The sequence below is a fragment of the Diplotaxodon limnothrissa genome, linkage group LG18 (genome assembly GCF_057381915.1).
Source record: "Diplotaxodon limnothrissa isolate DT_005_m linkage group LG18, D_limnothrissa_male_GT1.1, whole genome shotgun sequence".
NCBI lineage: Eukaryota > Metazoa > Chordata > Actinopteri > Cichliformes > Cichlidae > Diplotaxodon > Diplotaxodon limnothrissa.
Window position 1 is genome coordinate 22,565,237 of NC_140613.1, and position 144,179 is coordinate 22,709,415.

At 41.1% G+C, this 144,179-nt stretch overlaps 1 protein-coding gene across 2 annotated transcripts; it reads left to right on the forward strand.

Moving 5' to 3' along the window:
- Positions 1-30,228: 30,228 nt before the first annotated feature.
- LOC146613600 (ephrin type-A receptor 3-like) lies at positions 30,229-106,561 on the forward strand. 2 transcript variants are annotated; one of them, XM_085378163.1, is made up of 19 exons: positions 30,229-30,390; positions 44,200-44,264; positions 50,655-50,855; positions 52,002-52,109; positions 52,225-52,576; positions 70,349-70,504; positions 72,831-73,166; positions 73,960-74,072; positions 75,276-75,438; positions 78,381-78,489; positions 91,473-91,540; positions 91,938-92,063; positions 92,204-92,389; positions 100,064-100,125; positions 102,715-102,924; positions 104,333-104,482; positions 104,674-104,867; positions 105,736-105,876; positions 106,056-106,561. In XM_085378163.1, exons 1-19 carry the CDS (start codon positions 30,276-30,278, stop codon positions 106,153-106,155), a joined length of 2,955 nt encoding a protein of 984 aa, XP_085234289.1. In that variant the 5' UTR covers positions 30,229-30,275; the 3' UTR covers positions 106,156-106,561. The 2 variants fall into 2 exon arrangements, with proteins under 2 accessions (XP_085234289.1, XP_085234290.1); XM_085378164.1 differs by having other exon boundaries at positions 105,739-105,876.
- Positions 106,562-144,179: the final 37,618 nt, after the last annotated feature.

Here is a 144,179-nt window from a genome sequence, read left to right on the forward strand (position 1 = left end):
GCTGAGTCATTTGCATTGACAGCTTAATCATTTTTGCTTCTTTAGTGGTCACCGTGTTCCATGTCCCTTACTAAGACGTGGTGGGCTTCAGGCAGACCAGGTGGAAGTTTTAGGGGCTTTACTTTGCATGTTTCCTCCATTCCGGTGTTCTAACACAATGATGTGTGATTAAAAAAAAAAAAAAAAGCTATTAAAAACCACGTTTACTATGTGTGGGTAGAAAGAGAAAGTACAGCTCTGTCTCAGTGTGCTAGAGCTGGGGGAGGTCTGAGGGGCTGAGAGCGTTTGAGGTCGATGAGACATTTTACTCGCGCTAAAGAGTAATGGGTTTTTCCCAGCCCTGAACCCACCTTAGTGGTCCGCCATGGTTGCTATTTGCATGACAGAGCTGTTAAATATTTAAGCAAAAACCCTAAACTACAAATTAAACCGTAGTTAAACAAAAGTGTGGCGTAAACATTGCAAAAAAAACACTGGCGCTAAGGCTTTTCTTTCAGTTGTCACATTCATGTGCCGTCGAGTCAAAAGTACTGCGCACGGTTCAGTTTACAGTAGGTTTCAGAAGAATCTCTGTGAAGTTTTATTTACTTTGTACTGTATTGCATTATTTTTCACACTTTTTCATAAAACTGCAAATGCTTGTGTGGGTGCATGCATGTGCAGTATGAAGGTGACAATGAATAACTTCCTATGCCTCAGCGACCAAATTATACTCACGTTGCACGGAGCCAAAAGAACTACGTGAGGTCACACTTTCCTCTGTGCGGGTCTACCACAAAATGCATATGTAGGGCCGAATACTAGAGGATATGTGGCAATATATACTATTGCAGGCAAAAAGACGTAAGATTATATGAAGAAAATAGTCCTACCTTTTACCTCGGCCAACTTATTTTATCAGTTTAAATAACAAATGCAGGTCAAAAGTTAATTTTTGCATCGACACGATTCCTGAGTCGCCTTTTGACCCCAACTCTATGAACAACTTCCTGAAATGCTTTTTAACCTACATTAGGTGCTAAAGTCTTAGGCCAGATCAATGCTGCTGTAAATGTGAAATCAATTTAGGATTCATTCCCCCAAAGATTTCACCTTTTATCAATGGATTTGATTCAATCCTTTTTAATGCCTCATTACATGCTTTGTGGAGGTAGATGACAAATGCAGGAATGACTCAAAACCGCAGGCTGTAGGACCAAAACAGTGAGTTAAAAGATGCTGAAATCTGTCATTTATTTATATCCACATTCATCTCTCATCTGTCACCTAGCACACAGTATTTTTTTTCTATTGTTAAGGCAAAAGTATGACAAAGTATTCAAGTATTCCTATAAATACACCTTGTACATATTTGTCTGTGTCAGCTATTTCATGTTGCACGGACTACTGAAACATGCCTAATGTTCTTAGAAGAGAGGAAATAGCCCCTATATTAGCCTTCTGCTAAATTAGACCCCGTAAGCGTAAACTCATCCCACCTGCTCAAGTGTACTCAGGATGTGGTGGTTAGCGTGGTATCACAGGCCCCCAGTTTCAGAGAAAACCAAACTCGACCCTGAAACATAAATGCAAAAATATTGCAGGAATATGACCTATATTAAAAAAAAATTGCCCCAGCAAAATTAAACTTTTAAAACCTTTATGCTCATGCTGAAAGCAACAACACCTACTCTGAATTTTCTATCTCATTTTGTTCTTACTCATGGAAAAAACTAGTCTTCCATTAACAAACAGTCATTAGGGGGAAAAGTTACATGTTAACATATAATATACAACTAATGTAATGCCTATTTACATCTTATAATATGTACTTGTATTTTGGGTTTCTGTGCACCACAAGGTGTTTTTGTGGCATTTTATGTGCGTCACAAATAAAGAAAAAAACCCATACAGATTGCGAAATTGATAATTCTCAAATGCAATTACTATCTATAACATTAGCTTATCTAGAATTTTTGAATGTACGTGAGTAGCAAATGTCACCAGTTATCATGGTGATCAGTCAGAGATGTGTCTGTTCTTCTGCACACCCATAACAAGTAGACTGTTTGCATGAACCTGACTTGTGCATTAAAATAGAAAGGAAAAACACTGCAGCTTTTACACCCTGATACTAACACGGTACGTGAGCCTCTCTGCTATTTTAGGCGAAAGTCAGCTTTATATCAGAACAAGCTGTTAAGCCAGACCATGTGATGTCCAGTTTTCTTTAAAATTACCATGCAATCTCCATAATGGAAATATATAACGTCATTGCATATTAATTTTAGAACTACAGTGAAAGGATAGCAACAACTTCACCTACTTCCAAGGTGCATGGAGAGGATGAGAAACTAACAATGCAGGCACTCCAGCAACACTTAAAGGTTGCTGAGGGAACAACTTTATTAACTGACCAATGCGTCATCAGGGTATTCCTCACCATCCTGACCCATCATGACCCTGATGAAGGCCACAAGCTGAAACGCATTGGTCAGTTAATAAAAATGTTCCTCTTTACCTATAACTACAGTAAAAGAAATATCAGTTACAATTTTAGGTTTTACACTGCACTTTGGCAGTTATGAAGGTGAGGCAACTGAGTTAGCTTAAGTGATTAGGACAGCGATTAGCAGCATAGTTTTGAGTGGTACTACTCTAAGCATGTTGTCGTTTGATTGGTTGAGCAGCATGTTGGAGGATACAGAGACGTGCTAGCTGGTTTAACATCTGGTTAGTTGGTTGTTAATTGTTAGCACACTGCACTGTTGGGTGATGTTATTATCTGGCAAAATTATAGCAACAAGTGAAAAGAAAAGTGAAGAGACTCCTTAGTAGAGCTGCTTTGAGGGTATTGGCAAAGGCAAAGTGATAAAGATCAAAACCACACATACCACCTTCCCTTAACCCCTAGACTGGCATTGAAACTATCACTCAACTTTTAGTACAGGTTATTGGTGCAAGGTTTGTTTGACAGCTGGCACAAGTCTGTTTACCATGCCCTAATGATGTAAATGATGCACATCTCCAGATTGCTATCAGTGTTTAGCTGCATTTCTATATTGGCTTCCTTCCTGCACATTGGTTATTTCCATTTTTGTACAAAAACAGTGAGACTTAGTAAGAACAAGAGTTCCCAGGAACATTCCTCACCCACATTTTTCATATTTTACAACAAACGCAACATTTGCTTAAAAGTAACTTTAATTGATTGTGGGAAAGCTTCAAATATATACTTTTTTTAAAACAAACATATTTATGACAATGAAACATGACAAACTGACATTTATATTTATATATATTTATATATTATATTATATTATACTATGTAGCTATAGTATTCCTTTTTTTAACTTTAATGATGAAATATAGCAAGAGCGGTAAAGCTAAGTAGAGTGGCACTGATTTTAGTAAGCTTTAATTTGGGGGGGATTTCTCAGACACATTTTCACTGCTCCTTGTTCCTCCATCCTGCGTGTCCTCTCCCAAAGTGACATTCTTTTGAGGGATCTTTTCTGATGTTGGGGGTGCAGTGGATGTTGCTGGTGTGGATGTTGCTGGAGTGGATCCTGTTGGGGTCGTGTCACTTGTGAATCCCTTTTGCGAATTCTCCCTGTCCACCTTCTCAATTGCTTTTCTTGTCCAGTCAGCGTCTGGTTTGGCACAGATTGTCTTTCCAAGCACGGTCCGTAACCTGCAATTTTTGGTTGGCTATTAATGGCATTGTAATACATTTCTAACATTATTTGTATATACTGGTAGGTGCAAACAGATTTAGAGGCCTCACAGCAAGCCTGCATGTTCTCTCATGTTGTGGGTCCTGGGTCTAGATAGGTGGTTGGCACCTATCTAGACCCAGGACACTCTTACAAAAGAGAGTCTTGATTCTCAAATGCTTCACTTCTTGCTTTTAAAAGTTAATAAAAAAAATATTTTCACCTCTGTTGCAGCTAGTGGCATGCAATTAGCTTGTATTGAACATCTCCATTCTCAGTACACAGTAAATTTGCTTATCAAATATTTTCCCCTGCAGCATCTCTTTACAGAGTGGTTTCTGAAACTCGAAGGCCTTCCTGTGAACATGTTTTCAAAGAATTTCCTCCAGTACAAAGAGGTTTCAGTGAGAACTGCTGACAGGTTTTTGGATCGTTAGGAATGACATGACTACTAAAGTCCCAACTGGCCAATTTAATTGGTATAGTGGTGAAAATCAAAGACAGACACTGTATTTGAATAGTCAAACATGTAGAACCAAACTTCTCAGAATGACTGGATATCACCACAGGAAAATGTGTTTTTATATTATAGGTCATTTATTTGTCATTTTAATGTTATTTTAAAATAGTTGGATGGAGTGTATAAACTTTATTAAATTATATCTATTCCTTTTTTAAGCGGTGAAGACAGTGAGGTTAAAGTCTGTCCCAGCTGACTAAATGGAAAGCACAGTGTCAGATGTCAGCTGATCATCCCAGAGTTAACACAGAAAGAGACTGGCATCCATTCCCTCTCACATCTGCACTTACTGTAAGTTTATAGTCATTTTTAATTGAACAAGTATGGTTTTCAAAGCAATGTGGAATATAAAAAAACTCAACACAGTGCCAGCCAGGAGTTTACAACCAAGAACCTGTTGTGCCCACCTCTGTGTCACTGCCTGTTATCTATGTATTTTCAAATACAGTTTGAAGATAATAATGAAGCATCTCTTTGGAAAGGGGAAGCAAACACCTAGAAAGACCCCAGCTGGCCAACAGCTTTGAACCCAGAACCTTCATGCTACATGTGTTTATATTCATAAAATACAAGTTAAAATGCAGTGTGAGGTTTTTTTATTGAACACTTACTGTACTGCTTTGATGCGACAAGTATCTTCAGTCTGAATGGAGTAATTCACAATTCGGTCAAGTGAGACTCTGGTTTTGGACCACACGACACAACAACTGCGTATGCTTATAGGGGCTGAAAATGTCACACACAGAAAAAGTCGCATTAATTTTATCCGTTAAAAACAGTCAAGCTATAAAGTAAATGAAAAATTATTTCTTCCTTGCAGTACTCACTTGTACGGACTGAGCTCATCCAGGTAGTGAAACAGAGAAAAGCGGCTAAAACCAGGCTGGGCTGCATCTTTAGTATTCCGCTTTAGGTTTGTTCTTCAGAAGCTGAGCCTCAAAGCTGTCGGCACAAACCTTCACAGCCTGTTAAATAATCTCTGTGCCTCCCTGAGCTTTTATCAGAGTATCGAATCAAATGAGTCTTGCTCACATGGCAGACGCAGTGCATGCGTTCATGGTATTTCCTAGTGTGGTCTTTCTGAGCAATCAGGTTTTGATGTTGATTCTAATAAAAAAAAAAGGCCCCTTTGCGCTCGTTCTCATTTTACCAACACAATGGGGTAAAAAACCACTGAGTTCATCATTTATATTTAAACTGTTAACAATGCAACAAGTACAACAGCATCAGAAATACAAACTCATAAATAATCGTAACTATGTGCATGCACAGAAACAGATTAATCCACTTCCTTTATATTCAATCTGAAAGCCACAGGTGACCTGCATTTTAGGTGGCATGTGGCGTGGTAATTTAAACCGTGGAAAGTTTTCACGGTGAGAAAGTGAGTTAAGATCAGTGAGTGATTGAATTTGAAAAGCATTAGTCTGAGAAGTTTTAGCAGACTGATACTAATGATTACATCACTAGGCAAACTGATGATGTAATCGAGTCAGTTTTTAAAATGAGAGAGATTGGATTAAATTAAAATCACTTTATTATAGTAAATAAAGAGTGAGTAGGTTCAGAAAGCAGAGTTTCCTCATTTGACAAACATTAGAGGTTAGTGTGCAGTTAAAGGTACGAGCAACGACAGCGACCAGAGTATGAATAATTCTAATTAAATCCTGTTTTAACTGATTATGACAAAAACACAATATTTGCTGGAAAGTGCTTTATTGGCAGTTAAAAGTGGGAAAACTTTAAAATACATTTTTGTACATGACAACAATATGAAAACAAAGAATGGTGATATATGGTAATATATAGAGAGATTAATGTTACTTTTATCAGGTACTGTTGATGAAATAAAGCAGGAAGAGTACAATAAAAAAGAGCAACATTTGCCGACTATGATAAGTTTGAAATGTTTTGTGATTTCTCAAACACATCGTTTCTTGTTCCCTCTCATGGCCTTTTCCTCTGTCCTTTCCTTCTTCTGCACTTCGTCAGAGAGATATTTTTTGATTTTGTGGATGTTGTTGTTGTTGTGGATGTTGTTGTTGTTGTGGATGTTGTTGTTGTGGATGTTGTTGGTGCGGATGCTGGTGGTGTGGATGTTGTTGATAGTGAGGATTTTGTTGTTGTAGATGTTTTAGTTGTGGATGTTGTTGTTGTGGATGTTGTTGTTGTGGATGTTGTTGTTGTGGATGTTGTTTTTGTAGATGTTGTTGGTGTGGATGTTGTTGGTGCGGATGCTGTTGGTGCGGATGCTGTTGGTGTGGATGTTGTTGTTGTAGATGTTGTTGGTGTGGATGTTGTTGGTGCGGATGCTGTTGTGGATGTTGTTGGTGTGGATGTTGTTGTTGTGGATGTTGTTGGTGTGGATGTTGTTGTTGTAGATGTTGTTGTTGTGGATGTTGTTGTTGTGGATGTTGTTTTAGTGGATGTTGTTTTTGTGGATGTTCTTGGTGCAGATGTTGTTGGTGTGGATGTTGTTGTTGTAGATGTTGTTGTTGTGGATGTTGCTGATGTGGATGTTGTTGGTGCAGATGTTGAGAGTGAGGATGATTCTGGTGTGGATGCTGGTTTGTATGTTCTTGGTGTGGACGTTGTTGGTGTGGATGTTGTTGTTGTGGATGTTGTTGGTGTGGATGTTGTTGTTGTGGATGTTGCTGATGTGGATGTTGTTGGTGCAGATGTTGAGAGTGAGGATGATTCTGGTGTGGATGCTGGTTTGTATGTTGTTGGTGTGGATGTTGTTGGTGTGGATGTTGTTGTTGTGGATGTTGTTTTTGCGGATGTTGTTGGTGCGGATGTTGTTGGTGCGGATGTTGTTGGTGCGGATGTTGATAGTGAGGATGCTTCTGGTGTGGATGCTGGTTTGGATGTTGTTGTTGTGGATGTTGTTGGTGTGGATGTTGATAGGGAGGATGCTTCTGGTGTGGATGCTGGTGTGGATGTTGTTGGTGCGGATGTTGTTGTTGTGGATGTTGATGTAGATGTTGTTGGTGCGGATGTTGTTGGTGTGGATGTTGATAGTGAGGATGCTTCTGGTGTGGATGCTGGTTTGGATGTTGTTGTTGTGGATGTTGTTGGTGTGGATGTTGTTGTTGTGGATGTTGTTGGTGCTTTCTTCTTGTCCACCCACTCCATTGCTTTTATTGTCCAGTCAGCATTGGGATTAGCGCATATTGTCTTTCCAAGCACAGTCCGTAACCTGTAATTGTTAGTCAGTCATTAATTGCACTGAAATACAGTTTTGACATTATTTCTAAATATATTCTGGCATATTTGGTACATGTTAAGTTTAAAGAAAGAGGCTGGTTGGCTCTGTTGCCTCACTGTGTGGCGGCCCTGAGTTCAACTCTGGGCACGGTCTGTGTGGAGTTTGCATGTTCTCTCTGTGCTCTGATTTCTCCTGACTCTCAATAATATTACAAGTAATAGTCGCTTTTCTAGGCCAATGACATTCCCACAAAGAGTTTTTTGTCTAAAACGTTTCACTTCCCCTATAAAATAAAAGTTAATATTTATAGCAAAATTGTTCCCTCTCAGTTACACCTAGTGTTACGTTGTCGGAGTCCGTTCTTGGTCATCTAAGTCATGGTAGTCATAAGAACTTGAAAAGAGGGCGACTGTACTGCAGTTAAATGAAGAAGTTTCGCTTCTCATCTAAAAGGATTCTTTTTCTAACAGTTCAATATTCACTCAGTTTTTAACAAACTTTTCCTGGACCATCTCTTTGCTTAGAGGGTTAAATTATTTATTTGTTATATCATTTATGAAGACAATTTAAAAACATTCAGGTTATCTGAATTTTATTATTTTATACCCATCCATACATTTCAGGTTTAGGAAAAGTACTCTCGCCCAAAGTCAGCCTAAGGCGAGAGGCAAAGTGGACCCTGGACAGGACGCCGGTCCATCACAGGACCACATACAGTCATTCACATGTACATTTACACCTGATGTCAATTTAGAATGACTAGTTACTCAGGCCTGTCTTTGGACTGGTGAAACAAACATCTAGAAAAGACCCCAGCTGGCCAACAGCTTTGAACCCAGAATCTTCATGTCGCACGTGTTTTATTTTTACTAAAAACTTTTTTACTAAAATACAAGTTAAAGTACAGTGTGAGGTTTTATGAACACATACCGTACTGCTTTGATGCGACAAGTATCTTCAGACTGAATGGCATAATTCACAATTCGGTCAAGTGGGACTCTGGTTTTGGACCACGAGACACAACAGCTTTCTCCAGGTCCTGAAAAAGTCACACAGACAAAGTCACATTAATTTTTACCCTGAAGAAAGACCACACAGTGAATGAAAATCCTTTTTTTTCTTTCCTTGCAATACTCACTGGCAAAGGCCAAGCTCATCCAGGTGGTGAAGCAGAGAAGAGTGGTTACAACCAGGCTGGACTTCATCTTCAGTATTGCGCTTTGGGTTTGCTCTTCAGAAGTTGAGTCTTGATTCTGTCAGTGCAAACCTTTACAGCCTGCTAAGTAATCTTACTCCTTTCTGATCAGATAACGGAGTGTCGAATCAAAGCAGTGTTGCTCACGCAGCAGGCGTGGGGTATATGACGTTTCCAGCTTGTGAAGTTCTCTCAGTCATTCTGAGCATTAAATTTTTGATCTCGCCTCTTATAAAACATAAGCCCCTCTGCTACTCCCCCACCCCACCCAGACCTTTCATCATGGGGGGATAGTCACTATGGCCACATAGTGGGGAAAGGAAATATTGACTTCATCTGTTACAAGCTAAAAATGACAAACAGTCCTTTCACCACAGACCTGCCCACAATGCAACACAAACAGCAGCGTATAGAAATACAAACACACATAAGCATAGTTACTTGTACACACAGAGATACTCATCACTTCCCTTTGTGCTCACTCTGAAAGCCACAATTGCCTCCACTGTCACTACGAGTTTGAAAAGTTTGCTAGCTTAAAGAAACATTGAATTTGAGCGTGAATTAACACTGAATGTTAATTAGGAAAGTGGGGATTTCACACAGTCAATTAGTGAATTGAATTCAGTGAGTGTTTGAATTTGATTAATTCTTATCTAAAACATCTATGAGAGAATTAAGTCACCTCTTTCATCCTGCTGTCAACCACAGAATCATACATGAAAGGGTGGTTCTCAGCTAAGCCTTCGTCATTAGCCCTTTACACATATGCTATACCCATATAAGAGGTTACATTTATTTTTGGCCCTTTCTCGCAATTGTATGGGTGTGTAGTGACTAACATCGCAGGACCGTTAAGCTTAATTTCCTTCTTTTAAATTAACAATTAAATCGTGAAATCAGCAGTTTTAGCATGTGGAATCCTGGGAAACTGACTTTAAACATCAACCAAATCCTCACAGTCAGGAGCAGAACAGGACTCGTAATTCAACACTGGAAATGCAGAGGATTTAAGAGGACAATGATATTGTCCCCTTTGTAAACTACTATGAACTATAATCATGTCAACATATTGTTAGAACATCTGAAGATGTGTCACAGCTTGGAGTTACATTAGAATAAATTCCCACAAATAAACAAAACAAAGTTTCTGGGTATATTTCTGGGTTAAATACGTGTTTCTTTTATTTTCAGAATAAGTACAAACATGACTGGCGTCCCTCACAGCTGCTCGTGAGAGAGACTGCAGGCAGTTTTATTTCATACCAAAGTAGAACAAACCAGAAGAAAGGGTAAAAGCTGTATTGGAGAGCAGGAAGGAAGGAAGTAGCATACAGGAAAGAGTAGGCATCAATAGTGTGTGCAGGAGGCAGCACATGCCAGTCCTAGAGCATAACACCAGCATTTCACAACCAGTCATGGAGACCAATAATGAAGTTGTCTCATTTTAAAATTTAAAATGACAAAGAAATAGATGATGGGTGAAATTAAAAAAGGAAATAAGTGAGTGACTACTGTGCTGTATATAGTAGAAGAGGTCAGGGCAATGCATGCGAAGACAACAGAAAACAATGTTTACAAGACACAAAAGAGAGGCACGAATAAGAAGACAGCGTAGAATTATACCATGATGGGTTTAATTAAACAGAAGAACAGCTGATTTTGGCAAATTTGAAGTCTTTTCATGTTTTTGCCCTTTTTTCCTCTCTTTGTTTTTTCCCTGTGTTCTTTCCCCAATCTGCCAGTCTTTAAGTGTGTGTGTTTTTTAACGCTGCTGGTGTAATGTCACTTACTGTTGCTGCTGCTTAGCTAGTTAGTGGGACACAACATGTTCTTAGTCCATGGAACTACACAGCAGTGTATTTGACAAAACATAATCAGGCTCTGCCCTGTCTCCTTGTCCTTCTGAGGGATGTTTCCTGATGCTGGGGATGCAGTGGACGTTGTTGGTGTCATGTCACTTGCGAATCCCTTTTGCGAATTCTCCCTGTCCACCCACTCCATTGCTCCTATTGTCCTGTAAGCGCCTGGTTTGGCACAGATTGTCTTTCCAAGCACGGTCCGTAACCTGCAATTGTTGGTTGGCTATTAATGGCATTGTAATACATTTCTAACATTATTTGTATATACTGGTAGGTGCAAACAGATTTAGAGGCCTCACAGCAAGTCTCCATGTTCTCTCATTTTCTGTGTCCTGTGTCTAGATTGGTGCAGACCACCTATCTAGACAGAGGAACCAATCGCAAAAAAGATTCTTGATCTAAAAAGTTTCACTTCTTGCTTATGAAGGTTTTTTTTCTCTTTTTCTCTTTTAAGTACTTCTTGTCGACCTTCTGAGTAGCTTTTTTTGTCCACACAGCGTCAGGTTGGTGAAAATTATCTTTCCAAGCACGGTCCATAACCTGCAATTGTTAGTCATTAATGACACCTGTAGTGCATTTTTGACATTATTTCTAATCAAACACAGAGATGTTCAGTTAAGTTTGAAGACACAGACCATATGGAAAAGAAATAGTAAAAACTTATAAAAGACTTGCATAAGATGTGGCCTACTTCATATAGTGAATCATATAAGGCTTATATGATTTACTCATGAAAGTGGCCACTTTCTCATTACTTTCATATATTGTTTTAGTAAGTATCCAAAACATACAAGTTTCATTTATATAATTTTTCAAGGGATCTTATATCTGTTTTCACTCTTGTATGCTTTTCATACAAGTTTCACACAAGACAGATACAAACTTTATAAGATTTATATATATATTTTCCATATGGGAGAGGCTCATTGGTTACCTCTGTTGGGATGGGAATCAAGAACCAGTTCTTGTAGTTCTGCCTGCCTGTCGATCCCGCTTATCAGTTCTTGCACTTTCACTACAATTTGTGATTTGTGTATATACCTAAATACTAAGAGAAAGATCACATGTGTCCTCATTAGGAATTTAGGGATTTGATTTGGTATGTTGGGCTATAGCCTGTAGGTTTATATCGCTGTTTGGTAATTATGAGACAGTGTTCAGATCATTTTACAGAGCAACATGAAAGCAACATAACCAGTAGTATAATGAATGTCTTTCTCCTGGGGGTAATAAAGTAACGTACTGCATTACTTTTAAGAAAAGTGTTCTGTGTAATATGTGCAATAATTACTTTTTTACTTTTTTGTTGAATGACCTCAAAACTGATCACAAAAAAGACTCCCCAGGAACCTATGCCAGGATCCTGTTTGTGGACTTCAGCTCTGCCTTCAACACCATCCTTCCAGACCATCTCCGAGACAAGCTTTCCCAGATGAATGTGCCTGATCCCATCTGCCGGTGGATCACTGACTTCCTGACGGACAGGAAGCAGCATGTGAGGCTGGGAAAGAATGTCTCGGACTCCTGGACCATCAGCACCGGCTCCCCTCAGGGCTGTGTTCTTTCTCCTCTGCTCTTCTCCCTGTACACTAACTGCTGCACCTCCACCCACCAGTCTGTCAAGCTAATCAAGTTTGCAGATGACACCACCCTTATTGGACTCATCTCGGACGGGGATGAGTCTGCCTACAGGAGGGAGGTTGAACGTCTGGTGTCCTGGTACAGCCACAACAACCTGGTGCTGAATGCCCAGAAGACAGTGGAGATTATTGTGGACTTCAGGAAACACACAGCCCCACTCCCCCCCCATCATCCTGACTGACACCCTCATCACCTCTGTGGACTCATTCCGCTTCCTGGGTACCACCATCACCCAGGACCTGAAATGGGAGCCCACCATCACCTCTGTCATACAGAAAGCCCAGCAGAGGATGTACTTCCTGAGGCAGCTGAAGAAATTCAACCTGCCAACACGGACGATGATGCAATTCTACACTGCAATCATCGAGTCCATCCTCACCTCCTCCATCACCATGTGGTACGCTGGAGCCACTATCAGGGACAAACAGAGACTGCAGCGTGTTGTGTGCTCTGCTGAGGAGGTGATTGGCTGCAGACTCCCATCTCTGCAGGACCTGTACACCTCCAGGACACTGGGGCGTGCAGCTTGGATCACAGCTGACCCTTCTCACCCTGGACACAGTCTGTTTGACCTGCTCCCCTCAGGCAGGAGGCTCCGGTCCATTCGCACCAGAACCTCTCGCCATAAGAACAGTTTCTTCCCCTCTGCTGTTGGACTCATGAACAATAACCATATGACTGTTCCCACCACTAACACATGACCCTACACTGTGTTCACTGCATCATTCCATGTTTGCACTGATCACCACCTGCACTCATGTATATATCTATCTACGTAGCACTTTTAATTTTTATTTTTATGTTTATTTGAGCTTTATCTGACAGTATGTTTTGCACTAAGTACCGCAGCAATTTCCAAATGTTGTAAACCTGTTCAACATTTGGCAGTAAAACCCTTTCTGATTCTGATTTCTGATTTTGATTCTGATTCTGATTCTTATTATTTTGGATGATAATTTCTTTGATATGCTGCTTAGAGAGGGTTGTGACTCTCAAAGTGCAACCAATAACAATCGATAAGGGAATCGATAAGGAATCGAATTTGCATGTTTTCTCTGTGCTCTGCACCTATCCAAGCCCAAGGCGAAGAATCTTACTTCCTGCTTATAAATAATAATAATAATAATAATAATAATAATAATAATAATAATAATAATAACAGATCCTTCTCAATTGCATCTGATGGTAAATTTACAATTCCAGTATACAGTGAATTTGTAAACCTTTTCTGCAACATCATCCACTATAAACCAGAAACCCCTACAAATGATCTGCTGGAATTTCTGTGAACGATTTTCAAAGAATTTGCTTTATTACAAAATGGTGCAATGGAATACAGAGGTTTAAACCTGTATTTTTGCTTGCACTGAAAATTTGGTAAAAAATTTTTATAGTCGCTTATGACCCACATCTGTTTAGACAGTACCTCGCATTTTGTATGTGAATCAGTTATTTGTGATTATAGGTACACTGAAAGTCATTTGGATTTTTGCAGGTTAGAATAACTGCTTTTTGAAATTTCACATGATCTCATCGTAGTAGGCACTAGTTTGCGCTTGTGTTTTGTATTGCTGTATTTGCTCTTTTTTTGAGGTCTGCGTTGAGCAGGTGGCCTTACCTTTGAGTGGAGCATCTATCTTATGCTCCTCAGTTCTACATCTGTTGCTTTTACATTCCCAGTTCCATTTCTGAGATGTGCAAGTAACTCATTCTGTACAATAAAACCTTGTGAGTTTTTTTAATTAGTTTCTATTGGGTCTATTGGGTCATGCTATGAGTTTTCCTTTTACTTAATGGTTTTTTTTAACATTATGTAAAAAATCTGTAAATTCATAGCTTTCTGTAGAATTTGTTACTAGTGTTGGATATCTACAGGAAAATATTTTCACCAATAGATGATGGGGAGGCATTTTTATCAAGTAACATTAAAATGTGTGCAGTAGAGGGATACATTAATACCATGTGAAGCGATATGAACACTTACAAGCATTCAAGTTCACATCTAACCTTGCTGTCAATTTAGAATAATTAGTTAATCTATCAAGCATGTCTTCGGACTGGAGTAGGAAACTCCGCCCACAACAGCTGGCCAACACCTTTGAATGAAGAGCAAGTACATATTTTTCAATATAGTGTGAAGCTGTCTATAAACTTACTGTACTGCTTTGATGCGACAAGTATCTTCACTCTGAATGGCGTAACTCACAATTCGGTCAAGTGAGACTCTGGCTTTGGACCACGTGACACAACAACTTATAGGGGCTGAAAATGTCACACACAGAAAAAGTTGCATTAATTTTATCCATTAAAAACAGTCAGACCATAAAGTAAATGAAAAACTATTTCTTCCTTGCAGTACTCACTTGCACAGACTGAGCTCATCCAGGTTGTGAAACAGAGAAGAGCGGCTACAATCAAACTTGACTGCATCTTCAGTACTCTACTTTAGGCTTGTTCTTCAGAAGTCAAGCTTCAATTCTGTGAATGCAAATGGTCTGCACAGCCTAAAATTTAACAGAAAAGATAGGAACTGTTCTGTTCACCGCATGCCAACCCATAATACGACATATAGAGCTCAGAGGTAAAACCACATGTGCATGATCATAACTACTTGTACATATACTGCACATAGACACAGAGATACTTATCACTAAAGCTAGAAGTTGATGCAAGCCACAAACTTTAGCAGATTTCATTAGAACTGTAGGGTAATTTCCAATCCTGGTTTCCAAAAGAAATGCTTCCAGTTGCATTATGATTTGAAGACTGTTTATTTATTACAAACTGAAGATGTAACAATGAACTCCTTCCTAAATAAGCATGAAAGTTCCAAAAAATAGCAGTTATCCAGAACTACCTGTGCACACGGTCAGAAAACCGTGAGACTCCTAACCTCTCTGTCCATGCTCCTCCCCTTCCCTCTCACATAGGGTTTCATGCTACTATTGCACTTACATACTTAAAGTGAGAGGTACCCCCTTTTAGGTTCCAATCCCAAAACAGTGACTTAAAATTACTTTACATAAACACATATATTTTCATATTTATTAATCCTGAAAAGATGACTTATGTAATGAATCTATGAATTATAAAACAAACATGAACTCGATCGTAAATAAAAATATAAAGCAGACGTCTGGCGCTTACAAGAACTGTACACTTTTCTCACAGTCAGTTAGTGAATTAATATCAGTGACTGACTGAATTTGAATAGGTTATCAACAACACAACTACACTTTGGCTAATGGCCCTGCATTGGCAACCCCCCAACAGAAGGTTGAAATTTTTTTTGGCTATTGGAATATTGGAAGCCACGTCAAAACTTACAGTTACATCAGAATTATTTCCAGCATGAACACAAAAACAAAACATTTGAATCACTTTATGGGTGCCTTGCATGTTCCTGCCACTTTCACACTAAGTCAAAACACAAAGAGGGTTGCAGCTATTGATGAAAGATATTGTAGGCCGTTTTATTTTAAACTAGAATAACTAAGAAGAAAGGATAAATGCTTAATCGGGGAGATGGAAGCAAGTGGTATGGAAAAGAGTAGGCACCTGAAATGTGTGCAGCAGGATATTTAGAGATTTAAAGCAGCATTTCAGCCACAGAGACTTACAGTATAATCAACTCGGTTTAAAACTCAAACTAACAAAAAACAGGAAGAGGGATGAAATTTAAAAGGAAAAAAAGTGAATATAGTAAAAAAAAAAGGTTTGGACAGTGGATGTAGTCCACTAAAACAAGTGCTATGTTTTTTAAAAGAGATTCTCCTATTGAAACTGGTATGAAAAGAAAAAAAGACAACAAAAAAGTAAAACTTTCACTGTATACCTGGACCCTGATGCATCTCAGGAAGGACAACATTATTACTTAGCTCCACAATTATAGCAAAAATAAACACCTGATTGGCTCTCCAGCTGCTGTCAGCTGGCTTCATGCCCTTGATGACTTCACTCAACAACAGCAAATCCCAAGGCACGCAAATGTCTGACATCCCAAACATCTCGCCATTAAAATCAGTGAAGACTTGGCTGGTGCAAGCATGCATGGAGCACAAACATCTTACAAATACACATACTGAAGCGCACAGGCACACATGCAAACAAACGCAACCTGGCTGCTGATGCGCACTAATACACGTACACATTTCCCTACAGCCAATATCCCAGACTCATCATTATCGTCCCCGTAGCAACCTGTTTGTCAGAGGAGAAATGCCTCGCTGGATTATTCACTCCTCTCTTATTCATTAGCTGTTGTCCTGGGCAGCAGCCAAGGCTGTTGGTTGGCCGACAGCGTAGCTGATAGGAATTAGTCTCCTGATAAAGCAAGAGAGTGGAACGTAGCGTTGCAGGAAATTGCAATCAATACCAACTCTCATATCCTCATCCAATATCGACTGCAAATGGGAATGAGAAGCACACTGTCATGCTCCTATACGTGGACATGAGGGCCTACTTAAGAACGTATTCACACGTGAAGCAAAGTGAAGCTGCATTAATTGCAGTGGTTGTTTCAGAAACCATACAAATAAAAGACGAAGGAAGCCAAAAACCCGTGCCTCAAACCGCTGCTTTCTCATCGTACTGTGTAGACCTAATTCACACCTCGTCATGAGTCATGTACGGTCGTGCCCTCTTTGTACTTTTCTATGCCAGCTTCTTAAAGTGTGTGTGGGATCAGACCGGGGTGAAAAATAGAGTTTTCCCACATGACACAGATCAGTGGTTAGAGCACAGTTCAGAGCACCTACAGGCAAAGACACAGTTTGAGTGGCATAATGGAAATGACACCAGTAATTAAAGAAGTGTCTCATCAGATGCGTGTTTTTGGCTGTGTCCCCTCTCTTTGTTTGATGAAGAATCGACTCCAGATAGATCAAGGTTTAATTTTAATCTCCCCCACCTAACACTGAGGGCTTATATTAATCAGTTTGGGAAAGATTTTAATTTTTGCAGCATTATTGTGATCAAACAGACATCTTTCCATTTATCTCAAGCACAAATAAGAAGATACTGCCGGGGAACTCCTATAAAGGCCACAAATGTGGTAACAAAGAACTATAGGTCTGGGTTTGGAGCCTAAAAGATGATGTTGCCTCAGCTTCACAAGCTGAATGGCTGTCTGGGGACGGACGGTTGTAAAGAGCAGTGTACTTCAAGTCAGTGTTGGGAAGAGCAAAGATGTTTTTGATATGTAACAGTGGAGCCATACGCACCGATCAATACGCCGACCTTTCTCAGACTGATTGCACGATGCTCTGCTTTGGCCCCAACACCAGCGCCCACCAGAGGTCTATCAACTATCAACCATTGTTATTGTCTGGTCCAGATATACGTAAGATCAGTTCTCCTGTTGACTTTTACCTTGGGACTCGCAGTACTCTATATGTTCTTATGCTCTTTTCATTTTTCTCCCCCTCTGTCTTCTTCTTAAACACACACACATACACACGCGCAAAAACAGAAACTATTTGACAAAACTTATTAAAAAGGAAAGAAATGTCTGAATTAAAACTAGCGACAGATTGATCCTCAGCAAATGAGGGTCTCTGACCTCTTCCCCGGGGCCTTTATACATGGATATTGTATATTTCTGTTCAGTGCCGAGGGACGAACAGAAATCCCACTTGGAATTGAGAAATGTCATTTACTTTCCAATTAATGCTCCAATTAACAAAGCAATTCGCAATTCATTTCCTGAAACCAGTGAGGTTGAAATGAGACTGACCCCATGCCCAGTATCAATCTCCTTGCTATTGACCCGTTCACATAAAGCTTCAATTGTGGATCAACCGTCCATTTAGAGAAAGCATCAATAATCGACTTAAACTGGGGGCTATATTATCATAGACATTAGCATAGACATTGCCCCTGTGGCTCTGGGGTGATTTGAATGTCTGTGAGAGTGACCGACCCGCCCCGTGCCTCTGGCTCACGGTTCAGGGGACGCAGGAGCGCAAAGTCTAATCAATAAGCGCTTTAATTATAGGAGCCCTCGGCTCGCAGTTCTTCACGGTTGGGAGACGCGCAATGCCACAACTGATCCAGCATGATCATTTCAGATGGAGTGGGGTTTCTTCGCCTGAGTAACCTGTCTCTTTTGGCCTGTGCTATTATAGACAGCAAATTGTCCACTCCTCTTCATAGATTTGGTAAAATGGGCCCATTAGTCCAGAGGGGGAGGTGCGCTTTTTTTCCCAGTGTTTTGTGGTGTTAATCAGGACTCGGTGAATACTGTGTTCCAAGTCTAAGAATATTTATTTCTTTGTTGATGTAATTGTAAAGTAATATATGAACATCCAGAAAGGATAACATCAGCATTTGCATTTATTCTTCATTTCATTTTGTGTATCTTCCAGGAGATCCCAGTGTGAAGCTGTGGAAAATAAAAATAATGTGGCATTTAAATCATCTTGGCTGTTTCCCAAGATGAGAAAAACCCAACATTAGACCAGATAACACACATTTTTATTCAATTTGAGGTACACCATTAAAATAGTGTGGGACTTTTGGAAGTTACAAAAGATTTAAAATATATTTGCACCCTAAATTCTTCACATCCTACCTTGTTGTCATCTCCACAGGATAAATAATTGTCTTTGCAGTACTCCATCTAATTTTCAACTTTTCCCAACTATGAGTAAATAAAACGTGCTATGAGCCATCATCGGCACAACTTTTCTTCTCAGCTGCAACTGAACTTAAATGAGTCAGCACAGATCTTCTTCTTACTCCAGTAAAGCGTCACTTCTTCTCCATAGATGACACACACTGATGTACTGCTCTAATGCGTGATCTGCTTTTCGACTTGTGAGCTTTCATACTGGTGCACTAGATGGCGTGCTTTCTCTTCAGTGAGTAAATGAAAGCTGGCACTTGACAGGCTCTGAGAGAGTCATCCAAATTTAGCCCAGTAGACCAGAGTGGCAAAAAATACAGCCGCTGCAACCCCTAGGCTATAGCTGACATTATTCTCCTCTTCAGTATAGCGTGAGGCCAAAAAATGTCAGCGGGCCCAGAATAATTTAGACTTCCCATTCTAAACATCACAAATAAAGTCGAGCGGTTTGTTGTGCTTAAAAAAGTGATGCAGCGCGCAGACAGCTGATAAATCGACTGATTGATTTTTTTGTATCTGGTCGTCAGACATTTGTCTCCCTTTGGCAGTGGCATCTCAGATGAGGTTGTGTCTGAGAAACATTATTAGAGGCAGATCAAAGAGCACAAGTCGCTTTTAGACCACCAAAGCTCATTCATAACTCACTGCATCAAGGTCTCCCCCGTCTCTACATCCTCTCTTTATTTGTCTGCTTTGATCATACAGTCCATTCAGTCCATATCACCCTCTTGCTTCTTCTGAAGTCTGTTAGGGAACATGCGTTAGATATCTGTCTGTCGAGCACATGCCCCTTGATTGCCATAATCCCCTTCACCGCCATATTTTGTCTTTCTGCCCACGTAGACCCCCCACCCTTAAGAACTTTCTTCCCTCAGCCCCCCTCTTCCCCTGTGACACCCCGCCATTTGTTCCGCTGTTGGGTTAAGCAGGGTCGTATCAAAGCTTTAATCCCTAAATGTGTGTGTGTGTGTGTGTGTGTGTCTAGTCTGCGCGTGCACAAGGGAAGCCTGGTCCCTCCTGCTTGAGCTAGATTATTTCAAGTTCCTGACCTCTGGGCGGTGAGAGGGGCTGATGTTTGGAAACACAGGCACTTGTCTTTGTCTCTTGAACCCAGCGGGAGAGCTCAGCTAGGGGCCTTTCTTGTCAGGCGAGTCCACGGATGCGCTCGGCCTGTTCTGGAGCTGCCGGTCTGTCCTCTGATCCTCGCCTCTGCCATCTTAATATTAATATGCCATGAATAAGCAGACAGCTGGTTGAGCAGGCTAACACTCCCTCTACACACGCTCCAGCACACACACACACACACACACACACACACACACACACACACACACACACACACACACACAAAACAACCGGACGAGTTTGGCTTCCGAGCAAAAACATTGATCCTGAGTCCCCTCACTGTGAGTCAATCTGGCCCCAATAGCCATTCAAGTGTATCAGCTTGATCTGATGTTTCCCGATAAAAGAAATTCCTCCCAGGGCATGAGTACGTGTGGGAGTGTGTGTGTGTAAGGGATATTGATTGCTGAGCGACATGGCGGTATAGATCCCAAGCAGCTGCTAAGAGTTTAAATGAGGCCTGCAGCATATCATTAAATCACTATGATAATGTCTAAGGAGACACCAGCAAAGCATTTCTCTTTTTTAGCCTCTAAACAAGAGCCAATTTGTGTGAGTATTGCACTTCTGGTTGCATCATCACCTTTGACTCGCACTTCAAATACGTCCATACAAGGGGTTAGACGTTGTTAGGCCAGAGCTGTGGAACCTCTGCTGATTAGGATACAATAGCTTTAACCTTATAGGTGCAGAGGTTCAGCATACTCTGCCCTCCATGTCAGTTTCACTCCTGGATTTACCCAAAGATTAATGCACACAAACAAAAAAAAAAAACTACTTTCAGAATCTTTCCTCAGAGTCTTCACCGCTCTGTGGTGGTTCAGGGGATCTTTTTCCTTCACAGGATCGATATAGACTCTTTGCTTTCTTTTGATGTTTTCCCTCTTAGCTGTTCTTTTGCTGCTTATCCAGATATGTAAATGAAGCTCACTCTCTGCACGCTACAAGGACTGTTATTTAGCCAGTGAAAACTATTGAATGAAAAAACTCTGGGAAAACTGCACCGGTGAACGAGGATACCTTGAAGAATATTTTACAAAGATGTTGTGCTGTAATCATTACAGCTTTGCCATCGTTATCACAGTTTTTAACCTTGTCATTTTGTTGCAGCTGGGTTTGCTGTTAAGCCTGCTTTATATTACATAAATCTAGTATATGTAGCAAGTTTTGTTGACAGTTTACCCAATAGTAGACACATTTCTGGCAAATGTTTTGAAAGGACCAAATTATCCGACCAACATTCCCATCGCTGTGTCCAATAAATGCAGGTTATAAATATGTTTACTGTGTGATGCACTGCTCAGTATGTATTCCACCTCTTATACCATACGGAGGGAGTGTTTTAATGCCTTAATTAGAAATAGAAACAGTGAAAAGAGAGAGAGTGAGGATGACGTGTGACAAATGTACTCAGTCAGATTTAATTTTCCGTGAGGTCTAGCTGATATCTCCATAATGCTGCAGAACGTTAACACTGAAAAGCAATGACCTTCCACTTAATACAACTTTATATGTGACTGTAGTAATTCCAGTGAAAAGATTCAAGGCCTACTACAGCACTTCCATCAATGAGAGGAAAGTCTTTGTGCTTCGCTTTTCATTAACTTTGACCATTCAGGGCACATTTTTACACAAGCTTGCATTGAGGAGTTTCCACACACGCATGCACACTTCCGGATGGCAGAGGAGCTGTGGTTATAAGCCGTGTTACCACAGGTAATGCGATCACGGCGCAGGCAGAATGATGTGTTTATGTCATCAAGGGTGAAACAAGATGGAGGGAGGATGATGAAGAGTAGCAAAAAGGAGGGAGGAGGCGAGGACAGGCACGACACTGAAAAGCAGCGTGACGATTGAAGGATTGAACGTGTAACGGGCAGGAAGAGGTGAGAACTTGTGAAAGGAACGGAGGAACGTATTCAGGAGGAAGGGTGGAAAAATGAGAAAATGGGTGATAAATGGTGAAAAAGACAGAAGACGGCGAAGGCGAGGGTGTCTCCCTGTCAATCAGATTAACAGAGAATTGCTTTGACCTGAAACCTGGCGGATCACGTTCGCTCACACATATACACATTCGCAAATGCACTCAGAATGGTTTCCACACAGCTGTATGGAGATAAATGTGTCTCACTCGCATCCAGTCTGGTGTTAAGTGCATGTATTAGGGCGTATCAGCATTCATGTATGTGGATGTGTGTGGGTGTGTGTGTGTGCGCGTGTGTGTGTGTGTATGTGCGCACGTGTTTCTCAGTGTAAGTAAGTGAATCAGTAATGAGTGAGTGATGGATGGACGATAATGCACATTTGCCCTCTCTCACGAGGGCTCGGAGTGCTTAGATGTCTAGCCTGGCTCACACATACACTCGCACAAAATGGTGTTAGATAAGACTTCTTTCCCACTTATTCAGCGTATAGAATACATGAATCACTTCCCCACACTCCTTCCCTTTTATGCTTACCTTTCACTACATTTATTTCCTTGCATGTCCCTTATCTTAAACCTCTCTCTCTCTCTCCCCCCTATGTGTCTGTCTCACCCTTCTCTGCTTCTTAGTAATGGAGCTAATTTGTTTAGCACACAAAGAGTGTCTGTCCATTAGTGTAGGCCTAGGGAGATGGTGACAAATCACACCAGCATGTGCCTCTGCTCTGTGTTCATTATTGTGAATGGGGAAAATGTGAAACACCTCATACTTCATTAGAAAACATGTATTTACCTTTAGTTACTTTGAAATAAATATCATTCTTTTTCGAAAGGGTATCAGCCAGTTGGAGCTCTTTGTTTTGCCGTGCACGAGTCAAACAGAGAGACTTTCTGTACGTCTGCACTTCACGTTATCGAATTAAGTCAGCGCAGCAGGAAGGTTTCTGTGCTACCTGTAATACAATAATATTATGTACCCTGCTACTGTTGCTGCTTACTGCCATTAAATGGACAAAATGATTAATGTGGCTTTAACACCTGAGAGACACCAGGCTGCCGAGCATATTTACTCTTCACTTGTAGACATTTCTCCCTGCTTCATTTATTTGATTCAAGCACCATTCAGTTTGTCATGCAGTCTGAAATATTTAAATTGTATGAATGGATAAATGTAATAATATATAAAAAGGAGCACTTTGAAAACACATCAGATCTCACTGGAAAAAGAAATCATGTTTGATATCTATACTGATATGGACTGGGTAATGTGTTAGGAACCAAAGGATGTCATATCATTTAATGGAAATGAAAATGATCAACCTACAGAGGGCTGAATTCAAAGACACTCTGAAAATGAGAGTGAAAAACTGAAGTAGCTGCCTCGTCTATTTTGCAGAAATTCAAAATGGTAGCAACTCAAAATGGTACTCAGTATTTTGTGTGATCCCCAAGTTGTTGTTTGTATGCCTGACAACATTGAGGAATGCTCCTGACGACACAATGGATGGGGTCCTTGGGCCTCTCCTCCCAGACCTGGACCAAGGTATCACTGAGCTCCTGGACACTGATGGCAGCACTTTGTGGAGTGACACATAATGTCCAGGGGTGTTCTTTTGGATTTAGGTCAGACGAGCGTGTGGTGGGGTTAAGTTAGTGGTATCAGTTCGTTCATCCTCCAGCAAATACCTGCATGCTCTCACCACAGGAGGCCGGGCATTGTCGTGCACAAAGAGGATCCTAGGACACACTGCACCAGCGTAGGGTCTGACAATGTTCAAGGATTTTGTTCTAAGCCTAATGGCATTCAGGGTGCCTTTGCCTGTGTGTCCTACCATAGATATGCCTCCTCCAGACTATCACTGACCTACCACTAAACCGGTTATGGTGAACAATGTTACAGGCATAACACTCTCTATGGCTTCTCCAGACTCTTTTCACATTATGTCCTCTGGGTGAACCTGCTCTCATCAATGAAAAGCGCAGGGCACTAGTGGCAGACTTGCCAATTCTGGTATCCTATGGCAAATACTAATCGGGCTTCATGGTACTGGGCAGTGAGCACAGGGACCACTAGAGGATGTTGGGCCCTCGGGCCACCCTCATGTTTCAGATTTTTGGAGTTAGACTACCTATGCAACCTCTGTAGGGTCTGTAGGCCCACATCCTCATTCTAGGTTTGGCGGCAGTTTTTAGTAGATAAAGATGAATGGATTGACCAAGAATTGAGCTGCAGTTTGGGGAAGGCCTCGATGGGGACTGGCGGCAGCTCCCAGGCCTGGCAGATGTACTAATGAGAAGTAAAGAAAGAATTGAAAAAAGGGTACGGAGAAACGGGCATGAAACCGAGAATGAGCAGTTTGTAGAACTGGGGGAGGTCATATATAGATAAGACCCAGAAGGGGCGTGTTTGGAGGTGTGATCCCACTCCTGAAATTCAAATAATTTATCTCCAAGTAGCAACCCCAGCCAAATGCAACACCAGTGAAAAAAGCTGTCAGAAACGATGATGAGTGTAAAATGTCAGTGGTCTCCGCCTCTAAAACCATCCTTGTTTTGGAGGCTGTCTCACTGCACGTGCTGGTAATTTCAGCAGAAACTGATCAACATCACTTCTCCTACTCAACGGATCAAATGAATATTGCAGAAGTTTAACTGACTTGACCTTATATTCTGATTAAAAAGCCCAGTGTATAATTATCAACGCCAATCATGTGAAGCTACTTTCAAGAACAAAAATACGGAATGAGGAATAAGCATAATAAGACCAGTTACAACCTACAACAACACCTATAAACAAATGATTTCATAATTCATAATGAAAAGTGATGATGCAAAAGGTCTTTGTCACAGCAGAAATTTTTCATGCCCTGTGTTCCTCCTCAAACATGGAGTGGAACAGACTCGGGTGGGTGAAATTAAATCATTTCAGTTCACTTGACAACAGCTTGGTATCTTATCACAAGTAAAAGCCTCCCTGTTTACGTCAAAGCTGACATAGTGAAAGTGAGGGGGCAAGAAGGGTATGCTGGAAAACATAGTCAGTAATCAGTTGTTTTTAATCGTGTTACATTAACTTACCCATATCAGTTTGTTAGGTCCAAATAAATCACTATGTTTACTTGTATTTTACTTTATTTAGTTTTTGTGATAATGAAATAATAATGTTTGTTAACACACAAACTAACACATTTCTCCAACATTCCTGTCACACATTGCTGTGCCAAGGACAGTTCCTGACTGAAGAACTTCTTAATATGATTACAAGCATAGAAATGCTAACAAACAAAACAACGACTCTTCATTTACATGTTTTGTTTTTTTGCGAAAAGACCATGGAAACTTGGGCAAGAAGGTTCAGGTAATTCTACTTCATGTGATGTTTAAAAACATAATCAAAAGAGCTTGTTGCAAAAACATGATATTAAGTACACACAGTGTCTCCATGCACACAAACAACTGTGTCATAACTGTCCGAGTGGTAGCCACAAGAAAAAAAAGTGTAGCAAAACATGAGAGTGAAATACATCTGCTGTTTATGACTCCAGAATCTTTATGGTCAAGGGAATAAAATCTTACCGTCAGAGGCAGCTCTGCCCATGTCTTCACTGGTTTAAACAATAGTGTGTAAAATTGTAACTCATCGAGGGATCGGCCCCTATAAAAGTCACAGCATAGAAATCAATTGCCAGCTTTTATGAGTGATATATAACGTGAAGTCTAAATTTCTTCATATTCAGCGTGATATCAACCACTGCACTGATATCTGGCACTAAGCGAGCAAGAGGAGCTCCGAATTGGGCATCTCTACCTCTTCTCTTGCCAAGACACTGTCACTGTTTGGGGACGCTCCAATGCATCATGCTGACTCCATTCTACCTTTTATCCATTCATTTCCCTTTCCATTAGCACTATTAAAATGATGTGGCATTGGCTGAAGCCGGTAACATAAGCACTCTGGCTCATTCCCTTTTGTTTTTTGTCGTATTCAAGATAATGTAGATGACATGAAGACAGGTTTTCTTTTATTCAGTGAGAAAATGTTTTGGAGGAAACATTGTTTTGATTCCAAATGTTATTTCAATTTTTGCTCACGTCTGCTGGCAAATCTGCATGTTTTCTCATCGCTGGCTAATAGGTCAGCACCAGTGGGAATGTGATACAGGGAGGCAAGGTCAGTTTTCATTGATTGTTTAATCAGTCCTTTGTTTGAGAAGGACGCGATTAAGATGGGAAGACATGGACTGCTTTTCCCCAGCAGGCTTACAGTACATATACTTTCTAAGCTATATGTCAAACAGTATTCACTTTGCCTGTGACTGAGCACGACTCTATGTGTGCTCGTCGGTGTGTGTGTGTGTCTGTATCCCAAACAGTTGAATGCGAGCAACCCGAGTAAATCAGGTACAAATAAAGCCCAGATGACAAGACATTTGGAAGAGTGTGAACAGTATCCTCCTCGCTCTGCCCTTCTATTTGTTTGTCTGTCTGCTTGTTTGCCTCTCTGTCTGCAAAGCTGGCGTCAGTCTCAAGGGGATCCTCCTTCTCTTTCCTGCTCCCTTTTTCTGGGCAGAGCTGATGGACACCAGCAGATTTTTCTCCCTGAATAGCTGTTTTTATCTCTTTCTCTCTCCCTCTGTCCCACTGTCTTCCCCTTCCTCAATCTCTCTTGCTGAATGGCTGTCTGGCCTGAGTTAAAAGAGTTTTTTTTCTAGATGTTGCTGAAACCTGATATTGAGATATTTTGGCACACTATCTATGAATATATATATTTAGGCTTAGTGGCCAGAATAGAAATCCCTCCTGGCTGTGTTAGTGTTAATGCCTCAACTAGGGGATACCACAGCAGAAGCAAGCTTGAGATATGGAAGTGTATATATCCTAGTTTAGGGAGATTGGATGTGTTTTTGCAGATAGGGGCCTCATGTGCTACAGGGTGGGGGATGCTGAAGGGGCTCTCAGCTTCGCGTATGCAACCGAGACAGGGCGACAGACAGGGGCAGGGAGGGCTTTGTGCACCAGCCCTTTCCCACACTCCCTTTCACCTTTTGTTGTATGGCAACACCAGGGCTCTCTGACATGACGAATCGCTTTGCCTTCTTCACTGAGATGGTGGCGGTATCAGAAAGTAAGAATGGAGTGAGATGAATTGATGTGTGCGTGCAGATATATAGGTGTGTGTGTGTGGGTGGGTGGGTTGGAGGGGTGTCCTTTAATCTCAGTACCTGAAGCTGCCAACATTTCCCATCCCTTGTCCCCCAAATCTCCCTCAGTTTGTCACCAGGGTGAGGCAGAAAACTCAATGCTTCAAGCTCTGCATGGGCAGATTCCTCAGTGCATGAGCTAGACGCAGCCACACATGCACATGCTCATATGCGCACACATGCCTCTGCCCAAATGCCAGCACCAAGCTGTTTCCCAAAAAGCGTTCAGGGTGTCACAATAGAGACATTACCACATGAGTGAGTGGCTTTGAATAAGGCTAAGGGTGTGTGTGTGTGTATATAGAGAGTGTGGAGGGTGAGCGGGGGAGCTCCTGGCAAGGCAGACGACCCTGCCATCACCTCTGCCCCCTTGTCAAACAAGCAATCGCCGCCAATGACACATGCATGCAGCACGCACTCCTGCTTCACTTCCTTTTGTGCTAGTCCGAGTCTGTAACTTCTCTCGGTTTTATTAGAAAGGGAGCGCTCCAACAATGTGTTTATTTGTTTGTAAGGAAACGGCACAGAAATAAGTTGGCTGGTTAGTGGACCACTGTAGTGAATCGCTGACCCAGTCAGGCTAATCAGGGTGAAGGGTCAGAATCTAGAGGTCAAAAGAGAAAGGAAAATGAATGAAAGAAGAATCCGTCTGCAAATAAATTACAGGTTGCAAAGAAATCCGTATTTCCTTGTGGAAATGCATGTGAAGTTAGGAGGGTGAAAAGGTGTCAGAACATGGAGATGCAGATAGAGACATGAGCATAAAGGCATAAAGAAACACATGACAACATTTCAAACATTTGTTAGACTAGTGTCAGCTCTGTCAGTGGATTGTCACCGCATGTGTTAGCGTGTGTCTATGTGTGTCTGTGTCCTCGGCGTGTCATTATGCAAAACCAGAGTCTTCCACAAAGCATGGAAAATGGGTGTGTGTTTGGGTGCATGCATGTGTGCATGTCTGTGGTGGAGGGGGTGACACGAGTTTGAGGGGCTGTGTCACTCCATCGCTGCGGGAAGTCATGACAGCACTGTTTTGTCAGCGCATGGATGGCTGCAGCATCATGGCAGCAGAAGAAGCAGGAGAAGTGGAAGAAACGCGCGGGGATGGAGTGAGTAGAAGGAAGGGAAGATTTTTTCTTCTTCTTCTTCTTCTTCTTCCCACACTCAATAAGGAAATTAGGTCATCCAAGTAAAACCATTGCAAGGAACAAATCATCATCATAATTGGAGCCTTAACAAATGTGTGGAGGTGGTGGATTCACACACATACATACACACGAACGAGAGAAAAACACAAAAGCCAAAACACAAATGCAAAACGGCGCACATGGCTGGGAGGAGGTAAAGCAGAATTTCAGCATAAATCAGGGTATGTTTGACAGTTTTATAGCTCTTTCAGGAGCCTCATTTGGGATAGAAGCGTGATAGAAGAACGTTACCCGTGGCAAATATAATTGTGGTCATGGTCCTTCAATAAATCAGGGGATGGTTACATCACATTTGCCTGGAGGCTCCACAAGGGGGAAAAAATCCGAGCGCATCAGGTGACCTACAAGTCACCTGAGATTGCTTTAGTTTTTCTCACTGGGAATTCACAGAGGGAAACGTGCCAAGAATATGTACACAGATATGCTATTTAAGGAATAGTTAGTCTGTTTTGGGGGAAGTGCGGTAATCTGCTTTCTTCGTAAAAGGGTTACATGAGAATACCGATGCCACTCTCCTTTCTGAAATGTAACCAACCGCACTAGTTCAGCACAAAGCCCAAATGTAAGGAAAAACTCTAGCCTTTCTCTGTCTGACTCGAATCCATAATTATTAGGAAGTTTTATATTCTGAAAGCTCACATAACAAAGTTAGGTTGATGTAATTGAGAGTGCCATCATTCTTATACCTCTTAGCAATAAAGTAAATAAGCATTTTTCTTGGGATACTGCATTTAGTAGTTCCAATTAGGCCCTATTGCTAATAATATGAATTGAATGGCTCAGAATAATCACAGGTCTCATTTAACTGTTAGTAACTTTAGCTTTATATGTGCCATATTCTCGTGAAATGATGTCTGGTTTTCAGGGAAATAATTTAAAACCATGATTCAGATTCTGTATATGAATACAAACATAAATGGACACTCTCAGGAGGTGAAATGTCACATTTTTTTTTACTTCAGGGGCACGTCCCACCAGCTCTGACAGTGGGACGTGCTAAAAAGTGGAAGATAGAAAGGTCGACCTTGCAGACTCTCAGCTCTTCCTCAGGTTTCATATGACAGGACAAACACATTATTTATTCATGTTTAAGGACAGCTTGCTCAAGACTTACCAACACATATACCCAGCCCACACATACATGTAATATGGGCTGAATAAATCTCCATAAGGAGATCTGTTGTGCATGCCAATGCTGTTTACTGCTGGTTGCTTCCAAAGCAACAATACCAGGAACTGGGCAAAGGCACATGGAGAGAAAGAGGCCGAGCTGATACCTGTACAGTAATCACTGTGAGGCCACGACTCTTAACAAAATAGTTGACAGCATTTCCTACAATGTTACCCAAACAGTAATGAGATGACTGGCTTTGTAATAGTTTGCTCTGCCAAGGACTATTGTTCTGGCATTTTCCATAAGAGAATGATCTGGCATCATTTTTAATAGGCATAATTCACCCCTTAAACGAGGCCTCTTTGGGGTTTGCCAATTTGCTTCTATTTTTCAGTGCTTACAGTTCTCATTACCAACATAACCGGTGACAAATGTCAAATTATGCATTGCTATTAATATAAATGAGCTAAACAGTGAGCTAGATAAAAGTATCTTTGCTATAAATACATAATCTTTGAAATGTTCAAGATCTACGAAGTTGGATTTACAGAAATGAATGACGTTTGGTTTTGCTGTGACATTTCAGCCAATAATTATTCTTCAAGAGCAACTATGAAGGCTACTGCGCTCAGTTAGCTTTGAAATTTTACTCTGTCACTCGGCCGCTTGTAATGTTTTTTCATAAAAGTCAACATGAAGCCAAATCACATTATCATATGTTGATTTTTTGCAGTGTAATACAGAGTCTCCACAGGCCTTTTACATCACCCAAAAAGCCAGGCGGCTGATTGACAGAACTTGGCTGACTGTGGACCCTCCTTCCCAGCGTCTCCTCCTCTCTCTCTCTGCTCTCCCGTCCTCTCCTCTGCTCTCTCTCCCTGCCTCAATTGCGAGGCTGCGCTCACCGACTCGACACGGCGAACAGGGATGCAGCGAGGGCGCAGCGCAGCCTGAAAAATGGCATCACCACGCGTACTGTGGATCTATCCGTCCCTTTCCCTCCTGTCCTCTCTGCTTCTTTTCCACGCTTTTCCGCCATGCCGAGCCTTACGGAATTACCCGGAGAATGAAGGTGGGTTTTTGCCCCCGACGTGTTTCGTGGAGCTTTAAAGTCGAGTGAGTTTAGATGACTTGGTCGTGCGCTGAGTTGTTGGATGGGGAGCCCCATCCCGCGGCTCTCCACTCGCCGGCGAAGGAGCGGAACGCAGCGGCGGAGACTCCCGTTAAGTGCTGCTTATAAATCATGCATAAAGGAAAGCGGAGAGAGGGAGTAAGAGAGACAAAAATAGTGTTCGTCACGTTTTTTTCTTTTCCGAGCATGCTGACATGAAATTTTTATGACATATAAGCGCAGGCAAACCTGTCGTGTATCATCCAGAGAATGCTGAGGTCGACTTGTCACTTTGTGACATTTTATTAATCAGTGGACTATTTTTCCCTGCGTCAAAGAATACTAACTTATAATGATTATGCCAAAGCAGCATTGGCATCTCTGTCAAAATTCCTCTTAATTATAGATATCTTCATTATTATTACAGACTGATAAATGTTTTCTTCTCTGCCGTGGACTGTTGCCACTGCCTCAGTCTGCAAATGAGGAGCAGCAATTACATTAAATTTGTCACACGCTGCTGCTGAGCCTCTCTCGGTTATTGTATTAACATCGATGCTCAGCCTGAAATTAGCCAATGTATTTACTTACTAACTACTCCTGACTGCTTGCTGGGTTGAAACATGGGGGCTGACTTGTTTAAAGGGAAGTTGAACTTGCACTAAATGGAGAAAACAGCAGATCAATGTGCTAAAGTCATAGCCAGAAAAACAAAAAACAAAACAATTATTAGTTTATGAAGCAGGTTATTTGGATTAAATTGGAAGTCTGTGGTGTTGTTTTGCTTGTTGGCTGTCAGACAGTCTGGCTGGAGATGATACAGCTGTGACTTGTCATCCTGTGAATCATTTTGTTCAGTGTTCCCCCAAAAGCTCCACTGAGTCTTGTTTTGAAGCTCAACAAAGCTTTTCTGTCACTATGAGTTGCCTTTCATTTATATTATTTTTCTCTGTGTTTTCTCAATCACTATCACACACATACACAGATACGGAGAGACCTCAACTCCAGGCTTACATAGATTAAACAGTGAGCTCTGGGACACTCATACAATGACAGGCCCCACTGAGGTTAAATGGGATCTCCTGTCTCCGGCTGACTTAACAGTATAAGCTGCGTGTACATACATTGCTGCTAAATGTATGTCACAGCCCGGAGGAGTTCACGCAGAACAAAGGTTTTGAAGGACAGAAAGGCAGCGGACGAGAGGGAGAGTAGAGATGGAGTGGAGGAGCAGGAGGGTTTTTTAACTGCAGGAGACAATGGATGTGAAGGAGACACTAACACACTGCTGAAATATTCAGTGGAGAGAGCACGAATGATGAAACCATCTGGAAGCCAAAGGAAACTCCTGTTGATTTCGATAAATAAACACAGAAGCATGTGAGCCGCTGTGAATGTTTGCAGGCACATGTGGATCATGTTCATGTGGGGTGACTGACGGGTCAGAGGGTTTTCATTACTTCTAAATGCACTTTTTAAATAATGTGCTACAAGTTAGTCATCCTCCAGCCAGTTCCTGCTGTTTCAGACTGTTGGCCTAATTGGCACCTTTAAGCCCACTGCTCCGTGTGTGTGGTGTCTGGTCTGTGTGTGTGTATACATTCACCAGTGGGACAGTAATCCAACGAAGCCACTTTTGTCAGCTACTCTGTGGCTCGCTTTTACCTTTTGGCCTGCCAGTTTTCCTGCTGTGACCGCACGTGCTTAGCTAAGGGATTGTGCTTCTTTGTGCCAGTGTGTGTGTCTATGTGTGTGCGCGTGCGTGCGTGTGTGTGTACCCTGTGTTTGCCTATAAGTGTGCATACTCTCCACCCACGCCTCTCGGTAGTCGTGTTATTCCAGGAAATCTTCCCTCTGAGTCTGTCTCGTACTAGAAGCGAGGCTGTCATAAAAGGAGAGATACAGCTCTCAGGGCTCAATTAAGAACACAATCCCTTTGATAGACATGATAGCGTTAGCAGGAAAAATAGTGTTAAGCTGTCACAAAGCTTAGTTTACCACCAGAGCTATTGATCCGCTCCAAAATTGGTTGGCATTTACAAGAAACTCGGTTGTCGTAACAGAGGGCTTTGGTAAAATTGAAAGAACCGCTTGAAATTGTTGCTGTAATTGCATCTCCATGGGGCCCATAAGACTCTGCAGAAATGGGTTCATTCATAAATTGTGAGATAAAGAGTGAGAAAACTGGTCTGAAGGTCTTTGTTATCACCAGTGAACGGAGGAAAAGGACTTTGTGAGTTATTGCGCACCAGCAGAGGGAGCCCTCCATTCCCTCTGTCTGGACCCCGAGGGCATACTGATGTAACAGCAGGGTGGATGCTCACAGGTTTCCCCCCTTGGTTGCCGTACCATCTCCCACCCTTCTTTGCTCTCAGTCTGTATCCTCTCTTATGCAGAGGTACAACATGTCTTGTTTCTTTTCTCTGTTGCTTTGCACCTAGTTCTCCCTGCGATTTTTTTTCTCTCTCTCATCCTTCTTGTGCCGAATCGTGCTGGGGAAAGGAGCAGACTATCACACCTTTCTATTTTTGTGTCTTTCCTCTCTGCCTCTAAATTTACCTCCTCACTCCTAGAAAATAAGGAACCCCGTGCTTCTTTCCATTCCAACTCTGGATGTTGATTTAATTTCATATTAAAGCGTAAATCCCTGTGCAAGTGGACGTACAGATGAATTAACCGAGGGGTTTTTTTTAGTCTCGAGGTTTACTGTAATCTGTAATTGCTCATGGGAACGCACTTGAATCTTTTTTTAAAAATTGAATTGACCTTAGGGTGCTGCGAGAGATTGCTGTATTGCTTCTTAAGGTTAACACGGAGGTGAGCAGTTAGTGCAGAGGCAAGCATATGTAAAGCATGCCCTCTGTTTCCACACACACACACATTCACATTATGATTCACACAAGATCCTGACTGTGGTATAATGTTGGGTCAAAGGTCTCATCTGGTTTAATTGCTTTAATCTATAATGGCTGCTTGTAGTTATCGGCAGAACCATACTTCACGATGTGCCGCCGCGCGCACGCGTATGTGTGTGTGTGTGCACGCGAGAGTCCATGAGATTGTTCTGCTCCCATGTAACAGCCATGACCTTGGACAGAAGAGGATATAGATCTCCTTTCTCATCAGAGAGCAGCAGAGGAAAGCAGCAAGTGCGAGCACCCTCCTGTTTTTCTTTTCTGCCTCCACTCCGAGCTCGCTCTAATCCCGGTCTTTTATATCTGCCCTTCTCTCCTTTCTATCAGCCTCCCTCGTGGCCTCCATCTCTTTGTCCCTGATTGTTTTTATCTTTTGTTTTCTTCTCCTCTTCCTTCTCTATTTCTCTGACCTCCAGTGTAACAGTAAGGTGGGAGCTCCCGTACGCTTTCTGTAATCAGGTGGAGCTCCTACAACTGCTTAACAAAGGCTCACACGCGAGCGCGAATGGATGTGTGCGCACTCGTGCACACACACACGCGTGCACACACTCTCCCACACTTATCCTATCTTAATGCATGGCTGGGGGGCAGTTTGGTGGTCTCGGTCCAGACAATAGTGGCACATATTCCGGGGGCTGGCTGATAGATGGGGTTATAAATACAACTCAGTGACAGAGAATGATTCTGCTGTGCGCGCTTCACCTCATGGACTCATTGTGTGTGAGGCTGTGTGTGTTTAAGTGTGTGTGTTTAAGTGTGTACGTGAGTGAGAGAAAGGCTGAGAGACTGGGATTTTTTAAAAAGTGTGAGACAAAGCAAAATGCATAAGGAGAACAAGAAGAAAGACAGACGGGGGAATGTAGTTAAAAAAAAAACAGCTGAAGAGCTCAACCATATCTCTGAGCCCTACTGAGCAGAGCATCCATAACAGCACCCACAAGAGCCTTTGTGTTGTGTTATACTTAGTCATACTTAGTCATCGGTGGCTAAGAGGGTTTGTATTACACTTAACCTAGTAGTTTTTTTTAAAATATTATCGTGGAGTTTCGTGGAGTTGCTTTTTTGATGAGAGTCTGACGAGAAGACTGAAATCAGTGTCATGTCTCTGTGCCAGGCATGAAGCCCAAGCCAGAAGCTAGCCAGCTTAGCTTAACTCCACTCTGGTCTGACCCCCTAAACCCCCCAAATTAATGCATTATGTCTGTCTGTATTTATTTTGTTTATTTTGTCTGTGTGTGTAAAGTCTAAAAATGGCTATGCATGGTACAGTAGTGTCGCTGATGATCTCGGTCTCTTAGTTAGGTCACTGCCAACATGTAGTCCACCATCATTTTTATTTACTGGGATTTATGTGTGTTGTACAGATGTGACTGTGGCAGATGTTCTTCAATCTATTCCTTTAAAGACAGAAAAATAATTTTAAGTATATATTAAGTTTCCATTCATGTTACAATTCAGAACATTATCACTCCCCCCAAAACAGCCATACCTTCTTTTAGCACTCGGGTTTATTCATGTATGAGAAACAAGATATAGATCTTTCAAGCAGCTCTTAAAAAAAAGACAAGATAAGGATCTAAATTATGAATGCCATATGCATATTTCCTGTGTATCCATATGTTTACTTTCACTTTTGGAAACGATATGGGCTGTTTTTGTATTTTATATTCAGAAGTGTTGTGAGACAGGAGATTATTTTTATCTCAGTTCCCACCACGGGGATGAATATGTGCAAGTCTCAACCAGCTGAGGCTTGAACATGAACAGTTTTTAGGCTTGAATGATTCCCTTCGGATGTCGAGTTCATTAATGTCAAAGGAAACCTTCCTCGGCTTGCGATGTGTGATGGCTGCAGTGAAGTTTGGCTATGTGGCCCCTCCCCCATTTTCTGCCACCACCACATCTGCTGACCCCTTCCCCCTCTCTGATATGAACAAGCCCTTAACTGCTGGTCAAATTACTGATCACTGGGCCTTGACTACCATCTACCCACCACCCTCAAGCTCTCCTTCTTTTCCCTTTAACTGTCCTTCCTCACTCACACACACAGCACACCCCTGGCGTCCTTCGTCCCGGATATGTTAGTTTTTGCTTATTTATTTATTTTTGGCTAAATTGAATTAGGTTTTTTCCGTGTCTCCTCACTCCTTTCTCTCTCTCATATTCGGTCTTTTTTGTGGTTGTTGCTGCGGCTGTGAAAGCCTACGTTAACCAGCTTTGCAAGCAAACATCTTAGCATTTGGTTCAGTCGTTGATGCAACATCTTTACTGGCCAGTGCTTCAGACTTTTCTCCTTTTTTTTTCTTTTTTGTGCAGAGGAGCGGCTGAGAGCAAAACACCTGGAATGCTTCCAGAAAATACTGACAGCTACCCTTGAATTTGAAATGGATCAAATGTAGTTACAGTGTCTTTCCCTGTTTTAAACGTCAAACAGCATTTGCTGAAGCATTTTAACTTCAGTCGTTTTTTAGCTCCATCTGATTTTTCTGTTTGTCACATGAAGGCGCTGTAACAGATACGCAATCTGCTAGGCATCTACTGTGCGTGTGGTAAAGACAAACAGTGATGTGTGTGCATGTGCTGATAGTTGGCCGGGTGCAACATCAGTAGAAAACCTGGGTGAGCACGCTTTAATCTGACATGTGATTTCCTCTGTCTCGACTGCTGAGGATCACCCCAGAGATTCCGGGCCAATTTGCCCTCCTGTGACCAACCACTGTGTGACAGCTGCCTGTCTCTCTGTGTGTGAATGTGTGTGTTTGTCCTCTTGTCTGATCAACAGGAATGTCTTTAAGAACTAACAGGGCACAAAAAAAAAAGATCAACAAGAAGCAGAAAAGCAAAAAAAGGAGAGAAATAAGCATGGAAGTGTTTGCAGATGTTGTATTTTATCAACAACAAAACAGAAGAAAAAAAGCATTTTTAAATCCGTGCCACAGTGTCAGTGTGTGTGAGACACATGTGGAGGCATACAGCATGTGTGGTTGTTTCTACTGCAGGTTATTTCTGAATTTTCAGGGTCTCTGGTTTACGTTTGTTTGTGTGTGCACATCACTGTGTGTGTGTGTGTGTCTGTGTGTTTGCCGTTCCTTGCCCTTGATGAGTTGTTGGCATACTGGTGGAAGAAGCTTATTAAAGAAAACAAGTGTCTGGATCTGACTGGGTGTCACACTTCAACCCCGTAAGCATTCAACGAGCTTGCACAGACGAAGCCGTGCCCTCACGTTCGCACTCCAGAGCCTCTTCAAGCGACAAACTAGGGCAGTGCTCCTGTCATAGTCTGTCAGAATATCATTGTTTCTGTCCTGCTACTGTTTCCAGTTTGTGAAATAGCAGAGTAGGCTAATCTGCCCTCTGCTACAATGTAATTCCAAAAGTGCAAGCTGAACAAGCCGAAGTTTATCACATACTTGAATATTTTAATATTTTGGGGGGATTTTGCATGATATGCCTTTTAGGTTGCTGGAGCTTTTTTTCCCATTCAAATCTCCCCTTTTTAAAAATAAATTTAAAAAAACTTCACAAAAGTCATTGCATTGAATTGGGTTTTCTAAAACATTGTTTGACCTTATTCCTGACCTCCTCATAAAATGTATCTCATGGCTGTCATCTCAACCTGCTGACTCACTTATGTTTCCCAGAATTTTTCAAAAGTAGAACAGGAGGCAGAGCCTTCAGGTTTCAGGCCCGTCGTGTGGAACCAGCTCCTAGTTTAGATTCAGGAGACAGACACCTTCGCTACTTTTAAGATTAGGCTTACAACTTTCCTTTTCATAAAGCGTATAGTTAGTGCTGGATCGGGTGACCCTGAACCCTCCTTTGGTTATGTTGCAATAGGCTTAGGCTGCGAGGGGCTTCCCATGATGCACTAAGTGTTTCTTCTTCACTCTTTTCTTTTCATTCCTTGTGTATTTATACACTACTACTATATTTATAATTAACAGTTTGTAAAATTTGGCTCTTCCTCCCATAGTTTGCTTTTTATCCCGTCTCTCTTCTCTTTTCTCCCTCCCATCACTCCCAGCAGGTCGTGGCAGATGTTTGTCCCTTCCTGAGCCTGTTCTGCTGGACGTTTCTTCCTGTTAAAAGAGAGTTTTTCCTTCTTACTGTCGCCAAGTGCTTGCTGATCGGAGGGTCATGTGATTGTTGGATTTTCTGTCTAATATTGTAGAGTCTTTACTTTGCAATATAAAGCACCTTGAGGCAACTGTTGTTGTGAATTGAAGCTATATAAATAAAATTACATTTAAATGAATACATTTTTACTTGGCAAAAGGTGATTCTGTATTATGAAAAGTTCTCCCTACAAATGATGTAGGTTTTCTGTCCTTTGTCAGGTTTGTTTTTGTGCAGATGGCTTGATTTGAATGCAACAAGCCTCTGTGTTTGATTTTGCTGAATCACTTTAATAGAGAAATTGTTGCAGCTTCACGATAAAGACAGAGCGAATGAATGCTTTTGACGACATGGCTTTGATTAAAGCTGACTTAATTTTGCGCCCGTTGAAGTGTAGTAAACCAACATAAGTTATTTGAACAGATGCATAGTGGGAAAGCAGCAAGAAACAGAACTGACTTAATGAAGGATCGGGATTAGAATTTAAATCAAATCAGCTGAATTATTCATAGATCCATTCGGTTTGCAGACAGTTATAAAGAAAATATAACATTCTTCTTCTTAGGATTCTTTCATAAAAGAAATAATTAAACGCCACATCCATAAAGGGCACATAATATTGCCTGAAATGTAGTAAAAACTTTTCCATATGTGACATAATGATGTTCATGTGTCTGAGTTATAAAAGGAAAACTGCTTTTAGCTCATAAGGTTAAAACAGACCATCGAAGCTATGAGGTAATCCATTAAAAATTTATAGTGAACGTCGAGTGACTTAATGTCTTGTCATTGCTGATTATATAATAGAGATATTTCGAACGGCATCCACCACAACAGAGTGCTGCCCTCACAGCTCCAACTTTTATCTTAACATGCTCTGCATCCAGGGTGCTCAGTACAAATAAACCTAAATACTTGACTCTATTCACCGTTGCCTCCGTGTGGCATTCAATGGAAACATAAAAACAGGGGAAAGGGATGTTGTGTATAACAAAATGCCGGGAAGTCACTGGAGATAAGGATACAAAGGATATACTGTATCGCTCAGTTTTAATAAAATGGCATGAGCGCAAGGATGAGAGAGCAGATGGAGAGAGAAAAGCACAGGGCTGATTGAGAACCCCTAGTGGTTGGTGAATGACTGGAGAGAGGGCTGATGAAAAGACAGCAAGGGTAGCAGTCTTGGTGTGACGCCAGTGTATTCCTAAAGTTCAGGGCTCAAGTCTTCCCACTCCTTCATCCTGCTCTCCATCAGCTCATTTGTTGCCCTGACAACGCTCTTACTCGTTGAACTGCACCCTCAGTGGAGTGGAGCGTGGATAAAGGTGTGTGTTTTGTGTGCATGCTCTTTTTTTTTAGCTGTTTTATGTGTTGAGAAATTTGTCCTGTATTCTTAAAGCCTATTGACATTTTGTTGAACTCAAAGGAATGGTCCTACATTCTTGGCTAGCTGTTTCCCTGTTTCCACAATTTTTGTTGCGCTAAGGTAACAGTTATTACCCCTTTATAATATAGCTACACGACTACTGATTATGGAAGTTTTCTACCTGCGAAAACACTATCATTCAGTCATGTGGGAAATAGCTAAGGCAGACTATATATAAAAGATGGAATTAGTCAGTTTACTGTTGGTGCTAGGACCATACTGTTTGTTTGATTGCTTGTTTTTTAAGCCTGTGATGATCATATTGGAACTGGCTGATTTTATGCAAAATTCTAAAAACTTCATTCAAGTGCAGCCGCTGCTTGCTTAAGCTTCGCAGCATCTCATTTATCTCCCTTTAGATTTTTTCTGAATTTGCAATTGAATTTATCAGGTATGTTTGAATTTGCAAGTTGTGATTAACATTTTTATTGTAACACAAAACAGAAGCATAAAAGCCGGGGTTTTATATTTATAGAAGGAGAAGACAGTGAGATATCAGCATATTTAATGTAGTGTCAGCAGGACTCTTCAGGATCCACTAAGCCTACTCGTTTCAGTTTAATATGATGTGTTCTGAGATGAAAAGGATCTTATAAACTCATTATGTAGTCACATATTGTCCTGTAGATTGAGTCTGTGTGGTGGTCTTATTGTGCAGTCCCTCTCTTTGTGGCACTGGCACAGTCTTAAGGTATGTGTGTGTGTGTGTAAGCATCCTGGTCTCTTTGTGCACCAGTCTGGCTGTTGGCAGTGCTGTTTGATTCTTGGCAGGTGGATCACAGCTTCTTGCAGCCCAGCTGAAGCGGTGGATACCATCCAGTGAGCGAGCGGTCGAGAGACCTAAAAAGACAGCGGATAAGAAAGAGAGAGGAAGACAGAGAGAGACAGACACCACAGAGGGAGGAAGCGGGAGTGTGAAGGAAAAATAGACAGACACAGAAGGCGATGAAGAGACAAAGAAACAGAAAAAAAAAGTTTTGCACATTCTCCGCATTGTTCTATAAGTAGTTGCAGTTTCAGTGTTTTACTGCTTTTGTACAGGAATTTCTAATTCACAAATTCACACCCTCCACCCCCACCTCCTCCTCATCTTTCACTCTCAGAATGTAAACCTCACAGTCTGGTGTTGAAAATCAATACGACAGCTTGTTTCTCTGTAACAAAACAACTCTCACAGTAATCGGGTCACATGTGCACAACTACGGATCTGTGCACTTGTGTCCTCTGACAAAGGCCTCAGGCAATTAAAGTAATGTTTGGGTGTCCGTGAGCGAAATTGTTGGGTCCCCCGGAAGGCGTATTGTTAGCCAGAAAGGTTGGGAAAAACCTTCTTAGTAGATGTCTCTTTGCTTTCACATGGTCTCTCCACACTTGGAAGATGTTCAGCTGTCATGTTTAGATGCTCACGGCCTGAAGATTGCCTGTGCATGTTTGTGTGTGTATGTTTGTGTGTGTGTGTGAGAGAGACCAGTCATTAGATCAAATATGAACCTGGTCTGAGTGACTGAGTGATGAGCTTTGAGTTTTTATTCTGGGCCAAGGCAGGTCTTGACCAGGCTTAGATTTCACACTCACACACAATTCAGGCAATTTCCCCTGAGAAGGGGAAGAAGAGATAAAATGAGACATGATGAAAGTGTTTAGATAGACTGAGGTGTGGCCTTGTGTTTGTTTGGGGAAGACTGGAATGTATTTACATAATTTCTCTGCATCTTTGTCTTTGACACATGTCACGTACAGATACACAGCCATGCATACAGTATAGTCTGTACATGCTGGCTGTGTCAGCAGCCAGGAAACTATACCTAATACATTATTGATGTGTCCAGTCAATGATTACAAGTGATAAGAGGTATTGACAGGTGTTGGGAGAAAAGAAAACGTGTTGATCTGTAGGTTTATGTGGTTGTGTTTTCCCAGTGGGCTGCAAAATGGCTTTAAAGTAGGTCTATGTATTGACCTAGTAATGCTTTAGCTGACTAGACAACAATAAGACATGTTTTGCTATAATGACAAAAAAGCAGCAAGTACAAAAAACAAACAAAATTTTAAAAAAATTCACATGTTTGAGACAAAATCTAAATTGGACATAAAAAAGGATTAGTTACTTCGGATATTTACAAAGACAGAACATTTCAAGAAGTTGGATTTAATGATGTTTGCTACCTGCAATTTAATGCTAACTGCTAATACCAAAAATGCATATCATTTTTTGTGCTTGAAATAAACAGATTCTGGCTGTGTTTAGAAAATAGTGCAACTTGTTCGTTTTAAGTTGCCTGTAAAACGAACCAACACTATGAGCACTGTTTGGATATTGTGCTTATATGCTATATAAATCTGGCCCCTAAGATGTTAACTGGTAAGTTTTAGCATTTAGCTGTTTGCTAGGCTAGGCTAATTCCATACACTAGAATAATAAAAGTGTCTTAAACCTGCTGCCTTTTTCAAGGTCACCAGGTTATGGAAGTTTGCTTCAACCTTTAAAACTATTATTCAAGGGTCATTATCTCACAATTTCAAACTACATATCTCAAAAGTTTGACTTAATAATGCTAACTTTTAAGAAAAAAACTCAAAATTTGGATAATGACATGAACTTTAACTTATCTGTGGCAGAATCAAGTTTTAGACTAGGGAGCTTTTACAGGACAGTTTGGCTGTCAAATTCCACAAATTTCAGGTATATATTCCACAAAATATTATCAACGTTTTTTATTCAGACAGTTCCTTTGGTCGAAAGCAGTTGAGAAAGAAAATTAATACAAAGTGACCTGTATTTTATCCAGACAAAGTAACTTATTTATAGACAGACACGGTGATTCAGAATTTCAGCTGAGTTAATTTAAAGTTTTAATCTTCCAATCATCTGCACTGTGTTGTGGAGATGAATGGTCTTTTTTGTAATTTGGGTGAATTGACCCTTTATAACTGTCAAAGGTACTCAGTTATACTCTCTGTGAAATACATAAAACGGTACTAAAAGAAGTGAATCACAGAGAATATCACATAATTCATAATTGCTTGTATTTGAAACAGGCAATTTTGCTAAATTCCTTGTTGATAGGAAGCTTTTATCTTCGCGCAGAGATATGAGAGTGTGGGGGAAAATAACGTGTGTGTGTGTGTGTGCGTGGATGTGTGCCTCTTTGTTGGATTCTGAAATCATATATTATTATACTATTATGTCCCATTTCTCTGTGCCACTCCAAAGCCCATGAACTGAGCAAAGCAGTCTAAATGGTCTTTAGTTCCTCTAAATACACCATGGGCTGGAGGCTCCGTCTGACCTTTCGCTGCGCAGCACCTCTCCACCACTGTTTCTGTCTCATCCCTCTCATTTAATCTATCTCTCTCTCACCCCGGCTCCACTGTGCAGCGCCTCTCTCTGCTTCATTATACCATGCGCGCTACTTTCTTTGTGGCTGTTTTCTCACTCGCATACCGCTTTGTGCAAGTGCAAGCAGACACACGCAGATATGTGTGCTATGACACGAGCACAGTGCACATATATATACACGCATTATTACAGCATGACACGCCTCCCTGCTGTCACACAGTGTGCTGAGCTGAGGGGAATGGCTGGGTTTCAGTTAGAGCTGATGAGCAGCATGAGCACAAGAAGAAGAGAAGGGAAGGAAAAGAGGAGGCTGGACCAATTTTACAGTCCCTTTGTTATACCTACTAGCAGTATGGATACACAGAGGCCTTGTAAACAGACACGTTCAGCCCTTTTCAATTGAGCGATTAGCCTCATTTGCATTCAAGAGAGCAAACTTTACAGTAGCGGTAAATAGTTTTTCCAGGTCACTGCCCCTACCTTATAAAAATTGGAGTGAATATGAAAGTGCGCTGCTTAAGAGGGATGCTTCTTGTTTAAATTGTGTCACATCAGCGACTCACACAGCTGATCTTGGATCTGTGGATTGAAAGCATACATTCAAACCTTTTCACAAAGGAAGGATAACCTGTGAAGCACACACAATATGAGAGAGAGAGAAGAAAGAGCAAAGCAGAAGTCTCTGCAGATGGATACTGATTAAATATTGATGGTCAGCAGTGTTGAAGGCTTGATTAGGACCTGAGTGAGCCAAGAATGAACAGTGCCGCTCATCTATAAATGCACTAACAAGTACCACGACCATATATCTGTGGTATTAGCAATTTGGCGATACATTGGTATCAGCCAGTATCAGCATTTATAACAGCTGATAAATGAAAATTAAAAACATAAAGAAGAGACACCCTTCAACCATGTTATGAGCATTGATGTTGCATACTTTGCCTGCAAGAGGGCATGCTGCAACTTCTCTGCAAGTCTGGAAGAGTTTGGCACCGCATAAAAGAGCAATCCATGAAATGTTGTGCCATATTTTCTTAACAGGAACTCCTAAACAACTGCACATTACAAATGTCGGGGAAATCTGCAGGAACGTGTCTAGAAGAAACAAAGATATGATAAAAATGTATCAGACTTTGAAATAATTAAATATCAGTATGAGCCTTAAAAGTCCTATATCGCTCAGGCTCTACTAACAAGTGATAAACACACACAGGTGCAGAACCGTGCTGTGCAATCTAAACAGGTTTTCATTGTGCCTCCCATAGGTCAGCCTGCCACAGCGTCTTCTCACTTTTCACTCTCACCTTCCTGCATCCCCCCTCTACTTCCTCTTGTTATGCAGAGACCACACACTGGAAACAGCACGTTGAATTCAGAGTAAACCAGACATGCACACGTCTTCAATCAACAACAAATGTACTTAAAATAATGCATCAAAAGGCAAACAGATTATTATTGTACTATTCCTGCACTTAACAGCACAATAATCTCCTTCTAGCCACCGACTGAACTGAAGTGAGCCTTAAAAAATATATATAACATGTAACCAGCATTTTCGTCTGACTACTCACTATATTGTCTGAAGCCAATTTCAACTGTAAATACAGTCTTTCTTACGGCTTCATTGAATGACTTTGTGTCCCCTTGAACTGGAACAGCTGCAGCGCAACCACAGTAATCTTGGAGTTAAAATTATAGGTTCACCAGTGCTTCTGATTCCATTGCTGGTGTACTCCAACACAACAAAAGATGCCGTTGTGGAACACATTTTGAAAGTGTCTTTGTGGAAAACTTACAATGCGACATAATGTTATGTTATACATTCAAGAGAGAAACATGCCGCACCATGTCTGGAAAACATCAGTCGTTCTTTAAGGAGGCAGGGATCAACAAATGCCACAAAAATGTCCTGTATGTGTCTGTTAACATTTTCTCTTTTTTTTTTTTTTATCTTCCTTGTGTTGTCACAGTTACTTTGCTGGACTCAATGTCAGCTTTGGCCGACCTGGGCTGGGAGGCTTATCCTAATGAGGGGGTGAGTACCTGCAGTGTGCAACACACACACACATAGATATATATGATCTGGCACAAAATAAGATGTTATGTTGGCTTGCATTATTTCAGGGGAAGAGGTAAGGACTCAAAGCTAGCAGGAGGACTGGAGTGTGTGTTTTAGAGAGCACTGGGTTCATAAGCAGTCCTTGCTAAATCGGGAGTTTTCAGTGGGAATTTACAAATTATTTCTGCTACGCTGAAATTGCTGTGGTGCTGGAGCCTGCATTTATTACAGGCTGCAATTTTTGGGATGGAGTGAAGGGACACGATGGGGGGAGTAAATATTCCTACATAAGAGGAGATGGCATATGCATCCTAGTGTTTCTGCATTGTGTACATGTGCTTGCAGGGTGGGTGTGTTGCATAACTAGACTTTCTTGGTCATGGGGGACCACGGGAGTTTGGAGTGCAGCTATCATGAATCAGAGCAGTGAGAAGAGGAAGAGCATATAGAGGAAGAATGAAGAAGTGCATTCAATAGAGCGGATTCTGTATGTCACTGTAGTGCAGGGGCTGTTGAATGGCACTGAATTAATTCTATTTCCTCTTGAGTCACACTTCTCTCTCGCTCGTCTTCCCTCTCCACTATTCAGCATCAGTGTGTTAAATTGCAGGATGCCACACGCGGTTTCATGGTTGTGTGAAGTGGAGAGGCAGCTGATGTGTGCAGAGCCAGGCAAAGTTGTTTTCTCAGGCAATCAAGGGTATCGAGTTCGCTTAATTGAAATGCTCTTATTGTGCGGTCATATTGTAGATGTTTGTGAATGTTTTTATTTTTTCTGCAGTCCCTGCAGAAAGAGCAGAATGTGTTCCATCTGTGGCTAAACTAAGCAGGTCAATCTAATTTAAGTTACTTTTATTGAATATGTAGTTCAGGTTGGGGTGAACACGTGTTGTTAGTTTACCCTCAAAGAAATGTGTTGGCTGGAAAGTGAAGCGTACCCCATCCTGAATATCTTTTTTTCATGGACTGTCAGATGGGGAGACGCTGGTCTCCACACAATACCTCTGTGAAATAAATACTATAAATATAGCCTCCTTTTATCCACCCGAGACTTTGCAAAAATAAAAGTGTTTAGAGTCTTTACTTTTTATCTGCTTCTTTAATCAGATCACGGAAATTAGTTTGTAAAATCTTTTGCTTTCATTGCCCATCTCATGCTGTCGTTTGATACACAGAGCCGACGTTATCTCCCACCTGGATCGCTCTTTTTCATCTGGTAATTTAAGAAAAGTTTCTACAGTGAGCTATGATGTTGCCACAAAAATAAAAATCTATTCTTTATTGACGTTTGAGGGTAATCAGGTACAGAGCAAATAAAAGGGAGTGCAACTGAAGGACTCCTCAAAAATTAAAAAACTTGAGACTTGCAAAGCGTAACCACTATAAATCACCCGAAATTCAACAGTTTAGTTGTGGCAAACTTTTATAATTGATAAAAGTAATTTTATTTGAAGCCTCTGCCTCACATTACTTTTCATCCCACTTTGTACTTATCCGCTTAAGCACTAAGCAAATGAGCTTGAAGCATAACTCATATCAGCTCTTTATGATTTTGTTTTTTGTTACTTCTTTTAATCGGTTTTCTGTTTTTTCTTAATTTGTTTGGTTGAGAAAAACTTTTAAGGCAGGCCATGGGCAAAATTACTACTTTAAACCTTTTAGTCCAAAGTTTTACAGTTGCTGAATCTTTACTTTTCTATTTCATTGTGATGGTCCTTGGAGTAAAAAATGCATTTACCTTGCCACCTATCCTCAGGGAAACCAATACGCCAGCACTGTTTAAGTCTTCACAGTAGCTCCTGGCACAGTTTGGCCTTCTACTGGAAGTTTATTCTTTTTTTTTTTTTTTTTTTTTGGCCTGTCCCGTTTGGCTCTTTTGCCATCAGAATTGTTGTCTAAAGGCAAAGAAAGATGCCCAACGGATTTACTTTACCAAACTGACCATCCCAGCCTTGCCGTAATGGTCCATTTGATTCACCTTTTATTGTTTATTTTATTTTCACTTACTGAATACGGGACAGACTTGACTGGGGGAAAGAAGGGGAGAAAGAAAGAGGGAAAGAGAAACAGCTGAGAAGAGGGACGGGGGAGAAGGGCAAAAGACAAAAACCAACAGAACGGGCAGAGAAAAAAAAAATGCATATATCAATCACCTGGATCACCTGCTGAGAAAGAAAAAAGAAAGCAAGCAGAAGAGAACAAGAGTAATAGAATAAACAACATCACAATGATATATGGGAATATGACAGTAAATACTAAATGTTAAACATTATTGTGCAGCACATAAGATCAACAGAACACAGTGTGCTTTGAGGTAGGAGCCAAAAAGGGTGTAGTTTGTGGGTGTGATCACCCGTGTGTACACCTGTGAGCATGGACGCGCTTGTTTTTTGTTTTTTAAAAGGTTCCTTCATGTAATAATCTGCTAGAGGGTGTGGGGGGGCCACAGCCCCGTCCTCCAGGGCGTGAAGCAGGTGTGGAGGAGATCAAAACTCCAGACATCCAGAGGCCCCCAGAACACAAGAGACCAAGGAAGACCAACAGAGGGGCAGCTGCGTCACTGTCCCGGAAAGAGCTGAGGAGAGTCCCAGATGAGGGCTCACTCAGCAGCCGCGGAGCAGAAGCCAGGGGGAGTTGCAGTGACGCGCCCGTGAGCTCCGCCGGCAGCCAGCTGCGCCTGAGTGACCGAGCCCCAGGCCGAGAGGCCGGGGGCACTCCACCTCCGAAGTGGCCCGAGCGAGCCCCAGGCTCCAGGCCCCGATAAGCGGCCGCCAAGGAGTGAGCCGGTGTGTACCTGGACGCCCATCCCCGGACACAAAGAACCACCAACGCACCGATGTCTGAGGGGGTCCGCCACTGGCAGGGGAAGTGGTGGTAGGGGGAGATAGGCCTCCAAACCTTGGAGGGCCTGAGATGTCCCCAGAGAGGTGGCGCCTGACACCCAACCTGACATATAGAAGTTTATTCTTACAAGATCCAATAAAGCTAAAAATTTCTTGCCACAAGAGCTTACTGCTTGCAATTTCTGCACAATTCAAGTCATGGACTGTATCTCTATTTGTAAAACTGCAAACTATCTATTTAATTTTCAGCTGGTGGCATTCAACATAAAAAAAAAACAGTATAGAGACCAACAAGGGCTGCCAATCGTGCTGGCAAAAGTGCTGTTTGTTTATGATGATTCTGCATATGTCTAAAAATGAATGTCGTAAAGATTTACTAACTTGTGTAGAAGAGAAGTAATAGAGCGATAAGAGACTCAGAGAGGAGAGAAAATGTGTTAGGGTGGTGAGAATGCCTTGTGTTTTATATCAGGGGGATTATCTAGTTGACCTTTAAGCTTTAAACCTGAGGATTATTCTCAGTGAGAGGCAATTCCCACCAATATCAGGCCAATGTCTACCTGAATTAGTCCAAAATCACACTTGACCCTCACGGGTCACGCTTAATCCGAGCCGTGCAGGGCCGGATGTGGCTGAGACTGAGTGGAGCGACCCATTTATGTCACCACAAAGCAGTGAGGGACACAAAACAGATATGTCTTAATGATGTTTGAAAATGGGAGGCCCAACTGCCTCTCGGCTTCCCCAGAGGCTCCCCAGCCCTCACTGGTCCCCTGACATAAATTCTCAACTTTTTATCCCCTACCCTGTCATTTGTCTTTCTTTTTTTTTTCTCCCCCTCGCTAAGCCAGAGCTTGTTCCAGAGTTTGGCGGCCAATTATGTCCTCATAGGTGTACCCATCAGATGATTGCAGAAGGAGGGATGTTATGTTAAGCCGGTGAATGCTTGAATCTAAACGCTGAGCCGACGTCTCTGCTTCACTTCAAAGCAATCAAGCTGGCTCTGCGCTGATTGGCCGAGGTGATTAAGAGTTCAGGGAGGAGGGTTTCAATTTGAGCCAACAAAGCCCTGGCAATAGTTATAAGTTGTGTGTGCATGTGTGTTTGTGTTTGTGCACTTGCGTCTTAAACAAGAAAGCTGAAGCCCTTGAGCCTATCCCAACGTTTCCTCAGTTGTATTTTTAGGAGACTTTCTCTCAGTTGTGTGACGTATCTGTATCATTAGCAAATTAGCAAAGCCCGGTTGTTCTCAACTTCCTAAGCACACCTGCGTCTCACACCCGGCAGAAGTGACAACGAGCAGACTTTGCGAGCAGGGAAATAAGTTGCTCAACAGGAAGTGGCAGCAATCCAGCCACTCCAATCTCTGCCTACAAAGAAATAAACAAAGACATTATAAAGCCCTTTTTATCCCTCAATGACTATTCCCATAAATGCTTTAATCACCCCTCCCCGGGGACTCAGCTTTGTGTATTTGTGTGGGTGGGTATGTGTGACCGTCCTGTGATGTCCGACTGGTCTCCGCTCTGCACAGATGGATCTATTTAGCTGCCAGTCGTGCCTGTTATTTACCAACATTCATTCCTCTCTCTCTCTCTTTCTCTCACTGTGTTTCTTCATTTTTTTTCCTCCCTCGGTCTTACGTTTTTGTTCTTTCAGTTGAATCGAGTGCAGCTGATCACAGCGAGTCTCAGCCGCTGCGTTTGTAAAATCGTCGAGCTGTAATACGTCCTTTATGCTGTGTATAATCTCCAACTCTTAACTGCCTGTCAGGGACATTTGTGTCAGCTGACTGTAGCATCTTAAATAATCCTCTGCTTCTTCTTTTTCTTCTTATTCTCTTGTTTTCTTCTTCTTCTTCGAATTTCTCTGTCTGTTGAAGTACTGTTAAGGTCAGGATCAAGAGAGAGCTGGTTTTGTTCAAGCTCCAATTCATACACAGTAGAAGAGGCTGTGGAGATTAAAAGCATCTGAGCGCACAGGAGAGCTGGCGAGTGAGCGCAAATGTGTGTGAGAATGTGTGTTTTTATGTGGCTCTGTTTTAGTGCTCAGGACTTCGAGGTGAAATGCGTCAGGCTTTTGCCGGGTTGTTGGGCTGTCACATCAGATTAACCTCAAGAATTCAACCTCAGCTTGGACTTCGCTTGTCTGAAAGTTTCTCTCTGCATTTTTGCTGCTTACTCGGCTCTTTCCTTGCCCGTCTCTTCTTTATTTCTCTGGACTTTTGGGACATGTCAGAGATAATTGGTGTTTACCTTGGTGGGTCGTGGTCTGGGTCCACTGTTGTTTGATTTTGCACAGGTTAGCGTATTTGTGTATACTGTAGTACGGTGGGTAACGAGAACATGTAAGTAACTCTGTGCTCGTCACTCTGGAGCTTAAAGGCTTCAGCCTTAAGATGATGACAGGAGCTCAGAACAAAGATGGTGGTCTCTTCAGTCCTAGCCACAAACTAGAGCCTATCCTGTGTGTGTGTGTGTGTGTGTGTGTGTGTGTGTGTGTGTGTGTGTGTGTGTGTCAAAGAAAATTGAGTTAGCGTCCTCTTGAATGGATCAGATATCTTGAGACACTGAATGAAACCACATTGGTTTATTTTCCTTTTCTTTAAGGAATAAAAATGTTCTTTTTCTTTGTGTGTCTGTCTGAGAGTGGTATACGCATGTGGGTGCTTGTCTATGTGTGAGTAGATAGAAATGTTTTCCTGCTCATGCGAGAAGTGTTCTCAATTACAGCCGTAGTCAGAAGTGGAAACAGATGGTAGTGGATGATGGGAGACAAAGTAGCTCTGTCCTACCTACTCCTTCTTTCTCTCCTTCTCTGTCTTTCTCTCTCTCTCTCTCTGCACGTCTCACACACACGTCTACCTCTTAAGCGTTAAATCGCCCGTTCACTTCAGGAAAAACATACCCACTTTGCGAACACGTGCAGCATAGACAAAGACAGTCCTTCAGTGATCTTGACACACATCATCACTCATAGTCACCCATACATGAAAACAGAACTTGCAGAGCAGTGTTGCTTTGCACTAAACCACAGTTCATTGAACTTAGACCCAGTTTCCCTGTAACCAGTATTTAAAACTGAGATCCTCTTTGTCCATGCGCTAACGATGAAAGGGAGTGGTGCTGTTGTCAGCCTGGGCCCAGTGCCGCTGAGCGTCACCCTGACTCAGTTTCACGTTCCCTTGCTCTTTGATTTGAAATTTATGTTTTAGTTAAAGAGATTTCCCCTTTAACACAAATACTTCTCAGCAGCCCTCATCACTTCTCTTTTCCTTCCTCCATCCCCTCATCACTCATCCACTTACTCCCCCTTTCACTCTCTCTTCCTTTTTTCTTCCCTCCCTCTTCTTTGCAGCTTCATGCAATCTTTCTCCTTTTACCCTAATTCTTTCTTTGCCCCCAAGCTAAATAATGGAATTATTTTAATATGCAATGTCCCAAATATGCTTGAAAAAGCTAAACTAGCAAATGAAAACATCATTATAAATCATCTCTATTTACCTCCTGTTTCTTATTCTCAGTGGGAGGAGATCAGTGTCATGGATGAGAGGAATACCCCGATGAGGACCTACCAGGTGTGTAACGTCATGGAAGCCAACCAAAACAACTGGCTGAGAACGCGCCACATCAGCCGGGAAGAAGCGCAGCGCGTCCACATTGAGATCAAATTCACCCTAAGAGACTGTAACAGTCTACCCGGGGTCCCTGGTACCTGCAAAGAGGTTTGCATCACACAAGCATAATGCACAAGCAAGCTTCATAAACACATGATCAGCATGTGGGCTTTTCGGTTAGATAACAAATGCCGATGCAGCTGGTGTGTGTGTTTGTGTTTAAGGCCTCCTGTTGCATTTATTCCGCTCGTTTGCCCACTCGTCCTGAGCAAAACATTGAGTGTTGATAGGCTCCGTGGCTTCTGCTGTGTAGCTGTCTGCTCTTTGAAATATTTTTGGTGTGAAGTAAGAAGAAAAAAGAATACATTTCCTTAGTGTTTTTTTTTTTTTTTTTTAGATCAATAGCACACGGGTAAGTTATATTTCAAGTTGAGTGGTTTTTTGTTTGCAGTTGTTTGCACTCCCGCAGAATATTCTCTGACTATCCACTGTGCTCGGCAGCTTTTGCAGCATCTTCTTTAACTCCTCAAATGTGTGACTTAGTAGATACATCTTAATTAGACCACTAAGTAGATCATTTACAAATTAGACACATTAAATGCAGTTTATTTATTGCTGTGCTGTGAATTGTATGAATGGAAGCACATTTAAGGCATATTTAAGACCATCGCCTCACCATTCTGTGTGTTTCCTGTTCTTATATGAAGGTTGTTAACATGTGTATTATCAACAGGTCTGTCAAAAGGAGGTGTGTGTAATCTAGTTACTGTAATGTAGTTAAAAAATACAAAATAACTTATTTTTCATCCGTTTCCAGTCAGAATACTAAACACAAACAGGGAAACACAGAAAAATAACACGAAGCAATAGCTGGAGAATAAATCAAAGTTTATTCTACAGGCTTTTTTCGTTCTTTTTATTAATCTTTTTCCCGCCCTCCATTCTCTTATAACACTGCTCTGTTCTGTATACATTTCAATTCGTCTGTCCCTTATATGCCTTTCAGTCTTACTACATCTCCAGAATAAATAATGGGCTTAATGTGACAGTTTAGAGCTGCGCTCTCATGAAGCTGCAGACAGCGTTGCTGACTTTCAATCCAGACAGATGCACTGAGATACGGAGACAAGCTGCTGAAGAGCTGCAGAACAGTGGATGGCTTGTTAAAATTTCACATTGGATGGACCCGCTCATACTTTTTATCTGTCTCGGTTAACTGTGCGTCGTTCTGATGGATGCTGTTTGTTTTTGCAGACATTCAACATGTACTACTATGAGTCCAACAATGCAAACCTGTGGTTTATCAAGGAAAGTCAGTACATCAAAATTGACACTATTGCTGCAGATGAGAGCTTTACACAGGTATGGATACTCGCACAGAGAGAGCATAAGAACACTTTCAATTGCTTTCAGTTTGCTAAAGATTGCATTATCCCATTCACCAAACTCACATGTAAAATATATCTTTTGTTCACAGGTGGACGTTGGCGACCGTGTCATGAAGCTAAACACGGAAGTGCGGACCATCAACAACTTGAGTAAAAAGGGTTTCTACTTGGCCTTCCAGGACCTGGGCGCCTGCATTGCTCTGGTCTCCGTGAGGGTCTTCTACAAGAAATGTCCACTCACTGTGCTAAATTTGGCCCAGTTTCCTGACACAATAACGGGTGGAGAAACGGCACTGGTTGAGGTGCACGGTGTGTGTGTGAACGCCTCTGAGGAGTTTGAGCCTCCCAAGATGTACTGCAGTGCAGACGGCGGATGGCTGGTTCCCATCGGGAGGTGTGTGTGCAAACCAGGCTTCGAAGAGAACAAGGACATGTGCCAACGTGAGTGGGGCTGGGGTCCTCAGGCATGTAGGGGACAGAATGTAAGCGTGCAAGTGTTTGTGCATTTGTGTGGGAGAGACAGACAGAGACAGGACAAATGAGGAAAAAGTGAGGTGCTGACATGTTTTGGTGATTAATTCAATTCAGTTCAATTCAAGTAATTTTTATTTATATAGCAGCAAATCACGACAAAGTTTCCTTAGGGTGCTTTATATTGTAAAGTACAAGACCATACAATAATACAAAGAACACCCCGACACTCAGATGACCTCTATGTGCAAGCGCTTTGGCGACAGAGGGAATGAAAAAAAAACTCCCTTTTAGCAGAAAGACACTTCCAGCTGAACCAGCCTCATGGAGGGGCACCTCTGCCATTGGCTGTGAGTGGAGGAAGACAGGACAAAGACACACTGTGGAAGACAGACAGAGATTAATAATAACTAATGATTAAATGCAGAGAGATGTGTCTGTCTCCCGAATCCAAACTGGGAGCTGTTCCACAGAAGAGGAGCCTGAAAGCTGAAGGCTCTGCCTCCCGTTCTACTTTTAAATACTCTAGGAATAACAAGTAAGCCTGCAGTCTATGAGTGAAGTGCTCTGATGGGGGTGATACGGTACTATGAGGTCTTTAAGATAAGATGGGGCCTGATTATTCAAAACCTTGTAAACAATGAGAATTCTAAATTTAAAAGAGAGTCGATAAAGAAAAGCCAGTTTGGTAGAAATATGCTCTCTTTCTAGTCCCTGTCTGCACTCTCGCTGCACCATTTTGCTGCTACTTTCAGTCCCAACTTTTTTGAGACACGCTGCTGCCATCAAATTCAAAATAAGCTCATGTTTTTCCCAAAACACTGAAGTATCTCACTTTCAAAGGTTGTACTGTGAGTAGTTTTAAAAGATTTACAGTTTATTTTATTGTTTTGATTCACATTTTTCACAGTGTCCCCACTTTTTTGGAAGTGGTGTTGTGTATAAAAGTGTGTACATATCTATGTGGCTGCCTCTGCGTGCAGATACACTGTAGTGAATTTTGCAGTGACACAGAGGATGGAATGACAATGACTCTATGTATTTAGGTTAGGGACACACTCTGTGTGAATGTGGTTTTTTTTTTAACTGCGTGTGTGTGTGTGTCATCCCTCCCAGTACAGTGAAAACAGCTTTTGTAGAGGAAAGAGTAGAAGTTGCTTTAAGGCATCTCCTCTTTTGTGTGTGTGTGTGTCTGACAGAGCTGAACGTCTCATTTTCCCTTCTCAAGTAGAGGCGAGCAGTATGAGTGTGTGTGAGAAACTGCTTATTGATGTGTGTTGTGTTGCAGGAGGGGAGGAAAAGGTATGCCTTAGGAAGCAGATTATTGAGTTGTAAAACTCCCCAGATGGTGTGTGCAGCATGTGTGAGTTTGTGTGTACATACTGTGCATGCATGCGTTTGAGTGAGCAAGCTGTATTAAGCTCATGCTGTCACCTGTCCCTACGGGCTCACTTCCTCGCCGAAAAGAAAATGGAATCGTAGATATTCATCACTGCAGACTTGAAATCGGTGCGCATAATGCAATTTCAGTTGTTTGGGAGAAGCAGCAGCCAAGACGCCCAGAAAACTTGGCAGTTGGGCCTTAGAGACAAGTGAATAAGAACAAGCTGTACTCTGCAGTTTGCAGACTGGTAATGTGCGCAGATTGTGGCAGAACTCGAGCTGCATCTCAATCATGAAACGCAGACTGTTGAGCTACATGCCTGTCTTGTAAACGTACACACTGTAGTTATTTGACAGGTGAGCTAGCTGGCAGATGTTTACACTACGCAGGTCTTTGTCACAGTACTAAAAACTATTTAAAGTCAGTCTGACACAGCAGGGTGCTTGACCTCAGTGATCTCCATGACCTCGTCGGCCAGATTCTTGACTCTTCTCACTCCAGAGAGAATAAATAGAGTAATAAAGGAGCATTTAACAAGCTGGCTTAAACTCTAAAATCTAAACAGTCTAGCTTTTGTGTGCGCACGTATGTGTGTGTGCTGCAGTTGCGTGCAAAGGTAATGATGGAGTCTTATTGACAGTCTGAGGTCACATGTCAGGAATATATATACGGCCCATGTCTAATAGGTTAGGGTCACCAGAGCTGCAGGGAAAACAGGTGTCCACTGCGTTCAACATGGGAAGGAAAGCCAGGTTTCTGTATTCAGTTCATATGTAATAGTTATTCTGGGAACAAAAATAAACAAATAAATAAACATTTTCAATAGATTTTAATTCCTTTGTGGTGAATTGGATCTTCCCTCCCGCAGGGATGTCTGCGCCACCTACTCGGTATTAGGAAAAACATTTTTTGTAGGATCATGGGAAGGATTTGCATAGCAATGAAATTTCCTCATACAGCAGGAGAATTCGCTGTCCCACCAGTGTCAGCCAAACATATCAGCCAAACATAATAATGCCAAAAATTCACTCCCTGGAAACAGTCTTTCTTTTGTTTTAAATAACTTTGTGCCTGTGCTGCGTTTGCATGAACATGCTTCTATTTTCATACTATCACCTTACCTTGTCAGAATTCACTTAGCCAGCTAATGCAGCTGCATCCGTAATCAGCCTCATTTTAGCAAGCGGATTCACAAAAGACATGAGAGGACACACAACAAAAAAAAAGTACATCAACTCAGTACGTTGCACTTTAATGTGTTCCTGAGAGAACAACAGCCAGGCTTTTAAAGGGTCCTCTCAGCGCTCTGCATCAGCTCCAAACAAAAGGTTCCTGGCCTGAAACAGTCTGGAGGTCTGGAGGTCTTCCATAGGGAAAACACACTCTGCTAATGCATTTAAAACATCCGCTCACGTTTGCTGTCACACAAAGAGATGAAGAGGTGAGGTTCGGGGGGAGAGCTTCAGGAGGGCATTTTGTAATTGTCATTGTAGCACAAGTGAGCGAGCCATTTAATGGATGTCTTCAATTCTCTCCTTCCTTCTTGTTCCTTTTCTGTGCTTGTTTTTTTTTCTTTTCTACCATTTAGCACCTTTGACATTCACCGTTATCGTCCTGTGTTCTCTGTGAATCTTTTCCTTGTCTTTGGCTTCTCTTTCTCTCTCTCTGTCATTCTTTCCCTCTGCCTTCCTTTCTCTCTGTTTTTCTGTCTTTTCTTTCTCACGGTGCAAAGCGCTAATGGAATCATTACTAGCCCCTCTGTGTTAGACAACCACCAGGCACCTCCAATTACAGCTTTTTTTCACAATTTCTGTCTCTTTCCCCTCCCCTTATCGATTTTCTAACCTTTTTTGTGATGTCTCCTTCTATTATGGGACTGTTCTCCACCTCTCGTTTTCGACAAGCCACCCATTTTGCTCCCCACCCGCCTCCTCTGCCATTGTCTTCTTTTTTTTTTCCACCTCACCATTTTTCTTTCTGTCTCACTTCTCCTCCTAGCAGCCCTTATCTCCTCTGTCTGCACTTGTTAAACATTTATAGATCATGGGTTCATCTTTCTCGTCTTCCCTTTTCCAACCCAATGCTTCCCGTTCCCTGGAGAGTGTGTGAAACTAAGTGTGTTTAAATGTATGGATATGTGTGTTTTGATCTTGTTAACCGAGGGCACTGTGCTAGATTTAATCCGGCGGGTTGTTTCATGACATATAAGGGGAAATACATTGTCCAGGATAAACAGCACACATATCAACAGACTGTGGAATAGGATACAGTGGTATTCATGAGAAATGTGGTCTTAATTTTGAATAACATAAGCAAAAACAAACCACGAGGTTGAGATGTAAACAGTCTTCTGTCATCTTGATATATTTTTACTGAGTTATCATAATTAATGCGACAGTGATGATATATGACTCCATGTTCTTCTTATTGCCTGGAAATCTCATTAAAGGACCAAAACAAATTAACGGTAATGCTTTTTGGCTTTTGCTAACTTGCCTGTGGCACTCACTCTTATCCAGTCCTATTAAAGACAGTCATTAAAATCAGGGACAAAGATTTATTTGCTTTACTTTTACAGGTCGAATAATTTCTTCTGAGATTTCCTGGAAGTAAACTGTTTAATTCGGTACCTTCACCTTCTATTTCTGAGAAAGACCCAAGAAACAATACTTTTAGAGGTATCAACCTTTCAAAGGAGTTTCTTTCAAAAGTCCCTGGAACATTTTTTGGTTCATAGACTAAAATATTCTATATTGTGATAACCAATATGATGAATTAAAGTTTATTCTTGATTGTTCATTCTTGAAGATGCTGTCTTATACCCCCTCTATTTTTTTTTTTTTAATAAGAAACTTATGGGGCTTTTAATATAAAGTTTAAAAACAGAAGGGACCATCTACCAAGAAGGAACTGACTAACCTTTAGTACTGACCTGGATCACCTTCATTAAAAAATTTTGATTCAGGTTCCTGGCTATGGCAGTAGATGCACTCTGGTAATGCCATTAGTTGTGTTTTCAGCCATGCACTAAAAGCAGTGTTACTGCAATGGCCTTTAACTCCTTTGCTCAGTCTCAAGAAATCATACTCATCTGCTTTGTCACTACTGAAGTTGCATAATCACCCTCTCTCTCCTTCTCTCCCTCTGTGTAGCTTTTGCACTACCTTGTCAGTTCAACTCCGTCTCTCTCCACCCCATGCAGAAGCCTCTGTCTGCGTAGCCAAAGCCCCGCTCCTCCACTCCCTCCTCTTTCCTTCTCCTGCTTTCTTTATTCTATGTGCCTTTGTCTCTTGTGCATTCTAGTCCTGCTCGCCCTCTCTGTTTCTGTCTGCCACTGTTTTCTTCTATCCCCTCTATTTTCACTGCATACTCCCTTGCCCTCTCCTGTTGTCTCTGTCTTTCATAGCTAGTAGGGGATGTAGTGAATACTCCTCTCAAACCTCTCCTGCTTTAAGCCCTAGGGGTACATGCTGAAGGGCAGGAGCGTGTGTGGGTGTGTATGTATGTAGCTGTGTCACCTACGTGTGCGCTCGTGTGTTCTGTCCTTCTCTGTGGGTCTGACAGCACCAATTACTGCCTCAGATGTGAAGAGACGGAGGAGACGAATTGAAGGAGGGCAGACACATGTCACCTCAACACAAGTTTTCCTCCCTTCCTCTTCTCTCCTTCTTTCTGAGCTGAAAATAATATGGGTCAGCATCACACGTCTGTCCGTCCACTTGTCTGATAGTCTTTTTTCCCCTTTTTCTTATTCGTTTGCTTTTTTGATGCTGCCATGAAGTAGTTTACAAGAGGAACTTTTCAAAGTAACACCACATTCCTCATACTGATTCCACTCAGCTCTCCTGCTGTTCTTTTCACTTCTCCAATTGGATCGAAACCAAAGCGCGAAATACTGAGGAACGAGACCAATGTGCATCTGATTTGGTGTGAATTATCTGATCGCTTATCACTACAGAGACACTGGGTTGCTACACAGAATATTTTAATAGTTAGACTCATTAATAAAAGAGTATAAACTGTTTAACTTAGCATAAAGACTGAAACTTAATCAAAGTTAATAAAATCCCCTACACGAGCTTCTCAAACTCAACAAATAACTTGTTATATATCTTAATACACCACTTCAACGTCTAGAGAAGTGAGGTGACAGCCTTTCCCAGGTGTCCTGGGGGTTACAGTGGATGGATGGATGGATGGATGGATGGATGGATGGATGGATGGATGGATGGATGGATGGATGGATTTCTTACAATCATTGCATAAATAAAATAGTGAAACATACAGAGTGTTATGTAGGTGGTTATATGCAAAGATGTTTGTTGTTGGGGCATTTTTGAATGGAGGTAACCATGTTTGGTATCACTGAGGATGCAAAGAGAGCAAAACCGAAATCTTTGCTCGACTGAATCCTACAAACGAAAGCTTTTTTGAAGTGCTTGTAATAAAGACAAATTGTTGTTGATCCAATGACAAATTTGTCCTTTCATACATAGTGTACAAAAGTCAGTCAACGTAGAAATAAAAATCCCCCCGACTCAGGCGTTCAGTGAATCAGACAAATCAGATGTTTGGGGAAACATGGAGATATTCCAAGACTTTTGGACATGCAAAAGTATCAGGAAAATGCATAATGCTCAGAAGCATATTTACAATAGAATTTTACACTTTATATCTCATAAGAGGATTTCAGTCCTCCCTTCATAATGAAAGGTCTAAAGAGGGAGCAGACACAGGGAAAGGCTAATCTTCACACCTATGAAAGAGACTGAGCTTTTGTGTGTGTGCGCATGTGTATGCTGAAAGCTCAGTAGGAAACCTACCTCTTTTTTTTATTCCCTCTACCCTCAACAGCAGAAGAGTGGGTGTGTGTGCATGTGTGAATGGCTAATGTGGACAGTTGAAGCAGTGGGTAAAGCAAGCATTTTATTTTGATCAGATACAGACTTTTGAAGGTCAAGAGCTCCCTACTGTATGTTATGTCTCACACACATGTACACACACAAACACACACCTCTTATTTCATTGCTGTTCTCATGCTGGCAGCTCAGGGAGCTTGAGAGCATGTAGGTGTGGATAGGAAGGTAGTGGGCGGCTAACAGAAGGATTTAGACAGCTAGTCAGAAGATTTTTGTGTGCATACAGTATATGAAGTGTACGTGTGCACGCTGCTGCAGGCACGGGGGCAGCAAGCTACTGAAGTGTTAGGAAGCAGGGTGTTATTACGATCCAGATGTTCTTAAAGGACAAACGGATACATGTGCCAAGTGGAGGCCAGTTTTCTGTCCTTCTACCTGTCTGTGCGAGTGCGTGCCTTTCTGCTGCACTGGCTGTCTGACTTCCCTGTTCATTTATTTGGTTAATGACAGCCACATTTTCCTTCATTACTCCTTTATTCTCCTTTATCTCCTCTCTCTCACATGTCCCTCCTTAACTCCATCCCTTTTCCCCTCTCCCTCTTTCTCATCTCCTCTCTTTTGTGTTTGAATAAATGACATGAAATCACAAAGGCTTAGGCTCTCGCTATATCCTCCATACACACGTAGTCCCCATCTACATACCCACACAACACTGACCCAGATAATGTCTATTCATGCACAGTCGCAAAGCGCTTCGTCTGCGATGGCTGATCACTCGCCACACATAAGACGAGCTGCCAAATGCCACCTTAACACCAAGGTGGCGTTTGTGCCTTTTGAAGCAACAAAACCAGAGGACACAAAGGTGGCTTTGAAGTGACGGGACATTGTATAGCTGAGTCTGGTGCAGTGGGTTGAACCGTGTGAACAAACCCTAAGAGGAAAAGAGAAAAAGCAGGCCAAGGACTGAGAAACTGTTAACGCATGTTTCAACTCTTCACGTCCTTATTTAGCACTATTCCCCACAGACGGAAGCAGTGAGAGAGAGAGGAGAGGTATAGAGGGGAGAGTGTGTTTCCTTTGGGTACAGTTCCCATTAATTGGCATCTTCCATATGCCGTTGAGTTCCAGTTAGGGATAAACATGTGCGCACTCATGGGAAAGCTCATAATTTACACATTTCTATGGTCTTGAATCAGTCTCCAGTTTTCTCAGTTTAAAATCAAAGGCGCCTGCATGTAGCCAGTGGGTTTGTTGAACAGGAAGCACAAGAACAGGAAGGCGGCCATTGACCCTTTCCCCTCATCCCTCCCTCTTTCTCTTTCTAGTTTATGGATTACTTCCAGATGTACGATCAGCCTGTCAGGTTGATAGGTCTGGCACTGCACAGGCCTGGTTGTTCAGCTTCATTGTACAGATGTAGTTCAATTCGCTGCTGCTTTTCTATTTATTACAGCTGTACTATTGTTTCACAGCCAGAAGGTAACATTCACAAAGATTCCAAAGGACTTTTCAGCTGCAGCATTAGACGGAACAAAGAGCAAGAACAAAGCGCATAGTTACATCATTAATTTTCTCTTTGTTATAAATATTGCTTTCCAGACCAGCTGCTGTAGTGGTATAGGTAGAAATTTTCAGCGATGCCTGTTGGCTTGAAGGACGCCTTGTCTAGGTAGTAAAAACTGTTTACTGGAAATGATTTGCCTTTTTCTGGGAAGAGATGCGAGGCAAAGAATTTGCAGACAGAGGTGAATGTCAGTGGTCTGAAAAGGAGAACTCGGTATTTTTTGCCTGCTTGTCAACATTATGAAAAAAATACTTTTTCATGGAGTCTTGGCAAAACTGGATACAAAGACATTACTGTCTTATACCATTTACTGGAGTTTCTAAAAGTCAAATAAGAAGTAGAGCCTTCAGCTATCAGGCCACCCTCCTGAAAGAGACACTTTACTTTTAAGATTAGGCATAAAACTATATTTAGTAATACATTCCTTATCGTGATAGTTAGGGCTGGATCCAGTGACCTGAACATCCCTGCAAAAGGTTTAGGCTGCACTAGAGGTGTGTGTTTATTACTGTGTTTAAACACTCCCTCCCATAGTGTGTCTATTATCCTGTCTCCTTCTGGTCACACCCAACAGCAAATGGGCGTCCGTCCCTGAGTCTGGTCCTTCCACAATCTTTTTTCTGTTAAAATGGAGTTTTTCCTTCCCTCTGTCGCCATGCACTTGCTCATAGGGGGTCATGTGATCATTGGAGTTTCTTTCTAATATTGTAATTTTCTGTGTGACTAAATGAGAACGCTACGTGATAGATCCTCCATAAACCTCTAGAACTTACCTAATAATCACACCTAAATGTTTTTGTCGATATTTTAGCTGATCAAGTTTTGAAAAACTTCAGTATATCGTGTGCACATTGCTTGCTATGCTAAACTTCTAATGGTGTCTGTTTGTCTATTTTATTTTCCAAGAGCAACAAGGACAACCCAAGGACACTGTTTCGTTGTACTCGTGAATGTATTATAGGTTATAAAGAATTGTTGTTGAAGAACAAGAGACTAACATCTCCAAACAAACAAACTGCAAACATACAATTTGAGTCTAAATCATTTAAATTAGGCTGAAAATAGCAGCATGAATGGCACAGTCCTCTCCTTATGGCTTCTTGCCACCCAGCTGCATTCCCATGCTAAAAGGACATCATTTAGGTCTACGGGTGTCATTAGCTTTCAAGGCTGCTTCATTTGTTGATCTGGCCGGAGATCTAATTGTTTTGTCGATATTTATTCAGATAAAAAGCTTCTGCAGGACTGAATTGAGCATTTTTTTAAATGTAAAACATGCATTGGTATTTTTCCCGTGACAACCTTGACTTGCTTTACCTTGAGTAAGGGGCATACATATAGTAAGGGGATGTATTTATGGAACACTTTACTCTTAACCAGGCAACTCTTTATCTCTCAGATATAGATTGAAGCACAGACACACAGAGAGAAATAGAGGTATCATAAATAAGCACACACTTAGAAACTAACAATAAAAACTTTTTTGATCCAGTGTGACCTTGAGGAAGGCAGGAAGCTTAAACATTGTTTTTCTGCTGCTTTAGTGTTAGCTCTTTCTAAATCCTAACCATGTTGCGGTCTGCAACTTTGAAAGAGATTGAAACATACAAGTGCAAATTTGTGCTATCTCAATTCGATTTGCTGCGAGTTTGGCTGACAAAGTCATCCACTGCCCACACACAGATTAAAGGCAGTGAAAATATGGCGTCCCACATGACAGGTACATCTGGCAGAGTGTGTTTATGACTGACACAGAGAAACAGCCACAGGGCTCTCCTTTCCTTGCCTGCCTCAGAAAATGAATTATTGAGAGTGATGAACTGAAAATAACGTGGATGAGTAAAGGAGGCTCACTGCCCCTCCTACACACACTCTTCTGGGCACGTTTACTGCCGTGTGTGTGTGTGTGTAATGTTTTAATGAAGATATTTAAGCTGCACGTGGCTACTGAGGCAAAAAGTTGTGTGTTAATAGTAAAAGTTTGTTCTTTGCGTGTGTTTTTGTGTCGGTCTGGTGGGCTTTGTTCAAAAGGAGATGCTGTGTTCCTACAGCCTTTTATCTTGATGGCAAAACAGACAGAAGAATAAGTTATTCAGACTGTGAGTCAAACTCCCAGCAGACTTCTATTGGCCTGTCATGCTTTCTCCCTCTCTTTCTTTCCGTCCCTCGCCCATGACCCCACTCACACAGAAACACACATGCACCTGGGATCTATTTTATCTGTTTTTAGACAGCAAGATAATCACCCAGGCTCAAAATTAGCGTGCCATCATCTTGGGTTACCACTAGAAAAGTGCGTTTCTGTGTAGATGTGGTTTGCTTTAATTGTACTGAAATTGAGCTCTCTCTGTTTCGCTCTCTTTCCCTGATTTTTTTTTCTTTTTTCTTTTTTTTTTTTGAGCGGTTTGTGTATGTGTGTGTGCCTGTCAGCGAGAGAGTAAATATTTGTGCAAGAGCTCTGGAGAAGGTCAGGGTCAAAGTATGACAGACAGCCCACTGGGAAATAAAGACACACATACATACGCAGTCTTTCTTTTGCTCTCTCACTCTCTCTCTGACACACACACACACACACACACACACACACACACACATATATGCATAATGAGAATCAAATAGAGATGGTGAGAATGGAAGTAAAACATAAGTAGACAGACAGTAGGGGACACAGAAAGTTAGAGAAAAACAGAAACAAAGAAAGGCATAAAAAAGACAGATATGGAGAGAATTAGGAAGAGAGAGAGGGCTTCATCCTGTAGTTCCCCTTGGCCGCTCTCAGTAATTGGCTGATGTCCAAGGGACAGAGAGTAGATCAGAAATCAGCCTGGGTGTACTCATGTGCTTCATGTACTGGACATCACAAACCATTTCATATCCACAGTGGTCTTGTGCCTTTATGCGCACGCATGTCAGAGAAGTTGTAAGACGCCATAAATAGAGTAAGGGTCTGTCCAGAGGCATCAATCATAGAGGTCTATGGCTTCCATGTGGTCACGGCTCATGCCCGCTCTGCAAACATGTGATCCTAACTTGCCAGAGTCTGTTAAAAGCAACTGCTGCTATACATCATGTGCTTCCAAAGAAAACATCAGACTTTCAAGAATAACCCCACTGTGAGCTTCACTCACATGTGTTGAGCAGTAGCAGCTGAACTGGGTGTCAGTAATGTAAACTCACTGTACACTAAAACCTCAAGGCCCGTGTCTTTAACAGCAGAGCATTTCCAGAACTGTCACTCACAGAGAACAGATATGCTTCTGATTAATTATGAGGTGTTTTTCTATAAGCCATATCCCTCGTAGTCCTACATTTGTAAATAAATGGATTCTATCATAAACATCTTGGCAGTGTATTTTAACACCTTTTCTATGGTGGGATGGACTGTCTATACACATAGATTTTCATCTCATATGGCATTTCTTCATTTATTGTAATTATGCAGCTAAATGCATGTACAGCAAATATCCCTTGATACTGGCAACGTCTGTTCTGTTTGTTTCCTATTTGCAATATATTGTTTTTTTTTCAGTAGCCTTTCCTGCTAGAACAAGTAAATCTTTCTGATGTTAAAAAATCAGAGTCTACAAATATTCGAATGAGTCATTAAAATGTATTTTTTTAGCGCACTGAATCCCAGCATGCTAGTGAACAAACATTTACATTAGCATTGCTGTCAGCTTTAGTGTGTTTGCAAATGAGCCTATGCACTCTGCAATGCAACTTGTGCTTGCAGGTGACAGTTTTGCCAATAATTTCATATAGATTTGTGTCAAACTTGACTTTAAAATAAGGCACATACCTTCTTTCTTTGGGATATTTCTTAACCCAGAATGCTTCCACGGGAATTGTGTGTTTGTGTGAGCGTGCATGTGTGGGGCAGGATTAGTAGTAATGGGGAATATTATGGTGTTAAATGTTGTTATGAACTCCGATTAAGGATTAGAGGATCTCAGCAGGGGGCTGGACTCTGGATGCTGACATCTCTATCTCACACAGATCTCCTCATTACTACACACACATACACAGAGCTCCACACACACTTTACTTGGGTCTCTATAAACAGAACTCTACACCGCACACAACACCTCATACGCTACTTCCACTTATTAACGTTTGAAATCACTTACGTCACCGGCACATTTTCAGTTAATAAAGTCACATGGGTTATGCTCCTCTGCCGCTGTTAAAAGGTACACACTCTTTGCTGTGCTCCAGTTAATCAATTAATCAAAATGATGTGTTTATATAGTGAAGCACCATTAAGCGTGTAATGGAACTGTGTATTTTGTTCTGTGTATCACACGTTTGGTGTAAACCTGGCTCGATGGCCGCCATTTTTATTCATTTCTTTTTATTGCACATAATTTTTTTCACGTATGCTATTTTTGACCATCTTTCTGAGGTTTGTTTTGTGTGACAACAATGTCAGTTGGACTGAAAACACGTTTCACAGGCATGTACGCATGAACACAAACAAACCCACCTACAGATGTGACCCCGGTGGCCATAAAGGACGTCACTTTCAATCTCGTCAGATTTCTCCACTGACGCTTGATGTATCAATTTTTAAGTAGCTGGCTTCAACTCGGGGATGTGTATATATACACACGCACTTACACACAGACACACACTCTCACTCGAACACAGACTGCTCTGTGCTCCGGGAGCTGTGGCACTTGAGGGGTACTCGAAAGGTTCCATCTTGAAAGGCTGTTGCCATGGTGACAATTATGGCGCTCATCTCCCATGGGCCAGCAAGCTTTACACAACTTTCCTCCCAGCTGAACATGGCCTTTCACACACACAGTGTACCCCCCACCTATGCACAAACACACGCACAATTTTCTCCTCTTTTCTGCCCTTTATGGTAAATCCGGCCGAGAGCCAATATTTGACTTGAACCGAGCGCGACAGTAAGCAAAAGAACGGAGCAATTAGCTCTTAAACTTTTGTAAGGGAAGTGAAGAGGAGGAGAGCGCTCACCGTCATCCAGAGGAAGTGTTTGTGTCAGAATAATGCAGCGGAGGTGATTTTGCATACGTTCAGAGGCGCCTGGTTGAATGCAATTAGCGTGTAATGATTCTGACGGTGAGATATCGGGCTCGCGTTCCTGTGCGTACACTTGCGTCTAAATCTGTAAAGGCCCTATTGAACATTAATGGAACACATTTCCTGAACTATTGCAGTCAGCAGCTTCTGTTTTTCGTGTAAGCATTTAATCACTGCTGAAGCGTAGCGGTTCATAGAGAAACACAGCTAACATGTTAGAATGTATCCTGAACTGGCTCGAGGGGTCATCAAAGCTGCCAGGAATCATTAATCACGGCATAGGTCAGAGCTTTGCCCACAGACAAAGTCAACCAGCTCCATATATACGTGACCCTTGAACAGGATAATTTAAATTGACTGTAAAGGCTACGTGTGCAGAAGTGTAGGATGAGATTGTAATATATTCATCCTCGAGGGAAGGAATAAAAAGGCTGTGAACCACTGTTCTAACACAGCACGTTGGTTTTATGCCTACTGAAAGTGACTGGGAATAAACGCGCATGTAATTTGTCAGTAAAGAGGACGTTAACTGCTATTTTGGTGACGATTTGAGTCGTTTGTCAAGAAAAAAAATGGTCACAAACTGTCACAGCTTCTGGCATGTGAACATTAGCAGTTTTCCTTTTTTCTTATGAGATTCAAGGAGCGTTTGCTCAGGTTTAATCATTAAACCTCGAAAATCTGTATGAAAAGAGTCACATATGCTGAATGCAAACACAAGAAAAAATAATTCAAGAATCTGATCACCTGATGAACTCTTGTAGCCGAACATTTGCGTTTCTTTTCCCTCCAGCGATTCCTGAGGCAGGTGTTCGCTATTTCATCTGCTAAATGCTTTACTGGCTTTTTTAGCTGTTAACTGTCTGTCATTTGGTGTTGAGCAATGGGTTTATAAAACCCCATTGTTATACACTACCTCGCACTACCTTTTAACTGAAAACAACTGTCTCCTTGGGCTGAAAGTAAGGCTGATGGGTGCTGGGAGTGAACCAGAACTGTCAGACTGTGAGGAAAATAAACCTAAACCATGAGTTAATAGATACTAAAAAACTCAGAGGATGAAAATTCTTTGATGATGAATATATATTTTGCTGAGTGCCTATAAACACCATATAGATGATGGACCTGTTTGTTTATTGACTCCTGCGTTTCAAGTCTGAAGTTTTGAGCTTTGGCTATAGTTTGTGAAGCTGTAAGTTAAGAGAAGAAGTGGCTCTGACTGAGAAACTGATGACACCACAAGCTCAGATGATAACGGCTTATCGATTGCAAGGTTGCCATCCCACAAAACACACCCTGTTTAATCACCTATTTTATTCTTGGGCACTTGAGGGGTACTCGAAGGGTTCCATCACTGTGTATATACAAAATGAACACTGTGTATATTCCATAAGATTTGAAACTGGGTACTGGGACCACAAAAAAAACTATAAAAGTACTAAGGTATTAAATCTGAAGACGTAAAGTCATTTTGTTATAGACTTCTCTACAACTGGAAGGGAGTCACTTCCTGTGCATAATTGCAGGTTTAGAGCACTTCAGCAGTGGCAACTCTTTTCAGACCTGGCAGCTAAGAATAGCTTTTCTATGGAGTTTGTGTACACACAGGACTTCAAAGGGCCCTGGGAAACTGCAATATGTTTATTTTATTTTCTTCTGGCATTTTGTAATAGATTTATAGAACTAATCAGTTTTTGTGGTCCTATAAAACAATAAGATGTGGAGTGGAACAGAACTCAATCATCTCTTGTGTACAGTGTTTTTCCCAAAGGAAGAAGTTGTGCTGTTCCCATCTCAATCAGTGCATGGTGACTGAGGGTGTGTCTTGAGTAGCAGTACTATATCATATCTAAGAGCTATCGATTGGCATAAATACACCGACTCTCTCTAGTGACCACATGAATAATTAATAGGACACTGGATCTGAGGCCAGTCTTTATCATACGCAGAAATGCATACACAGATCTGAAAAACACGCGCACACACACACAACACCGTCAGCTGAGGAAAATGTTAATTTGGAGTTAGCTCATAGTTCTACGACATAGTTTTTGTGTCTAAACTTTTGCTCTTGTGTGTGTCTGCTTTGTGTGTATGTTTATGCGATCACTGTCTTACTGCTTCAGGCTTCTTGTCCCTTTTTTTTTATATCTGTGGTAAATCATTAATCATAAGGGAACCAACTCAAGTACCATATTTCCCATGGGGCAGACTCTGGGAGTAGCTTGAGAAAAGTAGCGAGAGAAGCAGAGAGAGAGAGGAAGGAGAGAGAGAGAAGGAAAAGGGTTACTAAGAAAGTAAAAGAGGTGGAAAAGGGGAGTAGAAAGCAGCACATGAGGAAGCTCTACTCATACTGGCCAAGTCACCATTCTTGAACAAAGTTTTTGATCAGGCAGTTGTATGTGTGCCAAGGCTGGCATAGGGTGCCCTGTCTGTCCTTTACCGCTGAGGCCCTTTGTGCCTCTGTGGCTGGCTAGCGCCTGTAGCCAGGACTCTCCGGATGCAGCGTCCCCCCAGGAGAAAAGACGCTTTTCCACCGTGCTCCTACGGCCCAGCCAACAGGAACACACACAGTCACCAGCACAGCACATAGGCACCCATTACCTTAAAGGCTGACAGGAAGGAGGAAAGAGAGCAGAAACCCTCTGAGAATTACTACTCCCTTTATTTTCCTTTCATTTCTTTCTCGTTTTCTTTCTCTCATTTTTACACCTACACACCCACATCCCCTTTTTTTTCTCTCAGTGTTCTCTCAGGTCTTTTGGGGATTGTGCCAGTGGACTTTGCTCCCCTATGATGAATGATTTACCTAAAAATACTGTCTGTATGTGAGCACACAGCATCCAGGTGGAGGAACTTACCTGCACAGTGAGAAATCAAACTACTTTTAGGCCACTTTTCTATTCCGCTGTCTGCAGGTTAACCGCGGCATTGAATATGCGTGCGTGTGTGTGTTAGCGTGGTAATATACAGCCTTTCTGGGACAAGTGACGCGTAGCTTGATTAAATCCATGACCTTCACCAGCAGCACAAGCAATCAGCAGGCGAACACATGCGTTCGCACACACACACACGCTGCATACTTAACACCTTCTCACACAGGAGCGCTTGGTGCAGTCAGCACCTGGTGGAATCGGTCGCACCATTGATCCAACCTGTTCATAGCTGCATGTATACATATCCACACAAACGTGCACATACACACGCCAGGCGCCTATCAAATTGCATTTGAGACACCCTCATTTTCCTTACATAGAGTTTTGTACACTGTAATACTATTTACCACCGTGGCAGAAAAAGCCTCACAATAACGGGAATACCAGGACTATGAATGTATAAATAAATACATGCGTAATCTATATTCAGATTACCAAAGGGAAAGTCAGGAATTCTATTTTCCTGCCTAGGATGCAAAAGGGAAATCATTCACGTCCCCAGTCTATTACAGTAGGTTGCTCCTGTTGAGCGGTATCACGGTTTTCCCTCCCCAGTTTTATGACTCCACATAATGACTAATGTGCAGCTACTGTAACAGCTCTACCAGTAGTCATATTATATTATTGTAACTATTGCTGTGACTGCGGCTGTATATATTTTTGAGCCCTCGGTTGCCCGAAGATCTAATGCTTATATAACAGGAATGACAGTTGATCTGCTGTTGAACTGTGTTATTGTATCGTACAACTCTGTTGTTACACCAGTCTTTTGGCCTCATGTGAAAGGCGCTCACGTAGACCTATTGTCACAACATATTAAATCAGACTTTGTTTTCCTGTTCTTTGCCACGAGCGCTGCATGGCACATTCTGTGACCCACCTGTATCTGTAGTATCTATCTTTTGCAAAAAACAAAGAAGAAAAGAAAAATCTTTTACTGCATTGTTTGTATTTTTTGGTACGTGTTATAGAATTGTAACCATCTTATCTGAACGAGCAATTATATTGATCTTTAAATGAGATATAAGACAATTTCTACTGCAAAAGGCCAAAAAAGTATGTGTTAAGAAGTCTCAAAGAGATCGTTTTTAAGCTCCAATCGTACCATTTGCTTTTATTTTCACATGTTTTTGCACTGACACTGAAACTGCTTGGTTACATTTAGGCAAAGCAATTACTTGGTTGAGAGGAAAAAAATGTGATTTGTGTTCATTTGGTCTATGTTAGGAAGCAGAATGTAGTTTTAGTTAAGAGTGGCAACACCAGCACACATGTTACTTTGCAGTTACACACTTGACCATCCTTATGTTTAAAACATAATAACTAAGAGTCAAAATAAGAACTTAGACAAAAAATAACCATTTTTGGAGAAGGGTAGGACACTTGTAAGTTTTTCTCTGACTTCTCTTTATTATGTGCAGGCTTCAAGTATAATTCTGTATACTTTCTGTATTATTTATGTTTTTAAATTATGATAGCAATATTAACTTAAAAGTAAGATTTGGGGACTTGACGACAAAACGTCATGACAGATGAGACACGTGCAGACATAAATTCAGATTGTTTGGGTTTTTTTGATCGAGAGATAAAAACAAAAGTAGTCATCTGATTGTGTGTATTTCTTGTTTCTCTAGCAACACAGCTTTGTTCTAAGAGCTCAGCAGTTTCTTTGGCCTGTACAATGTCACAGTAAGTGACAGTATTATGTCCAAATCAGCCAAATTTAGACAATCACATTGTAGCAAGGCAGGGATTTCTGCTGCAATTGCAACTACTAGCTTTTATCATCACATTACAAACAACAATATAGTAAATTGGTGTTTAAGTGTTCACAACAAAAGTGTTTGGCAACACCTTTCTTTATGGTTAATAAATGCTGACTGTGTATTGTGTTTGTTGCAATGGTACAACTTCTTATTCCATATTCATCTTCTTTCCTCGCTCCAGCATGCAGACCTGGCACCTACAAAGCTTCAGCTACAGATGCCTACTGCACCAAATGCCCCCCTCACAGCTCCTCCCCACAGGAACAAGCCACAGAGTGCATTTGTGAGAAAGGTTTCTACCGTGCTGAGAACGACCCTCGCTCAATGGCTTGCACACGTGAGTGATTCAAACACTGTCAGAAAGTTCAAGCCATCACAGTCACAATATTCACTACAGTTCACTATAGTGAAATTATTGTTGGGCTATGAAATTATTTAGTTACTTTTCATTTAATCAGTTTGCCATGGATACAATTGCTGCAAGAACAGCACACAGATACGTGGTTCAAATGCTCTCTCTTTCGGTTTCAGTTCTCTCTTACGCGTAGACACACACACACACACACACACATACAGCCAGAGAGTTTGGGCTACATAGTCATGGAAAGACACAGAGAGGACGCAAAAAGATGGGGGATGATTGAGTGTGCAGGAGAAACAGAAACAGATAGATTAAGATAGACGGAGGGAAGTGGAGGCGGGAAAGGACATTGGAGAGAGACGGAACTTGAGAAATATTGAGGAACGCGTGCACACACACACACACACACACACACACACACACACACACACACACACACACACACACATACACACACACACACAAGCATGCACACGCATACTCAAACCCATTATCAGGTTATGGTAGATTACACTCATTAATCGTTGTAGCAGGTGAGATGTGACAGGTGTTATCAGCTGGAAATGAGTAACGGTTTGTTCAAATATGTATGGGCAGACACGCGCACGCCATCTCTCTTGAATGGTGAAGAGCACTATGGAGGATTGAGGAAGGAAAATGAGAAAATAAGGAGAAACGGTGAGAGAGTTAGTCATGGAAAGATGGAGAGTGACACTCGAGACATAAGAAAAGAATAGAACAGTGGGGGAAATCGTTGAGTATCAGAGGCATATAATCTAAGTGTCATAAAAGACCGATCAGTACCAACGGTGATGATGGACAGTTAAGTGCAGCCAAGGGAAGTGAGGATGGAGAAAAGAAAAAAAAGACAGAATTAGAATAAGTCAGCACACTCTCTTAGAAGATTTATAACCAACGGCCTCAATTATACGTAGTAGGGGCTCCGTCGCATGCTGCCGGGTCTCAGCACTGGGAGGGCCAGTCAAGAAAGTCTCAAGCTCTGCTGGTCCCCTCCTGGGGCTCACGGCTCAGCCAGGACCCTGATGAGATGTCAGCATGGAATGTGCTGCCAAATTCCATATGGTTGAAATACTGGCACCTTGCTGTGCTGTGGGTATCCACAGTCGGGGGTTTCTATATGAGTGGTTCTCATGCTACAGGAATAGCTTACCTTGATGATGTGTTTGTGTTTCAAGGATTCTTCAGATTCAGAACTGACCTTTCCACTGATATATCCGTGGTTATAAAAGAGTTTAATGAAATATAAAATATATTTTCCTAAGTTTGGTGTTCTGAATGTTAAACACTGGATATTATATTAATCTGTCTTTCAAGAAGAATGCACTGCATCTAAAGGTATATTGGAGGGCATTTGCGTGTAACTTTCTTTGGTTCCTTGAGAATGATTACTGACATAATAAATAAATTGATAAACTAATTATTTCAGCTGAAGCTCAGAGTGATTTTAACCACTTAAATCATAAAATGCAACTGACTTTTGAGAATTACTTTGGGCACTTTCCATAGATCATTGTCCTCTTACTATTTATTATCTGCAGAGCACTCTCAGGGTGTGAGTTAATTTCACATGGTAAAAAATCTTTGTGCAGTCAAGTATCGGCTATTTAATATTATATGAATTCTCTTTAAAGCTTTAAGATTGAAATTGGAAAGTGCAATATGATACAGTATTCTTCGATGTGACAATCTGCCAAACTCTTTCAATCACTGTCGATTTCAAAGCTAATTAACAGACTGGAAAAATATGCACCTCGTGGTTGAAGTCAATTATTAAATTTGTAATTTAATCAGCGTGATGTCTGTTCTTTATAGAAATCGCAATTCATTTGGTAATGAGCATGAAGACGATGCACACTGAAAGACTGGATATTTCAAAAAATAATATTTGTCTGTATTTCAAGGAGGGGCTCTGATAAAGACAGTTTTATGCCATGCTTCTCACCAATTAAAAGCTAGAATAGCTTGGATTAATTAGCAGGGTGCCACATGTATTGTAATACTATTTTATAGATGACTATATATTTGGATGTGCATTATTAAATCCAGTTGTAACCTGTGAGATTTTGGGCGTTTGTAGTCCTTTTTAAGCAACATTTGAAGGCAGTGACAATGATGGTTAACCAATGCTGTGCACAGTTTCACCAAGGTTTCCATTTAGAAACCTTTACACTAGATTTAGTGTTGTTAAAGCAGTTTAAAAGGAACTTTAAAAAAATGTAATAAATAAATAATGAATAGTAAAAAGATACAGAAACTGATCAGAGCCTTTGTATTCTCTCAGGTCCTCCATCTGCTCCTGAGAATCCCATCTCAACTGTGAATGAAACCTGCGTCACCTTGGAGTGGGCACCACCCAGAGACACCGGAGGCAGAGGAGACATCATCTACAACCTCAATTGCACAAAGTGCTCTGGTGATGGCAAGAAGTGCACAAAATGCGGTAGCAACGTCCATTTTGTTCCCAGGAACTTTGGTCTGTCATCAACAACCGTGTTGGTTACCGACTTGGAGCCAGACTCCAACTACAGCTTCACAATTGAGAGTGAGAATGGAGTGTCGGCCTTAAGTCCAACACCCAAGGGAAAAGTCGTGATAAATGTCACAACATCGCAGACAGGTGAGAACATGTGCACGTCCTAAACAAAGAGATCCCAATTTGCATATGAGTGTATTTGTTGATGCCGGGAAGCTCTTTCACAGTATTATTTATTATGTTTCAAGACATTTGGGGATTTAATATGCAGTAAATACTTATAAAAAATATCTAAATATAAAAATATATATATAAAAAGCAACATATTATGTGGCCTGAACATTTTCTGTTTATAAATAGCATCATGCTTATGTGAGAACTATAAACATTGATGTGAAGCATCTCTAACACTCTGACTCTAAATGACATCTTTGCACCCTTGCCTGCATGTGCAATCATATTTGCATATGTCACATGCAGGGACTGCGTAACAGAAGTGTAGCAAGGTGACGATCTCTTTCAGGTCTCACACTACTGTGTATGAGAGGTGGGAGGAAGGTGAAAGGGGTGTGGGAGGTTGTTAACCTCATTAAAATCCCCACATGCCTTGATTGTCGCTCTCAACTATGCACACACATACACACACACACACACACACATGCACAAGCAAACACACTTTCAAACCGCACAAGCATCTGCTCCGATGTGTGAATGGATCGGAAGTCGTAGGGTTTGGGGTTTGCACTGATCACATGAGCAGATAACATGATAACATGAGTGTCACACATCTTGTAAGCTGTTTCATTAACACAATAAAATGTCTGACATATTGCAGTATGGGTCTTCTCGTGTCATGGTCCTGCACCAGCCTGTCTTGCAGAGCTCTACTTTCTCTTTTACTCACACTTTCTCCCTTTGTTTTTTCTATTTTCTATAGTCAGCGTAGTGTTGAAGGAAAGGCGGAGCAAGGACAGTGTGACTTTGGCCTGGCAGGGCCCAGAGAGACCCAACGGAGTGATCGTGGAATATGAGGTTATCTACTATGAGAAGGTGATAAAGACCTACACATACACTAAAATGCACAAGTGGGATAAACTGTCTTACCTAAATAAGTATTTCTCCCAAAAGGTCATTATGCACGGCTGAAAATATCTTGAGTACCCCGTAACACTACATATTTTCTAATCTTCTTGTTGTTTGTACTGCAGCCTTTGGGTATATCACTAATGACTTGTTCATTACAAACATCTACAATGCCTTTTTTCAGTTTCTCCCTTTCTATGTTTTCACTGCCTTATCACTAACGTCTCCTTTACTGTTCATGCCAAGCTAATTAACCAAACATCTGTTGAACAAACCTCGTAAAACCTGGATGAGATGATGAAATTGAGTGTGGGGGTTTTGAGCTTGTTTTTATATTCCGGCGGGGACTTAAGCCTAAATACTTACCAACGTATGGGGACTTGCGTCACAGTAAGGACAAGCATTCAAACAAGTCCCCATAGGTGCTTTTTTTAGGGTTAAAACTTTATTTTAGAAAAAGGGTTGAGAAATAGTTTGGGATTAGGAAAAAGCATTGAAATTTGATGTTCTAAGTCAGGGTAAGTGGCTTGGGATTGCATTAGATTAATGAGTGTCCTCGTGTGGACGATGGAACAAGATTGTGTGTCTGTGTGCGTGCACGCTATCTGATCATGAGTGTGTGTGGGCTGGCAGGCATTACCAGTAAAACAGTGTTAATCCGTGTTGTAAAGTGTCTTCCATTAGGTAGAGTATCAGCCTCTCTGCAGGGAATCAGCTTACTGACAGACACACTTATTCTTTATTCATCCTCCTGCACACATGTATATAAGTGCACGCACACCCACAAGGTAGTTGAGGAAGGAAGTGAAGCGGGACTAGTAACCGCATAATGCTTTGGAGTGTGGAGAGGAAAAGATTTGAGAGTTGACAGATGCTCATGTATAAATGCCACCCAATGGTCCAGCGATGAACAAATGAAAACTTAGTGAGGTGTATTTGGACCCTGGAGACATTTAAATTCAACAATTTGAGGTTTTTATTATTTTCAGACTATTTTTGTTTATTATATTATATATTATTATTTGCTCTGTATAAACCTCTTTAGAGGTTTTTGTATATTCAACCATTTTTTAAAATCCAGACTCATTTAATTTCTTGGACACTTAATATCATCTATTTTAAGTTTCTCTCCTTTTTCACTCACTGTTTCACTCTTTTTTTCTGCTCCAGAACCAACGAGAACAGAACTATACAGTTCTGAAGACTCGCTCCAACATGATGACAGTGGAAGGGCTCAAACCTGGGACCACTTATGTGTTCAGGGTCCGGGCTCGGACTGATGGGGGGTATGGGAGCTATGGTGGAGAGATTGAGCTAGAAACAAGTCACGAAGGTACAGTAAAACAAGGAATAATAGATTTTTTGTTTACTTATAGGGAATCGGATATTTCAGTTTTCCTCCCAGCTGTTTTGTCCCACTTTGTCCAGTTGATTTGTTTCTTTTTCATCTCTTTTCCTCCTACTAAATTTCCATGTGGTCAGCTGAAAATTGGAATAGCAGCCAGTCCATGTTTAATACATGCCTGTTCTTCAAATGCAGTATGCATTCTCAATATTAGAAATCTAAAAGTGCTGGTAAAAAAAAAAAAACGGGACAAAGATTACCTCTAGAGCAAAATGTACATCCATATTATATCAAGTGTACTAAGATTTGAAGTCATCCCTGCTGTTTAAATCAATCGACTGTATGGTTATGGAATATCTTACTTTCATCCGAACAGCTTCTTCAGTTCTGCTGTCAGACAGAGACACCTTGGCAGTCTCATAGGTTGTCATCTATGTATCTGAACCAGTGGCTCGAAAGTTTTGTGGAATACTTATCAGGTGAAAGGGAGACAAGCCAGTTTCACAAGGAAGGATGTGCCGTTGGATTGAAAATCTTGATTTGCACAGAACACTGGAGATATATATCCAGTCATCATTAAAGGCAAAAGCTTAATACATGACATACATGCCTTATACTTAGATTTTAATATACTAGGAATTTATACCAAAGGCAAATCCATGCCTGGTTAAGTTCAGCGGGGTTGTTCAGGCCTCATAAACAGCTTTGTGTTGCTTCTCTGTCATGTTGTTTCCAAATTCCCCGTGTTCATCCATTCTTTTTATTGTTGTTGTTGATGTTAAGGTTGGGGTCATTCATTTTCATTATCACCTTATTGTGCGTGCTAGGATTTTCTACTTTAGAGGTTGCGTAATGTGTTCTTCAACATGATCAATGATTCCAAGACAAAGTGGAGGAAAGTAGAGGGGGATACATGTGTAAATGGTTGGAACTGCACTATACGCTGTCTGGAAGGCATACGAATAGCATACATACGGATGACAGTTCAAGTAATTCAGTAATCATCCATCCATCCATCCATCTTCATCCGCTTTGTCCGGGGCCGGGTCGCGGGGGCAGCAGCCTAAGCAAAGAGGCCCAGACCTCCCTCTCCCCAGCCACCTCCTCCAGCTTATCCGGGGGAATACCAAGGCGTTCCCAGGCCAGCCGAGAGATATAATCTCTCCAGCGTGTCCTGGGTCTGCCCCGGGGCCTCCTCCCGGTGGGACATGCCTGGAACACCTCACCCAAGAGGCGCCCACGGGGCATCCTTGTCAGATGCCCGAACCACCTCAGCTGGCTCCTTTCGATGTGGAGCAGCAGCTGCTCTACTCTGAGCCCCTCCCGGATGGCCGAACTTCTCACCCTATCTCTAAGGGAGAGGCCAGCCACCCTTCGGAGGAAGCTCATTTCTGCCGCTTGTATCCGCGATCTCGTTCTTTCGGTCACTACCCACAGCTCGTGGCCATAGGTGAGGGTAGGGACGTAGATCGACCGGTAAATTGAGAGCTTCGCTTTTACACTCAGCTCCCTCTTCACCACGACGGACCGGTGCAGCGTCCGCATTACTGCAGCTGCAGCCCCAATCCGTCTGTCGATCTCCGGCTCCCTTCTCCCATCACTTGCGAACAAGACCCCGAGATACTTGAACTCCTCCACTTGGGGCAGGAACTCATCCCCGACCCGGAGTGGGCACTCCACCCTTTTCCGGCTGAGAACCATGGCCTCAGATTTCAGTAATCAATTAAAGTAATTATAAACTTGGTCCTGCAACAAATGCCTTTAAATTGCTCCTACTAATGCAACATATACATCTCAATATTTAGAGCGTTTATATAAAACACAAAAAATGAGAATAATTACGTAAGTTGTGCAAATTATGCATTCTTTAAGGTTGACAGTAGAGGGCAAAAAGAAATTAGAGTTTATACAAGTCTACAGGAAAATATACCTACAGTTAAATTAATTTGTATCCTCTTTAAATCTGTGTGCTATTGAGTTTATGGTTTCAATTCCTAGTATCAAATTTTAATGAATACAACAAGGTGTAAATTATCTTTTCTTGGCTGTCACCAAAATACTCCGTGGTTTATAGAATGTCAGCTGATGAATCCGCGGAAAATTCTGATCTCACTTCTTCTATGCTCAAAAGTATATAGAGCTGTTGCTGTGCCTTCAAATAAAGGTTCACAGTCTAGTTCAGTGTTCTAAAATACAGGATCTGCCTTATGCAGCTAATCCAATATCTCAGTAATCTAATTAGATCAATTCTATTGATTGTTAAAGAAGAGGTGAGTACGTGTGCACCACAAAATATAACAGGAGATCAATGCTTATCTGTACTTACCTTGGAGCTTTAATTTGCCTCTTCAACACAGGCACAAGCACACACATATATGCAGTGCATACACACTCAGTCGCACATGTCTGCCCATGCTTAGCTAAACCAGATAAATGAGGTATTTGTTTTGAGTAATGGCTCGATTGGTGTGGCGTAAAAATCGATGCATCTTTGCAGAAAGTTCTCGGTGGTAGCCTTGTTATGTGCAATGTTAACATATCCATTTGGACAGCACAGAAGAATGGGAATAGCTTTCATGTCTACTCTCATACCCTCGCAGGGAATGTAGAGAGGGAGAGCGCTTTTCATCAAGGACCTTACTTACTATTCCATCCACCTCCCTTTCTTTCCTTTACTCGTTTGCGGCCCTCTCTTTTTTCAGTCTCCCTCAGCCTCTGTCTTTTACCTCTTTTTCTATTGCTATCATATTTCATTCTATCTCTATCCTCCTCCGCCACTTTCTCACTCTCACTTGTTATCTTTTTAACTCCCAGCCTTCCTTAGTATTTTCTTCTGTCAATTTTCCCCTGTAGAAAACATTGCTGACTTTTTTTTCCCAATCTCATTTATGCTTGCTTAAATAACAGTCTTCACTTTTTCTCTTTTGTAGATGTTTTGGCCATAGGGGACCCTAATCAGTCTACCATTCTGGCTGTGTCGATCGCAGGGGGAATTGTTCTCCTCATCTTCCTGGTGACTTGCTTCGTTGTCAGCGGAAGGTAGGGCCAGCAGTAAGAAGGGGTTGGCAATTACCTCCCTGTTAATATTATGTCATTTTGTCACCATTCTTAAATGTATTGGAAATAATCCCTGTAGCCAAAGCCTGGTACATCTTACTGTCTCGCTGGGCCACAGACCTTTATTGTTGTCCAACAACTATTAAAAAGCACAGTTATGAGCTACACTGTTGCTGTGGGTGACACGTTCTTTTGATGCACTGAATGTGGCGACTTTATTTGGAGTCAGTTTCACACAGTGCTGCTCAAAGGCGCACTTAAACGCAGCTGAAAATGGGCCACAATTTCAAGTTCTTTTCACAATATTTACTCCTTTGGAATAACAATTGTTGAAAAAAATCAGCTAGTTGTAAGAAATGCTTTTTTTGTTATTTAAAAAAAATAAAATTATATAATATTTCTGACTAAACAGTTCCCATGTTCAGTATGAACCAGTGGGCTTGCCTGAGGAAAGATATAAAAAGAACCTAAAATATCAGAAATTTTACCCTTTAAATTGATGGGATACAGTTTTTTGGCCACTCTAACACAGCGAATGAGCTAAACTCCAGACAGCTATTTTCTCAGTTGTTCTACTTTATTAGGTCACCAACAAAAAAGATTTAGGCTGAAATTGACTGAGCTTAAATTCAGTGAGCCCTATGAACATGTGCATTCATGCACACGCAAGCTAAGCGCTCTTCATATCTCTCTGTCTGTCTCTGAGGGATTACGCATGGGTGTGCCAAAGCAGGCCCTCCAACTTTGACATTTACACAGGCGCCAAAGTCCAACTAAAGGCCGTGTTATTCTGTATGTGAAGAGCATGGACTTTCAATGATCACTCTCTTTGAAGGTTAGACTGCTGGTAATGCTCTGGCTCACAGAAGGCCATAGAGGAGAAGGACGTGAGAGAAGAAGAAGAAAGGAAAGTAAAAGAATGCAGAGTGGTTGAGAGGCTAGAAGATGAAAGGATGTAAGTTAAAAGAAGGCTCTTTAGAGAGGAAGAAATGGATGAGGAGAGAGAAGTAGGGATGACAGGCATTTGTGACTCACTGTACCTGTAATTAAATGTTTATCCTGTATGAGTTCAAATTACAGGAGATTAGCCACATTTTAAGAACTCTGCTACTATGCATCCATGCAAACATGCACATGCACTCGCTTAAAAGATTAGTATTGATTCAGGTGATTGCTTATCAAGCTGAGTGCTCTATTCACTATTGAGTAAGAGGAAGGTAATCAGCAAAGAAACACAGACGCACACTGCACTCAAGGCACGTGAACAGGATCGCATCAACATTTTTTTAATCAAGAGCCTGTAATGGGATTGTCCGTCTGCAAAGAAAAACAACCTGTGCAACATTTTGTGCTTTGAACGCGACGCGATGACACAAACACACACTACCACTTGTCTAATCGGGTTTCACAGGCTGGCGAGGTGTTAACTAGGTTTTACAGAGGGGTCGATGCACTGCCATCAATTTAAGGTCTCCCTCTCTTCCTCTGTTATTCTCTCTCTCTGTATCTGTCTTTCTTTCATTTACTCACAGAGGTGTGGATGCCGGGGAGAAGGCAGTGTTGATTACTGCTTTCTATTAAACAACATCTGTACACCTGTCAAGAGTGTGTGCGCGTGTGTGTATTTGTGTGCATGCGTGCATAGGTGGAGTGCATTTGTAACTGGGGAAGGAAGCGAGGATCAAAGCCGCATCACTAGAGAGACAAGAGCGGGAGAGAGAGAGCTCAGGGGGGAGAGAGATGGACAGAAGCGAGGTAAAGGAGAGACACAAGTGGAGAATAAACATATTAGATTGGCAGTGAGAATGACAGGCTGCAGCAAAGGGGGGGAGAAGTACATTTGAAGTATGTTTGAGCCACAAGAGAGCTACATTTTCAGATGGTGTGAGAGATAGAGAGAAAGAGGAGGTGGGCTTTAAAGAGGAGGAGAGAAAAGTAGATGGAAGGAGAAGGAGAGCCAGGGGAAGAAGGCAGAGGTGCAAGGGGTAAAAGATGAAAAGGCAGATTACAAGCGAGTTTGAAAGAGTAGAGACGTGGAGTAAGACTAGGAGAGCTGATGGGTGGGCGATTGCACTTCTGTGTGCAATAAAAGTGTCGTCCTTGAGGTTTCTGAGGAATTGGGAGAACATTTTTATTTTTTCAAATGTCTCCTCGTGTTGTCCATTCTTCTCTCTTTTCACCCGTTCCATCGTATCTGTCAATCAGTCAGATTCTCCCTTCTCTAATTTCACTCTCTCTGCTTCTGCTTTTCTCATTATTTTGAACGTCTTTTGGCTCCTCAGTTTTCATTTCCTGTTCTGTTCTTGATTGATTTTCCACGAGATGTGTGTGGTGCGTTTTTCTCCATAGCTCCCCAACCTTTACTCGCTGTGTAAAAAATTTCCCCCAGTAATCACTAAATTGAATGGAAGTGCAGTCAGATCGCAAGTGGGCGGCGCTAAGAACAAAATGTAAGCAACTGCAGAAATGCATTTTGATCCAACTTCTTAACATGGTATGAATGCTAATGTGTCCATATGTGGCGGCTGTTTTTCATCTTATCCTGCGCCCTGACAAATGGCAGTCTCAGATGCTGAAATAAATCACACCTTTCTTCTCAAACCATTGTGTTGTCTTTTATAGCTCGTGCTAAACAAGCCTGGAACTTGGCTGGCAATAGACAGCAAATGAAGGGATGCACAGGGGCTCTTTGACATATACAGTAAGGAAGTCCTTGGAGGATCATGATGACACAGGTGCAAACGGCACTATTTCCTAACTGTACACTTCTAAACTTATTGCTAGCAATACATTTTAAAACCATGTGTAAAAAGGGTCTTACTAAGTCCAGAATGCTAACAACATTTTGAACAATGTGATCAGCGCTTCCTATCGCTCAACTATAATATAACTTTCACAGCCACAGAAGCACATACAGGCTTACTGTAGCCTTTCCTGGCTGCACGCTGAACAGCTCAGCCTCATAAACGGTTTGATTTGCAGCTATTCTATTCTGTCCTGCTCTCGTTTATTAAAGTGCGGTTATGTTATTGTTACCGCAGGAGGGAAAACATGGAAAAACATCGAAAGCTCCTCAGACACAGCGCTGCGCTGACAAATCACACCCGCTATTGCTGTGTGCGTGCCATTATTGCGAGGCGAGTACACGCGTTACGGTGTGTGTTTGTGTGCGAAAGCGTGCAAAATGCGAAGGTGCTTTTGTCCTCCTGAGGGTGCTTTGGCGTGCTGGCAGGTGCGAACGATGGGGAGCTAGAAAGCGACTGGCATAGCCATGGATTCAGCAGATGGCCTTTCACGCAGAAAACGCTCTCTCCGCTGTTCCTCACTTTCTCTCGTTCTTCTTGTTAAACATGTTACAGCTTCTGCCTCTCAGCATCGGTGTGCGTGTGTGTGTGTGTTTGTGCTTCTGCTTTGTTTGCAGTCTAATGATCCTTCGGCCTCACAACCGTCTCCTTTTCCAAACAGCCGTAGATTTTGGTTACATGCCAGGTTCCTGAATGCCTTTTTTTCTCTTTCTTTCTGTTTTCGTGTTTTTAAAGTAGGAGTTTTGGCGAGAAGTTTGCGTGAAGTTGTTCCATCTATGTCATGCCCGTTTTTTTTAAGTTGGTTCGTCTGTAGTCTGTCCATGCGTGGAGCACATCTGTTGTCAGAGCTGTAGATATCCGGCAGGGAGTCAAGGGTCACAATCTGTTAAAGCAAACGTCAAAAGAAATATGAAAAAAAGAAACCAACTCGAATCTTACTTCAAAATAAGACGTACTACTATTTACCAAAGCTGTGTTTTTTGTTATTTTTCCATTGAATTGGGATCTAATAGAAATCTGCTGATCGCCATCTTGCAGTGTTACGAATCTTATCATCTTCATTGTTATGTATTATTCTTATTTCTGAGAAAGGAAACTTTTTTTTTAAAGCGGAGTACGGAATAACAAAAGCTGAAAGGCTGCGAGAAAGAAACACAAAGGAAAGTAAGCTGTCATAGTAGGAGAAAGACTTTTCAGTCTCACTAACAGAGAGCGGTAACAGCTCTACCTCGCAAACACAATAGCATATCCTGTTGATGTGCAATCGTGTCTGTGCGTGTAAGCTCTTTTACCACCACAGCATCTGTTGTGGAGCCCAGGGTTATTCTTAAAAACTTAATGACACAAAAGAGGAGAGGAAGGATGAAAAAAACGTGAGGCATGTGCTAATGAAAACACGCTGCTGAGAGAGGAGAGAGCAGAGTGAAGACGCATTGAGAGAAGGAGGCTGAAGATCTACAACGCTGAGTGTAAAACAGCTCGAAAATGTATAAGCGTGTTGGGGGTGGGGGCTGTTTTTGTATTTCAAAGATGCCGTGAGAAAAAGATATTCAGTTTGTATTTCGAAAAAATGAAAAAGATTAGAACCCCCCCACCCCAGGAAATAGAAAAAAAAAATAAGGGCATAAGCAACACACCTGCTATTTCCAAACGGTGAATTTGATTGAGGTTAAAATCAGCCAATGCAGCTTCCCCTGTGGGTGCTGTTGGTCTGTTTGCTCAATAATAACATTAATAATGGTTTGTTAGCCAGAAGGTTCTGTGTAAAAATCTAAAACAGGCCAGGTTTGGCGACACGCGTGTAGACATATGCAAGGGTGTCATTTGTACGTATTGCTTGGATGGCGGCGCTGTCAGCGAATGCAGCTAAGCTGTAGGGTGTAGCCAAATACAGCTTTGTCTGCAGAATGCCTAGAAAGTAGCGTGCAAACAGTGCAATAACAGCAGCTAGTTGCCGCAGGTGCAAGAATGTATCAGGCAGGATCTATGCAAATGAGCAGATGTTGCAGTGGGACAGATCAAATGCCCTATAAACATCTGAAAAACCTCAAAAACTGTTTTCATCCAGGGTTTTATGGTGCATTTAAAAGCTTTTATCCACTACACACACACTTATATAAGCGCACATATTACGAACATGACCTAATCAAGTTGCGTCGGTGTAGTAACATCATTAGGGAAATTAGTTTCACACGGATCTCGCTGCAAATACAAAATGCACTTCACTTAATGATACAGATGACATGCTTCTCCCTCTCTTTTTGCATCCTGTACAATTTGACCTTTCACCGTGCTGTTAAAGATTCTTCTACATTACACCCATTACCAAAGCACGGCTTCAGACCACACTGCTAGGATTCCCTCACGTCCTACCTTTTCTTTCCCCTGCCTTCTTTTTCCTTTCCTTCTTCGACTCCACTCTCTTTAATGAGAGACACCGGAATGAAATGTTTCCAAACAGGGTGTTAATGAAACATAGACAGATTTATTAGTCATAACTCTTCAGCTAATCATTTCCCCTTCCTAATAATTAGCCCGAGCTGAGTAAATCTTTTTACACTGTGGTCAGAGAGTGCTGAGCTGGTGCCAGACGCAGCCAAGATGGAGAGTGAAAAGAGCCAGAAGAAGAAATCGTACTCGCTCGTTCTGTTCATCGACGCTCAGTAACTTTTAAAAATCAGTCTGTCTTTGTTTGTTTGTTTGTTTTTTTGATTCCATGCTGCTTTGACTCAATTAATTATCCACAATCACCTCAGTGTTTGTCGCCGCTCAAGCTTTCAGGTTTTCGGTTTTGCTGCGAAAATAATGAGAGTGAATTTAATCCATTGATTTCATTCCCAGTAATTATTTTTTATTTAATAGCTTGATATTAAATGGAATCACCATTATCACGAGTAATGACGAGAGCAGATGCCCACAGCAGGGTGTTTTTATTTATGTGTGTGGATAGATGTGTCATTTCATTGTGTCATGCTGGAGGGGTGACTAATGATTTACTGATTTCATTTTTCTAGTCATTCTGATTAGCAGTGGGAAAATAATGTGGAGAGACAGGAAATGAAAGAGGAGAGGAGAGGAGATGAGAGGTGACGAGAGGGAAGAGAGGAGGTGACAGGCGAGGAGATGAGGAGGAGAAGAGAGGAAAGGAAATGAATGCAGTTTTTACATGAATGATCCTCTTTGGACTCTTCCGTACCTTCGAGTGTATCCATTTTTTAGTCGACAGCCGACTTCTAACTTCTTATAAAAGATGGCTGGTCATTACCCCCCAGAACATTCAAGTTCAAGCTAAAACTAGTCGAAGGTTACATCTTTGGCTTCTTCTCTTTGCCTCACATTGCTGCTTTGTTTATGTCTTTGGACCTTCTCTTTATACTTTTTCAAAGAGTGGCCTCTGTCCTGCTCAGTTTCAAGGTTATTCCACCATCTGTATTTGCATCGCTCTCATCCCTTCGAACTCTCTCTGCCTTTTGTGAAAAATCGATCTCCTCATACTGTCCGGCCAAAGTTTCCTTTCGTTTGATCAGCCTGTTTGCGTCCCTGTCTGGTTCTTTCTCAAGTGGCACTGTTCTCCACTCTCCACTTTTTCTTTCAACCATCTCAGCCTTGAATCTTTAACTTTGTCTCCAAACTGCTCAACCTGAACTGTGCCTATGATATACTCCTTTCTTATCCTGTCCCTCCTGGTCACTTCAGATGAAAATCTTAGCATCATCGGCTCTGCCACCTCCAACTCCGCCTCCGGGCTTTTTGTTAGTGCCACCGTTTCCAAACCATACATCATAGCTCACTACCAGCTTGTAAACCTTCCCTTTCACTCTTCCCGCTATTCTGTCACAAATCACCCCTGACACTCATCTCCACCCACTCCACCCTGCCTGCATTCTCACTCTTTCGCTATAACTCGTCGCTCTCATATTTCTGCTGCTCCATGCGCTTCCAACTCCAAGCTTTCTTTTTCTTCTCTCTATGCTACACTCAGTGTTTAGCATAGAGAGATGTTAATGATTCTTTGACAAAATAGCTTTTTACGAGCTGCAGGCTATTGCATCCTCTGAAACAACATATTACAGACCAGAGGACACAATCAATATCTGACAGTGGTCATTGTCCTAATTCCACACTGCACTGATGAGCTTTAGCAACCTAGTCCAGCCCCGGTCTAATAAAATGACAGCAGAATCACTGACTACTTAATTCAATTATCAGAGGAAGCACAAATCAGCACAGCTCGTTGCTGTCGATGGTGTTGTCTCCCACTCGCTTTCTCTCAATAGTTTGGAGTCAGACTGAGGGGAAAATGGGAAGCAGCAATGGAACCCGAGGCTAATAGACCAAAAAATGAAGACTTGGCATAACACTGACAATATCAGAGAAAGACGGGGCTTGCTTTTTCACACTTCCTGCACTCATACACATGTGGCATCTATATTTGGGCTACTGTGAAATACTGATGAAGATTAAAAATAGTTTTTAATTTACTTTGTTTATGAACAAAACAGGACAACAACTGAAAAAAGACATATCCAGGACGAGGACAAAATGACTTATTGGAACAGGGCGCTGCAGGGGTTAGTGTAGTGTGTGTAATGTGTTAGAAACCTCTGTGTAACAACTTTTAACCATATTTTCTCAGTGATCAAGGGACGGCTAAAACAACATAAATGCTGAGATTTTATTTTATTTTATTGTAATTAAATAGCTAACTATATACAAAAATTAAATTGGTTAAAGTATAAATTAGAATGAGAAAAATTAAAATGTGCATATGTCCCACATGCAAAGCAAAATCCATGCAGGAGGCCAGATGATTTTACAGGTTTTACAATCCTGACCTCCTGAGGAGAGACGTATCACTTAAACTTTAATAGTAAAGACGGATGCATGCATCGGAAGGTCTGATATTTTAGCCCACATTAGTGTCAACGGCACAGTCTGATATCGAGCATTCACCTCGTGTCCATGTGAGTTAACCTCTGTGTGCTCTGTTACCCTCCCAGAGTCAAGTGGGCCGACTACCCCAAAGTGTCTGTTTGAGTACATTTCAGTGTGGATATATCTTCTGCTTGTCTTGTAATGAACTGGAAACCTGGCCAGGTTTTTTGGTGTGTTCTTGCCATCACACACTGCAGTAATCTGCAATGATAACAATATGAAATGATCTGGCTTCCTTTAATTTAGAGCAGGAATGCGTGGATGAATAAAAACTGAGTGAATATGATGTATATATATGTATGTATAAGATGAAGTAAACACATCTGTTATTTGTCCAATCGACTCCTTAATTTCTCCAGTTCTTCTGATCTTCTTTTTTCCTATTACCTTGTGGTTTAGCCAAGACACATAACATTTCTTTCTCAGGACATGTCCTGCAGCCAAACTGGTGCCTGACACTCTTCTTTTTGTCATCTGCTCTCAATCTGTCTATCAAGTCTTTTATTCTTTCTCTCTTTCTTCTCTTTCCTTAAGGGGTGAACAGCAGTTTGCTGATCCCGTTATGCTTGTCTCCTTGTATCCCCAGTTCATATATGAACTGGGGATAGCCTACACTGGATTGTTTCCAGATTTTACTTCTCCTTGCTGCTTTATCTGTTTAACTTTTCCCCCTTTTGTTTGCATCTCTTCTTTCTCTTCTGCTTGTGCTTCAGCTCAGATTGCTGCAGCACAAACGCTGCCCCTGCTCTCCCGCTCTCTGTCCACATCACTTATGTTAACCTTGGAGTTTCTATTCCTACGGCTGCCTTCCTGTCTCGCCTTACTCTTCCCCTCCATCTGATTGCTTGTTAGTTGGTATGCAGGCTTGGACCCCTATTGTGCATTCTTGCCTGTCAGCACTCTTGTTCTCAATCTCCCTTTCCTTCTCCCTATATCTTTCTTTATCCCCCCCTTCCAGCTCCTAGTGGTGAATCTTGCTCTCTGACAAAGAAAGCAGCACAACTACATAAAGAGCACAAGTCAGGGCCTGTTCAGAGAGGATGAATGGATTGCAACAAAAAGAAGAAAGAGAGGACATGTTGGCAGTCAGACACTTAAAGGCAGAATTAGGGAAGAATTTAACACCTCAGAGAGATAAAGTGCAGCGGGGGAAAGGAAGAGGGAAGAAAACGGGGAGGGGCCACGACGAAAATAATATATGGATGGAGTTCTGCGAGGGTAGAAGCTTTCTCGCCGAATGACAAATGGGTCTCGAGTGACAGAGTATTATATTAAAAAGCAAATTGATATGCAAATGTGGAGTGTGTGGCTTTGGAGGACAGGGATAGCCTGTTGTCCTCACTGAAGTGGAACAGTGAGGCAGAGAGAAAGGTGAGAGCCCGGCTTTGATACTGATACAGAAGTCCATTAATGTGTGTTTTTGCGTGATTGGTGGGTGTACTTTAAATCAGACGCAGCAAAGTATAGCCCAGGACCGTTCACGTCACAGTGCAGTACAGCATGATCGAGGATCCGCTAGTGGAAATCCAGGAGGACTTCCTCATTATAAAGTCTGTTCCTGCACCAGACTCTATGAGTGTTCATAACGTATGGTAAATCCATGCGGCAAGAAACTAGTAATTGAACAAGGGTACGTCACGGGCAACACAGTGTTTTAAGCAGTTGCACTCAGTCGGTTTTTGGTCAGTGTATATATAATTATATAACATAACACAATTATATCATCTCCTTGACTCCTGTATCACTTGTAAAGAGAAAGAAGGGTATCTTAACCTACAGCACACAGTATCTGAGACTGATATTCTAAGATTTGGTTAATTAATCCCGAGTGAATGACAAGAACATGGATTCCGCGGGGGTCTAAGGTAGAAAACCAAAATGACTGCTCTCCGGGGGTCTAAGTGTTAAGCCAGAAAGGCGGGTGGATGCAGTGTGTGGATAAATCATTGAAACTGTGCACCACTGTGTTGATGCCTGGAAGGAGAAACAAAATTATCTTAAATTGTGAAGCCACTAAAGCACCCCAAGCTGTGCTATTCTGCGATGTCTTTCACTGCTCTGCTTATTAGCTCTTGAACTGGGACGCCAAACCCAACACGCTGAGAGCAAACAGACGGGGGGAAGGTTGTTAAAACAGATACTGTTTGGTTAAGATTTTTGTAAATCTTCTCGACTTTAACCACACCACATCACTAGCTGTGATCAATGGATGGAACAGATTAGACTGTATGGGGGAAAAAATGACCTTCGACTGGAGGAGCAGATGAACTGTTTAAACTGTTTAAACATGGCAAAGTATCGACAGTGCAATGCTTGTTTTCAGCTGTGCAATTTTTCTATTACTATTCGTAAATTTTCGTTTAAAAATGAAACGTGAAAAATCACTAAAATTAGCAAGTAAAGAAATGGAAAGGTCTTATTCCAGCGTCTTTAGTCGAGCAATCACAGGTCAGCTGCATTTAATTGGAGATATTAAATATCTGTTTTAGACGCACACACATAGATACAGCTGTCAGGGGAAAACAAAAGCCACAGCCATGTCAGGTTTTGCACCGTGTTTAAAACTGCAGCGCTAATGATTCATGACACTTCTAACTGGAGAGGAGAAATGAGTTGCTCTGTAATTACTATGGAAATGTGTTCATTTCCCATCAGACACACACACACTCACAGATAAGCAGCATGCACCCATGGTTACAAACTAAAAGAGTGATCCGGAGGTGTTTCAACCATTGGTTTTGGTGTTTTGCTGATCATATACACACGTATGTGTTTGCGTGTGTACGCATCCCCACGAGATTATCACAGCTAGAGTCGAGGTGTGACCCATGTACCCATTCCCCATATGTTTTAAACGCATGCCCCAAAGCTCTTTGTGTGTGGGAGTGTGAGTCAAGGGGGTAATGATAGTCCCTTGGTGCTCAGCTAGCTTGAGCTCAGCTGATAACCAGGTGGGCCCCACCTCCCATTTCATAAGAACATTATGCCCCCCTCCTCTTTATCCTCAAATACCAGTAACCAGTCTCTGCCGTTAAGTGTGTGTGTGTTTGTGTGTATTCCCAAAACAGCCTATTGATGTCTGGGTTATGCCATGCATTCAGCTGTGTAAAATCAACACAAGGATTAAACACCAAATGACTGAGATTTTCTGAGCCTAGTGGAACCCCACCTTTCTGCATTTCTGTGGCCGTGTGCTTCATTCTTAGTCAGAGCACATCATATTTCTTTTTCCCTCAGTAGTCCTCTCTTTTATTATTTTTGTCTTTATCTCATTTCTCCTCTCCTTTGCTTTATCAAATCTTGGCCCGCTGTTTCTTTCAGTCTCCGTTTCTCTTTCGTCCTCCTCTCCACTGCTTTCTTAAATCGCGCGCTGTCTATGCTTCAGATTTCTTACTCCTGGCCCTGAGCCCAAATCAATTTGTCTTCATGATGGACAGACATACTGGCTAAGTCCTCCTTTACCTGTACAAGACTCAAGGAGAATGTGATAAAAGGGAGGAAAGGAGGGGAGACCTATGACCTTTAGCAGTCCTCTTAGATTATAGTAATAAACTAAAGAATACAAAGCAAAGAAAAAACAAATAAATAAACATCCACAAATTCACTTATTGTAAATTACCTTGAAATGAAAGAGGAGGAGAGAAAAATAGAAACCATGTGGTATTTATGTTGTGGTTAGTGAACCATTATATGATACTGCTTTTACATTTTATGTTTTTGTCCTGAAGTTTTGATCTAAATTTAAAGGTGCGGTAAATCTCAGAGACAGTGTTATGGTTGATTATAGCTCTTAAACACTGTTTGAGGCAAACGACCAACAAAGTGGAGAGAAAATACACCGTTCTGTCAGGAACACACAAACACACACAGAAGCACAAATCCTCCCCCGCGAGGTCTGTAAGACAGAAAAAGTTAACACTTCCACACAGCTGCAGTGCAAGATTGAGCTGATCAATTTGTCAATATTTTGTCTTGATCATTGGGCTGACCCTTGCTGCAGGGTGCCCAGAGGGGGCTGGGGAAAGGGCATAAATGTGGGTGTGTGTGGCTACAGTTAAAAGCGGTGCTTGATGGCCAGAAGGGTCCAAGGGAAGGTACAGAGGAGTGCATTAGTGCATTGATCTCTGCCATATACATATACAAACACATTAATTCTCTAACCTCGGGCATAAGAGCTCAGCGAGGAGGACTGCAATGAACGCTGGAAGCAGAGAAATATAAAAATGGTTGTTTTTATTTTTTTCTCCAGCCTTCTTTTATTCAGAGGAAAGAGGTGTGTGGAGAGATTTCCCTGAAAATAACATTGATTTAAAATAGCAAACAGATATGTGCAAATTACATACATACTGCACAGTCCACTTTAGTAGGTACACCTTACTAGTACTGGATTGGACCCGCTTTTTCCTTCAAAACTGCCTCAAAATCTAGGTGTCCTCTGACATCTGTGGCACCTCCACATATTTCTTCCACGTGTTGTGCATTCGAGATGCTCTTCTGCATGGCTTGGTTGTAGTGAGTGAATATTTGAGTTACTGTTGCTTTCCAGTTAACTCAAAGCAGACCATTCTCTTCTAACCAGTGGCATTATAAGACATTTTCACCATGAGTAGTCAGTCCATTCCTGCTCAGTTCATTGTTACCTTTCTTCCCTATTTTGATGCTACATTTAAAGTACCCCAGGTCATCATGATGTTCCAAAGATGCACTGAGTTGCTGCCATGTGATTATCTTATTGCATATTTGCATTAACAAGAAGCTGAACAGGTGTACCTAACAAAGTGGCCAGTGAGTGTGCATGCCCTTCGTTGGTGTAGAACATAGGTGTCAAACTCTGGCCCGCGGGCCAAATTTGGCCCTAATTACATTTGGTCCGCGAAGCCAATACTAAATTATTATTAGAGCTGGCCTACTGGTATTATACAGCTAATATATATATATTGTTTAGTATTAAGCTTTGCTTGTTCCATATTCAGTTTTTCAGCAAAACCTGTTTGAGTCCATAAGAAGAGATTCATTCTTAAATCTGGAGGAAGATTTTTTTTTTCAGTAAATATTAATGTTAGCCCGCGACCTTGTTCCAGTTTTGAATTTTGGCCCACTGTGTATTTGAGTTTGACACCCCTGGTGTAGAAGATGGTGGCGTTACTGTGGTGGAAGAATAGTCACTACTGTGAGCTTAGAGCTGCTTATTGTACAGCATTAGAATAAAAATTATCTCTTTTTCAGGCACTGTGGATATATCAAAGCCAAGCAAGACCCCGATGAAGAAAAGATGCAGTTCCAACATGGGCGAGGTAAAGACACGAGCATGTGCAGATCCAGATAATATTATATTAGATAAATATTATCTGCATGTCATTTGTCTTAAAACCAGACTTGCCACCCACATGTTATGAATCATATCACTGCGTGTATTTATGGCTGTAAACAACAAACAGATGGTGGAATATTTTTCAGTAAATGAACAAAGGCAAGCACTAATGTGACAACGTCCTCAGAATTAACCCCTTATTTTTTCACATGCATGTAATGCAGTCGGGCTTTGTTTGTAAATGAAATGTACAATGAGAACTTTAACTTTAATATTCCAGACCATATCTCCAACATGGCCGGATTTTCTTACAGTGCATGTTTTTAAGCTGTAAGCAAATTAAATTCTGTGCCCATTTCCTCGCTTTTCCACTTGTGCAGTCAAGCTTCCAGGCAGCAGGACTTACATCCATCCTCACACCTATGAAGACCCCAACCAGGCTGTCAGAGACTTTGCCAAAGAGATAGATGCTTCCAATATTCGCATAGAGAGAGTCATCGGAGCTGGTGAGTTGGCATAACAAACCCAGCAGTAGACTACTTTAATAAAGGAAAAAGGGATTAAATGATTTCTTAATTTTAAGGATTAAAAGGAGTCAATAAAAGACCATGTTAAACTCAATGTATGTGTCTGTGCACACGTGTAGGAGAGTTTGGCGAGGTGTGCAGTGGCCGGCTGCGTATGCAGGGGAAAAGAGAGATCTACGTTGCCATCAAGAGTTTGAAAGCAGGATACTCTGACAAACAGAGGCGGGACTTCCTGTCTGAGGCCTCCATTATGGGACAGTTTGACCACGCGAACATCATCAGGTTGGAGGGCGTCGTCACGAGATGTAAGTGAAGGCAACAGTGTGACGAAGCCTTTACACTACGACGATGTTTTTAAGGAGTCCTTCGCTCCCCTCTCCCTTCTCTTGTGTCGATCTCTGTGTGTCGCACACCTGTTTGAGACTTAGCAGAGCTGTCAGTGATGTAAATCGAAGCTGACCCTGGATCAGATAAAAGCTCCATTACCATGGTAACACAGCGGTGACGCATAGCAGTGTGCATGTGATGTAACCATCCTCCTCTTAAATGACCATTTGTTTACTTCACAGGATTGTTTTTAGGCAAATTAGAATGAGTGCGTGTGTTCGTGTTAGATAAGGCAGTGCTGGTACAACAGTTGATTGGTTATCACTGAGCCACGCTCTCTCGATCATTCACTCCATCTTTCTCGAAATCTATTCGGCTCTTGTCTCAGACCTCTATCTCGCGCTGCTGCTTTCTCTCTCAGTCAGTGTCCATCCCTCTCTTTCAGTGGCTCCCCTGGTTCGCTCTATTCCATTCTCGCTGTCTGTCTCATTCACTTAATCCCAGTCTCATCTCCTCACCCTCTAGCACTCTCTTTCTCTCACTCTCTTTGTCATTCTCACTCCATGTCTGACAACGTAACTGCTACGTTTACCCAGATAAATGTGAAAATACTACACGGACACCTCCAGCTGACTATCTCTATCGACATAATGCCTTTGAGCCCAAAGATTGAAAGAAGTGCAAGGATTCATCAAAGCAATTCGAAGGAAATCCTGATTCTTGCTATGTCTGGATATGTCTGCCCTTATGACAGGTTCACAACCAAAATCCATAAAGGAAAATGTCAAATATACATGTGACTATGAGCAGACAGCCAACAGATAATTATTAATTTTATTGATTTTATGTCACAATTTTTAATTTTAGAAAAAAAAGGATCTTTTCTGTTTTTTTGTACTATGGTTTCAATCGCTCAGGCTTACAGGTTAAATTCCTGGAAACCACAGGCTTGGGAAAAATGCATATTCCCTAACTAGTTGGTAAGTAGTTACTGGAGGTTTCTAGCTTTCACTATGAAATCTGTTGCGCAGCCCAGTCATGCAGGCATTGCGATCAATCAGCGACCCCCTGGCAACCACAGGTTGCTAGGGAAAAATACATATTCTCTAACTGTTGGAAGTGGTTACAGTAGGTTGCTGGCGGTCACTGTGGGTAACTGGTTGCACTGGTTGGTATATGGAGCTGCACTGGACTGACAGATCAATCTCTAGACCTGTGTAACTGGGCTTTAGCCGCCGATTTTCCAGAAACTACTTGCCAAACAGTTGGGAAATGTACATTTTTCCTTGTCTCTAGCTCTTTGAGACTGTAGCCTGAGTAATCTACAATATTTTGTTTGCGTCAGTGGTCCCATCATAATTTCAACTTTTCGATTTCTGCAAAACTATTTTACAATAAGTATCATACACGCTTGTTAGTGGCTGGAGGCATTAAAGTTAAGAAGATTTTTCATTTCTCAACAATTGCACATTTATAGCTGATTCAGCTTCAGTTAATATCTGGATGTTAACAAACAATGAACTAATTCTTATTCATCGTAATCAAATTAGTTAATAATTAGTTTGTAAATCATCTATAATGAATCAGATATTATTGTAAAACTGCAACTAATGTTTAAAGCACCTTGGAAATTGTTAATAAATACAGTGTAATGCATCTATAAACAGTATTTGGATCGCTAAAGTTAAAAATAATTGTACAGCTTATTCCCTGCTTGTTTCTTTCACTTACAAAATAGGCCCATTCACAAACATGACCCTGTGGGATGAGAAATGACACTTAGGTTACCACTGTGTTAAAATGTGATTTTAAGAGCCCAAGCATCATTATATAAATGAAGATCAATGATGACTGACACCCATCTCACTATTCTCATCACATTGTCCATCTCTCTCGGATGCTGCTTGCTTGTGGCCTATTGACCCTCCTATGGGAATAAAACACTTTTTTACAACAAAATGATAATAATGACTAAAGAATATCATTTTATGTGTGCTGATGTCATCAGAATTTGATTGCTACTTAACATATAGTACAACATAAAGTTTTTAAAATAAATGATTTTTAATTACACGACAAAGTAACATGAATTACTCATGTTTAATTAACTTTATGGATTATTACATATTTAATTAACTGTTAATTTACAAATTAAGAGCTATTTACAGAAATATTTCTCTTGGCTGTGCAGCACTGCATAACAGTCACGTTATAATGGTTAAGATGCCCAGTTACAAATACTGAAAATGTGTCAACCCTAACAATTAGCTCGCCTGCATTACAGCACAGTATAGGTTCAATCTGAAAGCTTCTTCTGATCTGACAGATATTTGAGGGCGGTCTATAGACAAGCAAATAAGAGAGAGAATCGTCATATTTATAAAGATACAGGCACCAAAATAAGCCTCGGCTTTTCCCCTAATCTGACTCCCTCCTCTTCCTGCTTAGTGACACAAACAAAGATTTTCAGTCCATCACACCAAGCTGTTCAGTGCAACTCAGGCCAACAAAGAGCAAGTGCATATACACGACCTTTTATTGCAATTATTAATAATTCATAAAGTTAATTGGATGTGTATTTGGCTCCATGAATATTCAACAGCATGCATATTACAAATGAGACTTCACTGCATTTCTTATTAATTTCTTCTTGTGCTGTCACTCTCTTTGTCTCTCTCTCGCTCTGTCTGTGTCTATCTCTCTTGATCTTTCAGACATGAGAGACATGTAACATGTAAACGTGTAATTATAGCACTCTTTTTTTCCAGTAACTGCCACTATTCTGTTTTAAAAAAAACAGAATTAATTGAAGAATTACTGCCAAATCCTTGACGTTTTGGGTCAGAGGACATCAGCGGGGTTGACACAGGAGACGGTTAAAGAGCTGAGCAACGACTTGACAAGTGATTTGCTTTAACATAATCAAGTACTCATTACTTCGTAATGTTCTTTGAATGTAAAAATACGTTTGTGCGCTTTGGCGTGCTTTTAGCAAGTGTATTTAATGAGCGCTCGCCTTCTTCTACACGTATTACTTTGTGTCTGCCTTCTCACCTGTCTTCACGGCACATTGAGAAGCTGATAGAGCCCCTCAGAAACAAATCTCACGAGCAAAGCAGTAATTTCACAGGTCACAGCCCCAGGTGTGCATGTGCGGGCGAGGGGGTGAGAGTTGAGAGGGGTCAATAATTCCTTCAGGCCCTTTTCTGCAGCCCCAGCTGGTCCTTTTACACCACCCTCAGTCTAATCAGACAGGCTGACTCCAGCTGATCTAGACTCAGGTGTTGGTGTAAACAGTAGCAGACTTACAAGTAGAAGGCGGAGTATTGGTTTGAGTAGGAGTAGGTAGGTAGGTGTAATTACGGAGAAGCTCAAACTTGAAGGGAGTCGTGTTGTACTGCACAATACTTTCTTATACAAATGACAGAATGCACTGCAGCAGAACTCCTGATAATAAGTATTTCCATTTTCAAGGCTAAAATCATATTTTTGCAAGTAGTCCGGAATTCAAACACTATTTTGCTATGATGTAATATTTTTCTTGAGAAGTCACTAAATTATCTTAATAACTGCAGCATAATTTTCTTTTGATCTTTAATTGGATAATGGATTACTTGTTTCAACAGTGCAGACAGGAGTAATGTTAACTGTTGGCGGCATTGGGGCTCTTGATCTTGTTGTTACATGAAGTACAATAGGAGCCTTTGTTGTACTAATTATCTAAATGGCTGTGATGTGCCAATAGTAAAAGTACTATAAGTATCTTTAGTAAAAGTGTGGCTGATTCAACCAAAGTTGTGGTAGTAGTAACAAATCTGGCACAGTTCTGGCACAATATTCTGACTATCAGTGTGAGTGTATGTGTGTCTGTGTTCACTGCTTAAAACCTCATAAGCCTTCATCCGCTCCTATGTGTCACACTAATAACCTGCTCTGCTGTCTATCACCTGATTGCTGCTATTGTCATGCTAATTAGAGGGCCACATGCAGAAAAGGAAGGGGAAAAAATGCTCTTTTTTTCTGTCTGTCTCACTGCACATCAGAAAAGTGCAGCAATCTACCCCCATCCCATCATCCCCTCCTCCCTGCCCCTCTCCATCTCCTTATCTCCTTTTTATCTCCACCGTCCCTCATTTTATCCATCCATCCTCTATGCGTTTTACAATCGCTGCAACAATTGGCCCATTTGGAAAACCCTCAATTACCGAAGTCCTTCTCATCTGACACACACACACGCACGCACGCACACGCACAAACATTAAAAAGGCTGCTCTACAAAGGTGCTGTTAAACCCTGCAAAACCACATTTTCCTCTCGTCTTCTGTTTGAAGAAACTAGTGATTAGTTTTAACTGTGTACCTTTGTGCGCTGAACAATAGGTGTTTCAATATTTCCTGTCAGACTCTTTGAAAGTATTCTGAATATGCATGTAGCTTTGTAGATTGGACTGCACAGACAACGACACGGGGAAGCGGGAGGGGGACCGAAGAGAAAAGGTGACAACGGGATGTGGGGAAGCAGGGGGCATGGATGGATGAGAGAGGATACAAGAGGGAGGAAATGAAAGAGGATGGGGCTTGGGAATAAATGAGGGTGATGGGGGAAGATGTGCAAAGAGATTTGAGGAAAGGAGGGAGCAGATAGAGGAGAGGAGAGATGGAGAGGAGACAAACGTGAGGAAATGAGAGGAGATGAGAAAGCAAAGAGGGAGGAGGAGAGGTGAAGAGAGGAGATAAGGTTATTGAGTTTCTGTCTTTCTGTTGCTCCGCTCCCCCACAACCTCGCGTGGCTCTTCCCAGAACAGAGATCTGTCCTGTGTTAAAAGCATTGTATAATTTAGTTCAGACCCTTAACATTAATCAATACAGCAGTTATTTCATTTTCTCGTTTGTACCTTGGGCCGCCTCATTCAATAATGCGGTAATGCGGCCCACTGGCGCACACACAGAGTCTATCACTTTCGTTTACGCTCGCACCAACACGCACAGAAACAGCCTCTCATAATGTAATTTGCCAGATAGAGTGTATATATGTTGTCTCTATCACTTTCATATATACACGGCAATTCACAGATTCACACAAACACACGCATCTACACACACACGCACATGTGTGCAACGCCTAAATGATCCCACCTTTATCCCAGAGAGAGAAGAGACAACACTTTCTTCTTTCACTTAATAAAGTGATGTAAAATAAGAGCAAACTCCTTTCTGATCCATTTCATAACACACTAAAGCACACAAAACATCAAGACCCAATCTGCAGTCTGCACTAAAATACACATACACGTACGTGCATACAGTGGGAGGCACTTTCGGCTCTGCAAACGGATGTGTTAATTCTGAAGCCAATGAAAGGCAATAAATTCGAATGAATATGAATGTGATTAGTTAATTATGTGCTTTCAGGAGGAAATTGAGGAGCGCCTGCGAAGATTTGGCTGAGAGAGCTCCATGACGAGCTGAAGTGAAGTGTGAATGGCATGTGATGAAGTTGCTGCAAGAAGTAAAAGGGATTCATTGTACCGTTGAGTGTGTGTATGTGTGCACGTGTGTGTTTGCATGAGCACCTGACAAAAAATAGATGAAATGAGCTAATATATAACATGAGTGCGTGTGTGTGTGTGTGTGTGTGTGTGTGTGTGTGTGTGTGTGTGTGTGGCCGTTTCATTGGTAACCTCTGTTATCTTTTAGAGTTGGAGGGGTAATTCTGTATGGCAGGTGTACAGATGATGGCTAGTGATAGCAGTGTGTGTGTGTGTGTGTGTGTGTGTGTGTGTGTGTGTGTGTGTGTGTGTGTGTGAGTACATGCCAGACTAACACGGCCCACAAGGCAGAGACAAAAGGATGAATGTGTTTCATTGTGCTTCACTCTTGACCGCTTCCAACACTGCAAACCTGAGGGCAGTCTTCACTTGTAGCATACATACATGCTGCTGACACCCATGTAACACACACACACTCAAACACATAATTGGTTTTTAGGGTTAGTTTTTTACAGCTCTTTTCCATTTCATGGCTGTCTGCTTTGTAGAATACCATATGCACAGATGCTTGTCGCAGAATTACATACATGCATTCACGTTTATGGAGTCCACAAAGTGCAATTAAGTATTCGCAAAAACTGAAACAAACACATCTCGTGCAGGTAAACAAAACGGTATGAAGAGTCAGCGCTTCTTTCAGTCATCATTCAGGATCAGATTATTGCCAGTGCTGCGTTTACATGCGCAGACGCACGCATACGTTCTCCACCTATGATCTGAGCTGAAATCAAACAGTCATCATTGAGTTGTCTCACCCCTGAGTTCAGTTCTCCTTTTCTCTGTCTCTCTCTCTCACACACACACCCACGCACACACACAAGCACAGCGACAGGCCACACACAACACAGGCCCCGTGTGGAGATAAATGTGACCAGCAGTCCTCACCCCCAGCAGAAGAAAATCCAATTCTCTTTCACTTTTATCCCTGAGACTAATGTTACTGTCAAAGAAGACACCACCACCAGAGACCGGCCGACTCTGTTTGTGTGTGTGTGTGTTTGCTGTGGTGAGATACTGAATTCATTTAAGGTGATGTATTGCTGTCTTTACCTACAATCTTACTGTAGGCCTCGGTGGTGTTGTTCCTGCCTTTTCACGACATGCTTTTGACCCATCCTCCCACCATCCCTCCGCCTCTCCTCTCGTCTCTTCTCCCCTGCTTTCCCTTTCTTCTTCTTTATCGTTCTCTTCTCTCGCTCATCCATACTTTCCTTTCCTCCTTTTTCCTCCTGTCTCCTCATTGCTTTCAGACCCCACCCTTCCATCATTCCCCATCTTCTCTGATCCAATGGTTTTTGTCTTTCTTGAGCTTACTTGAGCTAAGTACTTCGATGCATACAAGCAAGAAAGACTCTTTTTAAAATACTTTTTCCCTCATTTATCTTTCCCTTAGGTTTTTTTCCCAACATCTCTGAGGCCTGATTTGGGAAACGTGACCTATTCATCATATTTACAAGCTACTCACACACCCACCTACATACACATACGCACAGTCATTTGTAACTGCACATTGTATGTTTGTTTGTGATTGGCAAAGCTCGGCTGTAGGGGGTGGTACCAAGGGAGAACCCCCTTAAAGCACGGACAACTGCAGTTTTTGGTATTCGTGTGTGCGTGCATGGGTGTGTATGTGATTGCAGGTACTTTGTTAATCATTTGTAAGCCGCACCAGATGCCATGCAGGGGACCATAGTGCACAGGGCCTGTCAGTCAACCCACGCCTTCATCACACATACACACTCATGCAGGTGCAGGTGCACAGCGATCCAACAACACAACCCCCTTCCCTTGAGGCTGATTAGTATTCATGAGATCTCAGGAGGCCCCCTTAAACTCACTCACACACACACACACACACACATATTCTGGTGGATTGGTCTATTCTAATTATCTCCTGGCGTTTATGGAGAGGGCTGATTAGAAGCTGTCAGTGTGACTGATGACGACATGCCATGCTATCCCCTAGAGAGAGACGGAGACGGAGGGAACGGCTGGTCACAGCTGTGGACTCTGCCTCCTCTCTGTCCTCGGCTCTTTATAGTTTGTGTATTTCTTCCTTGTAACTCAGCCTTACTAACAGCTGTCTTGTAATGTTCCTCTGTAGGTAAGCCAGTGATGATCATAACGGAGTTCATGGAAAATGGATCTCTGGACACTTTCCTCAAGGTGAGTCACGGCTCAGCTGGAAGGAATACATCTTTTCTTCCAAGGTCAGGGCCACGAGTCTTTACAGATGCCACAAAGAAAATGATGTCCCAGCTGAAGAGACATTGAAATTTTAAGTTGTTGTTCATCTCTTAAAGCTGAAGAATTCATTCCACCAACACTTTGGTGGAATTATTTTAAGTAGTTTTCAACAAAATATCTATAAAGGCTTTTGTTGTACAGAATCTAAAATTATTATGTTCTTTATTATCGGGTAAAAGGTGGGAAACACCTGACATTTTTTTTAATAAAAAAGACACATTTTCACTTAATGGTACAGTTAAAGGAGGATAATATCACTGTCGTCATGGTTACAATATATAGAGAATTTAAGAAGGGTTTGTAGTCATGTTATGAGCACGAACACAAACAATTTGGGGGGGAAAAGCAAAGCAAACAGAAACATTTAGATGGGTAATGTTTTCCTCACACAGTTTTTGATAATCGGTCAATGAAATGCACTTAGAGTCCATATTCCAGGGGGGAAAACTGCATCCGAATGCTGACTGGTAGGCAATAAAACAAAGAAAGTATATTGCTTTTTGTGCATTTTGCTCTGTCAGGATATATATTAAAAACAACAATGAAACTGTAGCGGTGGCTTCTGTTTTAACTTTAAGTAACAGATTTCTATGTGAATATTTTTATTTAATCGACTGAATACTTTAATGAACTACTCAGACGGCAAAGATAGCATTATGAAAATGTTAAAATTGTGATATCTACAAGCACAAAATAGAAATATAGTAGAAGTAGTAAAGATTGTGTAGTAAATTAGCTGAATCACGGTTTCCATACACCGAGCTGAACAGATTTAGATTCAGTGTCGTTTGTCAGGCAGTAAATTCACTGCAGTGCTCAGAGCCATTAAGGCTGTGATGATAGACCCATTGCTTAATAGACACCAATCCTGGTAGCAAACTGAAGCAAAACACAGTAAAAGCAAAAAAAAAAATGGCTCAGGCACAGTGTGACTGCCACACACAGCCACACGTTTTGTGTGAGAGCATGTACTGTAGCGAGGGTCCTAAACGTGTCCACAGGGAGCAGTATAAACATGGAGTCATCTTTATAGTTGGTTATAGTTTACGGTCCATTAAGTTCCTAATTTTTTTGTTCTGTTTTTTGAGGTAACAAAAAATATATATTATTATAAAATAACATGCCCAAATTAGCCTAATATTCCCGCTTCTTGCTTCTCTCATCTCTTTCATTCATCTCATTGTCAGCCTCTCTGGCCTGCATTTGTCTCATCTCTCTTTCCCTGTCCTCTCCACTCTTCCTCCTCTTTACTGGCAATGCAACGTGGTGGGCAGATTGATAGAGGAAGTCTGTAGGTTTGTTAGACAGTCCAATCAATCAGCATCTCACAAAACCACCAGCTAATTAACTTAGTCCACAGCTGCCGAGGGAGGGAGTGAGAGAGAGAGAGAAAAGAAACGATAGAGGAAGAGGGTGTAGGGGAGGCACAGATGCAGAAAGATGAAGGAAGATGGATGGAGAGATCGAGACTGAGTCAAAGTATTACAGAGTTTCTCCCTCTCTGAGACACAGTCTTGAGGAGAGACAAAGATGGATGGAGAGAACAAAGAGACAGAGGAAGGAGAGTTGATATAAAGGAGAGAGGGTGACTGATAACATGAATGGTTTTTTAACGGGGACCATTGGCCCAGGGCAGAAATAATTGGCACAGGAAGGTGAGCTGGACCATCATCGATCCACGGCCTCCACTCTCTGCCAAAGACAGCTCAAATCTGAAATCCAGTGAGCTCTGCATGGGCACGCGGTCAGCGTTTGAGAGGAAACTTTTGTCTCCTCTGTCAGGTCCAATCCTCTGCAAGTTGGATTTCTATGTGATCCTCCATTGATCCCTGGAAGGCGACATCCATCTTTTGCTTGCCATGCTCCAAAGGGAGGTTAAACTGTGGGGTTAGCTGGATCTAAAAGAGATTCACAGCCTTACACCAGGACATTTGCTAAGTGTGTATTGCTGACACTGCGGAAGCTCAAATCCTGGGACTTACTGGTCATTTGGTGACCACAGAATAACATTTTACTCATATAATCTGACGGCAGACGTTTTCCACTTCAGTTGACATTTAAGCCTGTGTGGGGCTGTCATGATTTACAATGAGCAGGTAAGCAATGGAATTTACTGAACACATTGCTTGTATTATGAATACGGTGTATTATTTAAACATGAAGGGATGGATATTAAAAAGTTGCCATTTGTCAAAGTTTGACAAATTGTGTTAAATTTTACTTTTGGGAATATTATCCAAGTATTATGGATCTACCAGTTTTCTGCTGCCCCAAAACAAATGTTTCAGCAAAGCCTACCAATCAGAAGAAAGTGGGCTTTTAAAGGCATTAAGAGCTAAAACAGTGGATAAACTGATGGTTGCATAAATGGCCAGTAAAAGAAAACCAAGGATGAATAAAGATACGCTGAACTGCGACTCGTGTAAAGATTCTCTAGTGGAGTCCCAGGACAGAAATACTAGAACTGGGCACAATTCAATCAACCTTTCTCTTTGGTCTTCCTTCCAGAAACATGACGGCCAGTTCACGGTGATCCAACTCGTCGGCATGCTCCGTGGTATCGCTTCAGGTATGAAGTACCTGTCAGACATGAGCTACGTGCACAGAGACCTGGCAGCTCGAAACATCCTGGTGAACAGCAACCTGGTGTGTAAGGTGTCCGACTTTGGCCTGAGCCGAGTTCTGGAGGACGACCCAGAGGCCGCCTACACTACAAGGGTAAGACACACTCTCACAGTGGAGCCAGCTAAGGCAAAACACTGTAGACGGAAAGCTTTCATGCACTCGTCACTATTGAGATTTCCACTTTCAGGAAGTTCAAATTAGTTTTACTGCACGGTGTGCAACCGGAATACAGTCTTAGATGCAAAGTGGGCACTCTGCCTCTCCACATTCCCAGTATTCTCAGCAGTGACCTCACTGGCCCTTTTCTTCAAGGATGCAAGCTCAAGCTTTAATAAGTAAGAAAAAAGACAATGTCTTGAATGTACGGTTTCACACTATACTGCATTGGGCAAGTGTGTTTTGAACATTGTTCTACAAAGGCTTTCACAGCCAATACCATAAACCCATGCTGTCAAGTCAAATCACAGCAGTCTTTGGCAACGAGAGCATCCTCTCACTGAGCTCGGAGAGAATGGAGAAACTTAAATGTCAGTAAGTTAAACCACTGCGTAGTAACTCATCTAAAATGTCCACAAGGAGATGACATTATTCATATTCATAGGAAGGGTTGGATGTTATTTTTAATATGGCATTAGCATTGCCCTGGGAGGAGTGTATCAGCCGCTGACTGCTCTATTGAAATCACACACAAACTCCTACTGATGTCAGGAGACGTAGATGGAGAGCTGCAGGCACTGAGGGGTGCAGGGGGGAGTAGGTGGGGGTTGTAGAGCCCGAAAACGAAGATGATTCAGGAAGAGAACAGAGAGCGAGAGAAAGGGGGGAAGGTGGCAGAAGGATGGAGTAAGCGTAGTTAGGAGGGGGGAGATAAAGGGGTGCGGTAGGTGTGTACAGAGGTGGAGGAAACAAAAGTACAGTGCAGAGTGACTTGGAAGCTTTGCCTTTTATTTGACTTTGACCGAGCAGAGATGGGGGATGCTAGGTGGTGCAGAGGCAGCTGCCGCATGTTAAAAAGCTGAACGGAGCCTATAGGGGTACAATGTGTCTGTGTGTGTGTGTGTCAGAGTGAAAGAGAGCGAGAGCTCTTGCTGCCTATTGTGTGTATACAGTGGGCTATATGAATCCTTTTGATCTGAGGATTGACGACAAAGGCAGGGGCAGTGGTGCAGGGAAAAAAAGATAACAGAAGAAAGACAAGTATAAGAACAAACACTGGAGCAAACATTAACCCCTGTTGTCATATTAAAGCAGAGCGCTGCTTAGTGTATAACCTCTCGTGCTCTGTTCCTAAAAACAGCACTGCACCAGGCTTCTTTGCAGCAACCATTTTATAATTTGTTTTCTCTCCTCTACAGTACTCTGCCGTATCTTGATTTATTACAGCGCTAATACAACAGCCTTGAAGTATTCACTCTATTATTGGCAGCACGATGCAGTGGGCCCAGAGCGGCTGATATTCAGTATGTGAATAAATGCTGACTGCCTCTGGGACCATTTACAGGGAGGGAAGATCCCCATCAGATGGACAGCTCCAGAGGCAATAGCCTACAGGAAGTTTACCTCAGCAAGTGATGTGTGGAGTTACGGCATTGTCATGTGGGAGGTGATTTCATATGGAGAGAGACCCTACTGGGAGATGTCCAACCAGGATGTGAGTCACACATAAACACACGGTCTCAGGTTCGATGTTAATCAAATTAGTGCACTTACACAGTGCTGCCAGCGATAAAGAGCTACTTTTTCAGTCTTCAGTAAAATTCCTATCTATAACAACAAGTTTGCACATTTTACATTTTTCCTGTATAGTACTGATCACAGAACTCGATACCTCTCTCCCTGCAGGTGATCAAAGCAATAGACGAAGGCTACCGTCTTCCTGCTCCTATGGATTGTCCTGTGGTGTTGCACCAGCTCATGCTGGATTGCTGGGAGAAGGGGCGAAGCGACAGGCCAAAGTTTGCACAGATTGTCACAATCCTGGACAAGCTCATCAGAAACCCAGCCAGTCTCAGAGAGCTGGCAAACAGCTCAGCATGGTCAGTGAGAGAAAGATGTGAATTATGACTGCAAATTTCACTGATAAATCTTGGCACGCCTGGATTAAATTGTAGAGTAGAGGTACAAAGTGCAAAGCAGTAAATGAGGTGACATGAAAGAACATTATTATCTTTTATAAACAAAGCCGTATTTATGAAATGGAAATGTATTGATACAGACTCGCGTGCTTGTTTCACATTCAGTGTAGATGCCCCTAATCCCCAGTTATATTGCACTCATCCACTGAATATAATTATTTGTGCATTTGCATTTTGTAACTTCAGGCATTTAGCTAACCCTCAGAATGAAAACAGCATGCAGACGTTCCAATCCCTTTCCACTCCGACATACTCAACAGAAAAAAACAAATGCAGAACACAGCAGACTCAGAGAACTATGTAACAAGACGAAAAGACTTACACGGGCTTACACAAAAGCATATACTGCACTATGTAAGTGAATATTGTAAGTTCTTTTAGCAAAAAAGATTGTGTTACCTTTGAGTGTGCAATGACAAATAGATCATTTCTAACAATTTATAAGAAAAAAAAGCAAGCAAACAAGTCAAGGGTTTTATAAGTAATACCACACAAGCTTGCTCTGGGGTGAGGGCAGCATTAATCATACTTACCCGCTAATGGTTGGGTTTAAAGTTTATGTTTTTCTTTTCAGCGGGGATTTGAGGCTGTCGTGCTGCGGTCATTGCAGAATTATAATGATTCTGTCGGCAGAACCAAGACTGATGCGAATAGTTTTTATTTTTACGCACAAATTATTGACTTCGGCAGTGACAACAAACTGTTTTTCTAGCCATAAACCGGCCAAAGCTTCATTGAATTTGTATTTGTGTTTTTTTTAAAATCCCAGCAGGGAGGACCCGTCCACGCCAGAGTTCAGTGTTAATACAGTGGATGAGTGGTTAGATGCTATCAAGATGGGCCACTACAAGGAGAACTTTTCCAGTGCTGGATATGTCAGCTTGGACTCTATCCTTTACATCAGTGTCAGGTGCAGACTTACAGGATTTTCAGCATGAGTAATAACACAATCTACTTTGGTGTCATTTGAATGTGAAGACAGTGAATTGGACATGAAACTTGGTATTTTAAATGTAAAACAGATGCATTTTCTTCGTAACAAAATAGCTTCGTAATACTTTGCCTGTATTTTTTGTGTTTTCCATCTAGTGAACTGGCTAAGATGGGAGTGTCCCTGGCTGGCCACCAGAAGAAGATTTTGTCCAGTGTGCAGAGCCTGCAGACCCAGGGGACGCACGTCCAAGTATAACACTTTCAACATTAGAGAAACACGAGGAGACAAAGTCAAACTGGATGCCCCTGTTAAGAGTTTCCCCACAGCAACAGAGTTGTGATGTAAGCTCTGTGCTTGGGCCTTCTTGGATTTTGAGACACATTAAGATGGAGACGACATGGACGTTTGCCTCCTTCACCTTCTCGCAGTTTCCCCATTTGTACCATCCTTGGTGGGCACTTCTGGCTTTAGCTCTCAGAGTCCCAGCAATACGGTCACCATTATGGAGCATCAAAGAGACACATTTCCAACTGCAAGGCTGCACCTGAAGCATCCCTGATCATTTCACACCGTGTCAACTCAACAAAACAGGAGGGGAAAAGACTTTAAACAAAAGAAATGACAAAAAAACAAATTAGAATATAATATCACTGTCTGTTAGGTGTACAGTTGTTTTTTCTGTCATTTTGTTGGCTTTGAGTTTTCACCTTGAAGAGTTTAAAAAGGGTCAGATGGTATGTACATGTGTAGATATATGTTTATATGGGCTGTGTGTCTCACAACCATAGAGATGGACCTAAAGTTTGTATTGTTGGTGAGGTTTATAGGCTCAACCTTAACAGACGTAATTACTTAGTACGCGTGTGGCCCCTTGCATTGCTCTCTGTACACAGAAAGCCAGTGAATGAGCCAAGATTTTGAATGAAATGAATGTTTGGGTTTGGGGAGAGGGGAACTGAAAAACTGGACCTTTAGGGATAGAGAGGGATATAGATTTGCTAGCTCACATAGGATGGAACTATGATTCGTTTTTAAATAGTGTATTGGACCAAGACCAGGGCTTCCTTAGTGACTGCTCCCAGACACACTTCCATAAAAACTATACCCAGTGCATGTTTGCAAGTACTCTTGCATTTACAGTACAACCTAACTAACAGCAGAGAATACAGCAGAAACAGCTACGGTGCAGTTAGCACAGAGAAAATGTTACTCTTCCGTCGTCTTTTCCAAACAGCAGTCTATCACAGGTGTTATAGTATGGTGTTGTTGCAAACACTTCAGCCCAGAAGTTTGCCTTCCAGTATTTCAGGTATGTTAAGAGGTTTATAGTGTTTTGTGAAGAGCAAAGTTGATGCAGACAGATGTCAGGACAGATGTCGTGACAGACTTGACACTGTTAAGGACGTATGACTTGTTTTTCCAGTGTTGTGCCATGTACAGTAACTTTGAAATGTTCATCTAAATAACGACCCACCATTCCAACTCTATGGTTTTCTTTCATCAGTTCCCGTGGCTGGATGGTTACACAAGGCCAGTTAGAATAATTACAGTGGTTTGTGTTTTCCAAATAGTCTGCTTGATGAAAAGAAGCATTGGACCCTTTTTCAGCAAAATGAAATAGAAGCAGTGTTGACTTTCAGCGGTGCCACCACAAGAGGGTAAATTTGACTTTAAAAAAAAGAAAGATGATTTGTGCGTGTTGTATTCTATCACTTCCCTGGTATCTGTCATTTTGAACACCCTTATTTAAAAAGAAATACCCATAACCTAAAGAAGCATTTTTTTCTGTATTAGAAGGAAACTGCAGCTTATCACAATAACTATCACAATAATTATACAGTAATATATGAAGGGACCCTCTTTGTGTACACTGTAATAATGGCACTGAACCCGCTTTTAGTGTATTTCTGCACCCAGTTTTAATATTTGTGGTACTCCATAGGACCAACAGTGGCATAAAGTACAGAATATATGATTGTATCATAGTGTAAAATATGTACAGTGTTGATTTCCAATGTTAGAATGTTTGTAATGATAACAATGATGATGACTATGATGTACTTTTATTGTGAAAAAGAGATTTCTGAAGTTCTCGTTCAGGGGTGGGTCATACAGAGGTGAAGGTGATACGTTGGTCTGAACAAAGGAATGTAGCATGGTGCAAAGCTTCAGCTTTTATTGACATGTGAGAGTGACTGCAGTTTCTACTATAGCGTTAGGATGAGTAGAATGGACTTTCTTTATTGATACACTGGCTTCATTTGCATATCCACCTTAAAGAGTCGTTACATGCACTTTTTTGACCTTGGACTGCATACAACACAATTTTAAAAAGATGCTTGTTCAGGAGAGGGAAGGACGAAAAGTCTAACACGAAAAATCCTCCATTTAAACTTGGATCTGATATCACAGATTGAACATTTGCTCTCTCCTTACCCTAGAAATGATAGCTGAGCTTAGCAGACTTGTCAAGCATTGCATTTCTATACATGCTGCAGTAGTTTGCATGGTATAAGAGTATTTTTAGAGGGTGAAGAGTATGAAGGGTAATGCTGCTTCCCTAAAGTCAAGAGCAAAAGAGTAAAAGTGTAAGAAATGGTTTCTGCAGCATGTTTGTCGGAACTAATGTAAGTGAGCTGTGACTGTTAGCTTATCTATTAGCTTTGTAACAAGACTTTACTTCAAAGGCTAAGAAGTACATCTTTTACTTACTAAATTTCTTTATTTTCTGGAGTTACAGGGTATTTTAAATCCAGTACATGTATATGTCCAATCAGTACATGTGGCTTTGGAAGTCACCTGGAAACTCAGTTAGCCAAGAGAGACCTTAGCTAAGGCGATAGACGGTATAAAAGATGGACGTAGCCAATGTGCTTACATACTTTTGTGCGTGAAGTTCTGCTTTGAAGCCCCAAGGTGTGTGTTTACCTCATCATCATCTTGGCATTTTTAAACTGGATTTAATGAGGGAAAACCACACTCTCATTTGCTAATGGCTTGTCAATCACATGTCATTAGCCAGTGATCATATTCTGAATAATAATAATGAATTATGCTATTCATTGTATTCAGTATGCCTTCAAATGAGTCACCGTTCCTCATACTGAGGAAACTGTCCCCTGAGGTTAGAGCAGAGTGACATTTTTCTATCAACTCCTACAAGACTGGAAGTGTTTTTGCAACCACCAGTATCAACCCCAGTGGCCAATAAATAGAATGTAGATTTAAAGTCCTTTTCGGACCCAGAAGCTATCTTCATTTTTTGTACCGCCTCTGACTAAACCTGTAAATTTAATTGATTAGTTATCTACAACAGATAAAATGTGCCCCTGGTGGTTGTAATTTAGCATATTGTTATTCTGAAGTAGAAACCTACGTTTGTCTAACGTTTCAAAAATATAATTAGTAACATGCACCATGCTAGAAGGGAAATCCAGACAGGCCTGATAGTTATAAAATCTGAGCCACTCTGCTGCCAGTGAAAAGTTGCTTTTTTAATTGTGTTGTTCGGCCCCAATGTTTTAGTACTAGTAAAATAGAGGCGTGACAAACTGTTCTGCTTTTTTCAGCATAAGCCGCAGATGCAAATTCAGAGTTTGAAACTGTTCATTCTACTCTTGCTAACTCTATGATTTCACTCTAGCGGACTACCCGTGACCGCTGGCCTTTTAGATGCCTTATTTTCTGAGCTATTTTTCTGTTTTGTTGCCCTATACAGGGGATATTGAGAGTAAAGTGTATTTATCTGTGTTCTTAAGGTAACCTCACATTAACACCCTGGTTTTATAACATCCCAGAGGCCCCCTCAAACTGTACCATCATAACTTCCATACCTTTAAGTAGATACTATTAGAACCGTCACACATGAAGACCTGTAAAAGTGGACGGGGAAAATCACAGTGTTGTTATTTATTTGCAAATTATGAATATGATTGGCTTTCAGTTCTTTTCTTTATAAGTGCCAAATTCCTCTTGCATTTTTAACATTATGTTACTGCCTGCAAAATAATGGTGAATTGTTGACATTGTCCTCTTTTTGACCCACTTATTCATCAGCACTCTCACTTTAGAAGAAACCATTTTGGTTTCTACTCTGAACTCCCTGGTTTTTATCACTTTTCACCATGTCAAGGTTAGCTATGTGGGCTGGTTTGCTTGAACTTAAATACAGTGTTTGTATCCATTCTCCACAAAGTCTGTATCGTAAATGTTAATGAGTGATTCTCATCTGAGACTTTTAGCACTCTATCTCCCTCTTTGTCCTCCTCTCTCTCTTTGTTTGGCCATCATACAAGGCTTATTTGTCCCCATGCCAATTTCCTCTGCGTTGCTTGTTGTAAAGGGTGTAGGCATTTTAATGTCTTTCATGTCGCTGTAATAAATATGCTAATATTTCTAATTTCTCACCTGAAGCCTGCAGTGTCTTTTTCTTCAACACATTTCCTGCTTGTCTTGCTCCCTCAGAGAGAAGATCCCAGAGAAGATTGAAAAAAACTTACAAATATTATATATACAAAAAAAATATAGTCCCAGCATTCATCTAACGTTTTATTTTACTTATTGAACTGAGCTACTAGGTGCTTCTGGGCAGGTGTAGATGATGGCTTTCGGTTCATTTATAGTTGTCACGTATCGCATAAAACGCATCTCATTGGGTCGGCTGGTATTCCATTAATTCCATATTCTCAGCCTTGGCCTTGTATGTGTTGACAGTAATGACAGTAATGTTGCTATCACTACACTATCGAGGCTGATATATATACTGATAGTGAGTCCCATTACAGTAGATGCTTGCTGATGTGAACACTGCTCTACACACCATCCCCACTGTCAGTAACACGGAAACCAATGAGCTCATATATATTGCCACAGTAATCCTTGGATTACTGTGGCACTTGGATATAATATAAAGCATGCATGTAGAGAAAGTTCCCCATGGAGAAGAAGGCTGGAAGCCACTATTAAGGAAGAAGATGGGCACATGAGAGACAGGTCCTGGATGAAAAGGAAGGACAATAAAATATCTACAACAGTGATGGCAAACAACACCAGCGCCAAGTGGCTGGTGGACCTAAGATCCAATCACAGCACCTTCCATGAGTCGGAGTGACATTAAAAAGGCAGACATCCAACAATGAGTCTCCGTAATGAAGGTCTGGACAGCACCGGGACCTAACATGATTCATGTCTACTGGCTAAAGTAGTTAACAGAAGTCAGTGGTCACCTAGCACCACAAATAAGGAAACTACTAACAGCAGCTACTCAGCCAGACTGGTTAACACAGGGCAAAACAATCCTGATCACGGCAGCCGATTACCTCCCTCACAACAACATAGAAGCTCCTCTCAGATATTGGAAATAACACCAAGCCAGATCCTGGTTGATAAAGCAGTACAACAGGGCTCTAAGATCAATTGGAACAACTTGACCCCCGCCTAGATTGACTACACAAAAGTATATGACAGACAGTATGTCTGTGAAGGGTCTCAGTCATCCAGGTCATGGTAGTCTAAGGAGCCTTGAGAGAAAAGTGTTTGGACTTCTTTAAGTTGCTTCTTTAAATTGCTTGAATCAACTTAAAGAAGTCCAGACACTTTTCTCTCCAAGCTCCTTAGACTATATGACAGACATGGATATTGGAGTACTTGGCATTATACAAGGCTAATAGTGCACTAATAGCATTCATCAGAAACCCAATTGGACTCCTAAGGACTGGATGCCAATTCCAAGGCAACTGCACAAATCATCAACAAATGAAGACAAATGAAGGTGATGCACTGTCTCCACTATTACATAAACAGATTCAGGAGTGATGCGACCATCAGCCACCTTCTATACATGAATGACATCGAACTGTATGCTGGGAGTGAACAAGATATTGACTGATTCACCTCACCAGGATCTACAGCAAGGTCATCGGGATGTCATTTGGGCTCATAGGTGTGGACAAATGTTTGGCAAGATAGGGAAGGTGATCTGGACTGAAAGGGTGGAATTACCAGGAGGTACAATAGCAAACATATAAGACGACGTCAAGTACTTAGGCTTCCCACAACAGGTACCATGATAAAGATGCACAAATCTTATCCATAGCCAAATACTTCCAGAAGGGGCTGAGAAACCAGTTGAATGGTAAAAATAAGAGCCACAATCCAGGATGAAACACTGAGCATCCCCAAACACATCATTAAGATGGCCCCCTGATATGAGCGGTTTGAAGAAAGCCTCAAACAGCTGAAGACTGACGGTGAGCAACAGGAGGAGGAACTATCATGGATGACCAAGCCCCTGCATGGGATGTAGCATTGACAGACGGAAGAAGTGGCTGATGTCAAGAAATCCTACAAGTAGCTAGAAAAAGCCAATGTAAAGGATAGTACAGAGGCTCTGATCATGGCAGCACAAGAATAGGCCTTAAACATCAGACCCATAGAGGCAGGTACAAGAAAAAACCCACCACATAGTAGCAACATGTAAGAAGCTAGTTGGGAAAGCATACACTGAGAGGCACAACCAAGCAGGTGGCATAGTGTACAGGAACATTGGTGCCACATACAGACTAGATGTCCCCAAACACCCCTGGTGAGTTCCAGACAGACAAGCAACTGCTGGCCAGCCAACAAGAAATAGTGTTGGGCAATAAGAAGCAGAAAACTGCATTTGTGATAGACATGGGAATGGCAACCACAAAAGCCAGAAAAATTGTCAAAACTATAAGAGTGACTCCAACAGCTCCAGGCCAGTCAGAGGTTTCTGTCCAGAAGCGTGCAATCATAGGAAAAGCTAAGATACTGCACAGAACCCTCAAACGCTGAGGCCTCAGGTTGAGGACCCAAGCTTGAAGAACAAACATATATTACCCCAGAGGGGACGAGAGAGAGATTTTTATATAAAATGCATTCTGTGAGAACAACCAAGGCAAGCAGTGCTTGTTAGTAAAATTTCAAAACAAACATCAATTAAAAACAAACTTGAAGCAATATTTCTACTGGTATCTCATCAGTTCTCATAGTATGATTCATAAAACATTAAGTCATGTTTTATGAATCATACTAATACAAGTATGATTTATAATAATAAGTGTATTGTTTGGATAAACTAACATGGCAAAGTATGTTTTCCATATATCCATTTTAATTAAATTCTCAATTAGTAGTAAATGCACTGCGCTTATATCACGTTTTTACCATAACAGCCTGAGTGCTCTACAGTGTTTTTGCCCATTCTCTTTCTCACTCTCTCTCAAACACACACACACACACACACACAGCCGCAGCGAGAGCGAGAGCAATGGTAGCTTCGAGGGAAGGTGCTTGCCTGCCACTGGGAGACACTTTGGGTTCAGTGGTTTCACTGTCTGGCCAAAAGATTTGGCTCAGGGATTAAACCTCCAGTACTGATTAGTGGACAACTCACTCTACCACCTGAGCCAAAGCCACAGTGATGAGGTGAAGTTTTTATATGTTATATTCAGATGTAACCTACAACTCATTATCTCATTATTGTTTATTTTGAATATTTGATTATTGGTTTCTAACACATGATTACTGATGATGTTGTCTTGGGGGACTTATATACATTACCTGCAGTTTTTTTTTTAACAATCTTTGCCTAAATCACATTTAATATAACAGTTTAAAATCATATATGAGGAAACTAACTTAAAGTAACGTCCAGGTATATTATTATATTAGAAGAAATACTGAGGATTTAGTCTGTGTTTTGTCTGTCACATACTACTTACAGGTTTCAGATAAAAGAAATTCAGTCAGCTTTATTAATATATTTTTTTCCATATAAGACTTCAGTGGAACAAGAAAAAATACAAATGATGTGTAGATGAAAGTATTGTGAAGGGTTATTTTTCTGTATGTGTACCAAAGGGTGCAGTACAAAATTTTGTTTTGGTGAGTATCAGCCTACCATAAAATCCATGCATGGCTGGCAAATCCAAAGGTGTTTTATTTTGGTTTTTTTTTGTCCCTAGCTCTGCTCTAATGGTGATAGCGCTGGTGAAATTCCCATCATAACATTATTGAATGGCAATATAAAGCAGCCCAGCAACCACATCTTCATTATCAATGTGTGTGTGCTGTGTGTGTGTTCCTTACTGAGAGATAATTCTGTCTCAGGGGAAAGGGAAGGTCAGTGACTTCTGGCCTTGGTTAACCCCTTAATGCACTGGCCCAGTTGCTGTCACTCTATGTTACCACCATTACACCTCATTTAGCCCATCATATTGGGCTCCATATTCCCCTATCGCTCGCTCACTCCGTCTCCCTCTTTCAACCATCGCTACACACACGGACACACACACACACACACACACACACACACACACACACTCACACAAGGCGTGACATGCAAAAAATGCAGGCCCTGTTCGCCATTTCCTCAGTATCTATCTCCTCCCACTGCCCTCTTCTTAATCTTCCTGCTGCCCTTGTGCATCCCCATTTTTTCCTCCCCCTTCCAATCCATCCTGTGCAGACAGACGGAAAGGTTGTGGCCAGTTCTCTGACCTCGACTACCCCATTATCTTCCTCTCCTTGCTTTTTCCCTTTTCTCATAGCTTTTTAATTCCCCTCACCTCCATCCATCTATACAACCACTCATCCATCCAAAACTTTTCTCCACATGGAGCTCTCTCTTTGAGGTTCATTGCCTCTTTCTGTCTTACTGCTATCACCATGGGTTTCCTCTCACCATTGAAGGCAGATCCATAACTTTGGGCTTTAGTCTCCAGGTGTCTCTGCAGGCGGAATGTCATCTCACATATTTGCTCTGGATAACAGAGGCTACCAGGAGCCAAAGGTTTACAGGATTGACTCATCATGCAGCTGCTATTGGCATCATGTGAAAAGGTCAGATGTCCCTATGGAGAACACTTTAAAAGGCCATTGGTGACTGATGAGCCTGTCATATTTGTATCACATACATGCACAAGCACTCTATCTCTCATCTCCAGTCTTTGCCTTTGTTTCTGTCCCTCTCCCTCTCTGTCTTTTTTTTGTGATCCACAGACACACATGAACACATGGAAACACATTCCCCTGTGAATGGTAATTGGGCTCCTCTGTCATGATGTCAGGTGTGGGTTAGTGTCCCCTCATGTGCAACAGCAGCCATTAATATAACACAGAGGAGCAAACATCGATAGATCCACCACCTCGGCCAAGGGTCAGGCAAAGAGATCAATTTTATATATAATATTATCAGTTATAAGATTTTTTTGTGACTTCACCAATGGGACTAAGCCATTCTTTAACAATGCCTTGTCGAGCTTTTCTTTTCCAAAAAGCAAATTTTTTATTCTGCACATGTCAAATTCTGTGCTAACACGATTCTCATCAACCCACTGAAGTAATAGTGTCACAGCTCTGCTATAATGTGAAGTGAAATAAAGCTCAAATTGAGCAACTGAGATTCAACCATAATGGCACAAAAGCAGAACGCGTCATTATTGCAACATGAGCATAATATTTGCCACCGTCCTTAATTTGCTCCTGCAAATCCAGAACTTCCCCAATACGCCTACTCAGGATGCTACAAAAAAACAAAGGGCAAGAGCAGATTTTAGCAGACATATGGCAGAAATAAGTGGAAAAATATTATTCTGTTCCACAAAATGGGCCACATTTTTATTTTATTTTATTTTAAAAGGTGGTTAGATTAACTCAAACAATAAAAACTCTCACAGGAACTAAAAATATTCAGTATAGTTATTAGACTTTTTACGGAATTTCATTTAACATTATTTATTTACTTTGAGTATTTGAGTTTGTGCAGCCAAAATGAGAGAAGTAGATAAAATCTGATCCACGAGGAAGATTTCATCAGTCATTGGCAAAAATCACAGAAGTTCCTGCTTTGCAGCTCTTGATTGCATTGCGTGTGTTCGCTCTAATCAAATATGGCCAAGTTCAGACAGGCTCAGTATTCCCCGGGTCTGAACACACATGCACACATCAGTGCTCTTCTGTCTCATGAGGTTTTAGTTTGCTATCAAAGCGATTTCCTGTCTCAAATTTTCATCAGTAATCAAAGTTCCTGATTGAATTTGAAAAGTGAGCCCGGCTCTATAAATCTCATTACATGCCTCACTCCCATCATGCCTGCTCTCATCAGCCACAGGAACGAGACGCCACCCCGGGTGTATGTCTGCGTCATGGTCTGAGTGTGTGTACAAGTTCTTGTGAATGCAGTAGAACAAGAAAATGGATGCTGCCAGGGCTGTGATTTCAGCTTTTTTCCTTCAGCAAATAGTAGAGTTTCACTGATAAAGCAATGAAAATCATTTAACAGAGAAACACTGAGATAAAAACTACACGGAGGCAAAGGCTCTGCAGTGACAGACTTGTCGTGGCCACTCTCAGTCTTCTCCCCCTCTTTTTGTCTCCTGTCTCTGTGAATTTAGGTGTGAACAATCGATCTCTTGTAGTAGTGGGTGTGGTCTCAGGAAACCCCTGCCAGGTTCACCTGTTTTCCATCATCAGTCGATGCAGTATTTAAACCCAGTCTCCACCAATCCACCACAGATTGTTATCCTGCTCATGTGGTAGTGTAGCTCAAGCCTTTTACTTTGCTTACCTGTTTGATCAGTGTTCATCAGCCGTGTTCTTACCTGTTTGTGTCCTTTTACTACCCAGAAAACCTCCTAGAAAAGCCTGCATCACACTTACCTGTAAAACTTAAATATTGCAATACTGTAATATAGCAAGATCTAAATGAATAAAAAGGCAAAAAGGCATAACGATGGTGACAAGGCACTACCCCCTAAGAAGAGAGACCGTGCAGTGGAGTTGACCGCCTTGTAATCAATCCATGATTATCACAAATAAAACAAAAAAACTGAAGAATTTTCTAATGCTGTTTATTTTGACTCAAGCCAAACAGCTAACAAGAAACACAAAATCAGCACGAATTCTGCCTTATTGAACCCCTTTCTCCAAATCAGTAACAGATTTCGAAATGGAGCAGAGGCAGATATAAATAAATAACATTTGAGTTTGGGAAAAGAAAAAAGGTGAAGAAAAACTTGGAGGGGTTTGGAAGGACTGAGATAATATTGACCACATAATCCTTTACAGATGTGGAAATCACTGTTTAATGCATGGCAGATCTGACATGCTGAACTGCTGTTGGCTGACTCAAATAGGAGTCGAACCAAAGGTGAGCTTGTTCTCGCTCAGACCGTGCTCTCTATCGACACAGAAAAATGATGAAAATCGCAATTTAATCCTAGTGTGGCAAGATGACATGTTCTGATCTATGAAATATAAACACACACGAACCATGGAGTGATCCAGTGACTCATGCGGGGTGATGGTGTTTCTAGAGGCCTTATTTATTTAAACATAAACATACGTCTAACATCTTCCTACTCAGAAATGCACAAGCCTGCTTCTGCCTTCCTGCAAAATCATTTCGTAAACTGTGTGTGTGTGTGTGTGTGTGTGTGTGTGTGTGTGTGTGTGTGTGTGTGTGTGTGTGTGTGTGTGTGTGTGTGTGTGTGTGTGTGTCTGACGGCTGATTGCAGTACATTGCATGATTTCCTACGTCTGATGCCTGCATGTGTACATGTGTTTGTGAGGTGCAGAGACATTAGAGTTCTTTTGTACACACCACGTATTTATGTGTTTCTCCTATCCCGTATAATCAAACACAGCTCTTCAAGTGCCAACAATCAAGCTTTGGTGTTACAGGGAAGAGCAACCCCCTCCTTGTGCTGGGGCTGGGCCAGGGGAAGCAGTTTTACTGCTGGAGCATCCAAAGGTATTGTTTTCTAAATTAAATGGATTTGCAGAACCTGTGGGGCCAACAAATGACTATTTGCATTTCTGTAGCCCATTAAACAAGGTTATCTGCGGCCCTCTGTAATGTCTTAACAGCAAAATAGGCATTAAAACAATATGGTTGTGTTCTGTGCATTAGCCTGGATATACACGCTGCTTTTATTTTATTGTTTCATCTTCATCAACTGCTACAATCATTTTTTTTTCCCATCTGGAATGATTATGGAGTAACGGTGTTGCAGAAGCAGCTGTTGCAGCGTTACTGTTTTGCTTTCGATTGTGTCATAGCACACCAGAATCCCAATTAAATAAAGTATCAGAGCCAACATAAAGTAGCCTACTTCTTTGTAACAGTTGTGATCCTTTGAAGAACGTTGGGTAGCTACCACAATATGATATTCCAGACATGTGGAGTGGTCTGTCAAATTTTCCAAAGTTTTAAATGGAACGCTCTCAACATTTTACTGTCAGTTTGGAAACATTTGAAGCTGAGAGACATCATTAGGTTGGGAAAGCTGCCTTTGTTACACAATTGTCTCCATGCTGTGGTATTATTCTTACTCTGTCAGGAGCTATGATTGATTACATGAAGGATTTGGTGAAGTTTTGGGATGTATGGATGAATTTTTTTCTTTATATAAATCACTACCTTGATTTGGTTGTTTTCCTCTTTCATATCTCCTCTTCTTCCTACTCCCTACAGTTTGTCATCAACATAACGGCCATCACTGACAGGTGGGCATGTCTACTTTTTGATTGATTGGTGATGGCTCTGGGAATTTGCGAAGTGTCTTAAAAGGAAAGCATGGCTGAGAGGTGCTGCTAATCAGAGCTCATCAAAATGGTGTTGGAAATGTAAATTTTGAGTATAAAAAGTACCTAAACTGACTTCCCTGCAAAAAAAAAAAATATACATAAATAAAGGAATTTAAAAAAAAAAAAGTTTTATTCATTTATTTGTTTATATTATAACTTTTTTTAAAATGTCACTTGTCGCAAAGTAGCTATTGCAAGCATTAAACCTAAGTAGAATTTAAATCTTCAGATTCTTGCATATAAAATGATTACAGGTTGGATGAAGAAGGAAACTGTTAAAACAACATAACATCTACACACTGGCATCTTGCTGGTTTTAAGTTTTCCTGTCTCAGGTGAGAATCCTAATTTTTAGCTGGCCCCAGATCTACTGCTCTGGTTCTGCCACAGTCAGGTCAAAATTTTGAATACTTTGGTAAATACCTGCTAACCTTTATTGGAAACGACCAGAATAGACGGGATTAGAAGCCGGTATATCAAAGGGACAGCTCGGGTTGGTTGATTTAGAGACAAAGTTAGAGAGACAAGGCTGAGACGGTTTGGATATGAGCGGAGGAGGGATAGTGCACATAAAGGACAAAGGGTGTTGAAGATGGAGCTGCCAGGCAGGAGGAAAAGAGGAAGACCACAGAGAAGATTTATGGATGTTGTGAAGGAGGACATGTAGAGAAATGGTGTGACAGAAAAAGTTGCAAGGGATAGGGTGAGATGGAGGTTGATGATCCTGTGGTGACTCTTAATAGGAGCGGTCAACAGAAAAGAAGACATGCTAACCTTTTGTTTAGGGCTAATTATTAACATGGCAAACTAGCGATTAATATTACAAACATTATACCTGGTAAAAACCCGCACTCATGAACATGTTCCAACCTTAATGTTAAAATCAGTAAGATATACTAATGAATTTACCTGTACACACAGGTGGCAAAATAATTTCCTGTATCCAAAAAGTCATTTTAAAATGCACATTTTACCCCTACTATGTATTGCTCTCTGACATCCTACAACTCAGTGCTGCACCCGAAAGCTGTCTGTGTACTGCAGCTATGGCAACATGATGTTAACAGCCTTCTGGTTACGTTTTTTTTTAATAGATAGTGACTAACAATGTTTAAGTTATAAACCAATGTAGCTTTCAGACAACCTATTCAGTTAAATCATCCCATTCATTTCATAGTAGTACGCACACAATCACAGAGCAGCTTGAGTAGAATTGAAGAAAATGAGGTATAAAGAAAAAAAACAGCAGGACAGTCAAATTATAAGTTTGAGAGAGGAATAACTCTCGGTGGGTTTTTGAAGTGTAAAACCACAAGCATGGGGTTTGTAAAATGTCATGGAAAACTAACAGCGACTTTGGAGGCCCACCAACATATGCGCGCACACACACACACCATCCATAACCACATGGACTGAGCTCACACGCTGGGATAGTTGATGTTTGACCACACAAGATGGGTTCCTAAAACATTGTGCAACTGCTGACTCCAACTCCTCTTGTGGTCTGCTCACAAAAACAAAAAAACATTTAAACTGTTCTCCCCGTCTGTTTCTTGCTGTTGAACTGTGTGTGACATGAATGAATGTTCATTGTTTATATCATTACAACAGTGCATTTTTTGTGCATGCATGTGTGTGTGTGTAGTAACATGGTTATACACACATGCAGCTCAAATTTTCAGCTAAGGGTAGGCAGTTGAGGCTCTAAATCTGCCACGTGCTTACTAACAGAGGTTTGACCCAAATAACAGTGTAATTTATGAAGGCTTTTAGGCTCCCAGGCAGCCATGGAAATAGAACAGAGAATAATGTGAGTCTGACCGTGGCTACATCACTTCAGTTTATGTCCTAGTCTTCCTTAATGATACAGAGACAGTAAATGCAATGTTAATGGACACTGAGGTTTACAAAGATGTGTTCAGCTGCAAATGGGAGGCTGTGCACATAATTACAGACATGCTCACAAACAGGAATATTGAACAGGTGCGGCCAGCGACGGGCAGTGTTATAAACAAATGCTATGAAAAAGCAAAAACTGTACAGTATAGTATGAGGGGTAAATATGATAGATAAATAGTAATAAAGGCAGTGAGAAATACAGGGAGTAAAACGTAGACATAAAGAAGGCATCATTAGTACTCTATTCAAAGGTGTTGGCCCCAGGCAGGGTTAGAGGCTGAAATGGACTGCTTAGCAACTGCCTGCTGGAGGAGATGACATCTCGGGGCAGACCCCAAGGATGAGTTAAGACCTCGCAAGCCCTCTTATAGTTTTATGCGCAAGTGTGCCTGCATGTGCTTGCATGCATATAATCCTCTGTCCTACCCTCCTGCCCCATAGCGGGTCATTTGCCTCAGCACTTGAAGTGGAGATGCAGCTCTGAGGATCAGGGTCCTGTCTCTGCTCCACAGATCAGAGTGCAGAGGACAGCACAAAGACGGACAAATGAGTGCTTTCATACATGAAGGGCTCTTTTGCTTTCTTTTTCATGTCTGCAGTTTATCTTAAAAACAGTTTAGACCTCATGTGTCCACACATTTAAAAAAAAAAAATTCTAGTCACCTCGATCTGCACTGAAAACTGATGATAAAAAGGTTAAGTAAACATAAACACGAGTAACAACAGCTAAACTCTTCCCCTGTCAGGATGCCCGACCACAGTGTTTATCCCAACTGAAATCTGTGTTAACGTTAACCGGTTAAGCCTCCATTGTGTCCTTTGTTACTGTTGCTACAACTACAGCCAAACTCTGATTTGGTTCTGCTGTGCGGTTTTGTTCTTGGAATACTGAACAAACATTAAAATCATGTCGTAATCCCACTTGGAGCAGCTGCACTGCATTCTCAACGTGACTTCCAGAACTGATTTCATGCACCCAAACCAATGTTTTGGGAGTTGTTTTCTTTTTTTAATTCCACCAGAAGAGGCTCTTTTCTTCACATTGTTAAAAATATGTGCTAAGCCTACTTGTGAAGAAAGGTACTGAGCAAATGAGGAGAGCAGGAAGGTATACACAGGAATGGTTTAGGGACCCTGTGCAAACTAAATGCTCTGCAGGTGTGCAAAATCTCATTAGAGATGCAACATTCAGCATATTCCCATGCTGCAACTGCTAGTTTTTAACCTTGTGCAGTTGCAGATAGACATCAGCTAAATTGCTGTTAGAAACGAAATCTTAATGCGTACAACGATAACAGTTGAATTTGATCAGTGATATTGGCATTTGCGATGACTAATCAGAGAAAGGCTGCAAGCGACATGAGCAGAATTGCTGCACAGCATCCGAAAAACTCAATTTTCTTCTCATTCGCATTAAACTCAAGAGCAGTAGCAGAGAGACGAACCAGTCCAAAGGAGTCTCTCTTTTTCTTCTCCTCTACAGAGACCCTATTGATAGAGAGCCATGAGAATCACGGAAGCATGTCAGTAATGACATTATGCTCTTCTTCTTTTTTTTTTGATACACAGTCAGATGATTTACATAATACCGTCCTCATACTCAGGATGGACAGAGAGCGGAGGAAGAAAGGAGAGAAAAAGAGGGAAAACCAGGAGGGGAAAAGAGAGAGAGGGGACAGCCAATTTGTGCCTTCAGATATTTTTCTCAGACTTATCATCACACAAATTAGGTCCTGCTTTCTGCTGATAAGGTCAGCTGTCAGTCGAGATGTATTTAAAGGAGTCGATATGCACAAGCAGACACATACGCAGCTATACGCACAAACTGTTTTTTTTTTTTAAACTGATGTTGCGTCATTAGGACACTTATAGCACATACCCACACACACAGACACAAAGTGCATGTTATACAGTGTTTTACTGAATTTACCAATAAAGCAAATAATGACCGCATACTCTCACTCTCTTCTCTCTCTCCCTTAGTCTGTGTTTTGTCCTGACTCCCTTTGCGATCTTTTTCTCTCTTCCATTTCTTCTTTTCTCTTTCCCCAACCAATCGAAGCAGATGGCCGCCCCTCCCTGAGCCTGCTTCTGCTAGATTCTTCCTGTTAAAAGGGAGTTTTTCCTTTCCACTGTCGCAAAGTGCTTGCTCACAGGGGATCGTTTGATGGTTGGGGTTTTATCCAGAATATTACTTGGTTTTTACCTTACAATATAACTTAACTGTTGTTGGGATTGGGCGCTAAAAGAACTGAACTGAATTGAACGCCCTGCAGACACAAAAAAACCTATTTGGATTTGCTGCATAGTAATTCATTATAAAAAAGCAAAACTATTGTAATGTAATATGCTGCTCATATGCTCATAAGTCATGAACTGTAAATGAAATTGCATGTTGCTTGCATGAATTCTGCAATGCAATAATGAAACCAACAGTCAAGTGTTGTTCTGTGAAGAAATGCTCCCATATGCAGGTGCCAGGAACTGTCATTTTGACATATTCATTCTAACTGTGGCAGGGAGGGTGCATAAAAGGTATTGCCAAAAGCTGAGCGTTTGTTAAATGAAGATGAATGGGATGGTTTGCATTGAAGGTGATATTTTATTTAGGATCAGACGCTCTCTGTTTGGTAATGCAACAGCCACTCTCGCAACAACATGACAGCCCGGGGAAATGGATATTGATTAGAAAAGGTTGATGCTTTTTTCCCCCCCACTCCTCAATTTTTTTTCCTCCACCCACCCCTCCACACACACACATTCCCTTGCTGTTTTGCTCCTTTTAATCCTCTCCCTCCCACCATAGCTGTTTCAGAATTTCCCTGCCTCTCTTAGGTGCTCCCAGATTGTTATAATGCGTGATGTGCTGTAAAGTGTGATGGATGGTAAGAGCCGATTTTAAGGCCACACAGTTGAAGCTGGAGAGGAAACCTGATCAAATTTAGGGAATGCATGTTATTTGTATGCATGATTGTTGGACAGAATGGGAATAAAGCATCAAGACAATGAATTGTGTGGAAAGATTACAGATTTGGAACAAGAAAAATTATTTAGAATAAGCTGACTCTGCTGAAAACCCATCTAACAGCCCAACCTGAAGTAAAAAAAAGCATCAACGTTCTATTTCACAAAGCAGGTAATTTAATACATTTTGAGCTTATAAGCTATGTTTCATTTGATGACAGCAAAAAAAAAAAGAAAAAGAAAGAGAGGTTTTGGTCATTGTGTTGTATCGATCCATAACAGCAAACAGCAGCTGCAAACAAATCAATGCGTTGTGTGTGCATGTTTCCTCTGACTTTTATTGTAAATGTGTGTGGCAGCAATGTACCCTTCCCACCGCCCTCGCATCGCTGATGTTATAGACTCACACAGTCAACACTCAGCAAAACTCTATGCACTAAGGCTTTACCCCGACATCATACATTAAGGCTTTATACTATATTGCATACTGCAATCTAATGATTCCACTCACCCATGATTAAGTAATTTAGCAAGAAATTAAAAGTCCTTGTGATAAGGTGATCTTCATTATTTTCTGGTTTCTCGATATAACGTAACTTATGTTAATCCAAAGTGTGCAGCTGGAGTAACAGATTTGTCTCCAAGAAGGCAAAACTGTTTGCATGACATGCAAAGACTAACCCAGCAATTCTTCAATTGACACAAGGTTGTTTTGGCTCATGATACATTTTTATTGGCTCTTAATCATTCCCTGGATTCTGACTTATCCCAATCACACCCATTGATACCAAAACTCATCACTCATGACCTGAAATAAATACTAACTCTAACCTTACCCTTAAATCCGCAATGCAATGAATTCAGAGAGGAAATAATACCACCTTGAGTATACGCAAGTCACCTCAATTTGTGGAGTTTATCTTCTCCAGATTCATTAGATTGCATTATCATCTGTGAAGTGCCATGTTCATGTTTTTCTACTGATGCTGACGACAGTCCTGAAGCCAGTGTTGGCATTATGCTTCAGTGAATACACACAGAAAGGTACGCTGCTGACCCAGTCTTGGGTTAATGAGATCTGCAGACTTTTTTCTCTGTATGTATTTCTCTGCATTCAACCTCCACTCTTTTTGACCAGTTTTGCTGTTCCTGCTGCTCAGAAGTCCCTCCAGAGCAAAGTTTGATCTTCCCCAGACAAGAGAATGTTTTTTCTCGTGATCTCTGAATTCTTTAATCAACTGAGAAGTCAAAAGAGACTTATCCATGGACACTGTACCATAAAGTCCTGATTGATGTCTGCTGCTGAGACGGTTGTCCTTCAAGCAGGTTCTTCAGCCTATGCACACAATCTCTGTCTTATTAATCAGTAGATTCTTGGCCACATAAAGCCCTTGCTGTTCATTCATTAAGTTTGTTCAACTCTAGAACTCATGGACCTTTGGTAATTAAAGGTACAAAATCTGTCTATTTCCAATTAATGAGTGGACTTTACAAAAGACAAAAAAAAAGTTTTGCTCTTTGTGTACTCTTTGGTACACCATGGAAAGCTCCCTGGAATTTGCACCCAGTCATTTCAGTTTATCACACTCCAATCAGGCTCTAGATGTAGCTCAAGGATAAGTAAAACAAATTATGTATCTGGCCATGAACATGTAAAACATTTATTTTCAGTGTCTTCACTTAAATATTGTGGGTTGCTGATGAGCAAAAATGGGAATTTCCTGTGTACTAAAATGCACAGAAAATTAATCCACTTTTTTAAGCTTTTGTAAGCTTGAATTGATAGCAAGCAGTTACCTATTTACACATCTGGCAGATATAAATTACATCTTAAGCGTATGTTTCTTTTCAGTTAGTCTTCAGCAACTCTTGAGAAAAATTTACAGGTTTTTAGCAACTAAATCCTTCACTATGTTCAGCAGGTAGTTGTAACTACACTATTTAGCATTTGGAGCCAGGCAGCATGTGTACAGTTCGTTTATCAGTGCCTTTTCACTGCAAACAGCTGGCCGATGCTCCCAGTCACATGAACAACAGCATTACACATTAATCAGTGTAAAATAGCAGGAGCTCTGTGTTTTAATCACCACGAGCTGTTTCACATATTTTACACGTAGCTGTGTATAGCTATGTTGATTAGACCAAAGAAAAAGTTGTATTTTTTGTGGAGGAGCGTTTTGCTCCCAAAGTAAGCGCTAACAATCATTAATGTGACAATGTGAACAGATTTGTGTTTCCATGATGGGATTAAAACAAATACATAAACACACTCAAAGAGGGGGAGGAAAAAGGAAAACGTGAAGGGAATGTATTATGCTTGTGAACAATAGTGTACTCCGCAGTAGGTGGTGTCATCATTTAAATTCCAAACACACATACACACAGCCTCCAGTGTACCTCTGCAACACGCATGCACCCACAAAGACAACAAAACAGTCTCTCTTTCTCATACATACGTGTCTCTGGGTTTATCTCTCCTGCCCATGCAGCCTCATTACCATTCAGCTCTGATCCCTGGCGATAACCTCTCCTGGGATGCAGATGCAGGCTCACGGTGACCAAATTATGGCTTTTGACGAGTCCAATTAATACAGTCCTAACAACAGCGTTCAGTAGCATTGGTCAAACATGACAGGGCAATTCATAATTGCCTAAAGCTAAAGGTTAAATGACTTATACACAATCTTAATACAGAGTTAAACACTCGCTCTTCCTTTATGTTCACTTCAATGGATAATTGACCCTGAACACACCACCTGCAATTACTGGAGTCTTTCTTTTGATGTTTTAAGTGTAGGGCTCAAAGTTCTAGCACATTCATCAATGGCTACTGATGGCATGATTTGGTTGGTGCTGTCACAGATAACACACAATACAGACTACACAGGCTAAAAACATACAGTAATACAAAGACTGTAAAAAGAAGAGGTACTGATTAGTTATCTTCATCTGAATGAGATCAATATATTCCTTAGTGTTAAGGTCCTTGACCTCATTATTTTCCTTCTTTTTTAACTCATTCGAAATTCTGTTTGAGGATTGTTTTGTGTTTGTGTGTTTCTGTTTTATTTTTTAGTATTTCCTATTAAACAAAGCCCAGTGTTGGTGGAGGCAGTTACATAGTGTAAGGACGACTAAGTAAAGTCATGCTGAGTGCCCGATTGTCTGATTTAGCAATCATTTAAGTCCAGTAATATTTCTGATTTTAGTTTGTGCACTTTGTGCTTCTTGACAGATTTTGAACTGTTGTGATCGTATTTTGGCTCACCATACTGATAGCCTAAGGTGCTGCGAAAAAGTATCCACCCTATTCCTGAGTTAACACACAGACATGTTTCAGATCATCAAATTTTAATATTAAAGAAAGACAACCTGAAAAAAAGTGGTTTTTAAATGACTTATTAAGGGAAAAAAAGATATCCTCTACACCTAATAACTGGTTGTGACACCCTTAACAGCAAGAACTGCAATCAAGTGTTTGTGATAACTGGCAATAAATCTTTCACATCATTGTGAAGGCAATTTGGGCCACTTTTCTTTGCAGAATTGTTTTAATTCAGCGACATTGGAGGGTTTTCGAGCATCTCAATTAGACTTTGACTAGGCCACTCCAAAACCTTCATTTTGGGTTTTTTGTGGGCCATTAAGAGGTGGACTTGCTGGTGTGTTTCGTATCACTGTTCTGCTGCATAACCTGAGCACTCAAGAGTAGTCAAGAGCAGAATTCATGGTTACAGCAAGTCATCCAGGTTCTGTAGCAGCAAAGCAGCCCCAGACCGTCACACTACCAGCACCATGTTTCACTGGTGGCATAATGTTCTTTTTATTAAATGCTGCGCTAGTTTTATGTCAGATGCAATGAGACTCAAACCTTCCAAAAAGTTCGGTTTTTCTCCTGAGCACTCTTTTGCCAAACACTACTTCATGTGTTTGGCAAATGTGAGACGAGCCTTTGTGTTCTCTTCAGCCAAAAGCGATTTTCACCTTCAAAATCTCGTTCTTATTGTTGGATCATGAACTCTGACTTTAACTGAGATCTTTAGATGTTGTTCTAGATTCTTTTGTTAGCAGTGCATGACTCGTTGATGCACTGTTGGAGTAATTTTAGCAGGTCGACCAATCCTGGGAAGGTTCACCACTGTTCCATGTTTTCTCCATTTGTGGATAATGGCTCTCAGATGGCTCTCAGCCTTAGAAATAGCTTTGTAACCCTTCTTGATTTTCTTTACAATAGATTGTAGCATAATGTGTTGCTTTTTGAGATATTTGAACCTGCTTCACTTTGTCAGACAGATTCTATTTAAGTGATTTCTTAAATCAACAGGCCTATGGCTGGTGAAATTAAACTCAGTTTTTCGAAAAATGTGGTTAATCAAAGTTAATTCACGATTCAACAAAGGTGAAGAATTGCTTTTTCACACAGGGCCAATTAGCTTTTTTCCCCTCTTAATGAATGAAACAATGAAACTGTGTTTACTCAGGTTGTCTTTGTTTATTTGTTTGATGATCTGAATCATGGAAGTTTAAAAAATATCCAAAAAACCAGAAAGAAATCAGAAAGAGAGCAAAACTTTTTCATACAATGTAGGCTGCATATATCAGTGTGTGACTCTTTGCATGCACTGTGATCAATCTCCAGCGGTTAATTTACAACCTGTAGGAAAATCTAGCAGGATTTTGCCAGAGCAAATGGACCGACATTTACTTCAGATTGTTGCATGTTGTGTCGACTCTGTAACTCTCAGCCATGCCACTATTTCGTATCTCTGATGGCTTTGTGAAAACATCAGCTAATTCCAGACAGGCATATTTTGGAAGGGCACTGAACTGTTGCATAGGGGATCAGCGCAACAAGAAAAAGGTTTAGTAAACATGTGCCAAACACCATGTCTTTATCTTTCAACACCACAGTGCTGTTAAGACAAGCTATTGTTTCAACAACTCTCAGATTCTTCCAGCTTTCTGCCTACGTACCTACAACGCTTTAACTACTGATCTCTAAATCCTCTCATCAGATGAACTACAGTCTACTGCTGCACAGCGGGGTTTCCCCCACAGCTCTCTTGTCTTATATACTCTCCTCTGAGGAGCAGCTTCTCTACAGAGATGAACAACATGGAAGGCAAGAGCCAGACTGCTGTAAGGGCATGCTGGCGAGCAGCCAGGCTTGGTCAGCTCGGAGTCAAACAACTCCCTTTAGCAACCAGCGGGGGTCAAAGCTGCCTCACACTCCTCCTTCAGCCCAATTATTTTGAGCAGCAAAAAACTACTTCAGTGCCAACAATGCTACAAAAAAGAAATTTAAACGTATCTAAATTTTAAAAAACTGATTCACACGAGGCATTATAATGCAATAACTTCACAAAAATGAAAAGCCCTGTTGAGGTATGGATACACTATCTAGATAACTGCTTTGTAGAGTTACCACTTTATGAAAATACATAATCAGAGCTAAAAATATATATAGTTTTATTTACAGTTTTGAATAGCTCTCTGCACATGAAGATCAGAGCACAGGATCTATTACTTCCTGCTGATGCTGTTGTGGGAGTTTTTCCCCTTGTTGTCACTGCCACTCTAACATCAGCAATGTCGTTTTCATTTACTGTTATCAGACTGTGGGCGTTTTCGCAAAGCTCTTGGAGCCTGTAAGCATAGCAAAGGGCTACACAAATAAGAAGGCATAATATAAGCAGGAAAGGCTTATCCAACAACAAAACATACATTCTATTCATTTTTCTTTCTAAACCGACTAACAGAAAACGTGTTTTATCATTTGAGTTTTGATGTGTCTTATTAATCTTATTAATCATGCTGAATTACTAATTTTTTATGTGTTATTATAAAAATATGATTTATGTCGACAGTAAAATACTTAATTGGATTTAGTTACGCTGAAATAGGCTCAGGCTGCTGAGGGACTTCCCATTTCTCCTCCACTCATGTTGTTCCCTTGTTTTCACTCACCTCCTACAGTTTATGTTTTGTCCTTGTCACTCCTTTCTTCACTTTTCTTTCGCCTCACTGCTCAGCTGGTCACAGCAGATGGCCTGAACCTGCTTCTGCTGGAGATCTCTTCTTCTTAAAAAGGAGTTCTTCGTTCCCACTGTTGCCAAGTGCTTGCTCATAGTCAGATTGTTGGGCTTTTCTCATTACTATTGTAGCTACATATTTGTATCAATTCTTTTATTTATATAAAAAGTAAATTAAAAATAGTAAAAAGACATGGTTAGTTTTTGTTATTACACAGTGCTCTTACCCACATTTACCTCTCTGTTTGTGTTCCAGTGGCAGGTGGTTCACACATTGGCCTTAACACTTTGCACATGAGTATTTATTTGAATTTAACTGAAGTGTTTACATTTCTTGAGTCTTCCATGGCAATAAAATGTTTTTACAACAGACTGTACTGTAAACTGTTACAGGAAGGATACTGAAAGCATCACAATCACATGGCACATCAATACCATGGTGCTAATAGCCAGCTACAATAAGAAGCAGTATTTAGGTTTGTCTTTAGTCAGATCTTTGTTGCGGTCATAACACTTTCCAGGTCACTTCAATGATCAACTAGAGCGCTAAGATCATCAAGTCAATTACTCTTGGTCTCAGCTGAGGACCAGAGGCAATCGTGCTTTTGTCTCAGGTGCGCCTAACCTCTGGAACAGCCTTCCTGCTACTATTCATGCCTCGGACTCTATCCAAACTTTCAAATCACGGTTGAAAACGTACCTATTTAATCTGGCATTCCTGACTAGCCAGTGCTCTCATCTCGTCTATTTTAATCCTATTATTGGATCTTTGTTTAGCCTCCTAGTTGATATTTTATATGTATGAATTGACCCTATCTCCGAATTGAGGTCTGATACCTACTTTATTTAGCCCACACTTCTGGTCTAATTAGTGCTTCCCATCTGCTACTGTTGGTGCTAGTGGTAGGGCAGCACGGTGGCACGGTGGTTAGCACTGTTGCCGCACAGCAAGAAGGTCCTGAGTTCAATTCCACCATCAGGCCGGGGTCTTTCTGTGTGGAGTTTGCGTGGGTTCCCTCCGGGTACTCCGGCTTCCTCCCACCATCCAAAGACATGCAGCTTGTGGGGATAGGTTAATTGGATAATCCAAATTGCCACTAGGTGTGAATGTGCGAGTGAATGTGAGTGTGAATGGTTGTCTGTCCCTATGTGTTAGCCCTGCGACAGACTGGCGACCTGTCCAGGGTGTACCCTGCCTTTCGCCCTATGACAGCTGGGATAGGCTCCAGCGCCCCCCGCGACCCTGAAAAGGATAAGCGGAAGCGAATGGATGGATGGATGGATGTATTATTGTGAAGCACTTTGATGTACCTTTGCTTTTAAATGTGCTATATAAATAAAGTTGTATTGTGTTGTATAGTACACAGCAAATTTAAAAGTGTTAAACGTTTTGGTGTTAATAGACTTTGTGGAAAAGTAGAGTCAATTTTACTCTAAGTAGAGCCACATTCTTTTCATGAAACTCTGAGGTGCAAAATAATATTATTTAAAATCGTGTTAAAAACGAGCGATTCTATATCATATCTGGAGGTGTTACAATGGAAATATTAACTCCTGACCTCTTAACTCTGAACTCCTACAGGGGCTACAACACTAGCAGAGTAAGTTCACAGACGCAACCCCCAGTATCACAGGTTCCAACTGAAGCTAAAGCAAGAAGAACGTGTTACCCTCCATATTTCTGAGTTGTTTGTCATGCTTGTTAAGTTGTTTTTTTCTGAGATTGTTTTAATCATTATTATCAGCTTTTGCTTCTGTGGCTTTTTTTGAGCTGAAGTAAAGCTGTGTGAAAGGCATTAGCCATGTTGCTCAGTGATAGCATAATAATCTGTTTTAGCTCGCTGAAATTTATTGTATGCAGGCAAATACTATAGTGTTGAAAAAAAATGTTTGTATATGAATATCCAGTCAAACTCAAACTCAAAGCTAAAACAATGTTTAAATCATGAAATGTTGGCATAATGTTTATTTCAGCATTAACTGTTGTCTGTGTTCTTCAATTGTTTCAGAGAGCACCATTTTAACAAATGTGTTCTGGGTATAATGTTGCCTTTAAATATGGGCAATGAAATCTGGAATCTAGAATTATCTTTTAGGAAAATACTTTACACAAGTTATGGCTCAAAATGATTCTTTTTTACTGTGCTGCAGTTGTTTACCAGATTATTTGTGCAATTAACTACTGCACAACAAATTTTTATTGAATCTCCACACAGTATATGCTTGCAAAGGTGGAAAATGGGGGAGTGCAGAAGTATGTTAAAGTTCCACAAAGTGATTAATGGAGGACATGCATATCGTATTGAAGAAAAGAGTAATGAGCATGCTGTTATTTGCATTGACCAATCTCACCTACGTCAGACCCTTTGATAAATTCAATTCAATTTCATTTATATAGAGCCAAATCAGAACAACAGTCATCTCAAGGCGCTTTATATTGTAAGGTAGACACTACAATAATACACAATTCAGAACAGTCAAATTTACACCTTTTAGAATTAATTAGAAGATAACTCGTATGTAGTTAAGATAAAATACTCTATGAGAGTTAATATATAAACTCTAGTTAGTGTTAATAAGTGTTAAATTATTAACTCCAGACAAATTTGGTATTTAACACTAAATCAGAGCTAATATACCAACTCTCCAAAAAGAGTTAAATTAACACTCTCTGGTGTGGACCCATATAGACACGACAGTAGTGTTTAAATCAAATCTGACAGTGTTAATTTTATGGAACTCCAAAGTGTTCAAAATTAAATAAATAAATAGGTCAAGATGAAATAAATAACTATGTGAATAAATAAGACACAGATATGTAATGTGAGAATGATATTGTGAAATCATGGAACACATTTTGAAAACAATGCTCATTATTGTGAAATATATTGCATTCTGCTATATAAATTTACTTATTATTGTGAAATATTATTTCATGGTCATTATTTTTCACAATAACAGAGATTATTCCTGAGGCATTTTATTTATTTCCAGCCGTTTTTAGTCCAAAATGACCTTTTTTCAAAGTCAGTCTTTATTTCAAAATCCCGTTTTTCCCGATGGCCTATTTATTTCATAATGCGACTTTTCAGCAGAATGACTTTGTCTGTCAATCAATGTAAGTGGGCTGGACCTTTGCACCTATTGGCTTATCGTTTACCATCGACTAGTTTTCCTGGATACCGGCTCCGCGGACGGCTGCTACAGCTAGCAACAGCGTGCTAGGTCAAAAGTCACGGAGGATGGCGGACTGGTGTGAACTTCAGCCAGTTCTGCTCATTTAAGCAAATCAGAGAGGGATCATTTACCTGTAGATACTGTTTTGAGTCGTTTAGATGATGTTTCTGAAATGTCTGGATGATAATTGCTCTTCAAAATCTTAGCATCGATGACAGCATTGTCGAAGGTTTAAGAGCAATTCAGCACCGTGTTCGTTTGGAATACGCCGAGGAAGAACAGTCTTCAAATGTTGGCCGTCCACGTCTAGAAATCCCGGTGCAGCACTCAGGACTTTAGTGCTGTCCGGGATAACCATCGGGGTAATTGCCGATACGTTTTCTGTGTCTCCGAGCACAATTAGGAGGGAAATGACGGAGGAAGGTCTAAGGTAAGTTTATGCTGTAATTGAGCACCTGTGTGATTCTGTACACAGCATTGTTTAGGTGTTGACCTTAATTATGACGTTTGACAATGAATTATTATCGCTTACTTTTTTTTGTTACTGTCTAAAGTGGGGCAGCTACGGCTAAAGCTATCGGCGCCATCTCGGCGTTGAGACACGTTTAGCAGTGTTAGCTGTTAGTGTGTTAACTCGGAGACTGGGGTCAGTGGAGCCTGTCGGAACCTTTTACACAGAGAGTAGACCCACCAGCTTTCCACAGTCTACTTACTTATCACATCTTGTTAGACAACAGGGTCATTAGTGCTTTAAATAGTACATAGTTGAATGTTTCATTGCTGTTTGCAGTTGATTGTTCTCTGATAATGCATAACAAGGTTGATGTTAAATAGCGAGTTTATTGAAATGGTTTTGTCTATTTCAGCAGCATTATAGATATACTTTCTCTGGTGTCTTCGGCAAAGCTAAAACAAGAATACATTTACATCCTTGGTTCTTTCAGCATTAATTGGAAAACTTTGAGATTTGCTGTGTGTCTCCCAAGCCATTCTTTTTTATCCCACCTGTCAGGTATAGATGGCAATACTTTAAACAAAGTTAAATTTGTTATACCTGAAGAGAACCAATCCTGACCTAGAATGGGTGAATGAATAATTAGTTGGTAGCCAATGCCTAAGCAACTCACATAGGCCCTGGCAGACTCAATAAGTCCATCTAGGAACAGCTGCAGGAAACACCTCTTCAGTTTAGATTTAAAACATGTGCATGCTCTTTCAGGTTGATGAGGATTATGGTGTGGACTGGACAGGACAACATAATCGCCGCCCATCAAATGAGATCACCATTCCTGAGATTCAGCTCCCAGATGCACTGAATGAACAAGACCCTGCTGTGCTACCAATACTTCAGAATCACTTGTAGAAAGACATTATTACATTTAATCAGTTTCTATGTCAGGAGGATTTTTTTTTTTTTTTTTTTTTACAGCTTTGTAGCTAATACTGACTCAAAACAGCATAATCAATTTCATTTTCAACAAAACAGTGAGTGGCTATAAAACAGGATTTGTTTTATACAGCTGTCACTTTAATGATATTCATTTCTTGGTTGGATATACAGTACATGTCAACTCTGAGCAGATTTAATACAATGAACACAGTACAGTAGTGTAACATCTTAATTCAAATAATTTTTTCTAGAAATTTTTTTTGTATCAGTAGCGAGTATAAACAAAACATATTGTGTAATTTATAATGTACAGTGAACAACTGATTTTGATATCTGAACTCTTCATCAGTTTATATTAAAAAAGCCATAAATGCACACCTGTAGTGTGTATTTTTCACTGTCAAGTGTATTAAAAAGAACTAGAACTCACTAGATTGTCCGTTTCTTTGAACACTGAGTACAGTAATGTGATGCAAGAAATAAGAAATGGTCTAATTTTACCATGTGGTTATGGAATCAATCGTAAACCAGACCAAAACCTGAGTCAGAGTTGAGACACACCTGAATGTCCATTAGAAATGACTCATAGGTACAGTAGTGTGCAGGAAGACGTAGTACTTCAAAACCGGTGGAAGACTTTGGAAGATTGCTGTTGACCACTTCCACAGTCATTTCTCGGCAAGACTTCCCATCCTGTCCAAAACTTGATGAGGGCTTTTTGTTGTGCACAAGATGCTGCAACAGAAGATTGTTTTAAACTATAATGACATCCTATATTCATTATTTTGAATCTTTTATAGAGAAATACCATAAAAGATGACCACTTACATACAGGGCACCAGACATTTTTGCCCCACTCAAATTGCTGTTGTAGCTTTTATAGATATTTTTATGTTAACAAAGCTAAAAGTAGTCTACATACAATTCTAGTGCAACTGATAATGCCACCACTTATGTATTGCATGGAGCAAATAACAAAACAAAATTATACTATAGTGTAGAACTGGGCGATAGAACGATAACGATATGTATTGCGAAATAACTTTTTCTCAATAGAAAAATTAAACTATTGTGATAGACCTCACCGCTCTTGTCCTTTTATAAAAAAAAAATATATATCGTGATATGAAAAAATCTCATATCGCCCAGCTCTACTATAGTGTACTTTGTTAATGACCCAAGATCACTGGACTGTATGTAATTTACCAAAGTATAATCAGAGAAAACCAATGGCAAAATACCTATCGCAGCAGACTTACCATTTTCAATGAAGGACCGAAGGTAACCTGCCACTCTGCATTTATCCTCGAGCGCATTCCTCTTCTTCCTCATCTTCATCTTCTGTGGCAGGCCACAGTCATTTTATAGCTTTACTTATCTTGTAGTCTTAAGAGCATCAGCAACATTAGGTGTATTTTTATTAAATGTAACCCAGCTGTTCAACTAACCCAAGCATACAAAACAGTATATTGGTGTTTTGTGTCAACAATTAATGTTCATCCTTCATAAATTAACCAAATACCTTTACTATTCAGATGTTAAAAGATGTGACCTGACCTTACCTCACAACAGGGAGCAGTCTCTGATTCCCTTGGTAAGAAAAGAGGAATGATGTCTGATCTTTCTGTCAGAAGCGGCCATACCATGGTCTCCTTAAGCCCTTTCCTCAGCTGCTTGACTTGACGACTTGTTTGTGTTATGACCTACAACGGTGAGACCAAACCAAAACTGAAGTTGGAGTCTGTAAAGTGACACACACTTTAAATGTTAAATATTTAAAGAACATCCACTATACTAGTAAAAGCATTTTCAAATTATACCCACTTACAAAATCACTACGTTGAACTAAAATTGCTTTCTTTTCTTTCACATAGATTACTTGTCTTCCATATTAGCACAGAAGATAAGCCACTTTAAAACAGTCATGAATAACTATTACCTACAACAATGTAAATAGTAATACAGACATTAACCCAGAAGACAATTATTTTCTCTTACCTAATTTATAGAATTCTTTGCTATGATAAAAAACAGTATTAAAAAAAAATCTGTGACTAAACTGTTTAAAAAGCTCATATTTGGCAGACAGACAGACTAACCAAGCAATAATAACATATCGTTACTTACCCTGAACAGCGTTTCGTGGAGTGGAGCTAGCTGTGATAGCGTTAGCATTTGCTAACGTTAACCCTGTGCGGTTGTGATGAGAACTTGGACCAGGGACCACTTCATCTCCAGTACACTGCTGCAATACTCAGACTGAGGTGAAGACGTTCAATCTAAGCGGTTAGCAAGTTCTTTGAGTAACTCAGAAACGGACTTGTTTCCTGCAGCCATGCCCTTCACAAGAATTGATACACCTGTAACGTTATTCGCGCCCAGTGTTTTGCATTTGTCGGTGCCTTAAGTTTATTTTGAGCTGCATACTGCCGCCAGCTGCATAGGAGACGCATTGCACCATTAAACCTAAATCGACAATTCATGTGCTATTACTTATGTCTGAGTAAAGGAGCAACCAATCACACAACTGGCTCCGCCCTGTCTTTCTTGATTGACAGACAAAGTCATTCTGCTGAAAAGTCGCATTATGAAATAAATAGACCATCGGGAAAAACGGGATTTTGAAATAAAGACTGACTTTGAAAAAAGGTCATTTTGGAATAAAAACGGCTGGAAATAAATAAAATGCCTCAGGAATAATCTCTGTTATTGTGAAAAATAATGACCATGAAATAATATTTCACAATAATAAGTAAATTTATATAGCAGAATGTAATATATTTCACAATAATGAGCATTGTTTTCAAAATGTGTTCCATGATTTCACAATATCATTCTCACATTACATATCTGTGTCTTATTTATTCACATAGTTATTTATTTCATCTTGACCTATTTATTTATTTAATTTTGAACACTTTGGAGTTCCATATAATTTGGCCATGCTGGATTTGTTGTGTAGGTAGGTTGTGTCAAAGCGATTCGCTGTCGGAGTGTGAAGTAGATTTACCACAGGCACAACGCGCTACATCGTAGGTGTCATCTAGTATGGTAATGTGTATGTATCTGTGTATTTTTTCATCAGTGAGTCTGTATGCCCATGTGCAAAAGTACGTGTGTGTGTGTGCGTGTGTGTGTGTGTGTATACCATGTTCATCAGGATTCCTTGTCAGAGAAAGGGCATGGAGGGTCCCAGAGGTGTCAAAGTGGACAGCAGGAAGCAGACAGAGGTGACACAGGGAGAGGGCTCTGGTGACATTTGCACAGTGGGAACTGACCGCCACAGCATAATGACGATTTACTAATGAGAAAAACAAGGAAGAAAGCGGGCAGAGAGATGGCCTTACATCTGTATGTTCGCACACAGAGAAACGAACACATGTGTAACAAAACACCCTTTTTGGTCCATAAAAACAGTGTCTTTGCTTGTTTGACTCAGATGTGACTAATAAAATGTTTCTTGAGTACCAGGAGTGCATGCTGACACACCTGTGCTTACGCACGCATACACCCAGCAAAATCCAAAAAGCCTCGGGTCAAACAGAGCTGTAATGTAGCATATTCGGAGTATCGATGCACACATGACCAGAGGCTACTGTGAAGCAGTGGAGCACAGCCTCAGTTTAAACTAACCATTGGCAGTCTCTCTGCATCTCAATAACAGACGTCCCAGGGCTGTCGATGACTCACACTAGCTGGTCAGGAATTAATGAAAAATGTGTGTTCTTCTGTACTGCAAATGTAAGTCTTTTATTAAATGACATCTGTCTTCTTTAATTATGTTTTTGTCTCATCCTTGCTGCATATTTTATTTTTATTTTTATTTTTTTAGCAGGCAACTGGCTGGCTAGCACTGCTTTGTTTTCTAAGTTCACCATATCTACAAATATCTGTATCAACATATCAAGCTAACTCTTTTTGGCCGTTACAGGATGAATCGAAAAATCTGATCTGATAATGGCGCTCAATGCAAAAAGTTATATGACAAGCCAGCTATTAGATTTCATCCTGGGGGTGGCATTAAATGCGTGTACAAAATTTCATGGCAAATCCAACTGCTGTCAGGACTATAAAACTACCAAAATGCTTCTAAAGGTTTCCAAGCCCTACCCGATACCAGATGTCAAAACAGCAATTATATAAAGCCTTTTTCTGTCTTGAATTGGGTACAGACTGGAATCACTGCCATTGTTATACCAAACTGCCATAGAGAAGAGCAGAACTGGCATGTATTTAAATGGAATCGAAATATGGCAAATCGTTGCTTGGCAGTCATTCGAAAGATGGTTACTTTGGTGGGAAATGGATAAACAAGCAGCAAATGAGCAAAGGTGGTGTGGATGTTGAGGGAACCAGGGAATGCAAAGATAAAGAGACTGTTTGAGTGGGTTTCAAGTGCTGTGAGAGACAAACAGACAGACAGTGGCATACAAAGGAGCCACTGGCTACAGGCTTTACAGGACTCAGACCAGAGAGATGAGCTGGGTATTGATCCGCAGAGTTTGAGTTTCTTTGTGAAACAGGATCTGAGGACACAAGCGAGAGCCTTATTTAAAAGTCTCCCTATTCACATCCATATCTATTGATCCATGCACACTTTCATCCAGCTTTAAGTAACTCTCTGGTTGCTGTTTTCCCTTTTCTCTGCATCTCCTCTTCTCATTCTTTTTCCCCCCTCATTCTGTTTGGCTGTCCAGGCTCCAAAAGTATCCCGTATTTTCTCTTGCGCGCTCATATTTCTTTCTTTTTTCCATCTCCCTTGCCCCCCCTTTAGGACTTAGGTGAACTTTTAAGAGCATACTGCATTTCCCGATCATGTTTCCATTCAATTTATCTCTGAGTGATTGAAACCGGCTCTTTTATGGGTGTTTATTTTTCTAATGTGTTTCCCATAAAAGTCTCCTTATCCTCAGGATCCCTTATCTCTGACAGCAATAAATTGAGCAGATCAACTCAGTGTGGCACAATCACATTTAGCAATGACAAGCAGTTTTCAACACCCAAACACATGCATGCATGCGTGCTCACACACACGCACGCACGCATACACCCATCAGTGATAACAACTTTGGTTTTGTGGTAGTTTTGATTGGCCACGGATGCTGTTGTCAGACAGCAGGAGTAAAATATGGCTGCCGTTATTGTATGCTGTCATAACTTGGCTTGTAAATCTCTCCCTGAGTGGAAGCAGAAAGGAGGGAGGAGTGAATTGATTCTCTTGTTGTACTTCATCTTTAGCCCCTCTGCTCTTGGTGCGGAGCCAAAGGCCTTGGAAGCCATCTTCATTAAGTGTGCGTCTACAGAAGGAGACAGTGTTAGTGGCCCCGCCGTCTGATGTCATTTTAATTACTCTGCACTCATATCTAACATGCCATAGCTCTCCTTCATTTTCCATTTCATACCTGCCTTCACCCTTTTTCTTTCCCCCCCCACTTCTACCCATTTGCTTTGTGCCTACATCTTCTCCGTCGCCTCCCAGCCTCACTGTCTTTTCCATTTGACTCCTACCCAGCAGCAGTTCTGAGCAGACCTCCACCGTTAAGCGCAGTACAACTGATAAAGTCAACCATGCTGTCTGTGACTGACAGCTGCGTAAAATGGCTGTGGCAGCACACAGAGGCATGGAGAATCCTTTTTCAGGCTGCACCAGAGTCGGTCCCTGCGCCCATCTGTCAGCCGAAAACAGGAGCGCAGAGTATCAGTCACAGCTGACCCCCAGTCAGCCACGCAGGGGACTAGCTGGGAGGGGAAAGGCTCAGAGCAACACAAATAAGCATGAAGATCAACAGATGGCTCGCTGTCAATCATCCTGGGGTTCTATTTTTTTCTTAATCTCACCACACCTCTCTCTGTTCTCCACCTTTATTTACGCATTCTTATCCTGACAATCCAATAAAGCCTAATGTTATATTACCCCCTGAATCCTTCTTTTTCCTCTGGCTCTCCGTTTGTCCCCAGGTGGCACAGCAACAAATGTGACATGAGCTCAGTAAGATGTGCTGCTCCACTCCCCACACACGGCTTAGATTGCTGTCATTACACTCACTCTGTGCTATTTCATTCCCACTGTAATTGGAGGTGCTGTGAATGAAAGTAGGGTCCTTGATTTCATACTTTGAAGAGACTGATAGCCAACCGTGCACTTGCCAAGGGGAGGTGTGTGTGTGTGTGTGTGTGTGTGTGTGTGTGTGTGTGTGTGTGTGTGTGTGTGTGTGTGTAAAAGCAGGTGTAGGTGTGTGTAAGTCTACGTGTATGTATGTGTGGGTGGCTGGTGTGAAATCTAACACTACAGAGAGTGAAGGGGAGGACATGCAGTTTTAAGTACTGCAGATGTTTGGATAATTATGGCAAGAAACTGTTCATTCTCACTGGTACTCCCTGCCTAGTTTTAGCGAGGCCGTGACACAGGTTCCCTGCATGGTGTCTCTTTTCCCAGCTCCTTATCATAAAGTACAGAGTATAAAACCTTGTTAATGATCTGCGAGTTGAACCCCCGAGACACGATGAGATACAAACTGATGGATGTAGTAAGTCTTCTCTTGTTTTGTTTTTTTTGGCTCACAGATAAATTTACATTAAAAACCATAATTCTGCTGAAAAAGGACAAAAAAGTGCTTTAAGTAAGGGGAGGGGAAAAAATCAATGTGGCAATTTAATTTAGTGTAGAATGAACACTTTTACATATTACTGTACAAGATGCAAATGAGATTTCTCCCCTTGAATAATCATCCATCTAAAAGGCTGAAACACACTGGGAGGTAATTACACTGCTCTGATCATTAAATAACCCCTGTTCTCTTTCACACACGCGCACACTTTCTCTCTCACATTTCCCCCTCTCTCCTCGCAAACCCCCAGCACTTTTCTTTTATACACATCGAAAGTATACCGCTGGGGCACCGGTATCAGTTTGCTCACACAAACATTAGCCCACACAGACACAAAAAGCACGATGGTGCATGAATCATACACCTTCAGACCACTGAAGAATACAGCAGGAGCCACGCTCGCTTTTACACTATCATTTTTTACACACCTCATCTATTACGATGTACCCGTTGCAGAAAAAAAAACCTTGTTTAACCACTGAAGCTGTCTGTATTGTGATTAACATTCTCTTCTGTTCTATTTAAGAAGTAAATTACATGAGATCATCTATTTTGCATTAAACAATGGCAAGTTATCAGACTTTACCATCTACAGTATAAGCTGTTTTAGGATTCCACTGATACTTATCAGTAGTTCATGTTTTTTGTTGATGCTTTGCTAAATGTCAAAGTAGATTAATAAGTGTAACATACTCTTAGACTTCATATCGCCTCATATAACAGGATAACATTACTAGAATAATTCCTTTAATAAGTGATTTAATTGCACTTCCTGTTGTGTAATGAAATGTAAACTTCAAAAATATATCAATCTATATATATCTATATATATCTATATCTATATCTATACCTATATATTAGGGGTGCAACGATACACAAAATTCACGGTTCGGTTCGGTTCGATACTTTGGTGTCACGGTTCGATATTTTTTCGATACAAAAAAATGTTCATGCATTTTTAATTTGTCATTTATTAAAATTATAAATATATATTTTAACTCAAAAGTACAGTTTTTAAATTTAACCCTAACCCTTGTGCGTGTTTTTTATTTTGACAGCGAATGCGCACCTGCGGACCACTTATGTGCAGCCCTGGTTATTTATCTCATCATATTGCAGCCACAGAAATTCTTTTGTCCATGAAACCATAAAGCTGCACTTTCTTTTTGCCTTATAGTCTGATTTGTCATAACTTCTCCGTTTTGTGGTAAGCTTTTCTTTGGCTGTCACTTCTTCACCCTGACCTGTCTTATTTGGCTCAGCAGAACTGAAATGCTTTTACACACTCACTCACATAAGCTCAGCGATTCTCTGCGCGATCAACCTCTCACATGTTTAAGCTTGCTGCGGGAGATTTCACTTGTCATGTTTGCATAGTAAGCTAACGATTAATAAGACGATGTCAGAGGAATTGGTGCACAAATTATCATCACTCACAGATCAGTGCTGTCGCTCTCTATACACAGTTCGCACGATTGCAAAGTGAAAGCAAAAAAACAAGCGCAAATTCAAACGCGATTTCAATATGTCACATATTGACAGTGGCTCACCGATGCCAATGACATAATTACCCAGCTACATTTCCGAAAGAATGCAGAAGCATTGACATATATTTTTCCTACAATAGCCCGACGGGCAGGGAAGAGATAGATTTTGGTAGCCCGACTGAAAAAATCGCTAGCTCCGGGACGTCGGGCTAGCGATATTGCAAGCCCTGTATCTGATTGAGGAATCACTCATCTTTGGAAAAGAGAGTTTATTACAGAGAAATGTCTCTTTCCAAAATAAAAGCTATACTATCCGCTTCTTCTGGGCTATATTCTCAGCAGCATAAGGAGAATCATGTGCTAACAGCTGTCTAAATGACTCGGCTAAAGTTAGTAGCATGCTTGTTGTTTTTGTCTTTGCACTAGGATGATGTCGGCGTAAATGTGCAGTCATATTCGTTGTGTTCCCGCTAGTGCTTTCAGGTTAATCTCGTTGAAATGACCTTAACGCCACAACACGGCAAATCTCCGTTAACGAGCTACCGCCGATCACTCCGTGCATGGGGCTAGACGGCCAACACGTTAACGAGCTAACTGCGCTAACACACTAGTTCACACCAATGTAATTGAGCATTGCATGGCACATTCAACATACTGTTTTACTTTAGTCCATGACTCGCTTACCTTCAGGGTCATACGTCACATGAAAACCAAAATAATTCCAAACGCCAGATCTGAATGACGTTCAATTTGCCTGTTGCAAGGAGAGCTTAACTTCTGTCTCGCTAGCTTGCCCTGCGCTCTTCCTTCTGACTATGCTGTCTGTGTGGAGCGCTCAGTGGATCTGCGCTCGACAGTGCAGCCTAGGCGGAGTAGTCGAACACAGATTCACTGAGCGCTCAACACAGACAGCATCGTCAGAAGGAAAATTGATAAAATAAATTACAAATGTTGTATTGTTCGATACATATGCGTACCGAACCGAAAGCACTGTATCGAACGGTTCAATATCGATACGAATATCGTTGCACCCCTACTATATATATATACATATATTTCTAAACCACATTTACCTGAATTTAGATCCATCAGTAAAACAGCTGACACAAATCCCAAACTATTAAGACCACCACGCTGATATTTATATATGCAAAACAAGGAATTATCAACAGCATTTTTAAAGGCAGTTGCATACAGCAGGTGCATGTAGCAGTAATGTGACTTTCAGCTGGGTGTCCCTTTGAAGAAGCAGAAATGAATGCTGGATTAATTCCTGATGACAGCCATCTAAACTTCCCTCAGCTTAAAAGACATTAAAATTCAAAGCACACGATGAAAAAACCTCTAACAAAAACCGAGGCTAAGCTGTCTTTAGTTGTTGTTGACAGCAAATGCAAATAATGAAATTACTGAAATGTGACTCAAACTAGCAAACATTTTATGAAATTATTAACCTGATGGGTCAGATTTAACAAAGGCTGTGCATGTGATAATAGTTTAGATGAGCTTTAAGCGATTAAGACATCAGTGTAATTACTACTGTAATTGTTGTATGTGAACAAAACATTGCAACCGAATACAACAATTGTAAAAAATTAACTAATTCAAACCATTGAATTGAACCTCTTGACAGTGTTTGCTGCAGTCTGAAGCATTTTAAATATTCAATAAATTCAATTCCAATCCAACTTTATTTATAGAGCACTTAAAAAACAACACGCTTTCCAGTCTGTGCTTTCCCATAGATTATAACAGGACCTTTTAAAGTCCTTTTGCCACCACAGCTATCGCCATTTGGTGGTCTCCAGATTAGATGCAGGTTTAACAAACTTTTTTCTGCCCCAGAAGCCACATTTATGTTTTATGCTATCTATACAGTATCTATGCACCTTGTTAAGCCAGTTAGCTCATAATGCTGCACGTTCCCCCCTTATGGTCATTTCTGGCTGCAAAATATGTGTTGCCATCTTGGCCAAACTTGAGGCTTCTAAGTCTAATCCAATAACCAATGGGTGGCATCAAGGTCACAGCATTCATATTTTATATACAGTCAGTGACCAGTCACATTTCCATCTGTCACAGCTCCGTGAAAGCTGTCCTGCTATATACT

Bases quoted from the DNA above. Each gene is read 5' to 3' on its own strand.
- LOC146613600 (XM_085378163.1), top strand. From the start codon at position 30,276: ATGGCATCACCACGCGTACTGTGGATCTATCCGTCCCTTTCCCTCCTG. The intron at 70,505-72,830 runs GTGAGTGATTCA...GTATTCTCTCAG, and splicing joins TCGCTCAATGGCTTGCACAC to GTCCTCCATCTGCTCCTGAG. The intron at 92,064-92,203 runs GTGAGTTGGCAT...GCACACGTGTAG, and splicing joins AGAGAGAGTCATCGGAGCTG to GAGAGTTTGGCGAGGTGTGC.